We start from the raw sequence: 124,990 nt of genomic DNA, 5'->3' as shown, positions 1-124,990 counted from the left end.
AGTTACCTGCAGCCAATGCTGTCCCAATGTGTTGTCTGGCATAAACTATTTTGATAGAGTAAGACTGTGTTCAGACTATTTTTATTGCAGTATAGTATATAATTGTGCTGTTATATTATTAATTATTGCCATTAATCACTGTTGTTCATCTCTTGCCATCTAGTGTATAAATTAAACTTCATCGGGTATGTGGAACGAGAGTGAAAGCATTCCATATATTTAGAGTTCCTTCAAGTCTACATTCCAGGCATCCACAAGGCATCTGGGAATGTATCCCCTACAGATATAGAGGAACACAGAACTGGAGCTATGATAGCACAGCGGTAGGGCATTTTCCTTGCACATGGCTAACCCGGGACCAACCTGGGTTCAATCCCCAGCATCCTCCCGCCCTGCTAGGAACAATTTCTGAATGCAGAGCCAGGAATAACCCGAGTGCCGCCGGATGTGGCCCCAAAACCAAAAGAAAGGGGGAGACACATTGTATTGCTAACTGATTTCTGAGTTGTCTAGTACAGATCTTGGCATATAGAGTACATACTAAGTTCACCAGAAATGCTTGCTGCTCTTTTATTACTTAAACAAATGCAGGATCGCGGGAGGAATTCTTTAGGAAACTCCCTCATAATCTGGGAGCTTCCCAGCCTTCCTTTACCTTACCTTAAATAAAGTCTTTTCTGAAGTTAGCCACTTGATCTCTGGTTCCTTACAGGGGGTTGGGAGGGGAATACAAGGGGGCCTACTAGACTGTAAGGCACTTGATTGCATGCCACCACAGACCCAGGTTTAACCAGCATCCCATATGGTTTCCCCCAAGCATTGCAGTTGGATAGCCAACTGAGCACAGTTGGATATGGCTCAAAAACAAGCAATAATAATAGTAAGGAAGACATAATCCCTGGCAATGCAACAGTGAGCAAGATGTATTCCCTGCTCTCGAAGACAGGGGTCTCTGTCCTAGCAGAGGGGACCCTAAGAAGGCAGAAAGTGTGCTGGGTGCAGGTGTAATTTTTTTTTTTTTTTTGGTTTTTGGGCCACACCCGGTGACGCTAAGGATTACTCCTGGCTATGCACTCAGAAGTCACTCCTGGCTTGGGGGAGCATATGGGACGCCAGGGGATCAAACTGAGGTCCATCCTAGGCTAGAGCTTGCAAGGCAGACCCCCCCCCCTTGCAGGTGTAATCTTTTTTTTTTTTTTTTTTTTAGGTTTTTGGGTCACACCCGGCAGTGCTCAGGGGTTACTCCTGGCTGTCTGCTCAGAAATAGCTCCTGGCAGGCACGGGGGACCATATGGGACACCGGGATTCAAACCAACCACCTTTGGTCCTGGATCCGCTGCTTGCAAGGCAAACGGCTGTGCTATCTCTCCTATCTCTCCGGGCCTGCAGGTGTAATCTTAAACCTAACATTGATACAGATTAAGATAGCAAGATAGTGGAGTCAGTGCAGGATTCCTAGGGTTTTAGTAAGGGGCAGGTTGATGTTCACCAGAGATAAGAAAGTGATCCAGGACGGAAATCAAAGTGGAGGGATTTGTCCCTCCACTCCCTCTATTTAGAGGGTGAGGTAACTAGACTCCTCCATGGTGCTAGCAGATACTCCTAGTATTTGTGCTTAAGGAGATTCAGTAGTGTCCAAAGACCGTGTGGTGCCAGGGTTGGCTGCATGCAAGACACACACTTAACCCCCGAGCTATCACTCCAGCCCCATTATTGTATTCTGACTGTCTCCATTTCTCTGGATTTCCACCTCCCTCTTATCCCTTTGCAAGGTTAATATTCTTTGGAATGGTTCTTAAAACAAGGACTTCTCAGTATGGTGGCCCCTGGTTAGCAGCATAGCTATTCTCTAGGAGCTATTTAGAACCCTCAGGCCCTATTCCAAACTGTCTGAATCAGAATCAGCATTCTGACAAAACCCTCAAGTCATCTGCATGCGCAATAGAATTTGAGAAGCACTACTTGAGAGTCCAACACTGCTATGGTTGTACCTGTGGCATCAAGTACTTAGTGCAGCTTTCCACTATCAGCTTTTAACAGGCCCTTCCCACCCATTCGTTGTCGGCCTTGATGTGGAGTTCTGCTCTCACATTCAAGGGAGGATGCATGCAAAGTGCTGACACACCTCTTTGCATGTTTAGTCAGCCAGCCACTTGCCCCACTAGTGGCAGACAGAATTCTTGAAACCGTGACACACTCCAAACAGCACCAGGTCATCAGTGCTGATTTCAGTTTAGATGATCTGAAGTGTGGTCAGGGGGTTCTTAAAAGCTAGGTGCCGCTTGGAATTTCTACTTTCTTGAAGTTTAATTTGACATTAAAGACTCAGTCCTTCAGTGGAACTATCCAGATTTACCCCAGCTCATAGTATTTGTTCTTTTCCGAATTCCATAAGACATTGCTGATTTCTAGGCCAGGAAAAGACCTCAAAGGGCTGGAATACATTCTTAGCATGCTAGATACTGAGGTGCAATCCCCAGCACCACATAATCCTGAGTAATGTGCCTGGAATGACCTCTAAGCACCACTGAGTTTGGCCAGCCACCTTCCCCCCAAAAAGCCCCCTGTTTCTAGTATGGATTCCCCCTGTTTTGCTAAATTAAAAATTGTGGAGTCTGGGCCCGGAGAGATAGCACAGCGGTGTTTGCCTTGCAAGCAGCCGATTCAGGACCTAAGGTGGTTGGTTCGAATCCCGGTGTCCCATATGGTCCCCCGTGCCTGCCAGGAGCTATTTCTGAGCAGACAGCCAGGAGTAACCCCTGAGCAGTGCCGGGTGTGGCCCAAAAAACAAACAAACAAACAAACAAACAAAAATTGTGGAGTCTGACTATCTATAGTTTTTGTTTTGTTTTGTGTTTTGGGGTCACACCCAGTGGCATTTGGGTTACTCCTGGCTCTGAGCTCAGAAATCACTCCTGGCAGGCTTGGGGGACCATACTGATATGCTGGAAATCGAACTGGGGTCCGTACAGGGTTGGCTGTATGCAAGGCAAACGCCATACCACTGTGCTATTTTTTTTTTTTTTTGGTTTTTGGTTTTTGGGCCACACCCGGCGGTGCTCAGGGGTTACTCCTGGCTGTCTGCTCAGAAATAGCTCCTGGCAGGCACAGGGGACCATATGGGACACCGGGATTCGAACCAACCACCTTTGGTCCTGGATCGGCTGCTTGCAAGGCAAACGCCACTGTGCTATCTCCCCGGGCCCATACCACTGTGCTATTGTTCCTGCCCCAGCATCTACAATTTTATGACTCCACAGGTTAATTTGAAACACCCTGGGCTGGAAGCCAGAGTCAGTGCCAACTTCCTTCATCAGTGAAGCCATGGAGGAGCAGCCTCAGACAGTTCTTTAGTTTTTCCAGATGGGCAGTTAAACTGGTGAATAGAACACTTGAAATTGCCTTTATGTCCTTCTTCCCAGGTCAAAGACAATGGCGCTCTCCCCTGGATAGGGAACCATTGCTTAGATTTCTCTAAAGCAGTTCTAAGGATCCCTAGAACTTGACGCTGAGTTTAGACCTCCCACATTCCATACCACAACTGGAACTCTCAGTCCAAGCCCACACAGCAATACTGATTCTTCAAAGCATTTCTGATATATGTATATATTGAATTTTGTTTGTTTGAGGTGTTCAGTACTTACTCCTGGCTCTGTGCTCAGAGATCACTGCTGGTGGTGCTTGGGGGATCATTTATTGTGCCAGGGATTGAATTCACATCAGCTCTGTTCATGGCAAATGCCTCTACCTGCTGTACTTTTTCTTCAGCTCCTGGTATATAGTTTTCCACACCCGATAGTGCTTGAGGCTTATTCCTGACTCTGCATTCAAGGACCACTCCTGGCAGTATCCAGAGGACTCATATGGGGTAATGTGGATTGAACATAGGTTGACCATGTGCAGTAAGCACCCTACCCTCTGTACTATTGTTCCGGCCTCAAAATTGTTGAGTTTTGACAAACACTCATGGAACCATGCAGTCAGTATATAGAATTTTTCCATTAACCTCTCAAACCCTTTTACATCTCTTCAAAGTGGATTGCTAATCTCACCCTTGGTCCCGGTCAATGGAAGATGGAAGTCTGCTCTCTGTCCTATTTTCACATTTAACACGATACTGTCACAGTCATCAGTAGTTGTTCCGCAATTTATTGCTGAGTGTTGTTTTGGTTTACAGACCCCATTTTGTTTTTCTGTTTAACCCTGTGGTAGACATTTGGGTTGGTTGCAGTTTGGGGTTCACTTGCAATAATCCTATTCAAAACATTTATATACAAATCTGTATAATTTTTCTTCAATTGATTATCTAGAAGTAGAATGACTGGGTCATAAGAAGCAAGTGAACTGCTTTCTTTTATTTATGTATTTATTTATTTATTTATTTGTGTTTGGGCTACACCTGGCCACGCTCAGGGGTTACTCCTGGCTCTGCACTCAGAAGTCACTCCTGGCAGGCTCGGGTGAGCGGGGGCACATGAGATGCTGGGGATCGAACCCGGGTTCATCCCAGGTCGGCAGCATGCAAAGCAAACGCCCTACCACTGTGCTATAGCTCCAGATACATAAACTGCTTTCTTAACTAAATGTGCTACAAATGTTCCCACCAGTGAGGTGCATGAGTTCAGTGATTGTGATCCTTGCAACACTTGGTATTGTCAGTCAATCTCTTAATTTTAGCCATGTTGGAGGGTACCAGCGGTGTCTGTGATTCTACGTGTACAGCTCCCCTGACATGTGATGGCTAGTGTCATTTCATGTGTTTGTGTTCTGTTCAAATGTTACCTTTCATTTTAAATGAGGTATCTCGTTTAAATGAGATAATTCCATATTTTCTCAAACTCTACCATGGTGTCTTTCACAGGTAGAAGTTTATAATATAGTGGAGCTGGGGGTAGGGCACTTGTGATAGGTGTCATGTGGCCACCCAGATTCAACCCCAGCATCCCATATGGTTACCCCCAGAACCTCCAGGAATGATTACTAAGTGCAGAGCCAGGAATAATCCCTGAACACTGCTGAGTATGCCCCACCCTCCCCAAAAAAGAATGTCTTAATAGTTTTAAGAAAATTCAATGTATCATTTTTCCCTATTTTTTCTCATTGACTTTTGCTTTGTTTGTCAGCTGTGGTCAGGGCTTACTCCTGACTCTGTATTCAGGAATTATTCCTGGCAGTGCCAAGAGTATTCTCGGGACCACATGGGGTGCTGGGGATATCAAACCGATGTCAGCAGCATGCAAGGCAAATGCCCTACCTGCTGTACTTTTGCTCTGGCTACACACCCCGATTTACTTTTTTTTTTTTTTTTTTTTTTTTTGGTTTTTGGGCCACACCCGGTGACGCTCAGATGATACTCCTGGCTATGCGCTCAGAAGTCGCTCCTGGCTTGGGGGACCATATGGGACGCCGGGGATCGAACCGCGGTCCGTCCTAGGCTAGCGCAGGCAAGGCAGGCACCTTACCTCTAGCGCCACCGCCCGGCCCCCCGATTTACTTTTTGAGGGGAGAGAGAGTTGGGATTTTGGATGTCACACCCAGAACTGCTCAATGGCAACTCCTGGCTCCATGCTCAAACCTTCTTGCAGGTGCCCTCTCTGTAAAATACCTTCTTGGCTTGTTACACCCTCTCTCCAGCCCAGCCTTTTGTTGACTTTTTTTTTTTTTTTACACCTATCCCAAGATCATGAAGATATTTCCCTTATTCAGCTACCCTTGTTGCTGTGATTCCAGTGACCAGGGGTCATGCATGCTTCGTTGTAGTGCTCCCACACTGAGTCATGGTGCTCCCTGAGAGAAACTCACACTTTAGTGTGCTCACACGCTTGATCTCCAAGGGCTGCAGTTATTTAGCCAAGGTGCTCAATCACATGTTACTTGGTGCTTTGATGGGGGTTGTACATCTTAGAGGGGCAGCGCTCTCTCTCTCTCTCTCTCTCTCTCTCTCTCTCTCTCTCTCTCTCTCTCTCTCTCTCTCTCTCTCTCCCTTCTCCCTCATTCCCTCTCTCCCCCCAGAAATTGCACCTTCTGTTGTACCAGGTCCCCCACAGCAAATGTGAGCAGCCCCAAGGAGCAGATTCTTGGCTTCCCCCTAGCAAGGTTTTCAGCCACTGAGCCACTCCATGGCCCCAGCTATTGAAGATCATCTCCTCTTTTTTTTTTTTTGTCATTTTAGCTCTTATGTTTAATTCCATGATTATGGTTCATTTTTATAAGTAGATGTCATTCTATCCAGCTATTTTTTCTTGGTGGAATTTCTGTAGCCATTCCCCTCCCTCCTAAACTTGATTCACCATAAACATACACTTGACTGACTCTTGCTCAGTTCTCTCTATTTTCTCAGTGTTGCATTTGTCTATCTTTAGATTAAAGTAAACTGCAGGGCTGGAGAGATGATAGCACAATAGGTTGAAAGTCTTGTGATTTCAAAATCAAGTGGGGGCCTGAGAGGTAATATCAGGTTAAGGCATTTGCATTGTTGCCTACCAACCCTGATTTGATCCTCAGTACCACAGAGGTCACTGGAGCACTCCCAGGGATCATTCTGGAACACAGAGCTAGGAGTAGCCAGTTCCTGAGCACTGTCTGGTGAGGCCTCAAATAAAGAACAGTCAAATTAGAAAAACCGAATCTCGGGGCCGGAGAGATAGCACAGCGGTAAGGCGTTTGCCTTAGACACAGAAGGACCGTGGTTCGAATACCGGCATACCATATGGTCCCCTGAGCCTGCCAGGAGCGATTTCTGAGCATAGAGCCAGGAGGAACCCCTGAGCATTCCTGGGTGTTACCCAAAAACCAAAAAAAGAAAAACCAAATATCCTCACTGAAAAGGATGGCTGAGTGCAGCTGGCCTCAGAAGTGACTGGTTTAGATGGCAGGGCATTGAGCTTGGGTGGTCCATTCCCAGGGGCAAATTTGGAATGGATGAGTGTAAGAGAAAAAAATGTAGATTAAAAAAATAGAGCTGTATTGGCGGGAAATGTGCACAAGTGAAGGTTGTTGTACATTGTATGACAGTAACTCAATAATGAACTTTATCTGTGGGAAAAAAATGAACAACCTTGTAACCACAGTGTTTAAATTAATAATGAAAATAGGGGCCAGAGTGATAGCACAGAGGTAAGGCATTGCCTTGCACAAGGCCAACACAGGACAGACCCTGGCATCCCATATAGTCCCCCTAGCCTGCCAGGAGCGATTTCTTTTTTTGTTTTTGTTTTTGTTTTTGGGCCACACCCGGTGACGCTCTATGCACTCAGAAATCACTTCTGGCTTGGGAGACCATATGGGACAGCTGGGGATCAAACCACTGTCCTTCCTAAGTTAGCGCATGCAAGGCAAACGCCCTATTGCTTTCGCCACTACTCTGGCCCCTAGGAGTGATTTTTGAGCGCAGGAGCAACCCGAGTGTGGCTGGATGTGACCAAAAAAAAAAAAAGAGCTATTGGAGTATTTGGAGAAATTTACATGGGAAACCAGGTAACAAAAAGTAGTAATTACTTACTTTGAGGGAAATGGGTACGTAAGCAAGAAGATGTGGTCTCAGCTAAGGATTTGCTTCAGCTGTGAGCCATGTTTGCATAGTTAACGTATAATGTAAATGTGGGCTGTTGAGCTAACCAAAAACTGGCTGGCAGAACTGCAGGGAAGGAAGGCAGGAAAATATAGCAACAGAGGGGGATGTGGCCTTTGTCTTCTGCCATCATAGTAGGGTTAATAGATACCTGTCTGGGGCCCGGAGAGATAGCACAGCGGTGTTTGCCTTGCAAGCAGCCGATCCAGGACCAAAGGTGGTTGGTTCGAATCCCAGTGTCCCATATGGTCCCCCGTGCCTGCCAGGAGCTATTTCTGAGCAGACAGCCAGGAGTAACCCCTGAGCAACGCTGGGTGTGCCCCCCCACCCAAAAAAAGATACCTGTCTGGAATGTGTGTCAGAGCTTTAGGAAGGTTATTTAAGAATGGGACGGGGGGCGGGGGGGTATGCAGCTCAGTAATAGAGTTCTTGCCTTGCAGCAGTGAAGTACTTAGTTCAGTGCTCATCTACCACTTCTTATTTCCTCCACAACCAAAGAAAAGTCAAAAACAACATTAAACACTAAAAGAATCAAAGTAATTGTGGGGCCAGAGAAACAGTTATAGCAGGTAGGTGTTTGCCTTGCACGGTGCCTGGGTTCAATCCTTGGACTCCCATTAGGTCCCTCAAGCCCTGCCAGGAATGATTCCTGAGCAAAGAGCCAAAGGTAAGCCTTAAGCACTTCCAGGTTCCAGGTGTATCCCCAACCTCCTAAATAAATAAGTAGCAATCACTACTTTATTAACGATAAAGGAAAGAATTGATGTGATTACTTCTGGGACAGGGTCGAAGAAGAGAGTCATGCTAATAAGAATCTTTTTCTTTTGTTGAGCTATATTTCGAATGTACTTGTCACTTTGACATTTCTCTAAGCAAATCTTTAGAATCTCCCAAGTTGCAGACGCTTTGAATGGTAGAGGTTCATGCTATTTCTTTTTTTTTCTTTTATTTATTTATTTATTTATTTATTTATTATTTATTTATTTATTTATTTATTTATTTATTTATTTATTTTTTGGTTTTTGGGTCACATCTGGCAGTGCTCAGGGGTTCCTCCTGGCTTCACACTCAGAAATCGCTCCTGGCAGGCTCGGAGGTCCATATGGGATGCTGGGATTCGAACCGCCATCCTTGTGCATGCAAGGCAAACGCCCTACCTCCATCTCTCTCTTCAGCCCAAGGTTCATGCTATTTCTATAAAAAGAGACTTGACTAATGGTTTCCTTCTGTTTTCATTTTAGGTTTAAGTTTTTGAAATTGAAGTAGCTCTACCCAGTAGGAACTCATGTCTTTTCTTGTAAGTAAACCAGAGCGAATTAGGGTGAGTGTTTCTATTTTTCTGGCTTTCCTAGTTTTTTATTTACTTTGTGAAAAGCAGTTTGTTTGGGCAGATATGATAAATCACCTTATTATACAAGTAATGCTAAGAAGCATAAGGACACAAAGCAGTGAGGGGTGTGAGAAGAAATGCAGGTGTTACAGCCTCCACTCCTAATAAAAAATAAAAGTAGTTTGAAAAAAAAAAAAAGAGCTTGCAGACAGACTAGCCAGAAACACAGATGCCCTCTCTCCCCAGTGTTAGAGAAGGAAGAAGTAACTTCTCGTCTCATTATCAGTCATAGAAGAACATCAATGCAGACCATGATCCGTTTCAGTGGAGCATTATAACTGCTCATGAGCTTCCCATTTCCATTATGTCGTCAGGAAGTTCGGGTATATGAAAACTCAGGATCAGGCTGAAACTAGGACATATTTCCCTGAGAATAATCATGAATTATCAAATTTTTGTTGTTGTTGTTCATTTGTTTTTAGGGCCACACCTGATGGTGCTCAGGGCTTATTTCTGGCTCTGTGTTCAGGGATCACTCTCATGGGACCATATGGGATGCCAGAGATTGAACCTGGGTCAGCCACATACAAAGCAGATGAAGGCCCTTCCTGTTGTATTTCCTTTTGTGCCAGCCCCTAATCGTGGGGTTTAAGTGAAATTTTTTTACATTTGAAAACATCACCCAGTAAAATTACCTCAATAAGGGCCAGAGAGATAGTATAGGTTTTAAGGCCTTGCACTTGGCAAGCCTGGTTAGAGCCCCTTCCACCGGATGTTGGCCTCTGAACACAGCTTGGCCTGGCCCCAAAACAAAAATTACAAAAACAGTGAATTTAGCTGCTTTTTTGAGCTTCCGTGATTTCATAAGAAATTACCTTATTTAGTACTTAATTTGCAAGTACTTAATTTGAAAATGCACTGTCATTCTCATTAAATTTTGTAGCAAGGTGTAAGTTCTGTGAGGCACTTTGACTTTCTAAATATTACTTTCTAAATACAAGTTAAATTTGTAGTACAGTACAGTGCCAAGTGTTATTTGTATTGTCAAGATTTTTATTTAGGTGTAAATTTTTTTTCAATTTAGAAAAATTGATAAAGAGACAAAATGATTTATTCTTTCAATTTAGAAAGTATATTATGCCACTTATTTCTGAATGTTAATTTTTTTTCTTATGTTTAATGTATATACATGCAGGTTATATTGGAAACAGGAAGTTTCGCTGTTAATTAAAAGATCAAATGGGGGGCCGGGCGGTGGCGCTGGAGGTAAGGTGCCTGCCTTGCCTGCCCTAGCCTAGGACGGACCGCGGTTCGATCCCCCGGTGTCCCATATGGTCCCCCAAGAAGCCAGGAGCAATTTCTGAGCGCATAGCCAGGAGTAACCCCTGAGCGTCACAGGGTGTGGCCCAAAAACCAAAAAAAAAAAAAAAAAAAGATCAAATGGAATCTCTCCTTTCTATGAACTATACCCAATGGAAAGAATGCCCTCCAGCCAAACTTTCACACCAACCCTTAAGTGTAATATAATCTTGGTTCCATTGCTCTTAAATATGAGCTGCTTTTCTACTTCAGGCCAACCTGATTCAGGTGAAACCAGACCACTGATCAGTAAGATAGAAATCTGATATGCCTATGAAATAGGCCTTTAGTGGCTGGGAATGCAGCTCAGTGGCAAAGTCTATTCCTCATGTGTGTAAGACCCAATCCCAAGCACCGCAAAAACAAAATATACAAAAAGGAAAAAAATCTGAACTAGGGCAAGTAAACACAACCAACTGATTGGCTGATAATGCTAGTTTGGGCCTGGTTAACATGTTAGAAAATGAAATTGATGATGTCTTTAGAAACTTCCCTAGTGGAGGAAATTTACAAACTAATAAAGGCTTATGAGAATTTATATAGCTTCGTGCCTGTTTTTATATTGTAAATTCCAATAATAATGTTCAAGTTGGCATTAGTGACCTCTAAACCATCTGCAATAAGGCTGTCATTGAATGAAGATGTAGCTTTATGTACTGGAAAGACGAAAACTATTTCTTCATTATTAGGACCAATATTGACACAGCATTGTGTTTTTCTTCTGTTCCATTTAAGAATTATCCATCTAATTGGGTAAAGGGAAACAGAATGAAATAGTTGGAGGGCCGAGCGATAGCACAGCGGGTAAGGAGTTTACCTTTTACGTGGCCAAATCAGATTCAATTGATATTCCATATGGTCCCTCGAGGCCACTAGGAGTGACTTCTGAGTGCAGAGCCAGGAGTAACCCCTGAGTACTGCCAGGTGTGACCCAGAAACTTAAAAAAAAAGAAAAGAAAAGAAAAAGAAAAAGAATTAAATAGTTTTAAACTCATGGTTCTTTTCAGAATTTTTCACTGAAATGCATCTTTTACTGTACTGCATGATTCTGTACTTGTGACTTTGTTTTTCTATTGGCTAATAGCTAATTTGCTGTGGCTTGGAAAAAATACTAATTCTCTTTGGGATTTTCCTCTTTAGCGGTGGGTCTCGGAAAAGTTCATTGTTGAGGGCTTAAGAGATTTGGAACTATTTGGAGGTAAGTACACTATAGCATTTTACTATAACTATAGGATAAATAGTACTACTGTGCAGTATATCAGTTTATAGAAATTGTCCATTTTAAGAGTAACTGTAAACTAAACTTTTATATTTCTTTAGCTCCTTTAAAATCCATGGCCTCCCTGATATTGTGGACTAGCTAAAAGTTGTCGTTGCTCTGTCTTGATGTTAGTAAGTCAGAATTTCATTTAATATTTTTTAAGTTTCTTGGATTTGGGGTCATACCTGGCTCTGCTCTGAGTTCAATCCTGGAGGAGCTCAAGGGACCATATGGGACACCAGGATTCGAACCAACCACCTTTGGTCCTGGATCAGCTGCTTGCAAGGCAAACGCCGCTGTGCTATCTCTCCGGGCCCCCAAAACATATTCTTACAGGGAATAAAAAACACGTAAAAACCTTGAAAAGGATCTTAGAGACAGTACAGTGAACAAGATGCTTGCCCTGTACATGGATGACCTGGGTTCACTCAGACACCACATATGGTCTGCTGAGACCTGCCAGGAGTTATCCCTGAGCACAGAGACAAGAATAAGCCCTGAACACCACCAGAGGTGGCCCAACAGTAAAATGAAAACAAATAAATAAAAGACTTGATATTTTAAAAAATAAAATTGTAATTAGGACAAAGGTGGCAATCATATAAAATTCTGCTTTTATGATCAAAATAAGTTACTTACCACTTCCTAGTAAAAAGTCTGAGATTTCCGAGAACAAGAAAGAAATCTGCCAAGACAAAACTGACTTCCTGTTGTAAAATCTGTTGATTTAGAGGTCTGAAGGTTAATAGACCCAACTGTTCTCCTTTCACTGTTTTCAAATTGAATCTTTGGGAACTGGGTTTTAATGTTAAGACCTATCTATCTATCATCTATTTATCTGTCATCTATCTACATATATATATATATATACATAAAATAGCAAACCTGTGAACACATTATCTCACTAGCTTGTCTCTATGTATCTTTGCTTGCTTGCTTTTCCACCCTAGAGAGGCCCATGTTCTCTCTTGAACATCTTTCCTGTCTTACATCTTACTGAGCAAGTTTCAACATAAAACTGTCTTGCCTCATTAATAATGATGGTCATGATGATAATAGTTAGAGCCAAAGAAATAGTACAACAGTTAAAGTAACTTGTCTAACACTTACCTGACCTGGGTTCAATCCCTGGCATCCCATATGGTCCCCCAGTCTCTACGAAGAGTGGTCCCTGAGCTCAGAATCAGGAGATATCACTAAGCACTTGCAGGTATAACCCCCCCAAAAAAACTAAAAAAAAAAAAAAATTAATAATAGTAGTAGAACCCAATTCTTTGAGTCTGAGTACTCTCTTCAGGTTTTTTTGGTTTTGGGGTCACACCCAGCAGCTCTCTGGGGTTACTTCTGGCTCTGTGCTCAGAGTTGCTCCTGGTAGGCTTGGGGGACCATATGGGATGCTGGGATTTGAACTGGGGTCTGTCCTGTGTTGGCCTCATGCAAGGCAAATGCCTTACTGCTGTGCTATCACTCCGCCCTCTCTTCAGTTCTTACAGTGAAAAAAATAGGCTATCAGCTTGAGTACATTGATGAACTGATCCAAAATTACCCAAATAATCTTCAGCAATCAAGATCTCAACTTGTTCATTACTAAATAGTGCCTATTATTTTCATTAATGCTTCATGAAAGAACTTCAAAATGGTCTTTTTTTTTTTTTTTTTTTGGTTTTTGGTTTTTGGTTTTTGGGCCACACCCGGCGGTGCTCAGGGGTTACTCCTGGCTGTCTGCTCAGAAATAGCTCCTGGCAGGCACGGGGGACAATATGGGACACCGGAATTTGAACCAACCACCTTAGGTCCTGGATCGGCGGCTTGCAAGGCAAACACCGCTGTGCTATCTCTCCGGGCCCCAAAATGGTCATTTTTATCAAACTTGTGAGTGTTGTGTTTTAGACTAATGAAAGTTTACCAAGATGTTTGTGTTATTTTGCCTTAGTTATAAAGAATAAGAATTAGGGAACTGGGGCCAGCGAGGTGGCGCTAGAGGTAAGGTGTCTGCTTTGCAAGCGCTAACGTAGGACGGATCGCGGTTCGATCCCCCGGTGTCCCATATGGTCCCCCCAAGCCAGGGGCAATTTCTGAGTGCTTAGCCAGGAGTAACCCCTGAGCATCAAACAGGTGTGGCCTGAAAAACCAAAAAAAAAAAAAAATTAGGGAACAGGGGAGATTGCTCAGAGGACTGGAGTGCTTACTTTGCATGTGGGATGCCAGGTTTGATCCTAGTACTGCAGATCCCTCAAGCAGTTCCAGGTATTCAAAAGCATCAGGAAAAAGAATGAAAAAGGACTTCCTCCCCTGACCCCCAAATTGATTTGTACTTTATTTTGTACTTTGTACATTATTGGGGGGAATATACTTTATTCTGGTCGTCTTCTCATTTTTTTACCATTATTAGTGGACATACAGTGGTTTTAAAGTAAACATTGGAGCAAATAATATTGAAGCAGCTAAGACATTTGCCTTGCATGTGGCCCATCTAGGAGTGATCCCTGAGCACTGTGGCATGGAGTAATACCCAAACACAGCCAGGTGTGAGCCCAAAATTAAAAAAAAACAAAGAAAGCTGAATATTAGTATAGGTAGAATTTTAGGTGTAGGTCTGGCTTATAATTAATTACTTATAATGTTTTGGTATATGCTAGTTGAGTGAATGGATTTGGGCTTCTTTGTTTTCGTTTGTTTTGGGTCACAGCTGGCAGCGCTCAGGGGTTACTCCTGGCTCTACGCTCAGAAATCGCTTTTGGCAGGCTCGGGGAACCATATGGGATGCCGGGATTCAAACCACTGTCCTTCTGCACACAAGGCAAACGCCTTGCCTCATGCTATCTCTCCAGCCACGTGATTTGGGTTTCAATTTCAAGTAAAGAAAGGATCTTCAGTTTATGACAGTTCGTGCTGATCTCTGATTTGAGAAGGGTAGAAAGATTGATTTGTATATTTTTTATAACTTCCTGAAGTGTATATTACCTATTTTATGCAACTTAGAATTTCCTTTTACTCTGGAGCATTGAGTTTGACTTTCTTTAACCTGGTTTCTTTGTCAACTGTTATAAGCAACTGTTCCTGACATTTGTAAACCAGAAAACTCTTCAGTTTGCAAAGGAAAAAAAACTCTTATTTCTGATCAATTGAGATCCTGTAACTAATCATTTTTTTTTTATTTCTTTATTCATTGAGTGGTTTTTGGGCCATTCCCAGTGGTGCTCAGGAGTCACTTCTGGCTCTGCACTCAGAAATCACCCCTGGCAGGTTGGGGGACCATATGGGATGCCGGGAATTGAGCCGGGTTCCTACTGGTTTGACTACATGCAAGACAAATGCCCTGCTGTTGTGCTATCTCTCTAGCCCCAGCTAATCATTTCTAAAAATAAAATCAAATGTTTTTATTTCTGACATAACATATTTGGAAATATATAGTAATCTCAATATATTACAATTAAAAAACTTTATGGGGTTATGGAATGTACAGCATGTAGGACATTTGCTTTCACACAACTAACCCAGGTTCAATCCTTGGCACCCCATATGGAGTGATTTCTGAGTACATAGCCAAAAGTAACCCCTGAGGGGCCAGAGAGATAGCATAGAGATAGGGCATTTGCCTTGCATGCAGAAGGACGTTGGTTTGAATCCCTGTGCCTGGCGAATTTTGAGCGTAGAGCCAGGAGTAATTCCTGAGCGCTGCCGGGTGTGATTCAAAAAAAAAAAAATGAGGCTGGAGAAATAGCATGGAGGTAAGGCGTTTGTTTGCCTTGCATGCAGAAGGACATTGGTTCGAATCCCAGCATCCCTTATGGTCCCTCTTACCTGCCAGGGGCAATTTCTGAGCATAGAGCCAGGAGTAATCCCTGAGCACTGCCAGGTGTGACCCAAAAACAAACAAACAAACAAAAAGAGTAACCCCTGAATACTGCCAGGTGTGGCCCCAAAACAAAAAATTCACGGGTGGGGGAGGGAGGGCAGAGTGCTAATATGGCACGTGGGCAGTTGCCTTGCATACAGCTGACCTAGGCTCGATCCTGGCACTCCATATGGTCCCCTGATTTCCACCAGGAGTGATCCCTAGGTGCAGAGCCAGGAGTAATCCCTGATCACTGTTGGGTGAGACCAAAAAACAAAGCAAGTCTCTAGGAGGCCAGAACTATAATACAGCAGGTATGGTGCTTACAACCAATTCAAGGTTGATCCCCAGCACCACATATGGTCTCTGAGCACAGTTAGGAGTGAACCCTGAGCAGATGACCTGCAATAAATCCTGAGTACCACTGTGTCGCTCCAAATAAAAACAAACCAAAATATCTATAGGGCCAAAGAGACAGGGGAAAACATTTACCTTGTATGCAGCAAACCCTTGTTCGTTATCTGGCACTACATATGGTCCCCTGAGCCCTCCAGGCGTGATCCCTGAATTCATAACCAGGAGTAAGCCTGAGCACTACCAGGTATGGCCCTTAAACAAAGCAAAAATCTACCAAATGGGTCTCCTGAACACTGCTAGGAGTGATCCCTGAGCTCAGAGTGAGGAGTAATCTCTGAGCACAGCTGAGTGTGGTTCCCAAAGCAACAAAAACAACTCAAATCCCAAAAGACTGGTTTTCGTCCCTGCACTCTCTGGGAATTGCCAATCATTTGTTGGGGAGGAGGTGAGAGTCCAGCAGTACTCAAGAACTTCTGTGGGCTCTGTGCTCAGGGATCATTCATAGAGGTGTTTGGAGGAAAATATGTGGTGCTGGGGCCCAAACATGGGCTTCCTGCAGTGCAGAGCATGTGCTTTATTTAGCCCTTTGTGCAGCCATTTTTATGACTTGATAACGAGTGTTTGTTTACAGTGTAAGATTCTGAAACTGGTCTGTTAACAGCATCTTACATACAGGAATGAAAAGTCAATACAGGACCTAAGAGGTAACACAGTAGGTAGGGAACTTGTATGTGGCTGACTCAGGTTCAATCCCCGGCGTTTCATATGGTCCCCTAAGCACCACCAGGAGTGATTCCTGTGTTCAGAGCCAAGAGAAACCCCTAAGCATCACCACGTGTGGCCCAACAACAAATATTTAAAAAAAAGAGAGAAAGAGAAAAGTACGGGCCGGAGAGATAGCATAGAGGTAGGACATTTGCCTTGCATGCAGAAGGACAGTGGTTCGAATCCTGGCATCTCATATGGTCCCCCGAGCCTGCCAGGAGCAATTTCTGAGCCTAGAGCCAGAAGTAACCCCTGAGCGCTGCTGGGTGTGACCCAAAAAAAACAAAAGAAAAGTAAACATATGACCAGAGCTAACAATCAGACTTAACTTAGTAAGAATGTCCATAGGGCGCAGGTACATGTTACCTAAGTTGCCTGCATCTCCCTTCCTGAGATGTGTGTGGACTTTCCTGCTTTCATGCTGATTTGTGTGGTGGGACTCTCTTTGCCTTTGAATAAGTCCATGCTCTCTCTCAAGCGCCTTACTCATTACTCTGTCTCCTCTTCCTCCCCTTTCTCAGTGTCTCCAATAAAACCCGTTTTTCACTTCAAAAATGAGAAAGAGAGAGAGAAGAGAGAGAGAGAGAGAGAGAGAGAGAGAGAGAGAGAGAGAGAGAGAGAGAGAGACGGAGTTGGAGTTGGAGTTGGAGTTGGAGTTGGAGTGAAAGCACAGCAGTAAGGCATTTGCCTTGCACACGGCCAACCTGGGATGGACCCAAGTTCAATCCCCGCTATTAACTTCCTGCAGTGTTTTTACTGGATGTGTGTGTGTGTGTGTGTGTGTGTGTGTGTGTGTGTGTGTGTGTGTGTGTGGCATTGCTGGAGACTTCTTGCTGAAATAACTCTTAAGTGGTTTCTATTAATATATGTGGCCCTAAGTGCAGTAATTGCTGTTCTGAATGTGGGTGTGTCTCTGCTCAAAACCCAAATGCCAACAACCCATTTCTCTACTCCAGAGCAGCCTCCGGGTGACACTCGGAGAAAAGTAAGTGCCTCTCGAGGGTCTTGCGCTGTGGCTGTTGCATGGAGGTCGTGACTGCTTGTGGGGCCTTGTGGGTTTTTGTTGGCCTGTCATTTTGTTTCTGCTTCTCTGTTGCTGAGCTTTATTCTAGTGTAATTCTTGTTCATGTGGAGACTCGGGTTTCACCCTGGAAAGCTTTTGATGTGCAGTTGGAGAAGGATCTTTTCCTCTCCCTCTTGATAACTAAGGTCTCCTTTTCCTTCCCCAGCCTCCCAGTTACCTTCCATTTCAGACTCTTCAAAAGAAATTTTCAGTCATCTAAACTGAATCATCTAGGAGGCTGGAGCAATAGTACAATGAGTAGGGCACTTGCCTTGCACATGGCCAAACCAGATTTTATCCCCAGTATCCCAGATGGTCACCTTAGTTCACAAGGAATGATTCCTGAGCACAGAGCCGGGATTAATCCCTGAGCACTGCTGATTGTGGCCCCACACCTAAATAAATAAATGGGACCGTCTTTTAACAACTGGTGGGACTGCATTTTCCATCCTTAGCCTACTAAGGAAGTTTCTGGTTATAGAAGTATTGCGGATGTCTGTCCAGATAATGCATCTCTCTCCTGGGTTCTGAGGTAGAACTTCATATCTTCTGCCTTAGAAAGAAAAAATCCGGGGCCAGAGAGATAGCATGGAGGTAGTGCGTTTGCCTTGCTTGCAGAAGGACAGTGGTTCAAATTCCGGCATCCCATATGGTCCCCTGAGCCTGTCAGGAGCTATTTCTGAGCATAGAACCAGGAGTATCCCCTGAGAGCTGCCGGGTGTGACCCCCCCCAAAAAAAAAAAAAGAAAAAAGAAACAAAGAAAGAAAAAACCCAAATGTAAAGTACACAGTAAGAAAACGTCTTTTTTTTTCCTTAATTTGCGAAAGTTACATGACTCTTGCCCTACTTCCTACGCTTCTCGTTTATTTTTCCAAAGTAAATAGTTCCAGATGTGCACAGCAAACCAAGCTGTTTTTGATGAGAATCTTCTAAGCACAGAGGAGGAGTACCCTTCTCTGCTCAGACTCCAACCCTGTTGGTGACAGATGCGTGCAGCTTTCACAGGCAGCTCTGAGCTGCAGGGAGGGGTGATGGGTCTGGGAGAATCGGTCTCTCAGGGCAGAGCCAAATCATTCCCAGTCCAAGACCACAAACATTCCTCACAGAATCAGTTCGGCATTTTTTCCAAAAGCGGATGCCCGAGTGTAATTTTTATGTTTTCTCTGCCAGTCTGAAATCAAAAGAGATCTTGTGTGAAACCTGTGGGAAATTGAATTTGTTCGCATTTCATCAATATTGCCTTTGTCTGCTTTAGTATATGTATATTTTTTAGTTGATTATAGTTTCTAGATCTCAGTACTTGATGTTTCTAGTTCTTCTAAATGTATACAATGCCTTTCATGGGGGAAAACTAGGAAAAGGCTTTAAAGGAATGGGCTGGTGGTTTTTTTTTCCCTCTCTAGGTAATTCAAGATTATGTATTATTACACTAATAAAACTGTGCTATGTTCTGTGTATAGAGAATGGACTATTTCATACTTTTCTTTTTCTGTGGGGTGTTGGGGACACATTCAGCAGTGCTCAGGGCTTACTCTTGGCTCTGCCTCAGGAATCACTCCTGGTGAGTTCAGGGGAACCTATGGGATGCCAGGGGCCGAACCCACATTGACCGCAAATTGGCAAGCACCCTACCTGCTGTAGTATTGCTCTGGCTCCGATTTCATCCTTTTCATCTGAACTTTGACCTTTTCTAGACCTGAAACAATATAATGAGCTTATCTGCCTTTTTTGGGCCAATGTCACATCAGTTTTCCTTTGAAAGCATTGTTGTTGGTTCCTGGTTAGTGGTTGGTTTTCCTGACAGGATTTTTTCTTGAATTGAGACTTATACTCTGTTACCTTAGAACATTCAAAGAGTAAGGGCTGGATGGGTAGGGCATTTGCCTTGGATGAGGCTGACCCAGGTTCAATCCCTAGCATCCCATATGGTACCCTGAGCACTGCCAGGAGTAGATCCTAAATGTAGAGCCAGAAGTAAGCCCTGAGAACGTGGCTTCCTTCCCTGCCAAAATCCAAAGAGTAGAAAAGCCACCAATTTATGAGTGTTCCTGTTAGGGATGATAGAGAACCAAAGAAACCACAACACTAGTTCCTTGCAAACCATTTCAGACTGCCCAGGAACTCTAATTCCCAGTTACTTAAAGAATGTTATTGTGAATCGGGGCTAGAGCAATATCACAGTGGGTAGGGTGTTTGCTTTGCATGCAGATGGCCCGGCATCCCATATGGTCCTCCAAGCCTGCCAGGAGTAATTTCTGAACACAGAGCCAGGAGTAACCCTTGAGCACCACCAGGTGTGGCCAAAAACTAGAAAAAAATATCAATTTTACTATTAATGGGACTGGAATGATAGTACAGTGGGGAGGACATTTGCCTTACATTCGGCCAACTGGGTTTGATCCCCAACACCCCACATGGTCCCACAAGACAGCCAGGAATAATTCCTGAATGCAGAGCCAGGAGTAATCTCTGAGCACCACTGGATGTGGGTTTCTTCTCCCCCGCCTCCCAAGAAAAAGAGAAAATGAAGAATTTTATTGTGTAGACCAGAGACTTATCTAGGGTCAGAGTTGGGGACAAGCTTTACCTATAGGACATCCAGGTATGATCCCCTGATAGATTGTGTTCCCCTGAGCACTGAGCTGGGGGTAGCCTCACTACCTCCAAAAACAATGTTAATTTTAATTCTTAGAACTAAAGCTTTTAAACATTTTCCTATAGTTAAGAGATTATAGAGGGCTGATGAGATTTACAGTGGGCAGAGCACTAGCCTTCATAGTTCTGACATGGGTTTGGTGCACATATTTAGCCTGTGAGCAGCCCCGAGTTCATTTAAAACTCTTCATCCCTCTCCCTGTCCCACCCATCATCAATCCCCCACCCCCTGGAGGTGTGGCCTGAAGGCCAGTGTTTCCCGGATGTTTCCTTATGTGGAAGTCCTGCCTTCCTGGAACTGATGGGTTCATGCATCTAGTCTTCTTGTCATGTCTTGTTGTCATGGGGATGACAAGGTCCTGAGCAGAGCCCTACCTGGGTTGGATTTGACTTAAATATAGTTTTTAAGTGTGGTCTGTGGGGAAGGGGGAGCACTTGCTTTTCACTCATGGAAGGGGCCGAAGCAGGTGGATCCTTCCCGGTCACAAGTGGCAGGTTGGGTCTGAAAGCAGCCTCCTCAGGTTACCTGGGGGCCCTGATTTTACGGAGGAGTCAAGAGTGTCAGAAGAGCTAGGCCTTGCACAGGGGATCTGAGAATAGGGTTAAGCAGGGACTCATTTTGTTTTATTTTTTTTTTAGAGCACTGTGATTTATTTTTTTGTGTGTGTGGTTTTTGGGTCACATCCAGCAGTGCTCAGGGATTATTCCTGGCTCCACGCTCAGAAATTGCTCCTGGCAGGCACAGTGGACCATATGGGACACCAGGATTCGAACCTATAACCTCCTGCATGAAAGGCAAACACCTTACCTCCATGTTATCTCTCCGGTCCCTAGAGCACTGTGATTTATAGCATTATTCTTACTTGAGTTTTAGACATAAAATGTCTAAAACGTGCTCCCTTCGGCAGCACATATACTAAAATTGGAACGATACAAAGATTAGCATTGTGAAGCGTTCCATATTAAAAAAAATGTCTAAAACATAAAATATTAGCACCAGGGGCTGGAGTGGGGGCGCAAATGGCAAGGCATCTGCCTTGCCAGCGCTAGCCTAGGAGGGACGCGGTTTGATCCCCCGGCATCCCATATGGTCCCCCAAGCCAGGAGCGATTTCTGAGCTCATAGTCAGGAGTGGCCCCTGAGCATCACCAGGTGTGGCCCAAACACCAAAAAAAAAAAAAAGTTTCAGCACCAATCCCTTCAACTGTGTCAACTTCCCTCCACCAATGTCCCCAGAGTCCTTCTCAGATCTCCTCCTCCCAGTTTGCCATCTTAACAGGCATTTTTCTTAAATTTTGTTGTTTAAGTTATGATTTCAGTGCTTTTGGACTTTGTGGTTTGGATATTTAGTTCTGTCCTTCCTTAATACCACCAATGTACCTGAATCCCCTTAACCCAAGTAGGGACTCTTAAAATAAATTTACTTAGTATGCAGCTTATAAATTATAAGCCAAGGTCCCATTTGAAATTACCACTTTGTTTTTCTTCTGATTATGCTTTTTTTCTCACCTAATGTGCCGTATATGGTCTGTAGACACCAAGGTTGTAGGGGAATAGGGTAGTCACACCTCACTGTGCTCAGTGGCCAATCCTGACTCTGTGCTCAGATGTGACCCCTAGCAGTGTTCTGGGGACTAACCCATGTGACCATGGATTTGAACCAGGATCAGCTGGATGCCAGAGAAGTGCCTTTCTTTTTTTTTTTTTTTTTTTTTTTTTTTTTGGTTTTTGGGCCACACCTGGCCGTGCTCAGAGGTTACTTCTGGCTGTCTGCTCAGAAATAGCTCCTGGCAGGCACTAGGGACCATATGGGACACCGGGATTCGAACCAACCACCTTTGGTCCTGCATCAGCTGCTTGCAAGGCAAACGCCGCTGTGCTATCTCTCCGGGCCCGAAAAGTGCCTTTCTTAACAACCAATCCTATACTGTGTCTCCTGCCCCAAACCAGCACCTCAAGATCATTCTGAAGTAGCAATAGTTCCAAGAAGTCAAATTGCCATGAAATGATCCTAGAATTTGGCTTCAGAGCACTTAGAAAGATAGATAAGTGTAAAAGCCAAAATCAAACCAACCTTACCTTTAAATCAAGCTCCGCTTAGGGTTCTGTTCCCTTGAGCCCATTGTATTTGTTGAGAAAAGAGTGATTCAAAAAAAGGTGGCAAGAGGGAGAATATGAATTTGCATATATCAGATACTTGTTATATGCCAGGTAGCAAAGAGATCTCCAGAGATGTAGTAACTTGCCAGCAACACCAGCAAGAAACCTAGTCCCACCCTTGCCTCTGCTCTTAGCCATGTACCATGTGAGCTAACATGGACTGTCCCAAATTCTCTTTTCCCAAGTTAACACAAGAAAGGTCCTGGAGGAGGAAAAAACAGAAAAAGAAAGATCCTGGACTGGGGCCGGAGCAGTAGCACAGCTGTAGGGCATTTGCCTTGCACGCTGCCGACCCAAGATGGATCCCAGTTCGATTCCTGGCATCCCAAGCCTGCCAGGAGCGATTTCTGAGTGTAGAGCCATTGAACCCCTGTATGCCATTGGGTATGGCCCAAAAACAAAAACAAAAAAATTAAAGGTCCTGGACAAGTTGCATCTTTGGAAAAGACCAGGTACAGCAAAATGAAAGAGGTGTCCTTAACGCTGAGCTTCTTGAAGCCTCTCACAGACTAATAGATCTTGCAGTTCTTAATGGCAGAGTAGCTGCATTTTCTAACATGGGCCCTGTAGGCATTTCTCATGCTTGCACTGTTAAGGTCTCTGCTCCACAGTGCTCACTTTAGGGAAATCCTGCTTTAAAATAACTCAGTAGTGGTAGGATGCTTGCCTTCTAAGCAGCTGATCCAGAACAGATGGTGATTCGAATCCCGGCATTCCATATGGTCCCCTCAGTCAGTAGCAATTTCTGAGCGCAGGGCCAGGAGTAACCCCTGATCAACTTCAGGTGTGGCCCAAACACCACCACCCACCCACCCTCGAAATAAAATGACTCTGTAAATGAATAGACAGGATAGAAAAGGCATGTTCTTCCTGGGAGAAAAATCAGTATGGCTAAAAAGTCTATGAAAAGAGGATTGTTTTTATTATTAGTAATCTGAGAAATGTAGAGCAAACCCACAATGAGATTGACAAAAATTAAGCCCAAATATACCAAGTCCTGGAGGGAGAAATGGGTCAAGGAGAGCTACATACATTGGGAGTGGTGGTATGAATTTCTCTTACCTTTTTGGAAAACATCCTGGCACTCTCTTGCCTTGTGGCCTAGCAATTCCACTCTTAGATAGCGCTTAATGGTTACGTAGGCATCAGCCATATTCAGATATGCTGCCAGGATCACCGTTCACAGTCGTAGAACTGAAAAATAACCCCAGAAGCCCATCAACACTGGAATGGAAAAATTGAGGTTTATGCCCAAAATGACTACTCAGTAATACGGGTGAACTACAGTAAAACAACAACCCTGTGTAGGAGTCTCAGAAAGATAAAACCTGATTAGAATGTGAGATGGTCAGGAAGAGGTCTCAGTTCCACCTGACTCAGTTCCTGTTTGCCAGAGGGCAGAACAGCACCTGGTTTCTTTCCTCTGGGGAAGCTTTAGAAACCAAAGGTGTTGTTGGAAATGACATCCCTCCCCAGAGGCGATGTCACCTTGTTGGGACATTCCCAGCCCAGATTATGTCTTCTCTTCTTTCCCTCTTGTCAGGAAATTTCCTGACTAGACTTATTGGACGCAGCATGTGAGGGAGCACTGCCCAGTTGACACACGTCAGATAGACAGACTCATAATTCCTAGATCTTACAAGGAAGTTTAGGGCTGGAAGAAGGAGACTTCAGGGCCCGGAGAGATAGCTCAGCGGTGTTTGCCTTGCAAGCAAGCGATCCAGGACCAAAGGTGGTTGGTTCGAATCCCGGTGTCCCATATGGTCCCCCGTGCCTGCCAGGAGCTATTTCTGAGCAGACAGCCAGGAGTAACCCCTGAGCACCGCCAGGTGTGGCCCAAAAACCGGAAAAAAAAAGGAAAACTTCAGCCCAGTTAGGTAGATGGGAGAGGTATGATCTGCCCTGTCACTTGCTGGGCACTTCACTTCAGGACCTCACCTTAGAAAGAACAGAGATGCAACATCTACAGCTGAATGGGACTAGGTCCCAGCCTTGTGTGCAGCCTGTGTGGGCAAAAAGGAGGAGCAGGTCACCTCAGCTGCCTGGGATAATTGAACCCAAACTGCATTCTTTGATCCTTGCCTGCATCCCATCATAGCAGGGTTTTTTAGTTTTTATTTTTGATTTTGTTTTGCTGCCTTGGGAATGTTAGGGAATCCCTGGCCAATGTGTGTTTTTGTCTGAGAACCATATCTAGTGGTGCTTGGGGCTGCTCCTGATGGTGCTTAGGGGTTCTGGAGGTGCCACGATCAAAGCTGGGTCCCCACATGCAAATCACATGCTCCACTGGTCATTTCTCTCTCCAGTCCTGGTGTGGACTCTGGGTTGCCTACAGGAACATGTCCGTTTGCTTATAGCAAGATGCAGTGGTCAGGACCTTAAAAATAGAATGCAGGGGCCGGGCGGTGGCGCTGGAGGTAAGGTGCCTGCCTTGCCTGCGCTAGCCTAGGACGGACCGCGGTTCGATCCCCCGGTATCCCATATGGTCCCCCAAGAAGCCAGGAGCAACTTCTGAGCGCATAGCCAGGAGTAACCCCTGAGCGTCACAGGGTGTGGCCCAAAAACCAAAAAAAAAAAAAAAAAAAAAAAAAAAAAAAAAAAAAAAAAAAAAAATAGAATGCAGCAGGAAACTCCAAAGACACCCCCCCACACACACAGACTTCTCTATCCCCCTTCTCTTTTCTAAATGTGCCTTTCTCCAGACATCCTTTCCCCTTTTTTTGCAAACGAGACAACAGTGGGCAAAGATGAGCAAAGCAACAGTGAACTAGACTGGCTTGTCCCGGCCCAGCAGTGGGTCATGCTGTCACCTGCCGGTCAGGGGACAAGTCAGTACCTGGAACGGCTGATGTTCAAACTGCTGGTGCTGCACTTCGGCTCCAGAGCCAGAATTTCTGTGTTTACTTAGATGCCAGTTTATCAGGGGTGGGCCTTTCCAATGCAGCCCCTGGTTCTCTCCTTGCTAACCTGTTTCCCTTTTTCTCCAGACCAATGAAGCGAGCTCAGAGTCGATAGCTCCCTTCCCGAAGCAGGAGATCATGACCAGCTTTCTGCCAGAGAGAGGCTGTTATGAGCTGCTCACCGTGATAGGTAATGCCCAGGGGATGGCCCCACTTTTCTTGGTTCCTACCATGAAAGTTGAGCAGAAGCTGGACACTGGTTCGTGCCTTTCACGGAGGCTTCACACTTACCCTAGGTACTTGGTCATATGCCGAGCCATCTCACATAGAGTGTCAGGATACCCTTGGCACTTATGGGATTTGAACTCTTGGCCCCGTGCTTTCTTCTGCAATTTCCCACCATTGCCTTCACTTTGTTGTTGGTGTAACGATTAGGTAGGGGCAGTGCTTACACACAGGCTGTGTGTCAGAGAATGCACTGTGGAATCTCAGATAGCAAAGGGGACCGGACTCTGCATGGCACATGGGTCAGCACCAAGGATCTAACTCATGGCCTCATAGATAGCTCTACCATGTGGACTGTTTCCCTGGTCTCAAGCATGACAGTCTCTTACCACTGGGTCATCTTCTGGGCCCCTCTTCTGCAGGAGCTACTTTTTAGCTAATATATTGGTATCCTCGGGCCGGAGTGTTAGCACAGCAGTAGGGCATTTGCCTTGCATGCAGCCAACTCTGGGTAGATTCCAGTTCGATTCTCGGCATCCCATGTGGTCTCCCATGCCTGCCAGGAGCGATTTCTGAGCGCAGAGCCAGGAGTAACTCCTGAGCACCATCGGGTGTGACCCAAAAACAAAACAAAACAAAAAAAACTCTTAGTATCCTGGGCCATAGTCAAATGGCTGGCTGAGAAGGAAGGAACCAAAAGGAGAAAAAAAAAAAAAATCAAGAAATGTCAGTAGCAGTAATAAAAGTTTTAACTTGAATTTTCTTTTTCTTTATTATTTTTTTGGTGTGGAGACTACACCGAGTGATGCTCAGGGCTGACTCCTGGCTTGGTCACTGCTGGTGATGCTTAAGAAACCATGTAGTGTGGGGGATCAAACCTCGGGCTTCTATATTCTAAGCTAAGCTTGTGCTCTGACCCAGTGAGTGGCCTTCCTGACCCCTGGAATTTTCTTCTTCTTTTTTTTTTTTTTTTGTTGTGGGGCTTACCTCATCACGCTCTAGATTTGCTCCTAGTGGGGTTTGGAGGACCATATATGATCCAATCAAACCAGATTGGCTATGTGCAAGGCAAGCACCTTAACCCTTGAACTATCTCTTTGACCCTGTAGTGGGTTTTTTTTTTTTTTATTGTTGTTTGTTTTGCTTTTTGTTCTCACCTAGTAGTGCTTGGGGCTAACTCCTGCCTCTGCTTCTGGATAGCTTCTACCTGTGCTCAGGTTAGGGTCTATATGTTGTTCTGAGATTCTATCTAGAGTTGGCCACATGCAAGATAAGCGTCTTATCCCGGGGCCAGAGCCAGAATGCTGGCGCAAGTGATAGGGCATTTGCCTTGCATGTGCTAACCTAGGGCAGACTGCAGTTCAATCTCCAGCATTCCATGTGGTCCCCCAAGCCAGGAGCGATTTCTGAACACATAGCCAGGAGTAACCACTAAGCATCACCAAATGTGGCCCCAAAAGCAAAAAATAAAAAAAATAAAAAAGGCATCTTGGGCTCGGAGAGATAGCACAGCAGCGTATGACTTGCAAGCAGCTGATCCAGGACCAAAGGTGGTTGGTTCGAATCCCGGTGTCCCATATGGTCCCCCGGGCCTGCCAGGAGCTATTTCTGAGCAGACAGCCAGGAGTAACCCCTGAGCACCGCAGGGTGTGGCCCAACCCCCCTCCCCCAAAAGGCATCTTATCCCATACTATCTTTCCAACCCTTGAATTTTCTTTGTAAATCTGTCAGAGTTCTCAGGGTCAGAGCAATAGCACAGCAGGTAGGGCATTTGTTATCATTTGATTCCTGCCATATGGTCGGTCCCCTAAGTCAGCCAGTAGTAATTTTTTGAGTGCAAAGACAGGAGTAATCCCTAAGTGCTGCCAGGTGTGGCCCCCAAACCAAAAAAAAAGCCAGAAAAACTAAAACAAGATTATTCAGAGTTCCTAAAAAGAAGGTGAAAACTTTTGCCACTAATGCCACATAAGACTTTTGTGTATATCATTTCTCTGTTCTTGTAGGTAAAGGTTTTGAGGACCTAATGACAGTGAATCTAGCAAAGTACAAACCAACGGAGGAGTATGTGACAGTACGAAGGATCAACCTGGAGGCTTGTTCCAACGAGATGGTGACATTCCTGCAGGTAAGAAACGTGAGCATGAGCTGGAGAGATAGGACAGTGGGGAGAGGAGGGTGCTTGCCGTGCACGCAGCAAACTCAGCTTTAATCCCTGGAATTCTGTATGGTTCCTGAGCACCACCAAAGTAATTCCTGAGTGCAGAACTGGCCTAACCCCTGAAAACTGCTGGGAATGGCCTCAAACCTTCCACCCCTCCAGAAAGATATGTGAATGCACAGTCTGCTTCACTCTGGCAGGGATGTCTTGCATGGTCACCCTCGGGCTCCAGACATCCTCAGCGGAAAAGCTCAGACATTTGGTTCTGTATTCTTTTGTTTGTTTTTTGGGCCACACCCAGTGACGCTCAGGGGTTTCTCCTGGCTATGTGCTGTATTCTAATGCTGCTCAACCCACTATAAGCTCCTCTCTTTTTGATTCATCTCTCCTCTTTCTCTTCTTTTCTCTTTTTTTTTTTTTTTTTTTTTGGTTTTTGGTTTTTGGGTTAAACCCAGCAGCGCTCAGGGGTTACTCCTGGCTCCACGCTCAGAAATCGCTCCTAGCAGGCTTGGGGGACCATATGGGATGCTGTGATCCGAACCACCAACCTTCTGCTTGCAAGGCAAACACCTTACCTCCATGCTATCTCTCCAGCCCCTCATCTCTCCTCTTACTGGTTGTTCAGAGAAGCTTGGTCACTGACTGATCCAAGGCCAGATTCAAAGCCAGGCTGACTTATTCCAGATGCGTGTGATCTGTCATCCCCTTGGCTGCTTGGCTGCTGACCTCGAGCTACTGGTTCGTCCTCCCCTGATTCCTTCTATTGCTGCCCTTTGTGTTAAGTAGAACTCAGCCTTTCGCCTCATACACAGAAAGTGGGTTTGCCTATGTTGACAGTGATGTGCTTGGGGACCCTTGAGATTTGGAGCCTTCTTCAGGTTTCTCAGCCCCTCCCCCTTCTTCAGCTCTAGTGTTTGGATGAATTCGGTGTCCGAGTTTGCTCTCATACTGGTTCCTTATTCTGGGCAGTATTGGGTGCCGAGAATGAAACAGGAAGTCAGTTCTTTCATTCTTTGAGAAGAAGCTTATCTGGAGCATCTGAATTTGTTCTAGTGCAGCTAGACTTTATGATTTTTCCAGAAAACAGAGGAAGGTACTTCCTTACGGCTTTCACTTATGTCTCCTCTTTCCCAAACTATGGAATTTCTGGTCATGTTTTTGATTGGGGCGGGTGTATTATTTGCTTTTTATTTTTGTTTGGTTTTGCTTATTTGTTTGGGCTATCTCAGTTTTTGCCCAAGAGACAGTCACCACAGTGCTTGGGGATCCTAGCTGGACCAGAATTCAAACCCAGACCTCACATATGCAAGCTGGTGCTTTTCCATTGAGCCACCTCTGTCCCACCCCTGTCGCTCTGTAGTTCTTTTGCCATTTCTTTTCATCCCCTCTGTCCATGTCCACCTTCTCTGTAGCTGCTCCCAACTTTGCCTAAAGTTGCTGGAAGAATACCTTGGATAGTTATTAGCTGCCATGCTCTCTTCAGCCTTTTCTCATTTCTTTTCTTTTCTTTTTTTTGTTTTTTGTTTTTTGTTTTTTGGGTCATACCTGGCAGCTCAGGGGTTACTCCTGACTCTATACTCAGAAATCACTCCTAGCAGGCTCGGGGGACCATATGGGATGCCGGTATTTGAACCACCATCCTTCTGCACGCAAGGCAAATGCTTTACCTCCATGCTGTCTCTCCAGCCTCCAGCCTTTTCTCATTTCTATTGACGCTTTTTCCTTGATGATGGCAAGACTGCTTTTCAGACTTCTGAGGGAGAGCTGTGCTTTGGCCCTGAAGCTGAACGTTGTCAATCTGTTTATTTACATGTCCTCTGTCAACAGTTTGTTTTCCTTACAGGAATCCTCCACTGGCTTATCAGTAATCTCCCTGTTTAGGAGGTTTCTTTGTTTTGTGGCCACACCTGGTTGTGCTCAGGGCTTCCTCCTGCCTGTGCACTCAGGGGTCACTCCTGGTTGTGCTCTAAGGACCCTATGGGATACCAGTAATTGAACTTTGGATAGCTGTGTATAAGGCAGATGCCCTCCCCACTGTACTATGAGGAGCTCCTTGGGGGTTGCTCCTTAAGGCGCTGTGGGGATGAGTTCTTGGAACCAAACAGCAGCAGGCCAAGTTACTCTGGCTTCTCCTCAAGCCACAAAGCCTCTTGTCTCTGGCCATCGGTCCCTGTGGAGGCGGCTTCTTGGCTGCTCTGTCTACCAGGCTCCTGCTGAGCCCCTTGATTCCAACTCCAGCTCTGCTTTCAGGGGGAGCTACACGTCTCTAAGCTCTTCAGCCATCCCAACATCCTGCCTTACCGAGCTACCTTTATTGCCGACAACGAATTGTGGGTGGTCACATCATTCTTGGCCTATGGTGAGTGGGACGGGGTTCCAGGCTGAGAGGGGGTCTGAGAGCTTGGGGGCTCTTTCCCTGCCTGTCTCTTCACAAGTCTGTCCATCAGGTTCCGCGAAGGACCTCATCTGCACTCACTTCATGGATGGCATGAGCGAGCTGGCCATCGCGTATATCCTGCAGGGGGCACTCAAGGCCCTAGACTACGTCCACCACATGGGCTATGTGCACAGGTGTGTTCCCAGGCCTGGCCGGCCTCTACTGGGGTCTGGCGGGGTGTGGGGGCAGAGGGAGTGGGAGGGAGGCAGGTGCAAGGAGGCTGCAGTTAGTGAAGCCTGCAGTGAAACTAAGACTGGGCCCCAATGCTGCAACTGCTGAGTTTCTTCTGATCACTGTACAGCCCTGACGTGAATCACTAGCCTCCTCACACTCTCTTTCTACCTTGGATCTCCAGAGTAGTGTCTTTACCTTAGAGTTGGCCATAAGCTGGGGTTCAAGACAGACTGGGGAGGACACACTGCTTAACAGAGGGACTTGGGAAAGCAGATCATGGAGCCATGACCCTGTGCACTTCCTGTGTCTGGAAGGCATTGTGTCAACAGTGCAAATACTGTCTTAAGTAGAGGATATTGTCTACCTGTGCCTTAGAGGACCTAAGTACCAGATCTAGGGGCCGGCATGGTGGCGCTAGAGGTAAGGTGTCTGCCTTGCCAGCGCTAGCCTAGGCAGACTGCGATTCGATCCCCTGGCGTCCCATATGGTCCCCCAAGCCAGGAGCGACTTCTGAGCACATAGCGAGGAGTAACCCCTGAGCATTACCAGGTGTGGCCCAAAAACCAAAAAAAGAAAAAAGAAAAAAAGTACCAGACCTAGAGAATGATAGTAAAATGGGTAGGATGTATTCTTTGCATGTGGCCAACCTAGATTCAATTCCCAGCATCCTATATGGTCTCCCAAGCACCACCAGGAGTGATTCCTGAGTGCAGAGCCAGGATAACTTCTGAGCACTGCCAAGTGGGATCCAAAAAACTTAAAAAAAAAAAAAAAAAAAAAAAAAAAAAGCCCACTAAATGTTAAGGCAGAAAATGGATGTGTTTGATCACATCAAGATTTTTGGCATTTGTGCTGCCTGGGTACATGGTACCTAGCACATGTCACCCACCCTCCTGAGATGTGAGCCTCCCTGCTTTCCTATTAGATTGTGTACCAGGATTCTCTCTGCTTTTGGAGAAGTCCGCGCTCTCTCTTGAGCTCCTTACTCTTTATTCTCTCTCTCTCTCTCTCTCTCTCTCTCTCTCTCTCTCTCTCTCTCTCTCTCTCCCTCTCTCCCTCCCCCCTCTCATTCTCTCTCTCCTCATTGGCTTCAAATAAAACCTTAAAAATTAAACCTTTAAAAACTTAAAAAAAATTTAAGATATTTCTCTAGTAAAGAACTGACCAAATTAAGCCATGAGTGACAGATAGCATGGGTGGTAATAGCTTTATCTAAACTACAGAGAAGATAGGAATAAGGAAATCATATGAATTAACCAGGGATAGTAGAGCAATAGAAAATGAACCATAGATAAGAAGTTTATAAAAGAGGAAATACAAGAGAACAGTCAGTCACAACAGTGATAAATCAGAAAAACAAATGAAAGGAGGCTCCCCAGAGGGCCGGAGAAAGACTCAGTGGACTGAGCACATGCTTTGCATGCAGAAGACCCTGGTTCCATCCCCAGTGCCACAAGGTTCCCCAAACATCAGCAGACCCCTGAACACAGAACCAGGCATAGTTCCTGAGCACCACCAGGCGTGACCCCGAGACCAAAAAATAATTGGATGTCACCATTTCTCCTGAGACTGGCAGTGATGTGGTGACTTCCTGTCTGCATACTGAAAGGACTTGTCCATAGCCTGCCCCAGGGGTCATGACCTTGAGGAGTCTTAGAAGTACTTGCCTATAACTCAGTGGGACACTTGACATGAACCCACTAATAAAAGGGACAGAGTGAAAGCCATTGTAGGGGGAAGCAGTGGTGGGTGTACATAAAAAGGACAAACGAGACAATTTCTTTTTCGGTGGGGGGAACACAGTGGTACTGAGGGCTGACTCCTGGTTTTGTGCTCAGGGATCAAACCCAGATGACCATGTGCAAGGCCAGTACCTTACCCACTGTATAATTGCTAAGGTTCCCTCCCCAAGACACTTATTAATGTGACATAAGCAAGACTGTGCTAGTTTTCTTGGTGCATATTTACGAATTTCATTACTATGTACATGTAGCCAGTGCATGTACGTTAAAATACACGGTCACGCACTACCGAGGGGTTAGGGCCAGTTGGCCCCCAGTGTGTTTGTAGGACCCAGGATTTGTAGGCTGAGGGGCTCCTCCTGCCCCATGACAACCCCGTCCCCAGGAGCGTCAAAGCCAGCCACATCCTGATCTCAGCCGACGGGAAGGTCTACCTCTCGGGTCTGCGCAGCAACCTCAGCATGATTAGCCACGGGCAGCGCCAGCGTGTAGTCCACGATTTCCCCAAGTACAGTATCAAAGTTCTGCCTTGGCTCAGCCCCGAAGTTCTACAGCAGGTCAGTATCGGGCCCCAGGAAGGCTGTCTGGGGTGGGAGGGGGTGCTCCTGTTAGCAGATGATGAAGGGTCTCCAATGCCCCAGACTTTAGCGGCCCCTGAGTGAATGCCTCTCAGAGATCCACGAGCATCTCTGCACTGAGTGGAGGGTTGGGGTCCTCTTGAAGATGTTCTTCAAGTCCAGGGTGGAGGTGGCCCTAACTTGGGACAAGCCTTCTCACTCCCCCCCCCCATGGTCTCTGAGCTGCCCCCACCTTTGAGAACCACCACCAGGAGCTACGAATGGAGCATGATCTGTGCCATTTGCTTCTGACTTAGAACCTGCAGGGTTATGATGCCAAGTCTGACATCTACAGTGTGGGGATCACAGCATGTGAACTGGCCAATGGCCACGTCCCATTTAAGGACATGCCCGCTACCCAGGTGAGCCTGCAACCACAATGTTCCTTCTTTGCTTGGGTCAAGGTGAGAGCGAGGCTTTTTCTCCAGGGACTTCCTGCGGGGCTTGGGCACCCTGGTTGTCAGCCTTTGACATCTGTGGGCCCAGGTGAATCCGGCAGGTCAGCTTCCCCAGTTGCTGTTTAAGGACACTCTATCCTCCCACCTCCCTGAGTCACTGGAGAGCCAGTTTCTAATGTTATATTCTCAGATTTCTCAGCATCTGCCCTACCACTTTCTGACTCATACATTTGGGCATCTCCAATGATGCCTGCCAGTCCAGAGCAGCAGTGCCAGGTGGGGGGAGAGGGGGAATGTGTTAGCCAGTAGTATTAGTCAAATGGCTATCACAGATTAATGTATTTTGGAAAAGCCTGGAATAGTCAGAAGTCATTCTGGCATTTCAAACAGCTATGTACAGTATCATCAAGATTAGTTTATACATACGGGACCGGAGAGATAGCATGCATGGAAGTAAAGTGTTTGCCTTGCATGCAGAAGGACAGTGGTTCGAATCCCGGCATCCCAGATGATCTCCTGTACCTGCCAGGGGCGATTTCTGAGTGTAGAGCCAGGAGTAATCCCTGAGGGCTGCCGGGTGTAACCCAAAAACAAAAACCGAAAAACAAAAAAAAGATTATACACAGAGGGAAAGGTGCATTTATTCAGTGTACTCGCTGGAGGTGAATTAGAGGTTCAGCTGAACCCCCTGTGTCTTGGAGACGATGGAAATGCTCTAGGTCTGCCCTGACCACCTGCAGCTAGTGAACCAGTGTGCCCAGGGAAGCAGCTCAAAAAAACATGCTCTACGTGTGGGAATCCCAGGTTTGAACCGTTTACCCCATGTCCCCTCCTCCAGAGCTGCCAGGAGAGAACCCCTACACCAATGGGTAGAGCCCCCCAAAAATAGGCCCAGTGGAATGTGGAACTGAATTTTATCAGCTCTAAAGAGCCTCAGGTTCCTGGGGTGACCCTCAGAACATCCCTGGGGATTCCCAGGTTGGGGCTGCTGTGACAGGTGTGGGGTCCGCACATGGCAGCTCAGCTGCCTGGGCTCGATCTGCCTGTAGATGTGGTACTGGTGGCCCAGCAGACCCACTGGGCATGGCAGTCTGGGCTGCTTCCTCCGGGAAAACGCCTGAGTGCTTCACCCCTAAAGGACCTGATGGATGCCTGAGCTCCTCCTCCAAAATGTGATGAAGAGGGGCTAGAGGGGCTTTTGTGCCTGAAGGAGTGTCAGCTAAGCCAGGCCCCCAATTTAGGCCTACTTCACTTGAGTCTTGCTGCCCCACCCCCTGGGAGAGGGGGATCCTTGCAGACACGTGACCCCATAGCACTCCTGCAGATGCTGCTGGAGAAGCTGAACGGCACCGTGCCCTGCCTGCTGGACACCAGCACCATCCCCGCCGAGGAGCTGACCATGAGCACCTCGCGCTCCGCCGCCAACTCGACCCTGAGTGACAGCCTGGCTCCCAGCACCCCCAGGACCTCCAACGGTGATTCACCGTCCCACCCCTACCACCGCACCTTCTCCCCCCACTTCCACCACTTTGTGGAGCAGTGCCTTCAGCGTGACCCTGACGTGAGGTGTGTGGCGGCTGGTGGGCGGGCAAGTGGAAAGCAGAGGCCCAAAACTCGGGGTGCCCCCACAAACTGGCTGCCCCAGCTTAGCATAGGAGCTCTGTGGTCAGTCCCTGAGTGAGTCAGGGAGCACAAGCCCCAGAGGAGCCTCCAGGCAGCCGGTCTGTGGAAAAGGGGTGTGGGGCTCACCAACATGACCCTCCCTTTCTTTGCCTTCGCAGACCGAGCGCCAGCACCCTCTTGAACCATTCCTTCTTCAAGCAGGTACTCAGACACGCCCCCTTGCTCCGGGTGGGGGACCCACAGTTCCAGTGCTCTGGGGTCAGGGGGTCTTTCTCTGGAGGAAAGAGTCTTGGAGTCCCTGGTCCATCTGTCACGTCACTGGGCCACTCTCCCGGCTGCAGGGACTCTGAGTATTCGCCAACTCCTCCCTCCCCCAGATCAAGCGGCGTGCCTCAGAGGCTCTGCCCGAGCTCCTCCGGCCCGTCACCCCCATCACCAGCCTCGAGGGCAGCCGGGCTCAGGACCACAGCGGGATCTTCAGCCTGGTGGCCAACCTGGAGGAGCTGGAGATGGGCGACTGGGAGTTCTGAGCTCTGAGGCCCAAGCACCTGCTCAGCCTGGCCTGGGGCTCCCTGAGGGCTGCGCCCCCACCCTCTTGGGCCCCCTGAGAAAGATGGTCTGAAGGAACTGCCAGGAGAGACTTTCAGTGTGCTGAAGGCCTGGAGAACCGATGCTTGGAAAGCCTTTGAGGCAGGCATCCTGGAACTGAGAGGAGGTGCCTCTTCAGGGGGACAGCTGCTCTTCTGGCCCTGCCTGTGCCTGCTTCCTCCCATACCCCCAGTTCCCTTCCCCCTTTGCCCCCCATTTTGCTGTCGCCTTCCCTTCCCGGTGTCAGGCAGGGCCCATTTCCCTCTTTCGCACTGGTTGAAGCTGGGCCTGCCCATCCTCGGGCCTCGGGTCTCACTTGGGCCTGACCCCCTCAACACTCTAGCCAGTTTCTTGCAGCTCATTCTCCCATCGCCTCAGCCTCAGTCTTCCTGCCTCCCACCTGCTTCTGGTGCTTTCTCCAGGGGCTTTGCCCGAGGGCTAAAGTCTGAAGCCAAGTTCATTTCATAAGCAGAACAAATTAAAATTTTCAGAGAAGCCATTGGGAAAATGTGACTTTACTGTGAATTAATTGGTCGCGGGCTCCTGAGTCCTGCCTAGGTTCCTCCAGCCAGAGGGTCCCCAGTGCTTGTAGGAGCTGAGCAATGATCCCCGTCATTGGAAGGGCCTGCAGCGCACGGGGTTCCTCTAAAAACCCAGAGATTAGTCCTTGAGAGCATTTTTGAGACTTATCCTGATGCCCTCAAACCTCTCTGAGGCTGGAAAGACACCCCAGCTTCTCTCCAAAAGCGCTTTCGGGCCTCAGGTGCACCTGTCTGGCAGGAAAGAGCTGCAGGTGGTGGTTTCAGAACATGCCCAGCAGCGTAGCGAGCAACCAAACAACCAAAGCTGCTGTCAGCCTCGGGGCAGGGACTCGGCTCCACCCTCCGTGTACCCCCACCCACAGCCTGCAGCGCCGAGGGGCCCTCCTTGGTCCCCAAACTTCTATGTGCATCGTCCCCCCTCGCTGTGCCCTTCAGGACCTATCTCCAGCTTTCAAGTCCCTGAAACCAAAGGGGTGGGTGGGGTGAGGCGGCCTGGCATGGCCCGTGAAGGTCCACCCAGTCACATTTCTTTCCGTCCCCATGCTGCCATCCTGCCCCTGCCCACTTCACTTTTTTTCTTTTAAGACCTCAAGTTCCCTTTTCTTCACACCGCATTGGCCTGTTTTCTTTCCCTCCAAGCTGCTCCCTTCACCCTGACCTCAGTGGCCCCCAGGGAGGGGCCTATGGCACCTCAGCCCTGAGCCTCCATCCAGTACAGCACCCCCACTCCACCCCTGTCCCAGGCTGCTGAGCCTGGAGCTGCAGGAACCTAAGGAGCCGACTGCAGAGATGCAAAACCCGGGGGAGCTGCTGGTGCACCTCACAGCCTCATGACGGGGAGTGAGGCACAGCGGGGTGGAGGTGAGCAGGGACATGGGCTTCTGCGGGGGTGCAGCCAGCAGCCTGCATCTCCCCACTCCCTATGCCAGGCTCCAGCCGAGCCCGTTCTGTTCCCTGACAGCGAGTAGGCGCCGGCTCCCATTCCTGACACACAGCTCGTGCGGGGAACAAGCTATGTTTAGGGCTGTGCTTCGAGAAACAGCTCTTCCAGAGCCCACGCAGTCCCGGGGCGCCCCCCATCACCTCACCCAGGGGAGAGTGTCCCCTCCCGCAGCCCCGGGGTGGCTCTTGGGGCCACCCCCAACCGCCACCCACCGTGTGCAAAGAAGTTCGGTTCGGATGCTCCGGGCTTGGAGCCTGTTTCCCTGCAGGGGGTGCCCCTGATTGTTGACCTCGATGCCCTGGTGACACTGGGGTGACAGGACCCCACAAAGCCCCACCGGGTGCTCAGTCACATTTCCGGGAGCCCGGCCGGGGGTGGGGGGTCACGGAGACCGTGCAATTCCTGGACTCGGAGCGGGGGAGCCCTGGGCGTGGCCCGGGGTGGGGGGATCCTCGGGCTTGCGGGTCCAGCGCTTCGAGGACCAGCGGGGAAAGCGAGGCCGCGGGCGACGCAGGCGGCCGGCCGGGCCGGGCAGACAAAGCGGGGGCGCGCGGCGGGCGCGGCGCGGAGACAAAGCGCGGAGGGGCGGCCCGGCGCGGGAGCCAATGGGCGGCGCGGGGTGCGGGCGGGGGCGGCGCCGCGCGCGCGGGGAGTCCTGGCCGTGGCGGCTGCTCGCGCCCTCCTCGCACCCCAGCGCCCCCGGACGCCGACCCCCGCCCCAGGCCCAGCGCAGGCCGGTGAGAGCCGCGGGCGGGCGGGCGGGCGGGCGGGCCGAGGCGCCCCCGGGGGCTGCGCTGCGGGGTCCCGACGCCTAACGCCGACGCCCGTCGCTCCCCGCGGGGGTCCCCGGAGCTGGGTGGGAAACGGGGGGTCCCTCCAGAGGGCCTCGAGGTTTGGGTTGGGGGGCCCGCGGGGGTCCCCAGCCCCGTCCCCATCCCCGCCCAGCGGTCGCAACCGACGCGGAGCTCCGGGCCCTGGGGAGCACCTGGGGGTGCGGGAGGGAGGACAGGGGTGAGGGGAGGAAGTGGCAGGCGAAGAGCAACAGGAAATGACTTGGGGAAAGTCCCGACCGCAGCCCCCAGCCCCACCAGAGCACCCCCACCCCACCCCACTCTGCAGCCCAGGCGCCTCCCCTTGAGGGACCCACTTCCCTTTGCTGTGCAGGACCCAGCGGGGCCGCGTCTTCCCTCCAAGAGCCATGTTCCAGGCTGCGGGAGCCGCCCAGGCCACCACCCCTTCTCACGTAGGTGACCCCCCACCACCCCACCCGGCCCCCGCAGGTGGACGTCCGAGGGGTGCTGTGACCAAGGGCTGCAAAGCCTGAGTGTCCCTGGGATGGGGATGGGGACAGGGATGGGGGCTGCAGAGGTTTGGGGCCTGCATGCATGCCTGCAACCTGACCCGCGACCCACCCACCCTCTTGACCCTCTTCTGCAGGAACCCAAGGGGAGTGGCGGGGCCGGCACTGTCCAGCGTTCCAAGGTAAGGGAGAGCTGAGGGCCGGGCAGGGGAAGGGGATGGGGCCCCTGCAGGCCCCAGGCTGAGTGTCTCCCCCACAGTCCTTCAGCCTCCGGGCCCAGGTGAAGGAGACCTGTGCGGCCTGCCAGAAGACCGTGTACCCCATGGAGCGGCTGGTGGCTGACAAGCTCATCTTCCACAACTCCTGCTTCTGCTGCAAGCACTGCCACACCAAGCTGAGGTGCGCCCCAGCCCTGCCCTGCCTGCCCTGCCCACGTTGCCCTGCCTGGCCCTGCCCTGCCCTAACCACAGATGTTGTGTTCCTGCAGCCTGGGCAGCTACGCAGCACTGCACGGCGAGTTCTACTGCAAACCCCACTTCCAGCAGCTGTTTAAGAGCAAAGGCAACTACGACGAGGGCTTCGGCCGGAAGCAGCACAAGGAGCTCTGGGCTCACAAGGAGGTGGACCCCGGCACCAAGACGGCCTGAGAGCCCCCTGGCCTTCCTGCCTAGAGGGTCCGGTTGGGGTGGTGGGAAGAGTGGGGGAGAGAGGAGCTGGGCAGGGGGGGTGGGGGTGCAAGGCGGGGACCGCGTGGCCATGTTCTCAGGCACGGGTGGGGGCAGCGGCTCCCGACTGCCCCCCTCTCCCTCTGGGTGGGGTCTGGGAACCGAGGCTGTGGGTTTGCACACCCTGTACTTCCTGCCTCAGCCCACAGCCTCCCCGAGAGGCCCCCGGCCGATTCCCTTTCTAGGTGCCTTTTCTCCAGCCAGGAGTCAGCATGTCCCCCCTCAGGGTCCCAAGCCCCCTCACTGCCCCCCCAGGGCCCCATGGCGCCCCACGGCTCCCATCTACCTCTGCCCTTAGCCTGCTCCTGAGCCATGGAGACTAGAGGAAGTAGAGCCAGTGCCCACCGGGAAGGGGGAGCAGCTGGACTGGACCCGCCTGCCCCCTGCTCCCCCCAAACCTAGGCTGCAGGGAGACTCTGGTACTTGGGACCATCTCGCATCTCGGGAGTAAAGCAGCAGTGGGCGACGCCTGCTGAGAGCACAGATCCTAGCGGGGCTGTGGCTACCATGCTGCGCCCCTCTTCTCCCTCATCCCTGCCAATTCTGACTGTTGTGATACCCCGTTTTAAACATGTTTGAACATATGCGGACTTTGTATTCTGTGGCCTGATATGTGGGGGGGGGAGGGAAATTGATGCAAATTCACGCTCCAAGAATGTGAGGCCAGAGGTTCCTCTAGAACAGATCTGACATCAGGGGAACTGGCAATGGGTTCCAGCAATACTAAAAAAGCTGAGAAAGTGGGGGTGCCTTTCTTCCAGCTCTGGTCTCTCTGATGTCAAAACCAGCAGATTTAAAGGATTTTGTTTGGTGCTCAGCCCTAAGCTGGGTGACCCCAGATCCCTGCTCACTGGCCTTGAGGTGGGCCTGCATGTAGGGGGCAGTGGGTGGCACCCACCTCACCTGTGGGCTGTAGAAGGAGACAGTGCCTGGTGTACATTGTCTTGGATTTCAGTGTCTTGAAGCCACTTCCCTCTGGCAATCCCTGCTAGCGAGGACAGCCATGATCACTGCCTGTTGCCTCGGACCCAAGACCACTGCACCATGTTTCCAAGCTGCCTGTGTGCTACAGGAGCCGGAGTTGGCTGCAGAAACCTCCCTGTGACTCCTGTAGATCCTCGGGGATGGGGAGGTGGGATGGGACAGGGTTGGAGAGCTGGACTCCGATTGGTATTAGGGCCACCCTCATTCCCACTCCATGCTGAGCCTGACTGGTCAGATACTGGCAGCAGAGCCCTTCACACCTCACTAGGGAGCCCCAATCTCTACACTGGAGTCCTAAGGGGACCATATCTCCCCTGCTCAGTTAAGCAACCATGGTAGGTAGGCCAGGGGGAAACTGTCATCCCTTAGAGATGCTTCATCCCAGTCTTGCAGGATGGGATGAAGGGGAGGAGGCCCCTTCATTCTGCCTGATGCCATGAAGGTTCCATGAGTGCATCCCAAAAATCACTGGCTTCATGGGGACAGAGTGATAGCATAGCAATAGGGTGTTTGCCTTGCATGTGGCCGACCCAGGACCAATCCTTGGCATCCCATATGGTCCCCCATGCCCGCGGGAGCGATTTCAGAGTGTAGAGCCAGGAGTAATTCCTGAGCGTACCAGGTGTGGCCCACCCCACAGAAAAGAAATCACTGGCTTCTGTGGATCTGGGAATGAAGTGGGGTGCAAAGCTTGCTGCCAGGAACTGTACCTGGCCCTCCCAGCAAACCGCCCCCCACAACCAGACGTACTGCCACAGGACCCCTCAGGTATAAATGATCCCTTTTATTGTAAGTAATGCACAACACTGGCCTGGCTTTGCACTGCAAGCCCTCGGTCAAGATATAGTCAAATAACTATGGCTGCAGGTTCTTCTGCATGATCCACAATTCAGACACAGACAGAGCTGGGGAGGAATGGGGGGACGGGACAGGATGGGAGCAGTGCGGGCTGTCCCCAGCCCCTGGCTTCTCTGGGGGGTTGGGTAAGGCCAACACACCCCATGGAAAATGGCACCATGGCCCTTCCACATCAAGCTAGGGGCCACCAGGAAACAGTCCTTTAGAATCTTTGGGCCCAGGCCATCCTGCGCCCACAACTTTTCATCTGGATTATTTAAAAAAAAACACAAAAAATAATAAATTAAAATTAAGCAACAGCTTGGTCCTGAGGATGCTGAGCCAGCATGTCCACAGTTTTTGGCACACATAAAAAAAATACAGGGTCTTTTGTTTCGTTTTTCGTTTTTGGAGTGCAGTTTGTTGGCTAGTTTTGCCGATTTTAAAAACATAATCTCTGTGAGGTAAGACCCGGAGGAGTGGGCTCTGTGAGAGCCTGAACCTGGGACACAGAGTCGTCTCATCTGTCAGCATTGGCACCTCTGGGGACAGGGGTGCGGGCCCAAGGAGAGTGCTGCCCCCAGGCAGGTGGTGGACAGGCCGAGCTGCCACATGGCAGCTTTGGTCAAGACAAGGGGCCACCCCCAACCTGAAAGGTGGGCAAGGCTAAGGTGAAGGCTGGAGCTTGTGCACACGGCTCCCAGGGCATCACAGGGGGGGGGGGGGGCAAGGAATGGAGAGGGAGGGGCCCAAGCCCAGCTGGCACCAGGTAAGACGAATTCCTGCAAAACCAGCTGCTTTCATTTTCTCTTCTCTGGAGGCGTCACCTGTAACAGTCTAGAGTTGATATTTATAAAACCATCAAATATGATCTGAGATATAAATTAACAAGTACAAGGCCTCACATTACATGATGTGAAAAGGCTAAAAACAGCGATAGAAACTACATTCATAAAAGTGCATCGTCAACTGACAATGAAGGCTTTGGCTTGTTCTGGTGCCCATGGGGAAGTGGGCATGGCTGGCAATGAGCTGCCTGGCGCGAATCCCCAGCTCCCTGGAGACGCCCATCCGTGGCACTGGCTTCTCTTTCCTTCCTTTAATGACAACTCCCAAGGAGGCTGGGTGCTGAGAGGGAGGCGCTCTAGCAATAGGCACATTTTGGAGGAGGGGCCGGGAGAGGACCAGCGCCCAGGCTGAGGTAAATAAGGCCGACTCGAAGCTGCTTGGAGATACTGGCTCCCCACCCTGCCGCCATTCCTCTCCCAGGAACGAGCAAGGGCAGAAAAGGCTGAGACCTCCTGGGCATGAGCAAGGCTGGCCAGGGAGGAACAGAGCTGGTGGTTTGGAACAGAGCTGGTGCAGCTTACGGACTCACCATTCGACCAGGCAAGGAGGGCTCGGGCCACAAGTCGTGGGCACCTACTACAGCCCATCCTGGCTGTCCCAATGGCCTTGTCAGGGGGCCAGCAGGGTCAGACGCCTTCCCCGTGTTGTCTGTCTCTCTGTTCCAGTGGGGGAGCAGAGGCCAGGCCAGGGGCACCGATGCCATTAACTTTAATTCTTGCCAACCCACCTCCAGCCTGAGCCCAGAGCAGGGGGACTCAGCGCACGGGGCACACTAAGTCTCCAGTTTAGAAACTTGAGTACAGCATATGAGTGACTCCAACTTGTAAAACAGACAATTGCATTGACAGAACTGGGTGTCCCCCTCTGTAGGGGCATTTCCATATCTCAGCCCCTGCTTGTGGGGCAGGTCACCAGGGCAGGCAGGACATGCTCCTCCCTCCCTGAATAAGGCAGCATGACATTTGCTTCACTTCTCTTTGGTAAAAGACGGACTGGCAAAGCGGGCCAGGGGCTCTCGGGAGAGCACAGCCTAGGCCTCAGCCACCCTGTGGCGGCTACCTCGGGCCTGGGTGTGCTCAGCCAGCCCGGAGGTTATGTTGGTCTCCAACATGGGGAGAATGAAAGCAACGCTCCGAACCAAAGTTAACACTGTTCAGGCTTTCTGTGCTTCTGTGTCCCCAGACGCTTTGGGCTTTGGTGCCAATAAGTGTCGGGCGTGCCCCACGGAGACCAGGCACCTTGCACACAGTTCTGAGCCCATTCCCTGCCACATGGAGCTTAGTGAATGGAGCTCCTGGGTCTGGCAGGCTGGGGGCACCCAGTCTGTGAGGCTACAGCACCCCACCCTGGCTCTGAGTCCCAAGAGCAGAGGGCACGGAACCCACGCTGGCTAGACTGCAGCTCCGCGGTCCACAACCCTGCCTGGGAGAAGCAGCAACTTGGCTGGGCCCACAACAGCCCCTTGCCTGGGCAGAAGGGGCAGCCAGTAGCAGTGTGGCCTTGAGAGCTTAATACACAAGCTGTGCAAAGTGGTGTGTGAGCAGCTCTTCGGCCGAAGGTCTCTGGCGAGCCTCCACAAAGATGCGCCTCAAGAAGTCCCGGCCATGCTCCGAGATGTGAGAGGGCAGCTGAGGGTTGGTCGGCTGGGTGGCAATCTTGAAAATGGCGGCCATGGCTTCATACTCTGCCCAAGGTGGCTTCTCCGTCAGCATTTCGACCACCGTGCAGCCTAGACTCCTGCAGGGAAGAGCACCTTAGCCCCCATTGGGAAAAGGGGTGCCTTTCCCACTGCACACAACAGCTGCGTGAGAACCTGCAGTAGGACCCCAGGGCCAGAGAGGCTCCAGGACTGTCTGCCGTGTCCATACAGGCTTTACCCCCTACTTTGCCAGGGTGCTGGAGACCACTGAGCACGGAGGAGGTCCCAAAGACTACAGTGGTCCCATGGCTGCTGACGCTAATGCCAGAAAGTTTTTGGACAAGATCAATACCATCTACAACAAATCTGTAGGTCAGGAGTTGGGGAGCCATCTACTCCAATCCCCATGGTCAGGAGTCATCTACTCTAATCCACCTTCCCATCACATGGATCCTTGGTCACTTTGGCCCACCCGGAAATTCCAGAGTAATCTCCCCACATGAAAAAAAAAAAACCTTAAGGGCCGTAGCAGTGGTGCAAGGGGTAAGGCGTCTGCCTTGCCTGCGCTACCCTAGGATGGACCATGGTTTGATCCCCCAGCGTCCCATATGGTCCCCCAAGCCAGGAGCAACTTCTGATCGCATAACCAGGAGTAACCCCTGAGTGTCACCGGGTGTGGCCCAAAAAAAAAAAAAAAAAAAAACCCTTAAATTGGGACCGAAGCGATAGCATAGCAGGAAAGGAGTTTGTGGCTGACCCGGGTTTGATATCCAGAAACCCATATGGTCCCTGTACCTGCCAGGAGTGATTTCTGAGCACAGAGCCAGGAGTAACCCGAGTGCCGCTGGATGTGGTCCCCAAACAAAAACCAAAACAAACCCTTAAATCCCATAATTTCTGCAAGGTCCTTCTACACATAGTAACATTAGAGGGATTAGTGCCGTGGTACTGGGGGTTTATATTCTGAAGAGGAGATGTTCTCCCAGGTCTGGGCCTTTTTAGGAGACATTTCCTAGAGCACATGCCAGTCTGAAGAGTGGGAGGAGGTCAGGGATTCAGTGGCACAAGTGATGGTCTCCAAGGTTTCAGTGCACACCAGCATCAGCTTCTAGGCTAACCCAGTGTCTGTGCTGCAAGGAAGCCTGGCCACTGGCAAGAGGCAGTTCCTGTACCCTTTGGTATCATGGCAAAGCCCCCACACTCATTACTTTTTCCTGGCTCTTCAGAGATCATTCTTGGTGGTGCTCTGGATCAAACCCAAGTCTGTGTGTGCAAAGTCTGTGTGCAAAAATCCTACATGCTGTGCTACCTCTCCACTACCTCCCAGTTCATTTCTAAGCAAGAACCACTTCAGCTAGACAGGGAGCTGGGCCCAGCACACCTCCCCAATCCCCAAAACTCACCAGACATCTGCCTTCCTGCCGTAACCCTCACCGCTGATCACCTCGGGGCTCATCCAGTAGGGAGTGCCTGTGACCGAGCGCATGCCTGTGCCCGACATGCAGATGGTCTGCAGACGCTTGCTGGCCCCAAAGTCCCCCAGCTTCACATTCCCAGCAGAGTCTCGGAGGATGTTTGCACCTAAGGCAGGAAAGGATGAGTTTAAACCGGGACCACTCTCCTCATCCTTCCCTCAGCTCCCTTCCCTGAGGATGGTCTGCCATGACCAGACATGCCCAACAGAACACCTCTGCCCACCACACAAGATGACTATATAACGTGGGCAACAAGAGCTAAGCTCTTGACAGTTATTTTCCCAACTACTATACACACCAACTCCCCTTGAACCCTGGAATCAATTGGGGTTCCCCCCTCTCAGAAAGCTCAGAAGTGGTAAATGGCCAGATTCGGGGAGCCCACGCATGCCCCTCACCCTTGATGTCCCTGTGGACAATCATGTTGCTGTGCAGGTAGGACATGCCCTCCAGGATCTGCCGGGTGTATTTCCGGGTCACACTCTCCGTCAGAGCTCCGTAGGCTTTCAGCTGGTCTTTTACTGAACCCTAGAACCACAAGAGGCAGACACAGTGATCTCCAAGGGGCAGTTAGGCTGTTTCCAGTCATTAGTGCAGCAATGCAGTGATGTTACCAATACCTGATGCTAGGGGCTGTGAGTAGCTTGAAGTCCTTTCCTCAGCTATAGATAACCCACACCCAGGAAAAGGGAGATGTCTGATTCTGTACATACTGGACAAGACAGCCATCTTGTAGGACTCAGGTGGGGAGACCTTCGACCTTTCCCAGTGTCCCCCAACTGCAACCAGATGGAGCCCCTCATCTTCTCTCTTGATTTTCTGGAGTTTCACACCACCACACCCATGTTAAGGGACTCTCACTTGCAGCCCTCAGCTGAGTCCCCAGAAAGGTCAAGTCCTTTCTTTTTTTGGGGGGGGTTGGGTTTTGGGGTCATGCCCAGCGGCACTCAGGAGTTATTACTGGCTCTGCACTCAGAAATACCTCCTGGCAGGCTCGGAGGACCATATGGGATGCCGAGAATCGAACCAGGGTCTGCCCTGGGTTGGCCGCATGCAAGGCAAATGCTGTACTGCTGTGCTGTCTCACTCCAGCCCGGTCAAGCCCTTTCCTCTGTGTGTGTCTGCCATGCTATGAGGGGCACATACCCCTGGCATGTACTCCATGAAGATGGTCAGAGTCCTCTCGGCGCGGTCCCGCAGGCAGCCATAGTACTGCACGATGCGCTCGTGCTGCAGATTCTTCAGCAGCTGGATCTCACATTCCAGAGCGCTCACCTCCTATAGGGGGCACAGTGGTCACTGGGGCCTCTACACCAGTTCTGCCTGCCCGCTCTCAGCCCACCTGGCCCTACTCAGTGGCCACCCAGGGTCTGTCACCTATGGGCACTTCAGCTGTAGGAAAGGGGACTGTGCCAAATGCCTCACCATTGGACACAGCAGGGTAACCCTGGGGATGGGACTCCTCCATGCTGGCAGAGGCCGACAGTGGGGTGGAAGACATCTATCTGTAGGGATGTTTGTATTTGACCATGTGTACTGTTACATAGGCTATAGCCACACCTGATGACCAAAAAGCTCCTTCCTGGTCCAAGGACTGACAAGGTACCCAGGATGGTACTTTGCAGTATGATCACCACCTCACAGGTACCCTTGCCTCAGCCCAACTCCTTGAACCTAATCTTTCCCCTGGTACTCAGTGGTCTTTGTCCTCAATCTGTTCCCCGTGGCTAGAGTCAGGATGGAAGGCCATGGAGTTCAGGAGGAATAACAATAGAGAAGCAGCCTCTAGCATGTCATGCAATGTCTACACAGGACTATGGGCATTTCCACTAAGGGGAGGAGAGTGGGAGCCACATCCTAGGAGGTACTACCTTGCTTGTCTCAGGACTGTCAGGGTCAAACTGGACTTGCTTGGATGCAAGTTCGCGGCCTGTGTCTACATCATAGCACAAATAGACCCTGCCGAAGGCACCTTGGCCCAGGAGCTTCCCACGGCGCCAATTGATGGGGGCGCTTGGAGCTGCAAAAGCACAGAAGGAAAGAGCATCAGTTTGTCTAAATACTATCCAGACTCATTCTCCAGAGTCTAAGTACTATCCAGACTTATTCTCCAGAGGACCAACCTAGAATGGACCAAACCGTAGGCCCATTCTCTGAGAAGCAGAGAACTGGCTAAGTCATGGTTAAAAGCCTTTCTGCAGAGATCCTTTCCTCCCAAAGCTCTCTCTTAATATTGCCAGGAATAAGGGGTTTAAAGGAAGAGTCAGGCAGCAGCTTGTTACACAAAGACTGTGCTGAGAATGGGCCCACACGGCCACCTGCTGGCCAGCCTCCTACCCTGCAGCTTGTCACCTCCCTGCCAGGGGCTCATGTCTCACACTTGGTTGGTACAGTCCTCTCCTGCACCGAGAGGGTGTTCTCGCTGTCCGCACTCCGCAGGCGCCCTCGAGGGTCCAGATACTGCATTGCCAAGCCCAGGTTTTCTCCATTTGTGCTCAGGGAGCGACTGGAAGGCACCAGGGTGAACAGGTTGCCTTGGTGACGCCGTATTCGGGGAAAGGTTCTTCTGCCTGAAAGAAGGGAGGACCAGACCAGAGAGAGTCAAATCTCTGAACATTAGGCTCAAAGTGCTAACACCAACTCTGAGCTGTGCCTTCCACCTGCCTCATGCCAGAATGGCTCCCAATTCGAGCCCCTGAGAATCAGAATAGAGCAGGAGTTAAGAAGCAGTCACAGATTGTTCAGGAAGCCTTGGCTGCAAGGAAGCATTCTTGGGCCTGACATTACTCAAAGTCCCAACCCCTATCCATGACAGAGCTGTTTCCTTAAGCTTCTGATAAGGTACCATTCCATCTGCTGCTGTTGGGGGCAGATGATGGCACGGAGAACTGATGTCTGGAGCATGGCTAGGGTCTCAGCAAAGGACAGATTCCCAGTGGCAACGTTTTAATTCACATACCAGACTGCTATTTTCTTTTCCTTCCTGCAAGTAGTACCTAAGATCCAGGGCTCCATTCCTCAGGAAGAAAGGAAATACAGCATTGGGATGCCTACGGCTCACTCACTTGCAGTAGCTTGGGTAGAGATCTAACCATACTTTCCCTGAGGTAGTCAGCCGGGGGCTGGATGGAACACACTCACCATCATTGTAGTCCTTGTGGTGGAGAGACACGTGGTAGCGCCGGGGGTAGGTTCCACCTTTGACCCCTTTGTCATAGAGCTGGGTTTCTCGATCTAAGTGAGACAGAGGAGAATGAATCACTGGGATCTGGGTAGATCAACAAGGATCAGACATTTAAGTCCTCCAGACACTTAAGGCCTCCAGAGACCTCAGAATAGCAAAGCTGAGAAGATCTAGCCAGGATTTTCAACCAGAAAATTTTCAATCAGAAGCAGAACACCAGATGAGAAAGATAGCTCAATGGATTAGGGCATGCTTTATATGAGACTACCACATATTAACCCAAGCAGTCTGAAGAGAAATCCCCATCAGTGCTGGGTGTGGCCTTTCCCAATACCATTCATCCAAAAAGACATAATGCTTGCATGACCCACCCACTGACCCACACACCCTACAGTGCTCATCCAGATCTGAGAACAAACCTGAGAATTCTTGTCTGTTATCTGGGAAGCTCTGGGCTCGGGACATTCGAGATTTCCGGAAAGATGGGCTGAAATAAACAAATCACTAAGTAGGCAGCAGCATACCCAGGCAGACTCTAATTTCTCATTTGCACCCATAACAGATGCTCTACACAATGATTCCTACAGTCCTCGCTCAACTATAGTATCTCGCAGAGTTAGGATCCAGGTCTACCTGGTTCTACAGCCCATGAAAGGAAAATGAAATCCTGGGGACTAAATTAGGTCAGGTGTCAATAAGTTCACATTACTGGGTTTAATTTAGGGTTAGAGGCAAAACCTAAAAATCAAGTGGATTAATTTAAACATCCTTCCAAGTACCCAAGTAAGGTGCCTGCCTTTTATACATTAATATCTTCTGAGAGATTTTTATTTATTAATATCTTTGTTTTGGGGTCACACCCAGCAGTGCTCAGGGGTTACTCCTGGCTCTATGCTCAGAAATCGCCCCCGGCAGGCTCAGGATACCATGTGGGATGCCTGGATTCGAACCACCATCCTTTTGAATGCAAGGCAAATGCCTTACCTCCATGCTATCTCTCCGGCCCCACAGTGAGAAACTCTTGAGGCTGTCTGTGCTTCACTTTCTAACTACCAGACCTCTACAATACTGCCCCATGTCCCACCCAAACCCTCACCACAAAGCTTAGGTTAGAGCCGAAAGTGAGAGTCAGTCCTTTCCCTGGCCAAGCAAACCCTTAGACACTGGCAAATGTTCCTGGCACTTATTTCTACACTTTCTTGCTTTCCTGATTGGACAGCAAGCTCACAACGGGGCTGTGACTTGGATGCCAACATATAACTAGGGCTGTGCCCTATGACATCTAGAAGGAAGACAGCACTCAGCAGTGTTCCAATCTGTTTGGAGAGATGCACTACAAATTTGGCCAGCGGCAAACCTGGATCCACAGCCTCCTCAAAGTCCTATGCTAGGATTAAACATGCACTTGGCATAACAAGGTCAAGATGGGAGTGTGGCTGGGATCAGTGCCAAAGTCAACTCTCAACATGGTACTTTTTCCTTGCAAACTGTAACAAGATTACATGGTAAGCAGGTAGGAAATTTTATTTTTTGTTTTGTTTTGCCTTTTTATTTTTAAGCCAAACCCAGCCATACTCAGTAGCTAGTCCTGGCTCAGTGTTCAGGATTTGTTTCTGGAGTTACTCAGGAGACCATGTTGTGCCAAGGATCAATCTAGGTCTCCTGAATATATAGCATGTGTTTGTCTATTGACTTATCTCTTCAGTCCCATCTCCCATTTTTTATTCCACAATTACTAGATTACTAGATTAAAGTTAGAATTACTAGATTAAAAACAAAAGTCAGCCAGAGAGATAGCATGGAGGTAAGGCATTTGCCTTGCATACAGAGGTCGGTGGTTCGATTCCCAGCATCCCATATGGTTCCCTGAGCCTGCCAGGAGTGATGTCTGAGAATAGAGCCAGGAGTAACCCCTGAGCGCTGCCGGGTGTGACCCAAAAACCAAAAAATAAAAACAAGTCAATCTGGGTTAGACAGATGAAACAGGGGTTAAGGTACTTGCCTGCTTTGCATCCCTCCATCCCCAGTTTAATCCCTGTGCCCACTGAGCATCACCACCAGCAGTTACTCCTGAGCTAAAGCCAGGACTAGCCCCTGAACACTGCTTGGTATGACTCAAACCCTCCCAATAACTCCCCTCCAAAGAAAACCTATAGGTAATATAAGTCCATTTTCCAAAAAAAAATTTAGGTACACTGCTTCTTATCCAAGTAACAGCAATGAAGTCAAGAGCAGCGTATAACATGTGGAAAATCAAAGCACATTAAGCCCTTGGAACAAGAGAGCAAGTATTTAATAAATGTGAGCTACATTCATTTAATTACATAAGCACAATACAATATTCTGTGCATGAAGGCTAGGAATCCCAGCCAGAAGTTCTTTCCAAAAAATATGATGTTTAATTCCTAGGCCTGCAAACCAGCCTAGATCAGAAACACAGATAATAGTTCAATTCTATTTTTTCAACCATGGAACCAGCAGTTCCCAAAACTGGGGCATTAAGCCCCATACCAGCCACAATCCCCTACCTGTCTGCTGATCTGTCCAAGGACTGGCAGCTTCCTGATAAGGAGTTTTCTGCACTGCTCAGAGGATCCAGTACCTGTAAGATAAACCATGCAACACTACTTCAGCTCCAGTCAAAAATTTCTGCTAAGTGACCCCAGGCCTCAGGGCCAGCTAATGTTCCTATCAAAGTATGAAAGTGCCCTTTCTCTGTCTGCAGTGAGAAAGATGGCAAAAAAGGCTAGAAAGGTACCATTCTCCTCTGTAGTTTGAAAGGCAAGTTTCCAGGACAGAAAAATGCCTGGCTAGCATCCCAAGGAACCCTGCCAGGAAAGCAAGCAGAGACTTTGCTTCTTTTGTTGGCATTTTTTTTGGCTCATGAATGCTGGAGCCTGGTGCTGGAACTGGCAATACTCTGCAGAGACTTCCATGTGAGTAGGACCACAATCCTTCAGTTTACATCCAATAGCTATGTTACAAAGATGAGCACTGTCCTCATTGCACTGATAAGTCACTGCAGGTCTATAATGGTTAGGCTTAGAAAGTTATGAAACTATGCGGTGGGTAGCTGGCACAGAACAAAAGCTTCCCAGGTTTCTGGTTCTTCATGCTGAGGGATAAGTACAGACATCATTTAAAATGTTTCTCTATTCTTCAATCAAAGGCAGAGTGCACAGGCCTTCAGAATAGCTTGTTCTCCAACTAATCTTGCCTTCATTTTGCAATTTTCTTTATTATCAGAGACTTCATTATCTGAGCTTCTAAGGGAATCATTACATACCCACATTATATTTTATTTTATTGATTTTGGGGCCATACCTGCCTGTGGTCTGGGCTTACTCCTGGCTCTCTGCTCAGATATCATTCCTGGTGAACTCAGGTAGAACAACAGAGGTACCAGCGCTCAAACTCAGATCGTCTGTGTGCAAAGCAAGTAACCTACCCCCTCTCTCACCCACATTTTCAAATGTTATGGGTTACATATTATTATATGGGAAAGGAGAACAGAACTTGGTGGTCCTTAGGGACCATATGTAGTGTTGGAGTTAGAACTGGGGTTGGCTGCATACATGGCATGCACCTTATCCCCTATATTATCTCTCAAGCAATCAAGGTAAATTAATTATAAAATAAAAATGCAAATCTGAAGATCTAGTGATAGCACAGCAGGTAGGAGCGTGCTTTGCATGTGACTGATGGGTTTGATTCTTAGCATCCCATATGATTCCCTGAGCCCACCAGGAGTGATTCCTGAGTGCAGAGACAGGAGTAAACCCCTGAGTATCACTGGATGCAATCCCAAAATAATGCAAAACAAAATGTTGGTAAGTTTTCCAGAGTGAATGATTCATATTTTCCAGAATGAATAAATCAATATGGAAAAGAACAGCTCCCAACACATCAAATGCACTTGCCTTGCATGTGTTCAACTCGGGTCTCATATTTGTGCCCATTATAACCTTGAAATGACTCTCCCCAAGGCACAGATACCCTGCCCCACACACTCACGCACTGCTCGCTGGTCTCGGGAATGAACTCCCCCTCACTGTTGATGCTGGTATAGGATCCTTGCCGGGCAATTCGCTGCTGTCTTTCAGGAACATAGCCTGGAGGAGGTGAGCTTCGCCCAGGGTTCTGGGAATCTAGAACAGAGAAATAAGACCTTTGATCACTAAGTCCAGGATGTGTGTCCTGAGAGGACCAGCACAAAGACACCAGTCTAGAAGTTAGGGATGTGACTTGGAAGGCTCATGGCCACTGAAACTTTGCAAGGCCCTAAGGCTTTTCTTAGTAAGATCCTGGAGAGGTAAACACTTGCACACATCAAGCATGATCTCGGATAAACCCTATTCAACCACGTTAGGCTGGTAAGCAGCAGCTGTTTTTGTTTGTAGTTTGGGGAGTAAGGGGTTCCTTCCCTTTCCTGTTGCTGTCACAGTAACTAGGGGCCACACACATCTGGCTGTGGTGCTTAGACATTTCATAGTGTGGCACACTGGGCCACAGCACTCTTTGGTCCCAGTGCAGATCAGAGACAGGAGAACTGCAGGTCTGCACTTGGCATATGTAGTGGCATTTGAGGATGAACTCATGCTCCCAAAACAGATGTACTCAGCCACTGAAAAATGTCCCTACACACACCCCCTCCTTATAATCTAAACCTGAGGCTGGAGTGATAGCACAGCAGTAGGGCATTTGCCTTGTACGCAGTGACCGGGGACGGACCAGGGTTCAATCCCTGGCATCCCATATGGCCTCCAAGCCTGCCAGAAGCGATTTCTGAGCAAAAACCCAGGAGCACCGCCGGGTTTGGCCCAAAAACCAAAAAAACAACCAACCCTTGAGAGACTAGAGAGATACTATAGGCATCAAGGCACTTCTCTTGCATGTGGTGTGGTTGATCACAATTTGAACCCGATACTACATATGGTGCCTGAGCAATGTCAGAGGTCGTTCCTAAGCACAAAGCTAGGAACAGTCCTGGGCACTGCCAGGTATGGACTTCCCCTCACAAAAACAAAACAAAACAAAAAACAATCTCCTTGAATATAAATTTTTTTCCCTATTTTTCTGTTCCATCCCCAGATCAGGGTAAATTCCTGTACCAAAGAAAGAATGCTCATGTCCTGTAGCTAGAAGTAATGCTTGTAAGTATAGTCATAAGCCTTCTAGTTAGTCTCCTATTCAATGATGGTTTGCTTCAGGATGGGTGAGTCCCAGTGTACCTTAGTGATACCTTATTGTATCTTAGTGTATCTCCTCACAATTGACTTTTTCCCAAGCCTATATAGTTTAATAGCAGCTGCCAATATAGTTCTAAACAGGAAAGGAGGACAGCAGTCAAAACCCACTGACCTTCCTAAGAGGCTTGTTTAAAGGCAAGAGTGGAAGATGTTAGCATTACTCCATATTTTGCTTCTTATAACATCTCCTGGAAAAAAATGTGTTTTAACTAATCGTATTGACTCCTCAGTGGCGAATAAGTTTTCAATCTTTATACTACTAAAACAATCAGCCTATGTTATGGTCCCTGTAAAAATAGATAATTATTGGTATAATTCAGCCATCATGGTTTTAAAAAGAATAGATGCACTAGCCAGACCTAAGAGGTCTGTATCTGTGGCATTAATTATTAATTATAAAGTCCCAGTGGTGCATGGATGGATGGTGAGGCCTTTCTCAGCCCGGCCCAGCACCTACAGCCCCTTAGGCCCATGGTTGGTTCAGAGTGACAATGAAGAAATGATCCACAGACAGTCAGATGAAGTTTCAGGAGACATCGGCTTTATTACAAGTTGCATATTCTTCACATGGCCTTTTGCCTGCTCCTGCATCCAACCTGTCTCTGATCTCTCCCTCGGCGGAGTCTGCCTCTCCCCCCTCTCCCCAGGCCCTTCTTGATTAACAATTACCAACTCTAAGCTGTGGAAGGGTCTCCTATACAGTTAAGGTAAGCTGGAAGTTGGGAGAGGGGTAACATGTTTCAACCTTAATTTTATTATTTTTGGGGGGAGGTCACACCCAGCAGCGCTTAGGGGTTACTCCTGGCTCTAGGCTCAGAAATCCCTCCTGGCAGGCTCGGAGGACCACAAGGGAATGCCGGGATTTCGAACCACCGTCCTTCTGCATACAAGGGAAATGCCTTACTTCCATGCCATCTCTCCGGCCCCTTCAATCTTAACTTTAGAGATAACAGACTTAATTACCATCTGTACATCTCTGCTGTATCCACCACAGCTCTAGTTCAGGAAGTACATAGTACATCTTATATAAATGACTTCTTTAGAAAATTTTCTCTTGCTCTGTTTGAACAGGAATTATCTACCAAAAGTTAGATATCATTATAAATATAAATATTTTTGTGTCACACCTTATCCCTACAATCCGTTGCAAGGAAAACCCATTAATGGGTGTATGGTGTAATGCTATATCCTCAGATATAAAACAGCTTCAATAGGATATAACTATTACTAGTAAGTCACACTTAGACACAACAGATATTGATCAATTGTCTGAAGGAATGTGGACAAATTTACAGCATTTGAACCCTGTCAACTGGCCCCACTGGATAGTTATGGCTGGGATCGAATTGCAGGGTACTTCTTTTTTTTTTTTTTTTTTTTTTTTTTTTGGTTTTTGGGCCACACCCTGTGAGGCTCAGGGGTTACTCCTGGCTATGCGCTCAGAAGTTGCTCCTGGCTTCTTGGGGGACCATATGGGACGCCGGGGGATCGAACCTCGGTCCGTCCTAGGCTAGCGCAGGCAAGGCAGGCACCTTACCTCCAGCGCCACCGCCCGGCCCCTGCAGGGTACTTCTTGGTGCTGTTGTTTCCCACTCCTTATCAGATTGATTTTCTCCACAGCTAGGGAGCTTAAAACTGAGATTGCAACTATTCTTCTAAAAAATAAAAAGGGGCAATATCACCCCCACAGTTTAAGGGAAGCATATTATCAGAAGGTCCGCTGAGGCCTCCCCCTACCAGCATAGATAGATGGCCAAATTTCAAAGAGAGGTCGCTTCCCTGACAGTGAGGGTAGTATTTCTCAAACTTCGCTGCAAACATGTATTTGGCCTAATATGAATCTCCCTTCTGCTGTATTATGTATGTATATGTTTAAGGATTTACCTCCAGATGAAAGATTAGTACAGGCAAACGTAGCCTAGATTAAATTTCTCTTTACCTGGAAAATTCAGCACCAGGAGAAACATATAAACAACTTTGTGATTCTCATAGTCTTTTAAAGAAAGTCCTGTAGGTTAAGCAGACTGCTCTCTCAGATGAAAGAAATGTTTGTTTGGGGACATATCTAAGGGACTCCGAATAACTTGCTAATTTTTTACCTGGGATATAAACATCCAAGGTTTGGCCTGGAAATAGCAATGGGTTGTTAAGAAAGCTTTAACCGGTAAAGATCTCTTTCAAATAAGCTTGCCTCTTTTTTGTCCTTTTTACTCAAAACTGTGTTAGTCAGACTCAGGAAGTGAGTTAGCTGCGGAAAGCCCTAAAAGCAAAAAACCTGTTCCCTCAGGTGAAAGGAACCTTGATAGGAAAACCTGGCATCTTGCTAATCCTTTAATCTACATCAGAATTGACAGTTAGCAATAACTACATTGAGAACTATCCTAACAATGAGAATGTATGAGGGAAATAGAAAGCCTGTCTAGAGTACAGGCGGGGTTGGGGAAGTAGGGGTGGGGAGGAGGGAGATTTGGGACATTGGTGATGGGAATGTTGCACTGGTGATGGGGGATTCTTTACATGACTGAAACCCAACCACAATCATGTTTGTAATCAAGGTGTATAAATATAATATTATTAAGAAAAAAAAAAGAATTGACACTTAGCTCCTGGCCAGAGAGAAGTAACTTTGGGATGTTAAATTTTGCTCGCTTTTGATCCCAGGGAAGTCTCTGGGCTCTTTAATTGAAGGGTATCTATTCATGAGACAATTGTTTTGAAGGTCAAACAGTGTGTACTGATAAAGCTTACAAGAGAGATATGTTTGACTTTGTAAAGAAACAAGTGTGAGTTTTCGTTTTCTTTACATACCACAAAAAACTAACTGGCAAAAATCCAGTTTATATACCCCTTGTATTTTCCATAAAGTCAGAACAAAAATTCTCCCACACAACTGAGTGAGGCTTCTGCTATTCATCATTTCGAGAAATCTGTGGCCCACTTTCCTGAGGGGATCCCGAGAATTCCCTGACAAGTCCAGACCAACATAGCTGGTTGTGGCAGAAGGCTACACCTGGTTGCGCTCAGAGAACCATAAGTGATGTTGGGAATTGAAACTAGATTGGTGGGGCCCGCGAGATAGCATGGAGGTAAGGCATTCATTTGCCTTCCATGCAGAAGGACGGTGGTTCAAATCCCGCATCCCATATTGTCTCCAGAGCCGGCCAGGGGTGATTTCTGAGCGTAGAGCTAGGAGTAACCCCAGAGCGCTGCCGGCTGTGACCCCCCCACCCGAAGGAAGGAAGGAAGGAAGGAAGGAAGGAAGGAAGGAAGGAAGGAAGGAAGGAAGGAAGGAAGGAAGGAAGGAAGGAAGGAAGGAAGGAAGGAAGGAAGGAAGGAAGGAAGGAACTATATTGGCAAGTACCAATACCCTACCTGCTATATTTTCTCTCTGGCCCCTTGAGTACAATTTTTATTTAATAATGTCATTCTTATTTTTTTTCCCAATAAAGCACCACGTCTACCCACTGTAGGAAGAACTCAGGAAAATGAAATATCCAGCTCCCTTGAACGTAGAGTTTAGGAGCATCTTGGGGCTTGGGTCCTGGGAGGCACCTGCACACACCTGCTCATTTCTCTCCATCTCCTTCTGCTGCCTCCTTTCTTCTGACAATGTTGTGCTTTATCTGTTCTCTCTATACATACTGGGTAAGAAAGTCCTTCCATCTAGCTGGCCACATCCATCCCTCCACTCCATCCTCACTCTTAACTTTCTTGGCTAAGAGTAGTAATATTATCATGCATTTACTTATTTTGTTGGACTTTTATAGTGATCACCTCATTTGACTTTCAACATTCCTGCAGTGAAAGTTTGGCAAATATCTTTCTGAGTCCTACTAAAATATCATGTATTCTGAAAGGTCTTTTGACATGTGTTATTTTATTTCATTCTTTCACAAATCCCAAGAGAGAAATATTTGTTGTATTTAAGACAGGGGTCTCAAACTCGTGGCCTGCGGGCTGTTTGGGGCCCTCCGTACAGCATTTTGTGGCCCGCGGCCGGCCTTCAAATATCGCAGTATTCGCGATTATAAAATCGCATTAGTAAGAAAAAATCGCATTAAACATTCGCATACCCCGAGCAGTTCCATTCGGGGCATGCAAATGTTTAATGCGATTTTTTGCGATTTTTTTTTCTTACTAATGCGATTTTTCATTGCGAATATTCGGTAAGCGAAATCCCTTATGCGGCCTACCTCACCCCGACTTTGCCTCCTGCGGCCCCCAGGTAAATTGAGTTTGAGACCCCTGATTTAAGAGGAAACTAAGAGTCTTACATTTTTTCAAAAGAAATACAATATAGGCAGAAATTAAACTACCTTACAAATTAAAGAATATAAAAGCCAATGTATATGCACGTTCATTGTTTTAATTTTTGTTTTGTTTTGTTTGCGGGAGGCCACACCTGGCAATACTTAGGGTAATTCTGAGCTCTTGGCAGTGCTCAAAGAACCATATAGGATGTCAGGGATTGAACCCAGGTAGGCTGCAAGCTAGGAAAATGCTTTACCATTATTGTATTAAATATCTATCTATCTATCTATATATCTATCTATCTATGTTTTTGGGGCACATGCGGTGGCACTCAGGGGTTACTCCTAGCACTGCGCTCAGAAATCGTTCCTGGCAGGCTTAGAGGACCATATGAGATGCCAGGGATCGAACCAGGGTCAGCCGTGTGCAAGGCAAATGCCCTACCCACTGTGCTATTGCTCCAGTGCCCCAAATGTTGTGTTTTTTTTTTTTTTCTTTTTGGTTTTTGAGTCACACCCAGCAGCACTCAGGGGTTACTTCTGGCTCTATGTTCAGAAATCGTTCCTAGCAGGCTCGGGGGACCATATGGGATGCTGGTATTCGAACCACTGTCCTTCTGCATGCAAGGCAAACACCTTACCTCCATGCTATCTCTCTGGCCCTCCAAATATATTAATTTTTAAAAGAAGCAGTTTGTCATTTTAAAAATCACTGAATTATATAAGTATGTGAAGATGATTTGTACATCATTAAGTGACACTTTAGAGATAGGGAACAGGCTCAGAGTTTCTTGACTGTCTTCACTGTTCCCCAGGAACAGAGAAGACAAGGGTGAAGACAACATCTGAATCTTTCCTTCTCTCAGTTCACTGGACAAACAACAAAAGCCAATCTTCAGAAGGTTTGAAAAAGTTTTGGTAGAAGAAAAGACTTCTCCATGAACTCTAGCTAAGCCAGATGCCACCCAGGAGCACTGCAAAGGGAGAATGAAGATTTCCTCTACACCTCTCCAAGAAATATGATTCCTTTCTCCCAGAAGGAGGAAGAGAGGCTTCTTGACAAAGCATGGGAAACATACTGCTGTTTCATGCCGCTCAAATTCAGAGTTACATTGTCCAGTAAAGGGAATGTGGGTCAAGAAAGTTACTTTATTTTCTAAGGGCCCAGATATGAAAGACTCATATACTTGGTAATTATTCTTACCGGCACAGCACAAAATTTTAGAGTAATTGTGTACAGAGAATGGTTTTCTTAAGCCCTCAGCACTATTTAACCCTTGGAATATAAAATAAACCTTAGCCTCATGTCTGCTTCTCACTTCTGGCTATCGATAAGGTTTTTTTCTCTTCTCATATTTTGATTGCCCACATGTTCTTTGAAAGTTTTTTGTTTGTTTTTTGGGGGGGGGGCATACCCAGTGACACTGAGGTGTTACTCCTGGCTATGGGCTCAGAAATTACTCCTGGCTTGGGGGACCATATGGGACGCTGGGGGATCGAACTAAGGTCGGTCCTAGGTCAGCCATATACAAGGCAAACACCCTACTGCTGCGCCTCCGCTCCAGCTCCTCTGCGAAAGTAACCAACTTTTGTCAGCAGCAGCAACCAAAATCGATGAGCACAGTCTAAGTTATGGGGATAGGAATGCAAATGGCCATTCTTTAGCAGATAACTTAAACTCTCACCTCAAGTTTCTGACCTGCGAAGATAGGAAGAAACATCTACCCCAAAACCTTTTAAGAAATTATAAATGTATAAAATTGGGCCGGTGAGGTAGCGCTAGAGGTAAGATGTCTGCCTTACCTGGTGTCCCATATGGTCCCCCCAAACCAGGGGCAATTTCTGAGCGCTTAGCCAGGAGTAACCCCTGAGCATCAAATGGGTGTGGCCCCCCCCAAAAATGTATAAAATTATAAATGCATAGGTACACAACCCCATAGCAGAAATGGCAGAATTTCACTTGTTTATTTCCCCTTTTTTTGGGGGGGGGTGGTCACACCTGGCAGCGCTCAGGGGCCAATCCTGGCTCCATGCTCAGAAATTTCTCCTGGCAGGCTCGGGGATCATATGGGATGCTGGGATTTGAACCACTGTCCTTCTACATATAAAGCAAACGCCTTACCTCCATGCTATCTCTCCGGCCCTGTTTACTTCCTTTTATGTGGCAGTTATCATGGGTTAGACTCAAGATCTATCTACCATACCCTTCTAGGATGTCTTCCTAGGCTTCAAAATCTAATCAGTTAATTGTTCTTTTCTTTTCATTCCTAGAAATACTTAGAAATTACTCATGATTCAATGTTTGGGATGGTTGTCAGTAGTGCTGAGGGGCAGGGAATTATGTGGTACTAGGGATACAACCAGGACTCCACATATAAAGCATGCACTCAGCCTATGGAGCTATCTTTTTTCTGCCCTAAGGCTATATTTAAAGATACCTTTCCCCCTTTAGGTTTAGGAGATCAAATGGTTGTATGGCATTTACATGACTTACTGCAATTTTTGCTGCTCCTTAGCAGTAAACTTAGTTTTTCTTTCACAGCATTAGCAGAGGTCCACATCTGGCTCCAACATTCATAATCGTATAATCGCCAGAGAGAGGTGCAGGCATACCCACGTACTCATGTAAATGGTATGGACCAGAGCAAAGTGACATTGTACTTCTGAACCTGGAGGCTTCCTGATTACGGAAGAGGAAGTAGTTCTGTGGTCTGTTCTACCCCAGAGTCTGTTTCTCTCTTCTATAAGCCTGAATATGCACAAATCTGTTTTTTCCGTGAACTAGTTAGAGCAGATTCTACTATATGCACCTAAACAAATGATAAGTAGTCTCTGGAGTAAAAAAGATTACATAATATATTTGACCGAGAATAAAAAAACAAAAATGTTTCTTATAAAGGACTGATGAGAAAGAAAATCTTTTTAATGAAACCCCAGACATTGGACCAAATTATTACCAGAGAGGATAAATTATTTTTAATTTTTTGGGTTTTTTTGTTTGGGGGCCACACCCAGAGACGCTCAGGGGTTACTCCTGGCTCTGTGCTTAGAAATCACTCTTGGCAGGCTCAGGGAATCATATGGAATGACAGGAATCGAACCTGGGTCCGTCCTGGGTCGGCCACGTGAAAGGCAATTGCCTTACTGCTGTGCTATCTCACTGGTCTTTATTTTTTATATAAAATACCTGTGGTGACATCAACAGCCCAACCTCACCACTCCACTATTAATCTCTACAGAGACAATAACAGACAGAAACTCCAGGTATGCTGCTTGGGGACTTAAAACATTGGGGTCTTCTTGGAGTGGGATCAGGTAGTCTCCCTCAACTCCTTTGTACTTCACTTCTGGGAGCTCCAGAAGCCACAGCTATTGTCATGTTAACTCATCAGCCCAACTCCACATTTCCTGGAACTAATTCCTGTACTACATGGTCATATATGTGGCTGCCTTACACTTCCAAATTCGTTATTATTGACACTCTAGTAGGAATATACCAGATTAGATTTAAAAAAAAAAAACCACAAAATTCACCTAAGCTCAATTAAAAAATAAAACAGAATGCATAACTAGCCACAAACAGCTCAGTAAACCTTCAGGCATGATTTAATAACCTCAAATGGGAGATATCACAATTTTCACATATTTTCTGCTGCTAATTTTCTTTAACAATTCCATTGCCATTTAGTTGCAACATGCAATATATAGTAAATTATTTTGTGCTTACCAATGGGCATACTTGGATTGGGTAGGAATCTGAGGACATTGGGGTAGAATTGGTGCTAAACATTGAAGGCCAGAAATAACTATTTTACTAACTTTGTAAACTATGGTGTTTAAATAAATAAAAAATTTAAAAATATATTTTTGGTTAAGACTTATCTGGAATATAGTATCAGTGGTTGTCTTGACACCCACTTTCTCCTTCTCAGCTGCCAATCAACTCTCCTGGGTTTGCCCAGGGGATGGGACCAGCTCATAGGAGGCCAGAACTATAGACCCAAGAGGGCCTTGGGGGTGTGTGTGGAAATAGCAATGGTTTTTTGAGCTTTTATTTCCAGCCAGAGACTTTCACTTTTTCCAATACACATTGCTGCTTGTAGAGAGCCAGCCTTGTTATCTGATGGGCAGTAAGCCAGGGGCTATTGTGCATAGGCCCACAGCTTGGGGCAGGAAAAGGAAGTCTCCCCAAACCAATAGCTATCAGAGGAAGCGAATGGAAAAACCAGGAGTTGGCAGAAATGCTCCAGAGCATTTTCAGTTTTGTTTTTCATCTTCATTCCAGAAACTGGGAGCCAATGAGACAGAAATCAGCAGTCAAGAAAAAGTGAGCCATGGATCTGAATAGGATAAGACACTCACCCAGGGATAGCACAAGTTAGACACACAAACCACAAAGTTATCAAGACAGTCTAAGACCTTAAAAGGTATGCACCATCATTCTTTTCCTGGCACCCCAGTTTGCTCTTGGTGTAGTTTCATTAGACCATTTATGCCAGAAGGTCATTTCCCCCCCCCCCCCCACATCAACTCTAGCAAAAGAGCAGAGGAGTCATCTTGTGTCCAGAGTGGATTATTCTGCACATTAGGAGAAAGAGAATGGGTGTACGCTGCAAGCTGCCCACATTTATCCAGGGGCATACCAGCTCTCTGCTGCTAGCCTCCCAACCCAAAATGGCAGTCAGAGGAACACTCAAACCCCACAATATGGTGAACTAGAGTGTATCCTGACTCAAAGCTGAAAGACTCTTAGATTCCAGCCTCTCTCATAAGAGACTCCCGTCAGGAAGCTGATGCAGTCAGGAAGCTGCCTCCACAGGGAGTTCCAGGGCTCGGGTCAGTGTTAATGCGCAGGTCACTGCAAGTACAAAGAGATAGCTTGTTTTGGGCCATCAACTATTTTCTCTCGATCATTTTTCTCCTTTGCTGGGAGAGATGAGATGGAGGAAGAATCAAATCTTTTTTTTTTTTTCCTTAATGGAAAATCTTTTCTCTCTTTCCTTCCCTTCATTGTTATTTCTTATGATCCTCACATACTTCTTGGTTGCAGTGCTTACCAGGGGTCATACATTTTCGGGGGGTATTGTGCTCATTCATGTGTGGCTATGGTTAGGTCACACTCTTGCTGTGGCATCAGGGATCTCAATGGCATTACCTCTGCTATTTGCAATTAGTGATGTGCGGCAGTGTTAGAAATCAAATTTGGGCCAAAGGCCTTGCTAGGAGGCCTTGTACCACTAGGTCATTCCTAGACCCTCAGCAGAGAGTCTTTCAAAAACTATTTTTATTGTATATTATGTAGCATGGTTATGTTAATGTCTATGGTTTTCATGTATAAAGTTTTTTTTATTTGTTTTTTATTTTGTAATCACACCCGGCAGCACTCAGGGGTTACTCCTGGTTCTATGCTCAGAAATCACTCCTGGCAGGATCAGGAAACCATATCGGGATGCCAGAATTTGAACCACATTCCTTCTGCATGTAAGGCAAATGCCCTACCTCCATACTATCTCTTCGGCCTGTATAAAGTTATTGAACCTTCATCACCAAAGTGCCCAAGATACTACACCACTGTCCATATATCAATTTAATTCATTTCTTCCCTCCCCCCAAACAATGGAAAAGCTTAACCATAAAAATTTTTTTTGGCTTTTGGGCCACACCCAGACATGTGTAGGAGTTACTCCTGGCTTGGCACTCAAACCATATGGGATGCCAAGGATAGAACCCAGGTTGGCAGTGTGCAAAGCAAATGCCCTACCCACTGTGCTATTGCTCTGGCCCCAGCTTAACCGATATATCTCAATATAGTTATATTAAACCTGGCTATGCAGAAGAGCTTCTCAACATTTTCATCCCATAAAAACTTCTATGTGTGTCAACCTTCAAAATATCCACTTTGTTTTAAAGTTGCTACCTCCACTGATCAGTTTATGGTTTCCTCTAACATAATAGAAGAATTCCTAGTGAAGAAGAGAAACCAGGAATGTGAAAGAAGTTAAATCACTGCCTCTGCAGGTCTGGGTTCCATTCTCCCCAATCTGTACAGGAAGGGAAGTTTGTTTTATGCGCAGCTGTCCAATACAGTATCGCTGGCTGGGTGCTACTGAGAAATCATTTCATCCTTTCATCATTCCTTTTTTCTGCATTTTTCTTCCTTTCATCTGAGAAGAGTCATCCCCCCCATTTGCCTAGGTTTTCTACTAAGACTCCTAAATTCATCCCTGAAGAAGTTAACTTCCCTGTGATCTCTCCTCACCTCAATCTCCTCAAATATCTTTGATTCTCTCTTCATAAACACATTTGAATCACTAGTCTCAGTGTACCCTGGTCTCATTTCTGCCACTCCCTGAAGCCTACAGATGGAATGTTTTCTTTCACAGCCAAACTCCCAGAGAGAACTGATAGCCTTACCCATTCCCCAGGAGTTGCAATCTGCTAGTCTTACTGTGAGACAAGGAACAAAGCAAGGCAAATGCACTTTTAAAATGGACTAAACAGAAGTCAGAATGTGACTGAAATAAGTTCTCCAGTTCGGTCTACCTGGCTTGAGGGCACCATCTAATGTATCAAAGAATAAATGATATTTGAGTTCAGCATCCAAGTGAGCAGAATTTCTAAAGGTAAAGACTTCCTGCTGTAGAGTGCCATTTGCTTTACCTGGAGGTCTTTCCTGTGGGTTAATTCTTTATCAAAGAATTTTTCAGCATGACCTAGTTTAATAGACCCTAAAAAAAAGAAAAGGAAGTCTTGGTAATGTGTTAGAAAAAAGGAACATGATAGCTGATATAAAATAAAGAACTACCATATGGAAGATGTTATCTCTTATTCAAGAGAACAATACTAGAGAGAAGGCAGATTTTCAATTTAAAGGAAGGAACCAGAGTGATAGCACAAGGTAGGGCATTTGGTTTGCACATGGCTGACCCATGCTGATCCTTGGCATCCGATATAGTCCCCAGAGTCTGCCAGGAGCGATTTCTGAGCGCAAATCCAGAAGTAACCCCTGAGCACTGCCGGGTATGGCCCAAAAACCAAAAGAAAAAAAGAGAAAAGGAAAAGGAAGAAGTACTTCAAAGGAAAGTAGAAGTATATCTAAAACACACCGGCATACTTGGTTGTTGAATGACCTGCATAATACATTCTCTCACTAAATAATCCTAGGCCTGCTAGTGATCATAGGGAGAAAGACAAAAAACTGATGATAGTTAAATCACTGAGCTTTGGAAATCAGAGACTTTTCCTTCAATTCCACATGGACTGCTTGGACTTCTAGTTCCTTGTGTTTCTTTGTTTTTGGAAAGGGCTTTAAAGTCACACTTAGCAATGCTTAGGGACTACTCCTGACTCAAAGCTCAGAAGTCACTCCTGGAGGTGTTAGGGAACTATGCAGTAATAGAAATCAAACTCAGCATTCCCAGAGACAAAAGAAAATGCTCCCAATCCTTTGAGTCCTCTCCCCAGCCTTAGTTTCTTGTGCTTTAATTTTGACTCTTTTCTCTTCATATTTCCTTTTCTTTCCTTTTCCTTTTTTTTTTATTTTGTTTTTGTTTGGGGTCACACCTGGTGATGCTCAGAAAGTACTCCTGCCTCTGCACTCAGGGAACCATATGGTTTGCTGAGGACCAAACCTGGGTCGAGTGTATACTGGGTTCCAGCTCACCTCAGGAAGCTCACCACAAAGAGTGATGAGTTTAGTTAGGGAAATAACTACATTTTGAACTGTCCTAATAACGAGAATGTATGAGGAAAATGGAGAGCCTGTCTAGAGTACAGGCGGGGGTCGGGTGGGGAGAAGGGAGACTTGGGACATTGGTGATGGGAATGTTGCACTGGTGATGGGTGGTGTTCTTTACATGACTGAAACCCAAACACAATCATGTATGTAATTAAGGTGTTTAAATAAATTTTAAAAAAATGTTTAAAAAAAAAAAAGAGATTCTTGGGCATAGAGCTGCAAGAATTTCCCAGTACTACTGGGTGATGCCTTCCTCAATTAACTTTTATTATTATTATTATTATTGTTTTTGGGGCCACATCTGGCAGTGCTCAGGGGTTACTCCTACCTCTGCACTCAGAAATTGCTCCTGGCAGGCTCGGGGGACCATATGGAATGCCAAAAATAGAGCACGGGTCTGTCCCAGGTTGGCCATATGCAAGGCAAACACCCTACTGCTGTGCTATCTCTCCAGCCTCTCCCAATTAATATTTTCATTAAATTTTTCTCACTGCAATTGCAGTCCATCCTGTTCTTTGAAGGAGATGGCCACACCCATCAGTGCTCAGGGATTACTCCTAGGTCTGCAGTCTGGTACCACTCTTGGTGGTCTCAGGGACCATATAAAATGCTGCGGATCAAAACCAGGTAAGCTGTTGTTGTCATGCACCTATAAAATAATTTTACTTTCTCCTTTCACCTTTTTTTGTTTTTGTTTTTGGGCCACACCCGGCAGTACTCAGGGGTTACTCCTGGCTATCTGCTCAGAAATCACTCCTGGCAGGCACAGGGCATAAGGGATTCCGGGATTCAAACCAACCACCTTTGGTCCTGGATCGGCTGCTTGCAAGGCAAATGCAGCTGTGCTATCTCTCCGGCCCCTCCTTTCACCTTCTCTGAGTTAATTAGCACACGTTAAATATGTTAACCCTGACTCTCGGGTGATTTATGCTAAACTCTGGCTAATAAAAGTGGCAGGGAAAGCAGCAGAAAAGAGAAGATTGGCTAAGATCCAAGAAGCTGCTCAACAACCCCTAGCCAAAATGCTCTTTTCCCCATTACTCTGTCTGATTTCTTGTGTGAAATTGCATACAGTTGTATGCAAAGCATATAACCTTACCTGCTGTAATAACACTCCACCCCATCACTCCATCCTGTTCTTATTTTTTGAGTCCTGAGGACTAATTTCTGTTTCTCAGAGTACCTCTGCCACCACCAGGATCTCCACATGTACCTCTCTATGCCTGCAATTCTCTTCCTTATATCTCTTACATAATACCCATCCACATTCATATGTGTTAATTTCATCATGACAGTAAATGTTTGTTTCCCACATATCTGTAAAGAGCTCTCTCCTTTTGGCTTCCCAGGTTTCTGGAGCAAAGAAAACATTTGGCAATTCTTGGATGAAAGAACATAAGTTTTATAGAGAAAACAAGGAGATAACAAAATAATGCGATAAGCAGTATTGAGGAGATAGGCTAAAGGGGCAAAGATTTCAGTCTTCCCATTGCCTACTAAATAAACCCAAGTGCAGGTAAAGTACTTCAGAAATTGAGCGTCCTGTCTTAGCTTTCTCTATTTTTTCTAATATTTTTCTCTAATTTCTCTATCTCCAAATATTTTTTCTCTATCTCCAATATTACTGAAATATCTCCAAATTTTATTTTCTCGTTCTCTAAAGGCCTCCCGTCAGTCATACCTCTGGAAATCCTTCATAGCTCTGAAGATCTAACTCAAATATCTTTGTTCCAGAAGAAACCTTCCCAGGTCATTCTAATAGAAATCAACTTGCCATGCCTTGTCTCTACAGTAGTGCTGGAAAAGTCTGTCCACCTTTCTTGTAACATCCACTATACCCAGCACACACCAAATCAGGTGAGGTTCTTGGACCCTACCACCTCTCTCAAAGTAACTGCAAATATTTTTTCCTGTACTTGGATTATTCATGTTTATACTTAGTAAATCTTCAGGCATCAGTTCAGATGCTACCTCTGCTGTAATTCTCCAAAGTTCTGAGCAGAATTGGTTAATGTCTCTTTTTTTTTTTTTTTTGGTTTTTGGGCCACACCCGTTTGACGCTCAGGGGTTACTCCTGGCTACGTGCTCAGAAATCGCCCCTGGCTTGGGGGAACCATATGGGACGCCGGGGGATCGAACCGCTGTCCGTTCCTTGGCTAGCGCTTGTAAGGCAGGCACCTTACCTCCAGCGCCACCGCCCGGCCCCGGTTAATGTCTCTTTTGTGCTGAGACACTCTCACCCTTCCACTTTGCTTCATTGTAACATTAATCTCAGCTCACACTCTGATCCATGATGCTTGTGAAAGAACCCAGCATCTATAGATGCATTCTGGGAGACTGCTATGTGTATGTAGAGGCTGTGTTGTCCATTCTATATAAAAGGGAACTATTTATCTATAAATAGAAGTCTAATTCCTCATAGAATTCCATCATAGAACTCTAATTCCTCAGCTTTCTCAGACAAGGAAATTCCACACTCAACTCCCTACAACAATGGTTCAGCAGTTAGCCCCTGTCACCACACAATCATAGGCTCTTACGAAGGAGCAGGAAACTCAATCACAACCTCATTTTAGTCCTTACTGCTTGCTCCACAAACAATGCTGCTCTCCCTCAGTCCCTCAGTCCCTTAGTCTCCACAGAGGCTCCACATAGGAAGTGAGGTTAAGCTGGCTGAGTTTCCCAGGGTCTAGGATAGCTGCACTCCAGCTCCCAAGATGCTCTGGATAAGATATCCTAGCTGGATGTTGGCTCTTTCTCCTCAAACAGACTTCTGAAAATATAGTCAACAATTATCCACAATGTTAGAGAATGAACAAAGCTTAGCAATGCAGACTACTTGGATTCCAGAAATTACTCACTGAGGGCAAAGCCAGTACCTTGTAATATTTTTTCAGCTATTCCCTCAGGAGACCTTATAATCACAGACAAATTTGACTAGAGGCTTGATGCTTAGATTCCCCCAAGCTCAGCTCATGATATCGAAAGAATATTTGACACAAATTCCATAATTCAAGAAATGCACTTTCTCCTCAGACTTTAGGAAATGGGACCCAAAAATAATACAATATTATCTGGTAAGACACACAAACCTGATTTAAATTCTTCTTCTGAAGAGGCCTGGTTGCAGCTACACAGCCTTTTTTCTAATTTATCAATAGTATATACTATGTTTTCTGATGCCTGATCCTTCCAAACAACTCAGTTGCACTCTCCAAGAGCTTCATTAGTCAACATCTTTCCTGAAGCTTAAGGCCTCCTTGGGAACCATAAGCAAAAGGTCTGAGGTTAAAACTCAGAACTTGAGTGCCCGGAGAGATAGCACAGCGGCATTTGCCTTGCAAGCAGCCGATCCAGGACCAAAGGTGGTTGGTTCGAATCCCGGTGTCCCATATGGTCCCCCGTGCCTGCCAGGAGCTATTTCTGAGCAGTCAGCCAGGAGTAACCCCTGAGCAATGCCAGGTGTGCCCCCCCCCCAAAAATAAACCAAAAAACAAACAAACAAAAAAAACTCAGAACTTGAATATGATTCCGTCTTTTTTTGTTTTCTATTTTTTTATGTTTTTTTTTTTACTTTTGGGCCATACCCGGTGATGCTCAGGGGTTACTTCTGGCTATGTGCTCAGAAATCGCTCCTGGCTCGGGGGACCATATGCAATGCTGGGGGATTGAACTGTGGTACATCCTGGGTCAGCTGCGGCAAGGCAAACACCCTACCACTGCGCCATCACTCCAGCCCCTTGAATCTGATTCCTAATTAAACCCCTCTCAGGTACTTTGGGAAAAGATGTTTAGAAAATCAGGGTATAGGGGGCCAGAGAGATAGCATGGAGGTAGGGTGTTTGCCTTGCATTCAGAAGGACTGTGGTTCAGATCCTGGCATCCCATATGGTCCCCCAAGCCTACCACGAGCAATTTCTGAGCTTAGAGCGAGGAGTAACTCCTGAGTGGTGCTGGGAGTGACCTCCTTCCCCCACAAAAAAAATTCAGGGTGTAATCTGAAGTCCGCTGGAGACTTCAAAGAGATATTTGAGAACACTTTTTCAGGGTATTTAAAGGAATCTAATTTGATTATACTATTGTATCATTAGATTATAAACTCCCTCATGATTAGAACATCATCGGAGGAAGGTTAATTAGATAAAAGAGGGGAAAAAAGAGAAATACTTACTGACAGAGAGGTGCCTGCTTCTGGGCTCAGGAGGTTGGTAGATGGTATTTATATCTCCCACAGACTGGGAAGCTTTTATCCGAACCTGCCTGGACACCCCGGAGTGAGGGGAAGAACTGGTCTGCAAGACAAAAGTAAAAAGGCTAAGCAGTCTTTAAGGAGGCAGGCTAAGAAAGGCCCACACTCTTCCTCGGAACTCCTCTCTCATGCATAGTCATGCTTTCAATATATGAATTAACACATTCCTCCCCACACACACACAAATTTCACTCCTCAGTCTGTCTGGGCAAATCACTACTTGTTCAATGTAGTTCTATAGCCTCAGTGAAGGATGTGCATTAAGACCCACTACAGTAGTTTAAAAGGCAATGACCCAGACATGGAAGAGTAACAGGTCCTCATTCCTGTGATCATCTGCCAAACAAAACAGAGTTGTCAATACTCTCTCATAAAAGTACCCAGAGAGCTTGGGGAGAAGAGGAAATTATTTCATCAGCGAGATCAGAGAGTAAGGAGGAAGGGGAAGGGTCAGAGGGAGTCTGATGGCAACCTCCTACCCCACAAAATCCTGGTTGATGAATATGTATGTATGTTTGTTGCAGCCACACCTGGCAATGGTCAGGGGCTACTCCCACTCTGCTCAGCAACCATATAGTCTAACTTTGGTCTCCTGCATGCAAAGCATGCTCTCAGACCATTGAACTATATACCTTTAGTCCATAAATGTTTTGGGGTAGGAGCACGTTTGACAGTGCTCAGGAGCCACTCCTGGCAGTATAGAGAGGGCCATAAACAGTGCTGAAGAACAAACCAGAGTCATCTAAGGCAAATGCTTTAGTGTACTAGCACTCCAGCTCCCATAAACATTTTTAAAGTTTTGTTTGTTTGTTTGTGTTTTTTGGGTCACATCTGGCAGTGTTCAGGGGTTACTTCTGGCTCTATGCTCAGAAATCACTCCTGGCAGGCTCAGGATGCCAGGATTCGAACCACCATCCTTCTGCATGCAAGGCAAACACCTTATCTCCATATATCTCTCCAGCCCCGATTTTTTTTTTTTTTTTTTTTTTTTGGTTTTTTTGGGTCACACCCGGCAGTGCTCAGGGGTTATTCCTGGCTCCAGGCTCAGAAATTGCTCCTGGCAGGCACGGGGGACCATATGGGACGCCGGGATTCGAATCGATGACCTCCTGCATGCAAGGCAAACGCCTTACCTCCATGCTATCTCTCCGGCCCCAGCCCCGATTTTTTAAATTTTTTAAAAGTTGCTCAATTGCAAAAAAAAAATAGTTTCAGCGAAGAACAAAAATGTAAAAGAATTTCCTTAATTGTGTGATACTTTAATGTGGAATAGTTCAGAATGTCAGTTCTAATTTAACAGAATTAATAACTGAGTAAGAAAACTAAATTTGGATTATAAATTATATTTATTTATTTATTTATTTTTGGTTTTTGGGCCACACCCGGCGGTGCTCAGGGGTTACTCCTGGCTGTCTGCTCAGAAATAGCTCCTGGCAGGCACGGGGGACCCTATGGGACACCGGGATTTGAACCACCTTTGGTCCTGGATCGGCTGCTTGCAAGGCAAATGCCACTGTGCTATCTCTTATTATATTTTAAATAAAAATTCCTTAAGCTGGGCCAGAGCAATAACACAGCAGGTAGGGCATTTGCACAAGGCCGACCTGGGTTCAATTCCGGGCACCACTCCCCCCACATGGTTCCCTGAACAAGCCAGAACCAAATTTGTGTGTGTGTGTGTGTGTGTGTGTGTGTGTGGTTTTTAGGTCACACCCGGCAGTGCTCAGGGGTTATTCCTGGCTCCATGCTCAGAAATTGCTCCTGGCAGGCACGGAGGACCATATGGGACGCCGGGGTTTGAACTGATGACCTTCTGCATGAAAGGCAAACGCCTTACCTCCATGCTATCTCTCCAGCCCCTCTTTTATTTTTTTTAATAGGACTGATTTCTTTTTTTTTTTTTTTTTTTTTTGGTTTTTGGACCACACCCAGTAACGCTCAGGGGTTACTCCTGGCTATGTGCTCAGAAGTTGCTCCTGGCTTGGGGGACCATATGGGACACCGGGGGATCGAACCGCGGTCCGTCCAAGGTTAGCGCAGGCAAGGCAGGCACCTTACCTTTAGCGCCACCGCCCGGTCCCAATAGGACTGATTTCTGAGTGCAGAGCCAGGAGTAAGCCTGAATGTTGCTGGGTGTGAACTGCCCTCCTCCAAAAATTTTTTTAAAATATATTAATATTTTATTATGTTTATTATTATTTTAATAATTAAAAACAAAGGTTGCTCAATAAGGTTGAAGTACAATATAGCTCAGCAGTCCAGATCACTGGCCTTACATGTGTGATGACCCCAGCATGCCAAAAGAAAAAAAAGTAGGGGGCCGGGCGGTGGCGCTGGAGGTAAGGTGCCTGCCTTACCTGCGCTAGCCTAGGAGACGGACCGAGGTTCGATCCCCCGGCGTCCCATATGGTCCCCTGTGGTGTACCCCAAGACCCACCCTTTTCTGGGAGGGGTCTTGGGAACCGGATAATAGGTGTGACCCTACCTGCAAGACCTCCCATTCCTGGGAGGGGTCGGGAAAAAGTTAGATAAGCCTGGGACGAAAGGGATTCGGCCCCTTTTTGTCTCTTGGCCGGCTTTTGGATCTTTGGGCCGCATGGAGCCCAAAGGGAAGATGGCTAACAGGAGATAAGATGCAGGGATAGCAAAATAATGCTGTGCTTGAAAGGTTGACATAGGCCACACACCTGTGGTGGCTAGGGCATGAATAAAGATGATTCTTCCTGAAGCCTGCGTGTGAGTGAGTGATTTCACCTGGGCCTGGGACCTGGCCGGCTGGATGGAGTTGCAGAGCCATGTGGCCTGGGGTGGCAGAAAGGAATCCATCGCCATCCATCGCCATCCAGCACCATCACTAATTATTTGATTCTACAAATGGCGCTCCGAACTTTGACCTGAATCCTGGACCCAAGAAATCAGCAAAAATGGTGAGATTTCTGCTCTTCTGTTTGATTTTCGCTTTGTTCAGATGCAGTCAGCCCAAAGTGTTTGGCCACGTAAAGCCATGTTCAAAGATGGCCGCAACCCCTTCTAGGGGCAGAAGGGCAACTGAAAGTACAAAGGTGAAAGCTTGCATCACCTCCAGCCCAGGCCCAGAACTAAAACTTTGTTACAAAAACCAAAAACCTGGGCCTCTTCAAAAACTTATTAAAAGTCTAAATTGGAAACGGAGGAGAAAAAAGACTGTATTTAAAGTGGACTGATTTTCTAAAAATGACCTTTGGCTTAAATTTGGATTTCGACTTTGGAAATTTCGAACTGAACTTTTAGTTTAAATAACTTTGAACTTTTAACACCCAAAAGCGCCCTGTGAGGTGTGGCCAAAAACTGGCTTGCTAAGTGCTGCCCAAAGGAAAAAAGCGGAGAAAAGCTCCAAGCAGCTCGGCTCGGCTCGGCTCAGCTCAGCTTTTGCTCCGGCGGCAAGCCTGAAATCCATCCTCCAGATCACTAAGGTAAAACTGCAGAAGCGAACCGGCAGTAAGCAGCGGAACCTGCAACCTCATGGTCTACAAAACCGTCTGCAGGGCCTGAAACCATGGAAGGAAGCCACGTGGTAAAATCAGCGTGGGACAAAACAACATCTGAACTTTAAAAGTTTAAAGAAGCCACGTGGTGAGATCAGCGTGGGACAAATTAATCATCTGAACTATGGTTTTAGGTGTAGAAAATTAGTGGTCGTTATATTTTACTCATAGTTGGTGATGGGATATATTTTAGTTAGTTAGTAGTTAAAAAAAAAAAAAAAGGGAGGTAGGGCCCGGAGAGATAGCACAGTGGCGTTTGCCTTGCAAACAGCCGATCCAGGACCAAAGGTGGTTGGTTCGAATCCCGGTGTCCCATATGGTCCCCTGTGCCTGCCAGGAGCTATTTCTGAGCAGACAGCCAGGAGTAACCCCTGAGCACCGCTGGGTGTGACCCAAAACCCAAAACCCAAAAAAAAAAAAAGGGAGGTAATACAGATTAGCCCATTTTAACATCTAATTTCTAACCACCTGCATCTTTGTCTTAGTCATTTTCTTTATGATTTAAATGTGTTTTGTTGTCTTTCAAAGTTAATATTTTCAATTGCAAAATGTTTTACTGTGTATTGTAATGTACTTAGCCTGTTTTTTAAATGTATGTTATGCATGTATGCTAAAGTACTTGTGTATAGGAAATATATAGGAACATTGAAGTTCCCCCAATATAGTTTAAAAGTATAGGAACATGAAAGTTCCAAAATAGTGCTTGGTAAAAAAGCATTAATAGAATTTTAGGTTACAGGTGTAAAGTATATTTTGCAAAAATATGTTTTTGAAAAGGGCTGGTATATTAATTTTCACTTTTATTACGTTGGCGCATGAAAATATTTAAAAAAGGGGGAAATGTGGTGTACCCCAAGACCCACCCTTTTCTGGGAGGGGTCTTGGGAACCGGATAATAGGTGTGACCCTACCTGCAAGACCTCCCATTCCTGGGAGGGGTCAGGAAAAAGTTAGATAAGCCTGGGACGAAAGGGATTCGGCCCCTTTTTGTCTCTTGGCCGGCTTTTGGATCTTTGGGCCGCATGGAGCCCAAAGGGAAGATGGCTAACAGGAGATAAGATGCAGGGATAGCAAAATAATGCTGTGCTTGAAAGGTTGACATAGGCCACACACCTGTGGTGGCTAGGGCATGAATAAAGATGATTCTTCCTGAAGCCTGCGTGTGAGTGAGTGATTTCACCTGGGCCTGGGACCCGGCCGGCTGGATGGAGTTGCAGAGCCATGTGGCCTGGGGTGGCAGAAAGGAATCCATCGCCATCCATCGCCATCCAGCCCCATCGTTAATTATTTTATGCAACAGTCCCCCAAGCCAGGAGTAACCCCTGAGCGTTACCGGGTGTGGCCCAAAAACCAAAAACCAAAAAAAAAAAAAAGTAGAAAGGAAATTAATTAATTAAAGTAGTTTTAGGGGCCAAAGAGATAACACAACAGTAGGGCGTTTGTCTTGCACACAGTTGACCCAGGACTGACTGTGGTTTGATTCCCGGCATCCCATATGGTCCCCCGAGCCTGCCAGGAGTGATTTCTGAGCGTTAGAGCCAGGAGTAACCCCTGAGCACCGCCGGGTGTGACCCAAAAACAAACAAACAAAAAAAGTAGTTTTAAGTACTGCTTCTTCCCCAACTATAACCACTCTCAAAGTTATGGAAAGAAGATCTCAGATGCTTCATATGTGAGCCTTCTCAAAATGATCTTCAACTAGGAAAGGTTAGTTTTCTAGGTCCCATTCTGCAAGAAGTCACAGGCCTCACACAAGGACAGAATCGTATCAAATCCACACTCACTTCTGCACTCATTATTGCCAAGGTGAGTTCCAAAGAGAAAGCAAAGCAACAGAGGAAGACACTTGCACTGAGAAAGCTGAAAACTACAGCTTGCAGAGGAGCAAGTGATGTCAGGATAAAATAACAAATATGCAAACACACTGCTCAAAGCAGGATTAGGAGCTGGGGATTTATAAACAATTTGGGTCAAAGTTTTTACTTCTCTTATACCTCCTATACCCGCTCCACCCCCCTATCCCGCCCCCAAATCCACCTAAACAAACTATATCCTGTCCTCCAGGAAAAAGGCTTCCCGTTCTCAGGGGTGAGTTCAGCTGCCAAGCAGCATCCTCTAGTCTCCCCACACCAGACTGTCTTGACGAACTGTCTTGCTCTTAACGGGAAGTCAGACCCAAGGGGAAGTGAATGTTCTTGCTGAGGCCTCCGATGTGCAATAGCGTTCTGTGGAGAGTCAAAAAGGAAAAAAACAACCAAAGCCACACATTGGGGAAACGAGCCTGTGGAGAGCAAGGAAAGGCCACAGCCTACAGTAAGAAGGAGAAGCACAACATGACGAGCATCCCCATCCCAACCCCCGTAAGACACTTGCTTGAACTAAGGCCTCACACATATTGGGAATTCCTTTTTTTTTTTTTTTCATATTGGGAATTCTATAAATCTTGGCAATATGCATTTCAAAGTATAACAAGGAGCATTCAGTCTGAAGCCAACTTTAAAATCTAAAATTTCAGGGGCGGAGTGGTGGCACAAGCAGTAGGGTGTTTGACTTGCATGCAGCTACCCTAGGATGGACCATGGTTCAATTCCCCACATCCCAGATGGTCTCCCAAGCCAGGAGCAATTTCTAAGCACAAAGCCAGGAATAACCCCTAAGAGTCACTGGGTGTGGCCCTAAAACCAAATAAATAAGTAAATAAATAATCTAAAATTTCAGATAGGAAAGTGGGTTCAATATTCTGCATTCAATAGACTTATGAAGTTGTGGCAACAAGTTAGAAAACAAAGGTATGTTACTAATTCAATAGGTCTGCTGGTATATGGATGAGACTTTATCAGCAAGGACTTAGGAGGCAAATCATGTTTGAATTTAATGCAATGATTTTTTTTTGTTTGTTTTTGGGTCACACCCAGCAGTGCTCAGGGATTACCCCTGGCTCTACACTCAGAAATCGCCCCTGGCAGGCATGGGGGACCATATGGGATGCCAGGATTTGAACCACCGTCCTTCTGCATGCAAGACAAACACCCTACCTCCATGCTATCTCTCTGACCCCCCAATGATTTATTATCCTTTGATTTAATGAAATGGTTTCAAATCCATTATAACTACTTCTGGGGGCTGGAACAATAGCACAGTGGGTAGGACATTTGCCTTGCATGCTGCTCACCTGGATTCGATATTTGGCTCACTATATGGTCCCCACGCCTGCCAGAAGTAACTTCTGAGAATAGAGCCAGGAGCAACCAACTCCTGAGCATTGTGGATGTGGCCTCAATACAAAACAAAAAAGATAATATGGGGTCAACTTTGGTAACTTTTTCTGCTGATCTTCTCACTTCTATTTACTTAAATTGTGCACACATGGGACCAGAGAGATAGTATGGAGGTAAGACGTTTGCCTTACATGCAGAAGGATGGTGGTTCGAATCCCGGCATCCCATAAGGACCCACCAGCCTGCCAGGAGTAACCCCTGAGCGCTGCCGTGCATGACCCAAAAACAAACAAAAACAAAATTGTGTGCACGTATTTCTTGGTAATTTTTCATGGTCTTTGTGTCAGCCTCAGCTTGTTGTTACACACACAGACTCTCAGGGACTATACGGGATACCAGGGATTGAACACAGGTTGGCCATATGCAAGGCAAAAGCCCTACCTGCTGTGCTATTGATCCAGCCCCAACCCCCATCTTCTTTATAAAAATTTTTCAGCCAAGTATGAGGCAATAGGACTATGTATATTCAATTATTCTGGAGGAAAATAAAGATGTGTGTTTATAGTTTCTATGGAAATATGAATGTGAAAATGGCATTCTGAATCTAATACTGTCTCATGGTAACACAGGATAGTCAGGAAGTTGTGGAAGGATCAGGGTTATATAAATTTACAACTTTAATATAACAAATTGTTTTTGAATCCTTTTGTTTGTTTGTTTTGGGCCACATCCTGTGGTTACTCCTGGCTATGTGCTCAGAAATCGCTCCTAACTTGGGGGACCATCTGGGACACTGGGGATCAAACCAAGGTCCGTCCTAGGCTAGCACACGCAAGGCAAATGCCCTACCACTTTGCTATCGCTCTGGCTCTGAATCCATTTATTTTTAATTATTTATTGGGAGGGGTCACACACAGAGGTGCTCTGGGGCTATTTCTGTCTTTGTGCTCAAAAACTGGCCCCTGGCTGTAACTCAGAGGACCGTATGTGGTGCTGGGTTAGTCACCGCAGCCACTGCAACTACATTCAAAGCAAGTGTCTTACTTCCTGTGATCTCTCTCTGGCCCCAAAATCTTTTTGTTTTTATATGCCTAGGGTATCATGTGCTGCTGGGAATAAAATACATGTCTCCTTCATTCAACCTTAAAAAGACCCCAACTTCTAGAGCAGCAAGAACAATAGAAGGAAATGATGAAGAGTTTTATAATGTCAACAGAAGGCCAGAGATGTGGCTCAGCATCAGAGTACATGTCTCACAATGTAAGCATCTGGGTTCGATCCCCAATACCAAAAAAGGGAAAACACCATAAAGCAAAATGAGCAGTAGAAAGCAAGAAGACTTCAGAGAGATTCTCCACAAGGGAACCATGAATGCCTTAACTATGAATGCCTTAACCTTAAGGTTAAAGACATGGCTTTAACCAGTGAAAATGAGAAAAGTATGATTATACACTGGGTCAGGGAAGAAGACAGAGGAAAAAAATAGAAACTTAGAAGGACTGGGCCAGAGAGATAATACACGGATTAAGAAGTTTGCACTGCAAATAAGTGACCCAATTTTCATCCCTGGCACAGCATATAGTTTCCCCAAGCACAGCCAGGAACAATTACTTAGCACACAGATAGGAGTAAGCTCTGAGTGTGTCCAGATGTGGCCCAAAAACAAATAAACTAACAAATTTAAAAGGACATAAGAGGATTAATTGAAAAGAAATCCAGAGATGGAGAGATAGCATGGAGGTAGGGCATTTGCCTTGCATGTAGAAGAATGGCAGTTCGAATCCCGGCATCCCATATGGTCCACCGAGCCTGCCAGGAGCGATTTCTAATCGTAGAGTAATCCCTGAGTGCTGCCGGGTATGACCAAAAAAAAAAAGAAAAAAGGATAAAGAAAAAGAAAACCAAACAAAAGAAATCCAGAGAGAACAAAGAACATATTTAAAAATAGGAATAAGGGAGCTAGAGTGATAGTACAGCAGGTAGGATGCTTGCCTTGAACAGAGCCAACCCAGATATATATGTATATATGTATATAGGTATATATGTTTTGGGACCAAAGAGGGCAGTGTTTTGGGGTTGATCCTGGCTCTGCACTTAAAAATCACTCCTGGCAGGCTTGGGGGGACCATTTGGGATGCCAGGGATTGAACCGAAGTAGGCAATGCAAGGCAAGTGGTAATCCTACCCATTGTTCTATGGTTCTGGCTCCCCAACCCAGATTTGATCACTGGCATCCTATATGGTCCCCTGAGGCCTCTCAGGAATGATTCCTGAGCAAAAAGCAAAGAGCAAATCCTGAGCACCATCAAGTATAGATCAAAACCCAAAAATAAATAAGTAAAAATAAAGGAACAATGGTAAAAGAATCAAAGATATAGCTTAATGGCTAAGTACATGATTTGCATAGTGGAGGGCCAGGTTTAATCCCTGGTACCACACAGTCTCCTGAGCACTGCTAAGAGTAACCCTGAGCATAGAGTTAGAAATAGTCCCTAAGGGCCAGAGAGATAGCATGGAGGTAAGGTATTTGCCTTTCATGCAGAAGGACGGTGGTTCAAATCCCGGCATCCCTTATGGTTCCCCAACCCTGCCAGGAGTGATTTCTGAGTGTAGAGCCAAGAGTAATCCCTGAGCGCTGCCGGCTGTGACCACCACCACCACCCCCTCCCCCCCCAAAAAAAAGAAATAGTCCTTAAGTGTTGGAGCAATATGAGAGTGGTGAGGGTGCTTGCCTTGCACATGGCTGACCCAGTTCAATCCCCAGCAGCCCACATGGTCCCCTGAACCTGCCAGGAGTGATTTCTTAGCACAGAGTCAGGAGTAACCCCTGAGCACCACCTTGTTTGGCCCAAAACCAAACAAAAAAATTTTAAATAGGGGCCAGAGCAGTGGCACAGCAGTAGGGCGTTTGCCTTGCACTTGGTTGACCTAGGACGGACCATGTTTTAATCCCCCCACCCCACCCCCCCGGCGTCCCATATGGTCCCCCAAGCCAGAAGCGATTTCTAAGCATATAGCCAGGAGTAACCCCGAAGCGTCACCGGGTGTGGCCCAAAAACCAAATAAATAAAATAAAATAAAATAAAATAAAATAAAATAAAATAGAGGTGGATGGGGCAATAGGTTAGTTAAGATGGAGGAAATAGAAGACCTAACAGCAGGCAGAAATGCCAAAATGATAGGTATTCTGACCTATCACAGAGGACCTGACATGAAATCTGTGAGTTAGTGCCAGGCCACAATCTTTTTCAACAAAGTTTTCAATGAAGTAAGCATAAAAACAGAGTAGGGACCAGGGAGATAGCTGTAAGGTCTGGAGCTCATATTTTACATGCAAGAGCTCCAGTACCACATGGTACCCTGAGCAGAACTGGGAACCACCAGCAGGGATGGCCCACTAACAGAAAAGAGGAGCTGGATAGATAGTACAGCAGGCAGGGTTCTTGCCTTGTATGCAACTGGCCTGGGTTTCATCTCCATCACATAACATAGTACCTGGAGTACCACCAGGAACGATCCCTGACAGCACAACTAGGAGTACACCCTGAGGACCACTAAGTGTGGCCCCCCCAAAAAAAAATCAAACAAAGAAAAAAGAGAAAAGAGAGAATGAATATGGGTTTGAGGTACTTTTCATTGTACATGGTTCTAACCCCTGGCACCACATATGGTCCCTTTGACTACCACAGGGTAGTCTGAACACAGAGCCAGAAATAGTCCCTGAGTACCACTACCAGGTATGGTCCAAATCCATTTCCTCAAAAAGAATTCTAAAGTCTAGCTGAGAGCTCCCAAGGAAGAGATTTAGTCAGCATTGTTCATCTTTTTGTTGTTGTTTTAGGGCCATACCCAGCGATGCTAAGGGCTTGGGGGACAATATGGGGTGCCAGGGATAAATCCAGGGCTGGCCACATGGAAGGCAAGCACACTACCTGCTTACTATAGCTCTGGTCTCACTACTGTTAATCTTTTTGTTTGTTTGTTTTTTGTTTTTGTTTGTTTTTGAGTCACACCCGGCGGTGCTCAGGGGTTACTCCTGGCTATCTGCTCAGAAATAGCTCCTGGCAGGCACGGGGGACCATATGGGACACCGGGATTCGAACCAACCACCTTTGGTCCTGGATCAGCTGCTTGCAAGGCAAACGCCGCTGTGCTATCTCTCCGGGCCCACTGTTAATCTTAAATACAAACCTTTCTTTGAAAAAATTATTTGTAGTTTTGGGGTGATATCTGTGATTGCTCGGGGCTTACTCTTGCCTTTGTACTCAGGGGTTACTCCCAACAGATGTAGAAACCATACGTGGTTCTGAACAGAAGTCAACCAAATGCAAGGCAAGCACCTTATAGACACAGTATTTCTCTGGCTACATTAATGTAAATCTTCATAAATATAAAAAATTGAACACAATTAAAAAAAAAGTTCGGAGACTAGAGAGATAGTTCATTAAGTAGGGCACTTGTCTTGGACACAGCTGACCCAGATTTGATCCCTAGCATCCCATATGGTCCCCCAAACCCTACCATGAATAATTCCTGAACATAGAGCCAGGAGATACCCTTGAGCACTGCTGGGTATGGCCACATGCAAGTCAATCACCCTACCTGCTGTACTATCACTATGGTCCATGAAATAAATTTTGGGTTTTTATTTTTTGGGCCACCCCAAGCTGTACTCAGGATTTTTCCTGGCTCTTTACTCAGTGATTATTCCTGATGAACCCAGAGGACCATATGGGATTCTGGGGACCCAATCTGAAGCAAAGTTTGTGCCTTACCTACTGTATTCTAGCTCTGACCCTGTCAAACAGTTAAGTATTGTGGCTGTATCTGAAGCTACATGAAACATTTAATGGATAGGAGAACTAGAGGCAGCTATCTACACCTTCTAACCAGGAGAGTGGATAGTTCACAGTTGGGGTGCTAAATCTCAACTGATCACATGATTAAACCCAAATTCCAATTCCAGTTTCTTCTGTAAGAAGTGTTTTGCTGATTATGACCTATTCTTGCTAACAGAAACATTCACTGTTGTTTCCTGAGAATTGGTAGGGAAGAGTTTCTAAACAGGGAAGAAGCTCTAAAATATTAAGAGCTCTACTTCTCAAGGCTTTTATATATTTTATTTTTTGCTTTTGAGCAACATCCAGTGATGCTTAGAGCTTACTCCTAGCTCTATGCTAAGGGATCACTCATGGTAGTGCTCAGTACTTTTTGTGGTGATGGGATCAAACCAAGACATGTGCAAGGTGAGAAGATCCTTATCCACTATACTTACTGGAGAGATTATCTCCAGCCCCAAAATCTTCTAAATATTTGGGATAAAATTTACTAATTTGTAACAACTATAATTACTAAACCATCTAAAAACAAGCTTTTAAACTATATTTAATGACTAATGGAAAGGGGAGTAATAAAAATAGCTTTAGTCAAAAAATCTGACCAAACTGTAGCAGGTAAATCGAACTGGATCTTTAAAAAAAAAAATTGTGGGGCTGGAGTGATAGCACAGCGGCGTTTGCCTTGCAAGCAGCCGATCCAGGACCAAAGGTGGTTGGTTCGAATCCCGGTGTCCCATATGGTCCCCCGTGCCTGCCAGGAGCTATTTCTGAGCAGACAGCCAGGAGTAACCCCTGAGCACCGCTGGGTGTGGCCCAAAAACCAAAAAAAAAAAAAAATATTGTGGGGCTGGAGTGATAGCACAGTGGTACAGCATTTGCCTTGCATGCTACCAACCTGGGACAGACCCAGGTTCAATCCCTGGCATCCCCTATGTATCCACAGTACCACAGTACCACAGGACATCTGATGGGAAATAGTAATCTACCAACCTGAGCCTGCCTGGAGCGATTTCTGAGCCAGAACCAGAAGTAACTCTGAGCACCGCTGGGTGTGGCCTAAAAACCAAAAGAGGGGGGGAGAGGGGGGGCTGGAGTGGTAGCACAAGCGGTAAGGCATCTGCCTTGCCCATGCTAGCCTAAGATGGACTGTGGTTCGATCCCCAGCATCCCATATGGTCCCCCGAGCCAGGAGCAATTTCTGAGCACATAGTCAGGAGTAACCCCTGAGAGTCACTGGGTGTGGTCAAAAACAAACAAACAAACAAACAAACAGAGAGAGAGAGAACACCACACCATAAGTCACCATCTCTTTCACCAAGCTCTAAAAGAAAATAATAGCCACTGATAGTTCCCAGTTACACCAGTCCTGGCTGATACATCTGTGGCCTTCTCATAAGGGGGGATGTGGTAGACTACCTTTTCTGTATGAACTATAATAGCTGAATGCCACCCCCTACACACTTTGACAGAAGCAGCTCAACTCCAGGACTTTATCAAACTTCCAAGCCACCAAATCTGATTCAAATCTATAGATCCTGCACTACAGAGCCCTGCGCAGATATGTGACATTTCAATTTCTTTTTTGTTTTGTTTTGTTTTTGGGACACACCTGGAGGCACAGGAGACCATATGGGATGCCAGGATTCGAATTAACTTCAGTCCTGGGTCGGCCACTTACAAGGCAAATGCCCTACCGCTGCGCTATCTCTCCGGCCCTGCAACATCTCAATTATCTTACCTCAGTGTCAGCCCTACAGTACCACAGGACATCTGATGGGAAATAATAATCTACCAACCTCAATGAGCCTTAATAATAACACAGAAGGCTCAACTAGCACCAACCACAGCCCAATAAATCCTGATTTTAGTAGCACATGGTGGGATATAACAATCATTTCAAACTGACCAACCTGTGTTGATCTAAGTTTTGATAATTCCATGTGTTCTCATTGTAACAAGCAATGTGGAAAAAATTTGTTTATGCCTGCATGGAGGCAAGCTATGATAGTGGGTGGAAAATGGGGGTCACATTGATGAAGGGAAAATCACACTAGTAGTGGAATTGGTGTTTGAATATTTAATGCCTAAAATGACTATTATGAACAACTTGGCAAATCACAGTGTTACAATTAGAAAAAATTACTAAGAGAAAAATAAAATAAAACACAAGTTGACCCAATGATATGATTTAGTTCAGCAGTGAGACTTACACCTTGCATGTATGAGGACCCTAGATTTGATCCCTGGTACCATAAAAATGAATCAGCTAATCCAAAAGATAATAGACACAGTCTGGCAAAGAGGAAAATGAAAGAACTGCAGAGAGGGGGGCCGGAGTGAAGAGGGCATTTGCCTTGACACAGCTGACCTGGGTTCAAATCTTTTTTTTAAAACTTTATTGATTGATTGGCTTTTGGACCACACCCTGCGGTGCTCAGGGGTTTTTCCTGGCTCTACAAGCAGAAATTACCCCTGGCAGGCTGGGGGACCAAACGGGATGCTGGGAATCGAACTGGGTCCCTCCCAGGCCAGCCACATGCAAGGCAAAAAATTCCCTACTGCTGAGCTATCTCTCCAGCCCCCTGGGTTCGATTCTTGGCATCCCATATGCCTCCCCCCTACCTCAGCACCCTCAGACTGCTAGGGGTAAACACAGAGCCAGGAGTAACCCCAGAGCACTGTTTGGTGTGCCCCTTCCCCAAAAGAAAAAAACGGAACTGCAGAGAGGGAGAATATGCTAAAGAATATGAAAAGATGAAGCCCGGAGAGTTGAAAGCAAGGTAGTAGGTACAAAACCCTGGATGCCAAGCTATGCTTGGCTTTTATATGATAAGCAAAAAAGAAAGGACTACAAGAAGTGTGGGTGTACCTATTTAGACCCTAGACCCACCCATTTCTGGGAGGGGTCTTGGGAACCGGATAGTAGGTGTAACCTTACCTGCTAGACCCTCCCATTCCTGGGAGGGGTCTGGGAAATGTTAGATAAGGCTGGGACCAAGGAAATTCGGGCCTTTTGGCTTTTTGCCCTTTTTTGGCTCTTGGCCCTTTCTGCGCTGCTGTGCGCTCTGGCTTCTGGGTTTCTGTGTTCTGGTCTTTGACCAGCATGGAGCCCAAAGGAAAGATGGCTAACAGGAAATAAGATGCAGGGCTAGCAAAATATTGCTGTGCTTGAAAAGTTATGAATAGGCCACACACACGTGGTGGCTAGGGCCTGAATAAAGATAATGCTTCCTGACGCCTGACTGTAAGTGAGTGATTTCACCTGGGCCTGGAACTCGTCGACTGCATGGAGGTCGCAGAGCCACGTGGGCTGGATGGCATCCTCCACCATCCAGCCCCATCGTTATTTATTTAACACAACAAAGAAGCAGTGAGTAACTGAAACAGGGAAACAAAATAATAAAGAAAATATACTTTACTTTAGAATATTTTCCAAGATATATCCTGAAATTAAAAAAAAAAAAAAAAGGCATGGGGCTGGAGGGATAGCACAGCACTAAGGCTTTTGCCTTGCACACTGCTGACCTGGGATGGACCCGGGTTCAATCTGCAGCATCCCATATGGTCCCCTGAGCCTGTCAGGAGAGAGATTTCTAAGCACTGAGCCAAGAGTAACCCTTGAGCACTGCCAGGTATGGCCCAAAAACCAAACTAAAAAAAAAAAAAGACATCTAGGACAGAGGACACCAATCCCAATCCATACAGGGCATTGCTATAATGTTATAAAATTCTCCCTTTTTCATTGTTTTTTGTTTGGTTGTTTGAGGGCCAAACCTGTATGTATCTGTGTTCAGGAATCATTCCTGGCAGGCTTGGGAGACCATATGGGATGCTGGGGATCGAACCTAGGTTGGCTGTGTGCAAGGCAGAGTCTTTCTAACTGCTTGATCCTGTGCCTCTATCACCTCAACGCCTAAGACTCCCTAGAAAATAAATGAGTACCTTCTATCTGAATTATTGTGCCATAGCATGTCCATAGTTTGTGCAGCACTGTAAACTGCAACTGCTTGCCATCACACGTAAGGAAAGAGAAAAAGGCAAAATGACAACCAGAAATATGCATTTAAAGAAGAGGTAAAAAACTGGAAAGTGTACGGTGGGTAGAGTCTTGCACATGGTAGACCTGGGTTCAATCTCGAGCATCCCAGATGGTTCCCCAAACTCTGCCAGGAGTAATCCCTGATCTCAGAGTAAAGAGTAAGCCCTGAGAATCATCTGGTATAATTCCCCCATCCTCACCCCCACCCCCCACCCCCAAAAAAAAAGCCAGCAGTAAGGAAGCACTTATTAGCAGATCACAAGCATTCTTGTAACATGGAGGAACCCAGGGGCAGCTTCAGCAAAGTAAACCCCTCACTTCTGATGGTCCTTCTAATTTGTCTGCCATCTGAAGGGAACAACTGGTGAATGACAGAGGCCTCCTATTCATGATCTTTCCCCATCAGACAGGAGGAAGTGTGATCTCAATGTATGTTCCAATAGAAAGTCAGTTACTGAGCAGTTGCACTTACAAGCTATGATAGCTTAGATTTTTTTTTTTTTTTTTTGGTTTTTGGGCCACACCCAGCGGCGCTCAGGGGTGACTCCTGGCTGTCTGCTCAGAAATAGCTCCTGGCAGGCACGGGGGACCATATGGGACACCGGGATTCGAACCAACCACCTTTGGTCCTGGATCGACTGCTTGCAAGGCAAACGCCACTGTGCTATCTCTCCGGGCCCGATAGCTTAGATTCTTAACTGCTTTACTAGTCAGTATCCCCATAAAAATTAAATCTTTCTTGCTGGATCTCAGGATCTAAGAATCAAGATCAAGAAAGAATACAAATATAGAAAAAAAAAAAAGATAAAAGATACATGCTTTTTGTACTTCCATATCAGAAGCAAAGTAACTTAAATTAAGTTACAGTTCTGATGCTAATGATCTGGCTTCTCAGAGAAATTACACGCACGACTTCACTGGCCACCAACATGCCTTAGGAGTGGCTGAGAAATGCAACTTTCTACCAAGGATGCAACCAAGGTAAGCTCTTAAAGGAAATGCCAGGTCAAGACAGGGGTTACTTACATGGTTTCTGTCCTGGGACAGCAGCAATATCCTAAGGCTTTTCATACTTGAGCTTCTATCCAAAATGTCAATTGCTTTATCAAGATCATCTTGGTTTTTCAGCAGGATGGAGAGCTGTGATAAAAGAAACCAAAACTCATTATTTTCAGTTTGCAAAAATAAAATAACAAAAACAGAGGTGGACAAATGGAGAAAAAAATTTTCATTGGAAAACTATATCATGTAGTTTGAAAAGATGTCATTGAAACTAAATAAGTATTTTCTTTTTTTTTTTTTTTTTTTTTTTGTGGCTTTTGGGTCACACCCGGCAGTGCTCAGGGGTTACTTCTGGCTCCATGCTCAGAAATTGCTCCTGGCAGGCACAGGGGACCATATGGGACGCCGGGATTTGAACCGATGACCTTCTGCATGAAAGGCAAACGCCCTACCTCCATGCTATCTCTCCGGCCCCGTATTTTCTTTTTGTGTGTGATTTTTTGTTTTTGGGTCACAACACCCAGCAGCGCTCAGGGATTACTCCTGGCTCTCTGCTCAGAAATCGCTCCTGGCAGGCTCAGGGGGACCATATGGGACTCTGGGATTCAAACCACCGACCTTCTGCATGCAAGGCAAACGCCTTAAATAAGTAATTTCTTATACATTTTAAGTATATAATAATTTTTACAACAAAGTTTATAATAAATTTTTAGTAAATGTATAGCTATGATATTGTCAAATTCAATTTAAAAACATTTTCACCACTCCGACATTTTTTTTTTTGTTTTTTTGTTTTTGGGCCTCACCCAGCAGTGCTCAGGGGTTACTCCTGGCTGTCTGCTCAGAAATAGCTCCTGGCAGGCACGGGGGACCATATGGGACACCGGGATTCGAACCAACCACCTTTGGTCCTGGATTGGCTGCTTGCAAGGCAAACACCGCTGTGCTATCTCTCCGGGCCCCACTCCGACATTTTTTAAAGAGCATGCTTCTATTTTTCACGTCTAGTCCTAGTCAACCACTAATCCATGTTTGTTTGTTTGTTTGTTTGTTTGTTCTGGGTCACACCCAGCTCTGTTCAGGGATCACTTTTGGCTCTGACCTCAGGAATTACTCCTGGTGGTGCTAGGGGGACCATATGGGATGCTGAGAATCAAACCTGGTTCAGTCAGTGCAACGCAAACGCCTTACCCACTGTATTATCACTCCACCCCCACTAATCTACTTTCTATCTTTAAAACATAGCAATTTTCTATCCTTAAGATATAAAAGTATCTTTTAAGATATTTTCTATCTTTACAGTTTCCCACTTCTAGACAATCTAGATAAATGGTTTCAACTCATATGTAATTTTCTGTTGTTTTGTTTTTAGGTCACACTCGGAGTTGCTTAGAGGCTGTCCCCAGTGTGGTGCTTAGGGGTTTCTCCTGGTGGTGCTTGATGACTATGCAGAGTGGGATATCAAACCAGGACTCCTGCACTCAAAGCACAAGCTCCAGCCCTTAGAGCTATCTTTTCAGTCCACAATCCCCAAAAGTTTTGCACCTAGCTTTTTTGCTTAGCTTAACCTTTTTTAGGTCATCTATTCTATATTATAGCACAGCAGTATTTTATTTCAATGTATCTTCTTAGGAAAGCTTAATTCTTTCTTTCTTTCTTTTTCTTTTTTTTTTTTTTTTTTTTTTTGGTTTTTGGGCCACACCTGGCGGTGCTCAGGGGTGACTCCTGGCTGTCTGCTCAGAAATAGCTCCTGGCAGGCACGGGGGACCCTATGGGACACCAGGATTCGAACCAATCACCTTAGGTCCTGGATCGGCTGCTTGCAAGGCAAATGCCGCTGTGCTATCTTTCCGGGCCCTAATTCATTCTTTTTAATTTTTTTTATTGTAAGAATTTATTCAAGAAACAAAAACTGATTAACATATTAAGGTAAACTGACATAAGAAAAGCTTAATTCTTAACAAATACCCTTTCCGGGGCCGGGCGGTGGCGCTAAAGGTAAGGTGCCTGCCTTGCCTGTGCTAGCCTTGGACGGACCGCGGTTCGATCCCCCGGTGTCCCATATGGTCCCCCAAGCCAGGAGCAACTTCTGAGCACATAGCCAGGAGTAACCCCTGAGCGTTACTGGGTGTGGCCCAAAAACAAAAAACAAAAAAAAAAAACAAATACCCTTTCCATGAACTGGAGAATTGGTACAGTAGACAAAGAAACTTGCCTTGCACATAGCTGAGTCAGGTTTGATGCCTACCACCCAAAATGCTCCTCTGAGCATCACCAAGAATGATCCCTGAGCATGATCCCTGAGCACAGAGCCAGTATTACTAGCCCTGAGCACCACCTGGTGTAGTAAAACACACACACACACACACACACACACACACACACACACACAGATACACACACAAAACACCAAAACAAACAGAAAGAATCTTTCTTCCCAAGATTTTCGAATTCCAAAGTGTTTTAGTTCCCATATTTCTTTCCAAATTAAGCAGTAGAATGTTCTACCCTATCCTGTGCTCACATTAAGTAAATAAGCGAAGATGAAGATGGGAAGAGAGAGAATAAAAATGGGAGTAACCCCTGATCGATGCCGGGTGTGAACCAAAAACCAAAAATAAATAAATAAATAAATAAATAAATAAATAAATAAATAAATAAATAAATAAATAGAATAGAATAAAAACTGTTACTGAAATATAAAGCTAGGGGCAGGAATAATAGTACAACAACTAGGATGTCTGTCTTATACAGGACATTCCATATGGTTTCCTAAGCACCACCAGGAGTGATCCCTAAAAGAGTCAGAATTAATCTTAAAAACCAAATAAATAAATTAAAAATATATAGAAATTTAGATCACAGTGCAAGATTTAATATCGTTATCTTAAAAATCAGTACATCCTCCATTTTCATCTTCATTACACTACAGTGTTAGAGATAAGATCCTTTTATTTTATTTTGGTATGGGGGCCACACCCAACTATGCTCAGGGGTTACTCATGGCTCTGCATTCAGCAAATACTCCTGCAGGGTCTGGTCCCAAAAAATAAAAACATAGGGCCCGGAGAGATAGCACAGCGGCGTTTGCCTTGCAAGCAGCCGATCCAGGACCAAAGGTGGTTGGTTCGAATCCCGGTGTCCCATATGGTCTCCCGTGCCTGCCAGGAGCTATTTCTGAGCAGACAGCCTGGAGTAGCCTCTGAGCACCGCCGGGTGTGGCCCAAAAACCAAAATAAAAAAAATAAATAAATAAAAACATAACAAATAAAAAAGAGAAACCATGGAATCAGATAAAATTTGTAAATCATTATCATATTGCAAAATAATATTTGGGTTGAGGCTGCAGAAATAGCACAGTGGATAGGGCACTTGCCTTGCATGTTGCCAACTGGGGTAAGATATTCAGGTCCCCTGTATGGCATCCCAAGTCCCACCAGGGGTGATCTCTTAGAGCCAGTAGTAAGACCATGAGGGATGGCTCCCAAAATAAAACAAAAACTAACACAGATAATTCTTGGGGCTCAGTAGAAAGTCAATGATCAAGGGCACATGCCTCACAAGAACCCAAGTTAATTCTGACACTACACTACCACACGGTCCCCTAAGCACTACTGGGTGTCGCTCTGGAGTTTCCCAACCTTCTGACCCAGTTGGTAGAACATACAAGGAGGCCCTACAGCTCCCCCCCCCCCAAGAATTGCTTCAAGCAAAACGAGACAAACAAAAGATTTTTCTTTCCTGGGTAATAATCAAAGAAGTAATAAATAGGGCCCAGAGAGATAGCACAGCGGTGTTTGCCTTGCAAGCAGCCAATCCAGGACCTAAGGTGGTTGGTTCAAATCCCGGTGTCCCATATGGTCCCCCGTGCCTGCCAGGACCTATTTCTGAGCAGACAGCCAGGAGTGACCCCTGAGCATCACCGGGTGTGGCCCAAAAACCAAAAAAAAAAAAAAAGAAGTAATAAATAAGAATTGGTGCATATGGGGGCTAGAGCAACAGCACAGAGGCAGGGCATTTGCCTTTCATGCGGCTGACCCAAGATGGACCTTGGTTCGATCCTTGGCGTCCCATGTGGTCCCCCAAGCCAGGGGTGATTTCTTAGAGCATAGCCAGGTGTAACCCCTGAGCATCACCGGGTGTGGCCCCCACCCCAAAAAAAAAAAAAAAGAATTGGTGCATATGTGCTGGAACAGAAAGACAGAGAGGAAATGAATAAATCATTGTACTAGTCGCTATTAACAACAAAGATTTCAATATCACTGGACATCAGACAAACCCAAATCAAAACCACAATAAAATACTTGACACCAGGACAGTTATAATTTAAAAAAACAGAATAACAAGTTCAGGAAAAAAAAACTTTCTATTTCTCTGGCACATGAACAGTCTTAACTACCAGAAAAGTATTTACCTACCAGTTTTATCCCCACTGCTAAACCTTCTGCTTCTTTTAAGTTGGGGGACGGGGAGAGGCAGAGAAATAGCACAGCAGGTAGGGCATTTGCCTTGCCTGACCTGGGTTCAATCTCTGGCATCCCCACAAGCCTGACAGGAGAGATTTCTGAGCACAGAGCCAAGAGTAAATCCTGAGCCCCACCAGGTATGGCCCAAAAACCAAAAAATAAAATAAAAGACTGCTGGGGCAGGGCTAGAGAGATAGTAGAGTGGGTAAGGTGCTTGACTTGCACATGGTTGATCCAGGTTCAGTTCCCAACATCACATACCATCCCTTACATATAGTCAGGAGTGATCCCTGAGCAGAACCAGGAGTACACCCTGAGTACTGACCTCCCCCTCAAAAGGAAAATGAATGCCGGGTAGGGGGGGAAATTACTTACAAATATAAAGGAGACAATATAAGCCCTGGTCCAGACCCACTTCTCCTATGAGTATTAGTTACCTGTACTGAGTGGGAAGGGGAAATGGCAATAACTAAATAATTCCTCACCTAGTACAAAAATGAAATTCCTGAGTTACTGGAAATTTTGTTGTTGTTGTTTTTTGTTTTCTTGGGTCACACCTGGCGGCGCTCAGGGATTACTCCTGGTTCTATGCTCAGAAATTGCCCCTGGCAGGCTTGGGGGATCATATGGGATGCCGGGGGATTCGAACCACCGTCCCCTCTGCATGCAAGGCAAACACCCTACCTCCATGCTATCTCTTCAGCCCTAGTTACTGGAAATTTTAAAAAGGGATTCCAACTTAAAAAAAAAAAAAAAAGAAACTAGATAAACAAATGGGACTACAGAAAAAAATGTAGCTTCTGACTTCAAAGGAAATGGTGATCAAGATACAAAGACCGCACATAGACTGGGAGAAATTATTCACCCAATACCCATAATATCTACAGTATATAAGGCACTGGTAGAGTGTAACAAAAAAGAACATCTAAACCCATCAAAAAAGGAGAAGATCCTCAATAAAAGCAATACAGGTAGCCAAAAGGCATATTAAAAAATAGTTCCATGGGGCCGGAGAGATAGCATGGAGGTAAGGCGTTTGCCTCTCATGCAGGAGGTCATCGGTTCGAATCCCGGCGTCCCATATATGGTCCTCCCGTGCCTGCCAGGAGCAATTTCTGAGCCTGGAGCCAGGAATAACCCCTGAGCACTGCCGGGTGTGACCCAAAAACCACAAAAAAAAAAAAAAAAATAGTTCCGTCAGGGCTTGCTGTATTGCCCCTTAATTGTGAGGTGAAACTAGAAGATACTCCACACCAGCCTGACGTCAATGTAGGATGTGCAGATTCCAGGATCTTTTTTTTTTTTTTTTTTTTTTTTTTGGTTTTTGGGCCACACCCGGTAACGCTCAGGGGTTACTCCTGGCTATGCGCTCAGAAGTTGCTCCTGGCTTGGGGGACCATATGGGACACCGGGGGATCGAACCGCAGTCCGTAGATTCCAGGATCTTTAATACAGAAATCTGATGCCAACAATAGGACTGCGTGAAAAATAAAACTGTATTGGCACTACAGACAATGACTTGGATTGAATAAACTAGTTTGCCTGGAGCCTAGAGTTGGTCTTATGCCAGGAAACTTCAGGGGTAGGGTCTCCTTGTATTTAGACCAAGGCTATTCCTTTCTATGACCCCCATATTTTGGTGGGCCTATGCAAACAATATTTGCCACTCTAATACCGTTTTTACTGTGCCCTTTTGAATAACCCAAAAAAAAAACCTCTTAAACTTTCGATGTTAACTTAAACTAATATGTATGTGCATGAATATATAAAAATACTATGCCTTCAAAGTTAAGGAGTCACATAAAAAAAAAAAATAGTTCCGTATCATTAATCATCAGGGGGATGCAAATCAAAACAACAATGAGATATCATCTCACATCAAAAGAACAAAAACAGGGCCCGGAGAGATAGCACAGCGGCGTTTGCCTTGCAAGCAGCAGATCCAGAACCAAAAGGTTCGAATCCCGGTGTCCCATATGGTCCCCCGTGCCTGCCAGGAGCTATTTCTGAGCAGACAGTCAGGAGTAACCCCTGAGCACAGCCGAGTGTGACCCCCCCCCAAAAAAAAAAAAAAAAAAAAAAAAGAACAAAAACAACTGTTCAACTGTTTTGTTGCAGCCTGGGAGAAAGGAACTCTCATTCACTACTGGTGGGAATGTCAACTGGTCTAGCCTTTCTGGAAAACAGTATGAACATTCCTCAATGTTCCGGGGAAACAAACCTTAGGGGCCCACAGACACAATGCAGAAAAAGCATCTGTACTCTTTTTTTTTTTTTTTTTTTTTTGCATCTGTACTCTTATGTTCATTGCAGCACTATTCACAATAGTCAGACCCAGGAAAAACTTGGGAACAGAGGACTAGATAAAAAAAAAACGAGAGTATATCTACACAGTGGAACAGTATGCAGCTGTTATACATTAATGACTATGGAGAATATTATGCTGAGTGAAATGATTCAGAGTGAGAGGGATATAGAATGTGAGATATTTAAAAAAAAATAGGTAGTATGGTAATGATACCTAAAGACAATAGATATAAGGGCTGGAGGACTAGTCCATGGTAAGAACTTGCCACAAAGAGTGGAGAATGTAGTTAGGTCCGAGAAGGGACCACTATGACAATAATGGTTAGAAATAATCACTCTGGACAAGAACTGGGTGCTGAAAGGAGGGCAAGTGATATGTATGATATGTCTTCAGAAACAATATTGCAAACCACAGTGCCTAAAAAGGAAATAACAAAAGGAGAGAGAACAGGGAGGGGGTGGGAATGTCTGCCATAAAGGTGGGAGATGGAGGTGGGTAGGGGGAGGAGAGGTCAGGAGAGATATTGGGGACACTGGTGGCAGAAAATGTACACTGGTTGGAACACTGTATGAGTAAAACTCAATCATGAGCAACTTTGTAACTGTGTTATCTCACAGTGATGTAATAAAAAATTATTAATAAATGTGACATCAATACAAAGAACACCAGCGAGACAGCTCCAAGTACCAAAACACTGTACAGCCTCTCATATTGCAGGGGCTACCTGAGGAGCAAGGGAGGGAGAGAAGGTGGGGAACAAAGGGAGGGAGGGAGGAGTAGAGAATGGGAGGAAGGGAAAGGGAGAGAGACTGATGACTGACTCTGGGAAATGGAAATCTGTAGATCAGAGGAATCAACCAAGAAATCCTCCAACAGGGAACAGAAAGATAAGCAGTTGTCCTCTCAACTCCACACCATCTACCTATTTTCTTACCTCATTGTTCATATAATGTAGATCAAGCGGCTGCCCAAATACTGTTGTCACCTTGTGCTCTACTTCTTCAAACCTCACAGGCCGGCTAAATGCTATAATTCTGAAAAGAACAGGAAGCGTGGTTAATTGTTTATTTCGAATGTAGGGTTTAGAAAACTAGGTTTCTGCACGACCTCTTCCTTTTCAAAATAGATTCCTTTGTTCTCTTTTACAGTTTTGTTTTTCTATTGTGCCTTTTTCTTTAACTACCATTATTTTTGCACTTTTCTTTAGAATATATCTTTTTTTTTTTTTTTTGGTTTTTGGTTTTTGGTTTTTGGGTCACACCCGGCGGTGCTCAGGGGTTACTCCTGGCTGTCTGCTCAGAAATAGCTCCTGGCAGGCACGGGGGACCATATGAGACACCGGGATTCGAACCAACCACCTTTGGTCCTGGATCAGCTGCTTGCAAGGCAAACACCGCTATGCTATCTCTCCAGGTCCTAGAATATATCTTAGGTTTGCCAAAGTAATCACAAACATTGCTCAATTCCATCCTTGGTTTCTATCACTTCAACTGAGCTCTATCAATGACAGTATTACAGAAGGTCACTTGGATTCTTTTGTGTTTGTTTTTTGTTTTTGGGCCCCACCCTGCAGTGCTCAGGGGTTACTCCTGGCTCTGTACTCAGAAATCGCTCCTGGGGTTGCCCCAGGATGGATGGATGGACCTGGGTTTGATCCCTGGTGTCCCATATGGTCCCCCAAGCCAGGAGCAATTTCTGAGCGCATAGCAAGAAGTAACCCCTGAGTGTAACCTCTGCTCTGGGATGCCGAAACCAGGTCTGTCCTGGGTCGGCCACATGCAAAGCAAACTCCCTGCCGCTGTGCTATCGCTCCGGTCTCTCACTTAGATTTAAAAAAAAAAATCCCATTAGATATATCCCTGGAGATTGGAACAACAATTTTTTTTGGCCACACCCGTTTGATGTTCAGGGGTTACTCCTGGCTAAGCGCTAAGAAATCGCCCCTGGCTTAGGGGGACCATATGGGACAACGGGAGATCAAACCGCGGTCCTTCCTTGGCTAGCGCTTGCGCCACCTCTCCGGCCCCTGGAACAGCAATTTTGAAGGCATGGTCTTACCTACTGAATGCCTCAACCTCAGGAACTCAAAAGATCTTGTCCATTATTCACTTCTGAGATGTCAGAGAAATTTTAATATTGATTGATTTCAGAACTGAGATTTCTTCTTCTTCCTCTTCTTTTTGGTTTTGGGCCACACCCAGAGGCGTTAAGGGGGTTACTCCTGGCAGTCTTGGGGGACCATATGGGATGCCAGGGATCAAACCCGAGTTGGCCGTGTGCAAGGAAAAATGTCCTACCAGCTGTGCTATTTTTCTGGCCCCAGAACTGAGGTTTTTATTAGTCACATGAATTGGTTACATGCCTGATCAATTTTATAAATCACAGAAGCATGCCAATACTGTTAATACTAAAACAAAAATATAGTTTCAGGCTAGATAATATAAAAATCAAGATCAATATAGTGGATAGGCCATTTGCCTGGCAAGAAGCCGACCCACATCTGATCCTCAGCATCCTATATGGTCCCCTGGCCCACCAGAAGTGATTCCTGAGCACAAAGCCAGAGTATGTCCTGAGACCTGCTAGGTGTGACCTCCTTCCCCTGGAAAAACAAAAAACAAAAAACAGGGGCCGGAGTAATCGGAGTAACAGGGCACAAGCAGTAAGGCATCTGCCTTACCCACACTAGCCTAGGACAAACCGCAGTTCGATCCCCTGGCATCCCATATGATCACCCAAGCCAGGAGCGATTTCTGAGCACATAACCAGGAGTGACTCCTAAGCATCACCAGGTGTGGCCCAAAAACCAGGGAAAAAAAAAACCAAAAAACAAAAGTACTGTTTCTTACTTATCTTGTAAGATTTTTGGAGGGAGGAGGGGCCATACATGGCTATGCTCAAGGGACATATAGTGCTGGGAATCAAAACTGTGTCAGCCATATGCCAAGCAAGAGTCTTAACTTCTGTATGATCTATTTAGCAGCTTGCTGCTTTTTCTGGACTCACTAGGTCAATTCAAAGAGCAATTTCTATTTAAAAAAAAAATAAGAACTGTTCAAGTAAAAAAAAAAAAGAAGAACTATTCAAGTAAGTATTAGTATATTTTATCATAAAAATTTTTTTGGGCCACACCCAGTGACGCTTAGGGTTACACCTGGCTATGTGCTCAGAAATTGCTCCTGGCTTAGGGGACCATATGAGATGCCAGGGATCGAACCCACGGTCCATCCTGGGTCAGCTGCATGCAAGGCAAATGCTCTGACCCCAAATTTTTCTTTTTTTGGTTTTTGGGTCACACCTGGCAGCGCTCAGGGGTTTCTCCTGGCTCTGCGCTCAGAAATTGCTTTTGACAGGCTCAGGGGACCATATGGAATGCCAGGAATCGAACTAGGATCCATCCAGTTTTGTCCACATGCAAGGCAAATGCCCTATCACTATACTATTGCTCCTATTTCATCAAAATTTTAACTTAGTTAAAGACTATTACTGTAAAACTGACCCCAAAAGATGATAATGAAGAAATAACATATCCACAGACTCAGAATAAAATTAGATATTTAAATTTATCACAACAAATGTTTTATTTATTTACTTATTTATTTTTTTGGTTTTGGGCCACATCAGGCAGTGCTCAGGGGTTACTCCCAGGGTTCTGCACTCAGAAATCACTCCTGATGAGAGACAGCATAACAGTAGGGCTTTTACCTTGCATATAGCCAACTGGAGATGGACTAGGTTCAATTCCTGGCATCTCATATGGTCCCTGAGCCTGATAGTAGAGATTTCTGAGTGCAGAGCCAGGAGTAACCCCCCTGAGTGCCATTGGGTGTGGTCCAAAAACAGAAAGAAAAAAAAGAAAGAAAGAAAGAAATCACTCCTGGTGGGCTTGGGGGACAATATGGGATGCAGGGAATCAAACCCGGGTTGACCACGTGCAAGGCAAACATCCTACCCGCTATGCTATCTCTCCAGCCTCTCTTGATTTCATTAAGATGATCTTAATAAATTGACATTTTTTTTTTTTTTTTTTTTTGCTTTTGGGCCACACCTGGTGACGCTCAGAGGCTACCCACTGTGTGCTTAGAAATTGCTCCTGGCTTGGGGCATGACCATATGGGACACTGGGGGATAGAACTGTGGTCTGTCCTAGGTTAGCGCATACAAGGCAAATGCCCTACCTCTTGCACCACTGCTCCAGTCCCTGTTGACACTATTTATAATCATTGACTTCAATATACAATAGTGGGAATTTCACACTGGCTCAACCCCTATACTAAATTTCATGTAGGTTCAGCCCAATACACTAAAACTTAAGTAATTAAAACAAAAATAAGCAAGGACAAAAGACAGAAAAAGCACATATATATACATATATATACTTGTACATATATACTTATATATGTTAAGTAACATAAGGGAAGAAAATAAAGGATTCATAAAAATGTTAGAAGTGGAAACTATTTTCCTACATATAACACAGATGAAGGACAAAATGAAAAGACATATTTCACAGTAAAGTTTATTTTTGTTTGTTTTGTTTTGTTTTGTTTTGTTTTGGGGTTAAACCCAGTGATGCTCAAGAGTTACTTCTGGGGCTGGAGAGATAGCATGGAGGTAAGGCGTTTGCCTTTCATGCAGGAGGTCATCAGTTCAAATCCCAGCGTCCCATATGGTCCCCCTTGCCTGCCAGGAGCAATTTCTGAGCATGGAGCCAGGAATAACCCTGAACACTGCCGAGTGTGACCCAAAAACCACAAAAAATAAATAAATAAATAAATAAATAAAAGGAGTTACTCCTAGCTCTGCGCTCAGAAATCGCTCCTGGCAGGCTCGGGGACCATAAAGGATGCTGGGATTTGAACCACCATCCACCCTGTATTGTCTGTGTGCAAGGCAAACACCCTACCACTATCTATCTCTTCAGCACTCACAGTGAAGTTTTAAACTTTGTGTTTGTTTTTGGGTTATACCAGTGGTGTTTAGGGGTTATTCCTAGCTCTCTGCTCAGAGGAAGTCCTTGTTGGTATCAGAGTAATCATGAGGTGGAGGGACTGAACCCAGGCCTCAAAACAAAGTATATGCTTAACCAGTTGAGCTATCTCTCTCATTCAAGCTTTAAACGTCTGATGGAGAAAAAAAAATTTTTTTAAATAAATATCAAACTTGGAGAACATTCTTGCAAAAAAACAGTGAGAAAGGCCAGAATTTAGCTCATGGGACAGAGATATAGCATGGAGGTAGGGTGTTTGCCTTGCATGCAGAAGGACAGTGATTCGAATCCCAGCATCCCAAATTGTCCCCCGAGCCAGCCAGGAGTAACCCCTGAGTGCTGCCAGGTGTGACTCAAAAACAAAAACAAACAAAATAAAATAATCTAGCTCATGTGGCAGAGTACTTCTTATATGTGTGAAGCTCAAGGATAAGGTGCTTGCTTTGCACGCGGCCAATCTAGGTTCAATCCCAGACACCCCACATGGCCTGAGCACAAACAGAAGTAATTCCTAAATGCAGAGCACCACCTGAGCACCACCAGGTGTGACCAAAAAGGCAAAAACAAAACAAACAAACAAATCCCAAACAACCGCTTTCATCTTTAGTAAATCCTGGCTAGAATGAATCTGAAGAAGATTCAAGAAGATTCGGTGTAGAAGCAGCACTTGACCTATATATAATTTCTATAGCTTTTGTTCTCCTCTATGCTGAAATCAAGATGTATATAGCTCATTTCACATATCCATAGTTCTGCTTCCTCTGACCAGATACTTTCTTTACTGTTATGTGACAGAGTGCTTCAAATCATTAGAGCACAAAACCATCCATCCTCTAGAACTGATGATTCCCACAGCTGCATGTTGCTATTAAAAAATCAAACTAATGGGCCGGAGTGATAGTGGTAGGGCGTTTGGCTTGCATGTGGCTGACCCAGGACAGATCTGGGTTCGATCTCCAGTGTCCCATATGGTCCCCCAAGCCAGGAGTGATTTCTGAGAGCATAGCTAGAGCATCACAGGGTGTGGCCCAAAAACAACCAAACAAAAAAATCAAACTAAATTAAAAACTGGCTCTCAGTAGTCAGACAGCAAGTGCTCATTGGCTATATGCGGCATGGTTACTGTATTGAACTCATATACATGTTAATCATAGTAGAATGAAAAATAATATTGAAAAATATTACTATAGATCACAATCTATCTTTCATACAAATCCTAAAATCTCAGAAAGATAAATTCTCTAAAACCATCATGACTACCCATCATCCATCACTACCGTTCTTTTTCTTATTTGAGTTTTTCCTATATTTGTTTGTTCACCATATCTGGTGATGATTGGAGATCACTGGTGTGTCAGGAATCAAACCCAGATCAGCCACATGCATGACAAATGCCCTTCTTTATGGAATATCTCTCTGGCACCAATTTCTTAGTTTGTTTTATCTGGGGGCCACATCCAGCAGTGCTCAGGGGTTCTCCTGGCTCTTCACTCAGGAATCACTCCTGGTGTGCTTGGGGACCATATGAAATGACAAGAAATGGATCCAAGTCAGTCACATGCAAGGCAAATACCCTATCCACTGTACTACTGCTCTAGCCCAGTATCACCATTAATTTTTTTGTTTGTTTTTTGTTTTGGGGTCACACCCGGCAGCACTCAGGGGTTACTCCTGGCTCTACACTCAAGAAATCACTCCTGGCAAGCTTGGGGAACCATATGGGATGCCGGCATTGGAACCAGGTTCCATCCTGAATTGGCTGTGTGCAAGGCAAATGCCCTACCGCTGTGCTATCTCTCTGGCCCCACCTTTAATTTTTGGAAATTATAGTGCCAAATAATTGTTCTATTACCACAAGAAAATCTATCCATTTTGTAATTCTTACATTTCCTCTCAAATCAAATGTCCCCAGCAGTAGTTCAAGAAATGTGTGTGTGCACTTTCTAGAGACTTTTGAGACAATGGCTTTTAATTAATGCTATTTTGTTTATTTTGGAGTCACACGTAGCAATGCCCAGAAGCCACAGCTTGTAGTGAGCATGAAGACCGTGTGGTACCAGGGTTCAAATCAGGGTCACGGCTGGAATCACAATATTAGGCAAGTGCCTTAACCTTTTTGAACTATCTCTCCACTCCCATTAACTTTGTTTTAAAATAATTTTAATTGGGGCCGGAGAGATAGCATGGAGGTAAGGATAGTGGTTTGAATCCCAGCATCCCATATGGTCCCCTGAGCCTGCCAGGAGTGATTTCTGAGCATGGAGCCAGGAGTAACCCCTGAGCGCTGCTGGGTGTGACCCAAAAACCAAAATAATAATAATAATAATGATAATAATAATAATAATAATAATAATAATAATAATAATAACAACAACAACAATTTTAATTGTATTTACTTTATTTAAATAGGATCCACCCCTGTAATATTGAGGCCCAAGGCCTAGCTCACTCCAAGTGATAACTGCCTGGCAGTCTGAGTCTAACAGTTCATTGCTCTCAGATATGATAGTGTTCAAGGGCTAAGAGGGCTACAATTAATAGTGCTTGGGGCCAGGGTGGAGGCCATGTCATGCCAGGGACTTTACTCGGGCCTTGCATATGCTAGGTATGTGCTCAAATTTACCCTACCACTTGAACTACTTTCCCAGTCCTTAATTTTCTCCCTTCCCTTGATTCACTGACCAGGGGTGGCACACTTGATTATAGTACTCACATACTACTGCTTCCAGCAGTATTCAGGGTAACAGAAGTGCTACGGAGCCAACCCAGGCCTCTAGCATGGCTACTAGCCCTGTAGGTTTTTTATTTTGCTGAGAGGATGAACTTGGCACATTGCAGAGGCTATGCCAAGGGGTAGAACTCAAGGCCTCCAGTCTGCAAGGTGTGTGTTCTATTAATAGAAAAACATACAATCTTTTCTCATAAGGAACTGGACAAAAATACAAAAGGGGCATTAAAAAAAAAAGGGAGGGCCAGAGCCGTAAAGCGTCTTCTTTGCATGTGCTAGCCTAGGACGAACTGCGGTTCCATCCCTCAGCATCCCATATGATCCCCCAAGCCAGAAGTGATTTCTTTTTCTTTCTTTTATTTATTTTTTGTTTTGTTTTTTGGGTCACACCCGGAAGCACTCAGAGGTTACTCCTGATTTTATGCTCAAAAATCACTCCTGGCAGGCTCAGAAGACCATATGAGATGCCGGGATTTGAACCACCAGCCTTCTGCATGCAAGGCAAATGCCTTACCTCCATGCTATCTCTCCGGCCCTCCAGGAGTGATTTCTGAGAGAATAGCCAGGGGTAACCCCTGAATGTCACCTGGTGTGCCCCCCAAAAAGAATTAATAATAAAGGGAAAGAAAAACCCAGAAAAATCACTCAGATGTACCTAACACAAAAATGGAACAGGGTCAATGTCAGAAAAACATTCTTCTGCATTTGACCTGACTGACAATGACACATCCATAACTCCCAAAGAATTTTAAATTTCTGGTCAAAACAGGACTTCCACATTTGGTAAGATGCAAGGAGTCACCATCACGCTAAATAGCAGGCATTTTTAGGCAATCACATCAAAGAGGTGTCTAATACAGGACCATGATGACCCTTCCCACCAGCGTCTAGACATGCAGGCCTGCAAAGAGATCCTTATCTACAGCCTTCCTCTTCTGCCATCCTGTGGCTGAGAGTCTGTTCTCTGCACTTCCAAAGCAAAAAGTAAGCCAGCCCATCAGAATGGATAGCTGACACAGACTAATAAAAAAGTTGCGACTCGGGCCCGGAGAGGTAACACAGCGGTGTTTGCCTTGAAAGCAGCCAATCCAGGACCAAAGGTGGTTGGTTCGAATCCCGGTGTCCCATATGGTCCCCCGTGCCTGCCAGGAGCTGTTTCTGAGCAGACAGCCAGGAGTAACCCCTGAGCACCGCCGGGTGTGACCCCCAAAAAAAAAAAATTAAAAAAAAAAAAAGTTGCGACTCTTTCATCTCTTCTGAAAAGTTTCATTCTACAAGGGCCTACATTTAGATTCTATAACATACAAAGTAAAAAAAAAAAGTCCACAAAATCCCAAAACAGGAAATGCATGAGAGCAGAGTTGTCTGGGAGGAGCAACTTCAAGTTAGATTCCTTGCTCCAACTTTAAAAAATCTTCAATTCCACACACAGTACACAAATACTGAGATGCCGCAGCTCCTAAAAACAACTCCATAAAAAGAGAATGCAGTTTTCAAAACCCGTGATACCGACACTCTGCTACTTGGGGCTTCAAAAGGCCATTCCTGCCTAACCACCTTAAATATTTGTGGTTTCAATCTGGCAGCTTCTCTGAAACTAAACACATACAGTTTCTCAATGTAAGTCCACTCACTGTAACTGCATACCACTTTAGAAACAGGAATTCAGGAGAGCGTAACTGCATAATTAGGCTCTAGCACAATTGAGCTTTTGATTTCATATCTACTTCTGAAAACTCTATTTCTCTGAGTTTGGCTATCCCTCCAAAACCCAGTCCTGTTAGAGGTGTGAAAAGCAGCAATAATGAAGTGACAATTTAACTTCCTTGCTACTGGCAGTTCAAAAGTTGAGTAACTGGAGAAAGAACTTAGAAAGCCTTCCTCTCTAAAGGCCTTAAACAGCCCTAGAACTCACAAAGCAGCAGCAGACCACACTTTGGGGAATGTTTGCACCTAGCACATTCTGATAACTTGCATGCTTGTGAGCATATTTTTTTTGAAAAAGAGAACAAGGGGGGGCCGGAGAGATAGCATGGAGGTAAGGCGTTTGCCTTTCATGCAGGTCATTGGTTTGAATCCCAGCATCCTATATGGTCCCCTGAGCCTGCCAGGAACGATTTCTGAGCATAGAGCCAGGAATAACCTCTGAGCACTGCCAGTGTGACCCAAAAACCAAAAAAAAAGAAAAAAGAAAAAAGAAAGAGAGAACAAGGGGCTGGAGGGATATAGCACAGCAGGTAGGTCATTTACCTTGCATACAGCTGAACGTGTTCGATCCCCAACATCCTATATGGTCCCCAGAGCACCATCAGGAATAACCCCTGAACACAGAGCCAGGAGTAAACTGAGTGATGCTGGGTATAGCAAAAAAAGTTTTAAAAAAGAGCATATTAGATATCCTCTAAATCTAATTTCAGGAGACTAAAAGATACATGGACCAGAGATCTAACAGTGAAAAATTATTTTAAAGGGGACCAGAGTGATAGTACAGTGGGTAGAACAATTGCTGACCTGGGGTCCATCCCTGGAATTCCATATGGTACCTGAGCCTGCCAGGATTAGATCCTGAATGCAGTGCCAAGAGTAACCCCTGAGCATTATTGTGTATCCCAAAAATAAACAGAAAATTATTTAAAGGAACTAAACTCTTACGGTGAACCATGTAGAAGAGTGGTTTGTTCTCTCTTTATTCAAATATACAAAGCAGGAGAGCAGGATGGAAAGATAAGGAAGTATAACAAAGCTGAGTATATGCTTTGCATGTAGAAGTGCTTGGGTTCAAACTCTGAACTCTGTCAGAAGCAATTCCTAGCATTTCTCTGAGAGAAGTCCCTGAACAACACCATGCAAGACCCCATACAAAAAATAAAACAAGCAAAAACCCAAATACTCAAAGCAAAGAAAAAGTATGAGGTAGGAGTGATGGTGATATCTTTAGGAGAGAAAAAGAGGAACATGATATTGAAAGGTACACTTAAGCACATACGTGCCATGCAAACGGTCCCAAATATCACAGGAACCAGAGTTCTGAATATTTTCTAAAAGTTTTTTTCTTTTTTTTTTTTTTTGGTTTTTGGGCCACACCTGGCGGTGCTCAGGGGTTACTCCTGGCTGTCTGTTCAGAAATAGCTCCTGGCAGGCACGGGGGACCATGTGGGACACCGGGATTCGAACCAACCACCTTAGGTCCTGGATCGGCTGCTTGCAAGGCAAACACCGCTGTACTATCTCTCCGGGCCCAAGTGTTTTTTTCTTAACATTAGAAATTAGGGGAAAAGGTCGAGTAATAGCATAGCTAGAGGGCTCTTGTCTTGCATTTGACTGACTCAGGTTCAATCCCGAGAACCACTAGGATGATTCCTGAGTGCAAAGACAGTAGCAATCCTGAGTAACATGTATGCCGCCCCCCATAAAAAAAAAAAGAAAAAAAAAAAGAAGGCCAGAGAGATAGCATGGAGGGAAGGCATTTGCCTTTCATGCCGAAGAAGGGTAATTCGAATCCCGGCATCCCATATGGTCCCCTGTGCCTGCCAGAGGTGATTTCTGAGCACAGAACCAGGAGTAGCCCTTGAGCGCTGCCGGGTGTGACCCAAAAACAAAAACAAAACAAAAAAAAAGAAATTAGGGGGGCTGGAGAGATAGCACAGCGGTAGGTAGGGTGTTTACTTTGCAAGCAGCCGACCCAGGACCAACGGTGGTTCGAATCCCGGCCTGAAATCTGAAATCCCATATGGTCCCCCGTGCCTGCCAGGAGCAATTTCTGAGCACAGAGCCAGGAGTAACCCCTGAGTACTGTGACCCAAAAACAAACAAACAAAAAAAAAAAATTAGGGGCTGAAGCGGTATTATAGGGGTTAAGGTGCTTGCCTTGCATACCAATGGTATCCCTATCACAGCTTAGTTCTTTAGTAAAGCCCAGGACAGCCTCTGAGCACTGTGAGGTATAGCCTCCAACCCAATGGTATTGAAAATTAAATGGCATTAGATTTTTCTCCACTGAGAAGCTTTATCTTGACTTCCTACAAATAAGTAGACAAAACTGCTAAAATATTAACAATGGTGAAAGGACTAAAAAGGTTTTATAGCATTATTTTAGTTTCATTTCCGTAACAAGATTCAGAAACCTTCTTTCTGTGTCTTCTAACCTGAAATCTGAAATACTTGATGCAGACTTCCATGACCTTGAAGACAATATAAAGAAACTTTCAGGCTAAAGCAAGAGTACAGAGGGTAAGGTGCTTGTCTTGCACGCAGCTGCCAAACTGAAGTTCAATCCCAGGCACCACATATGATCTCTGAGCCAGGAACAATCACCAATGTGTGTGGCCCAAAAAGGAAAGAAAAGAAAAAGAAAGAAACTTTCCTTTGTTTGTTTGTTTGGGCCACACACGGCGTTGCTCAGGGGTTACTCCTGGCTGTCTGCTCAGAAATAGCTCCTGGCAGGCACAGGGGACCATATGGGACACAGGGATTCAAACCAACCACCTTAGGTCCTGGATCGGCTGCTTGCAAGGCAAACACCGCTGTGCTATCTCTCCGGGCCCCAAGAAAGAAACTTTCTTTTTTTTTTTTTTTTTTTTTTTTTGGTTTTTGGGCCACACCTGGCATTGCTCAGGGGTTACTCCTGGCTGTCTGCTCAGAAATAGCGCCTGGCAGGCACAGGGGACCATATGGGACACCGGGATTGGAACCAACCACCTTTGGTCCTGGATCGGCTGCTTGCAAGGCAAACACCGCTGTGCTATCTCTCCCGGCCCACGAAAGAAACTTTCAATCTACCAACCTGATCTCTAAGATGAATGATGCCAGGACTATCCCACTAGGGAATAGAATGACTTCAAGTTACAAAAAAAATTCTGCTCTTTTCCAATGTTTACAGGTGGCAGAGAATCTGAAAGACTGAGTAATGCCAAAGTCCTGACAAGTTCCCTAGCAAAATGGCAGAGCTCACAGTAGCAGAGTAAGAGCAAAGAGTAAAACATCAGCAGTTGAAATAGTTTGTTGTTGTTGTTTGTTTACTTTTGGTTTGGTGGGAATACCCTGCAGAGAGAACTCAGAGCTTACTTCTGGCTCTGTGCTCAGAGCTCACTCCGTGTAGGGCTTGAGGGACCGTATGTGGTTTTAGGGACCAAAGCCTGCTAGGATGGATGCAATGCAAGCATCCTACCCACTGTACTAATGTGGTAGCCCTGAAACAAAGCTCATTTGACAATCAAAATCAAGAGCAAAACATTCCTCTTTATGCCCAGTGAAGCCCATTACCCAGTGAGTGACCCTATGAGTTAACTTCAGGGAAACGCTTCCACAAGGTCAATGCTTTCTGAGAAGCTGACTTACCGCCTTTCCCCATTGTGCTCAAACTTGATTCTGACGTCATTCTGCCAAAGGAATGATAGAGAGGTTAGTGGGTTCTCTGGTATGTTTTATACCTGCCATTCCCGAGTCCGTCCCAGGTCAGCCACATGCAAGACAAATGTCCTACCGCTGTGCTATTGCTCTAGCCCCTGGAGTCTCAGGGCAACAAAACTCTTGGAACAAATCCCTAGTTGCTCTGCTCTGACAAATCATATGACCCCGGAGCCAGAGAGATAGCATGTTAGGGTGTTTGCTTTGCATGCAGAAGGATGGTGATTTGAATCCTGGCATCCCACAAGGTCCCCCATGCCTGCCAGGAGCGATTTCTGAGTGTAGAGTCAGGAGTAACCCCTGAGCACTGCTGAGTGTGACCCCCCAAAAAATCATATGGCCCCTATTTTCATAACTGGTCTGAAATTTCTCCCATCACATCATCTCCTGGTCAAAACATCTTCCTTGGATGTGGCCAGAGTGGTGACACAGTGGTAGGGCATTTGCCTTGCATGCCACTGACCTAGGATGGACCGTGGTTCGATTCCCCAGCATCCCATTTGGTCCCCCAAGGTGAGCACAATAGCCAGGAGTAACCCTGAGCGTCACCGGGTGTGACCCAAAAATAAAAACAAAAAAACAAAAACAAATCTTCCTTGGGATAGATAGGCACCTCAAAGGGCTAAAGTACATTCTCTGCATGTAGGAGCCCCAGATTTGGTTCTAGGCACTGCATGGTGAGCACTGCTAAGAATAATCCACCCCAATCCTGCCCCAGCATTACCAGATGTGGCACAAAATGCAAGCAAACAAAAAAATACTTTTATTCTTAACTTATGTGACTGGGCAGAAAAATAAATCCTGGTACTGAAACTTAACAGCTATTTAATCATAAGCAAGTTATTTATCCTTTGTGAGTGTTAGTTTTTCCATCTGTTAAGTGAGCCTAAACATGCCTAACTTGCAGACAACAAGTGAAACAAGTTAAAGTAAGTTAAGTATCAACAGTAGACATACAATATATGGTTGCTTCTACTGTAACTGATTTTCATGGTACTGTCATTGTGAGGCTTGGGGCTAGTGACAGAGCTCAGCAATAAAGCTCTAATTGAACATGTGTGAGACCTAGATTTGATCACCAGCACTGAAAAACAAATAACTAAATAAAATGAGCCTGAACAAATTACCTTGTAAATATCCCCAGGTTTTATTTTTTTTATTTTTATTTGTTTTGGTTTTTGGACCATACCCGTTTGACGCTCAGGTGTCACTCCTGGCTATGCGCTCAGAAATCGCTCCTGGCTTTGGGGGGACCATATGGGACGCCGGGGGATTGAACCACGGTCCGTCCTACGCTAGCGCTTGCAAGGCAGGCATCTTACCTCTAGCGCCACCTCTCCGGCCCCATATCCCCAGTTTTATGCTAAATGACTATCATGAGTAATCAAAAAGCTCAAGAAGAATATGTATCACGTCTTATTTCTGTACCCCCATTAACAAGCAAAGGAAACTATGTAATATTTGTGCTCGATAATATTTGTTAATGAATCGTGTTCTTGAAGAGCTAAGCTGAATATAAATACCAAAAATAAGTAGGTAAAATATTAGAAAACAAAACAAAGAGGAAGAAATCCTGTAGAAAGCAAACAAAATAAGTGAGTCTAAAATGACTGGAAAGGGGGATAGACAGTACAGAAATAAATAATACATAGTGAAAAAGAAAATGAGATTGCTAGAAAAGTTCAGAGTCAGTGAATGAAAGCTACATCCTCTGACAGTGCTTGTATGATTCATATGTGGTGCTTGGGGTTGAACATAGGTTGGCTACAAGACAAGAGCCTAATCCACTGTACTATCTCTCTGATCCCTAAACTGGAAAAATTTTACTGAAAAAAATTTTAAACCCTTATATATTAACATAAATACTTTTTAATTTTTTGGCTTTTGGGCTACATCCAGCAGTGTTCAGAGCATATTCCTGGAGGTGCTCAGGAGACCACATATGTGGTGTGGAGGACCAAATAAAGGTCAAACACAAAACAAGTGCCTTAACCTCTGTACTACCTTTCAAACTCATATAATTATATTTTTATTGAAATATTGGCATTTAATTTTATCATGGAGAAAAAAATCTCTTTAATATGTGGTTTAATCAGAGACAGCTGGATTCTTTCTGCTTTCAATCTGTTGTCATACACATACATGTAGCTTTGGGAAACTTCATTGTATATTCTTTAAGAAATTAGGATGAAAATGGCAATTATTATCTAATATTATTATATAAATAGTTTTGACCTCATGGAGCCTCAGAATTTTTGGGATCCCTAGGCCATACTTTGAGAATTACTGAAATCATATACAAAAGTAGGGACTGGAGAGATAGCTCAATGGTTAAGTACTTGCTTTACATGTAGGAAGTCTAGGTTCACGTCCCAGAAATGCATGGTCTCCCAAAATCACTGGGAGTTATTCCAAGCACAAATCTGGAAGCAGCCACCTCCACTGCTCCAAGAAAGAAAATAAAGAAAAAGGAAGGGAGGAGGGAGGAAGGAAGGAAGGGAGGGAGAGAGGGAGGGAGAAAGGGAAGGAAGGAGGGAAGAAAGGAAGGAAGGAAGGAAGGAAGGAAGGAAGGAAGGAAGGAAGGAAGGAAGGAAGGAAGGAAGGAAGGAAGGAAGGAAGGAAGGAGGAAGGGAGGGAGGGAGGGAGGGAGGGAGGGAGGGAGAAAAGAGAGGAAGGAAAAAAGAAGGAAGGAAGGAGGGAGGAAGGGAAGGAGGGAGGGAAGGAAGGAAAAAAGAAGGAAGGAAGGAGGGAGGGAGGGAAGGAAGGAAGGAAGGAAGGAAGGAAGGAAGGAAGGAAGGAAGGAAGGAAGGAAGGAAGGAAGGAAGGAAGGAAGGAAGGAAGGAAGGAAAGGAAGGAAAGGAAGGAAGGAGGGAGGGAAGGAAGGAGGGAAGGAGGGAAGGAAAGAAAAGAAAGGAAGGAAGAAAGGAAGGAAGGAGGGGAGAAAGGAAGGAAGAGAAGGAAGGAAGTAGGGAAGAAAGAAAGGAGGGAAAGAAGGGAGGGAGAAAGGGAGGGAGGGAATGAGGGAAGGAAGGAAAAAAGTAGGGAGGGAGGGAGGGAGGGAGGGAGGGAAGGAAGGAAGGAAGGAAGGAAGGAAGGAAGGAAGGAAGGAAGGAAGGAAGGAAGGAAGGAAGGAAGGAAGGAAGGAAGGAAGGAAGGAAAGAAAAAAATATGTCATGGCTGTTATTTTTCTGTTTTGTTTTTGGGTCACAACCCAGCAGTGCTCAAGGTTACTCCTGGTTCTGCACTCAGGAATCACTCCTGGCAGTGCTCAAGGAATCATATGGGACACAAGAGATCAAACTCAAATGAGTGGCATGCAAGGCAAGTACCCTACCTACTGTACTATCTTTCTGTTCCCCTAACTCATTATTTTAAAAACAAAAATAATTAGGTCAGATGTTAAACAGAAGAAATAAATGATCCACTAAAGATAAGGCCTTTAATGTAAAAACTCTTCAATAATGCAGCATTTCTTTTTGTTTTGTTTTGTGGTAATACCCAGTGGCGCTCAGGGGTTACTCCTGGCTCTGTGCTCAGAAATCACTCCTGGCAGGCACGGGGGAACCATATGAAATGCCGGGATTCAAGCCACTGTCCACCTTGGATTGACTGTGTGCAAAGCAAATGCCCTACTGCTGTGCTATCTCTCCGGCCCCAATAATGCAGCATTTCCAAGTTTATATGTAACATGTGGATCACTTTATACGTTAATATATGAAGCTAGAGTGATATTACAGAGAGTAGGGTACTTGCCTTGCATGTGACTGACCTGAGTTCTATCCCTGGCTACCCATAAGCTATCTGGAGTACCACCAAGTAATTCTTGAGCATAGAGCCAGAAGTTAGCCCTGAGCACTGCCGAGTATGGGCCCCAAACAAACAAAATGTATGATTGCAGGTCCAGAGAGATAGTTCAAAGAAGTGGTGTGCACATGTGAAAGATGCATATCCAAGCATGGAAAGATCCCCTGAGCAATGCCATCCTGAATGCCATCAGACCCCGGTCACCGAGCTGAATATCCCAAAGCAACCTTCCCAAGTCCCCAGCACTGCTGGAAGAGCCCCTGCAAATATGGCAATGTCAAATATAGTAAATAGATATCTACCATACATGAAGTCTTGTACTAAGCATATTACTAATCCTCACAATAGGTACTATAACTCTAGTTTATAAAACTAGAGTTTTATTTATTTTTTGTTATTTTTTTGTTTTGTTTCATTTTGTTTTGGTTTTTGGTTTTTGGGTCACACCCAGCAGCACTCAGGGGTTACTCCTGGCTCCACGCTCAGAAATCGCTCCTGGCAGGCTCAGGGGACCATATGGGATACGGGGATTCGAATCAATGACCTTCTGCATTAAAGGCAAATGCCTTACCTCCATGCCAACTCTCTGGCCCCAAAACCAGAGTTTTATTCACATCCAGCATTGCTAAGGGTTCTATCCCTGGCATCAGATGGTCCCAGGATCATGCCCAGAACATAGAGACAGAGGTAGTCAGCACCACTGGATGTGCACCCCACTACCTCAAAATCAAAATGTAGCAATAGCCCTGAATGTTACAGGGAGGGCCTTTGCCTTGCATGTTGCTGATCCAGGTTTAATCCACAGCATGCCATAAGGTACTCTAAGGTCTGCTAGAATGACTCCTGTGCAGAGAACCAGGAATAAACTCAGAGCACCACCAGGCATGATTTAAACCACACCCCCTCCAAAAAAAAAAGTGAATGTAATTCAGGGCCAGAAATATAGTACAGGAGGAAAGACACTTGCCTTGCACATGGCCACAATGGCTGCAACCCCAGTTTGAACCCCCAAGCACCACATGTGGTCCCCTGAGCACTGTCTGGGGGAGGATCACTCCTGAGCACAGAATCAGAAATAACTTCTGATCACCACTGGGTCTGAACCAAAGGAAAAAAGGTAGAGAAAAAAGGCTAGAGAAACAGTTCAATGCAATCAGCACATGCTTTTCGTGAAAGTGGCCTGATTCAGGCCCCAGCAATGTGTTGTCCCCCAGCCCTAATGAGAGTGACCTCTAAGCACCTAGCCAGAAATAGCTCCTGAGAACTACTGGATGTGGCCGCCAAACAAACAAAAATAGGAGTGTTGCAGCCAAAGAGACAGCAGTGAAGGCATGTTTACATGTGACCAACCTGGATTTAACCCCCAGCACTACATATAGTCCCCTGAGCACAGCCAGGAGTATTTCCCTCAGTGCAGAGGCAGGAGTGAGCCCTGATCAGACAGGTTTGCCCCACACAAAAAAAGAGGAGGGATAAGACTAAGGATATAGCTTAAATGATAAAGAACATTACTAGCACCCTCTCTCCTCTCTCCTACCCTCTACCCAGCTACTCCAAGTGTGGGGTCCTTTTATTTTTTTGGTTTTTCGGGCCACACCCATTTGATGCTCAGGGGTTACTCCTGGCTAAGAGCTCAGAAATTGCCCCTGGCTTGGGGGGACCATATGGGACGCCAGGGGATCGAATCGCGGTCCTTCTTTGGCTAGCGCTTGCAAGGCAGACACCTTACCTCTAGCGCCACCTTGCCGGCCCCAAACAATGGGCAGTTAGTGACACCCCCCCCCTTTTTTTTTTTTTTTTGGTTTTTGGGTCACACCTGGCAGCGCCCAGGGGTTACTCCTGGCTCTATGCTCAGAAATAGCTCCTGGTAGGCACAAGGGACCATTTGGAATGCCAGGATTAGAACCACCGACCTTCTGCATGGAAGGCAAATGCCTTACCTCCATGCAATCTCTCTGCCCCCTCCTTTTTAAAAAAAAAAAAAAAAAAAAGTAGTCTTAGTCAAACTACCCTCAAATCCTAGCTCTGTGATATCAAACTTGTTACTTAACCTCTCTGTGACTCAGTTTCCCTATCTGTAAAGCAATAATAGTATCACTCCCTTTGTGGTCCACTCCAGATCACTCTTGGAGCTATCAAAAGAATTAAATGGGCTGAAGAGACAGGGCCAGGGGTAAGGCACTTTATTGGCACACAGTTGACCTAACTCTAATCCCTGATACTGCATATGGTCTTTAGCACCACCAGGTGTCACTCATTAGCACAGAGCCAGAAGGAACCCCTCAATACCACTAGGTGTGGCCCAACTCCCATCCAAAAGAATTAGGTAACAATATGAGAACAGTACCTTATATATTATGAATGTTCAATAAATAACAGAAAGATCCATTAACCTTTAGTCAAAACCCTGGGGGCATTCAAATGCAATTTTTGGCTTTAGCGAGGCCATGTACATAGTACATGTTCTATATTGAGTAACTTCTCATCAGAGTATTTTGGTATTGCTTAGCTCTTTTCAGGTTAAGACTTATGACTGGGAATAAAATTGAAGGGGTTTTGGCTTAATTTATTTGGGGTACGGGGATCACAGTGAGCAGAGTTTGGGTTACTCCTAGCTCTGCTCAGGAATGAACCCTTGCAGCGCCAGGGATAGGACTGGGGTTGGCTGTGTACAAGGCAAGTGGTCTAACCCCTATACTATATTTCTGGCCCCCAAAACTGGGTTTTGTACTCTTCCTTAGCAGCTACAAATTCCAGGCCAATGGAGTCACTTTAAATCAAACTCCCTTGGGGCCGAGTGGTGGCGCTGGAGGTAAGGTTCCTGCCTTGCCTGCGCTAGCCTAGGACGGACCGCGGTTCGATCCCCCGGCGTCCCATATGGTCCCCCAAGAAGCCAGGAGCAACTTCTGAGCGCATAGCCAGGAGTAACCCCTGAGCGTCACAGGGTGTGGCCCAAAAACCAAAAAAAAAAAAAAAAAAAAAAAAAATCAAACTCCCTTAAATGATGATGATGATTTATGGGATTTAAGAAAAATAAAAGACATTATTGTAATAATACCTAGAGACAACAGAGATGAGGGCTGGAAGGATCAGTCCACGATATGAAGCTTACCACAGAGTGTAATAACTACACTAACAAATATCATGACAATGGTAATGAGTGAGAGAAGTAAAATGCCTGTCTCAGATACAGGCAGAAGGGTTGGGGGAGGAAGGGGAGGCATTGTTGGTAGTAATGTTGCATTGGTGAAGGGAGGTGTTCTTTTTATGACTGAAACCCAACTACAAACATGTTTGTAATCATGGTGCTTATATAAAGATATTATTTAAAAAAAAAAAAATAGGAGAGAGAGCACAGTAGTAGGGCATTTGCCTTGCATATGGCTGACCCAGGACAGACCTGGGTTTGATTTCCAGTATCCCATATGGTCCCCTGAACCTGCAGGAGCAATTTCTGAGTGTAGAGCCAGAAGTAATCTCTAAGCACCGCCTAGTGTGACCCCTCCCAAGAAAAAAGAAAATAAATAAATAAATAAATAAATAAATAAATAAATAAATAAATATCCTTGGGGCGGAGCCTGGAGAGATAGCATAGCGGTGTTTGCCTTGCAAGCAGCCAATCCAGGACCTAAGGTGGTTGGTTCGAATCCTGGTGTCCCATATGGTCCCCCATGCCTGCCAGGAACTATTTCTGAGCAGACAGCAAGGAGTAACCCCTGAGTATCGCCGGGTGTGTCCCAAAAAAAAAAAAAAAAAAAAAAGATTCTTGGGGCCAAGCAAAATAAGTTCAATGGCATCCCAGGTTTGATGCCTTGTACCACATGTTCCCTGAAGCATGGCCACGATCAATCTTCCAAGCACCACATTTATGGTGCCCTGAGCACACCAGATGTGTCCAAAAAGAAAAACAATTAATTCAATAAAAAAAGATTCCTAAGAGTAGCATAGCGGGTAGAACTCTTGCCTTGCATGTGGCTGACGCGCAGGGTTACTCCTGGCTCTGTGCTCAAAAATTGCTCCTGGCAGGCTTGGGGGACCATATGGGATGCCAGAGATCAAACCCGGGTCCGATCCAGGTCAGCCACATGCATGGCAAATGGGCCCTACTGCTGTGCTATCACTCCGGCCCCCTTAATATTACTATTTCTAATTCTGGTATCACTTTTCTCTTGTCTATGTGGCTCAAACCTTTGGTTCTTCCTTTCCTTTCTTCACTGCCAGACAAGTTTCAATTTCACCTTCAAAGCCTGTAGGAATTTGCTTCCCATTCTCCTGTAAGTACTTTCACTGAGCCCCTTTCCTTAGCTTCAGGAATTCTACAACAGTCTTTGTACATCTTGGCTCCCGACTTGTAAAACATTCTAAAATTTTCTACAATTTCAATGACTATATGCCATTTATTTTTATTCCCCCGCCCCTGCTCTTTTGGTATGTTTTTGATGGAGCTTACGGTAGTGAATTCTCTGGTGGTATCTGGGGGACCATGTGGTGCTGGGGATCAATTCCTCGTAGGCTGCATGCAATGAGCTCCAGTCCTCTGAGCCACCCTCCCTACACCACTCCCTACCCATTTCCTGTAGGATTTTGATGCTTCCTCTTCCTGACCTGGAAAGCCAGCCTTCCACCTAACCTTTTACACATCCTTCAAAGCATAATTCAAGTGCCACCTCTTCGAGAAATGACTCCATAACGCCTTTGGCTCAAATTCAACTTTTACTTTCCTGGCCTTCTATATAGCACTCAACATCTGTACCACATATTTCGTAGATAATGGTAGCGTCATTTCTTTTTTACATGCATTTCCCAATTTCCAGTAAGAATGGATGATTCCTAGGGTACAGGAAATATAATGTATTTCTCCTGCATGTTTTAAGGAGCTAACACATAAATGGAGAGGTGTCACAAGAGAGAAAAACAGTTGTAGTACAAATATTCAAGGCCAGGCAGGTTCAAATCCTAAGCCAACCAAAGTCAAATTGGTAAAAAGAAACAGTGACAATCATTCCCAAAACAGAAACAGACAGTACAGAACTCTACGTTTGGAAAGCTGGATTTTGTAATTCAGTGACTATAAGAATAACCAATGACAGGGGCCGGAGTGACAGCATGGAGGTAAGGCATTTGCCTTGCATGCAGAAGGACGTTGGTTTGAATCCTGGCATGGTCCCCCAAGCCTGCCAGGAGCGATTTCTGAGCATAGAGCCAGGAGTAACCCCTGAGCGCTGCCGGGTGTGACCCAAAAACAAACAAAAAAAGCAAAAAAAAGAATAACCAATGACAATACATAACTGAATCAGTACCTTCTCAAAGTCTGAATTCAATAGCTAAATGTAACTTGAAAAAACGTTAATAATCTTTGAAAAATAAAAGTACCCAGAGGCCGGAGCAATAGCACAGTGGTAAGGCATTTGCCTTGCATGCAACCAACACAAGATGGATGGTGGTTTGAATCCTGACATCCCATATGGTCCCCCAAGCCTGCCAGGGGTGATTTCTGAGCACAGAGGCAGGAGTAACCCCTGAGCGCTGCCGGGTGTGACCCAAAAACCAAAAAATAAAATAAAATAAAATAAAATAAAATAAAATAAAATAAAATAAAAGTATTCAGGGGCTGGAGTGATAGCACAGAAGGGAGGGCATTTGCCTTTCATGCTGCCAACCCATGTTCGATTCCAGGCATCCCTGCGCATGCCAGGGGTAATTCCTGAGTGCAGAGCTAGGAGAAAGCTCTGAACACCTCTGAGTGTGAACCCAAAACATACCCCAAAAAATAAAGTATTCTTAAACAAAGTGTTTAAACTAAACTACCCGGGCAATGGCTCTAATTAGCTATTATTCCTCATGCACACTCATTCTCTTAGCTTCCCTCTTCCTGTATTTGTAATATATATATTTTTGTTTGTTGTTTGTTTTTGTCTTTGGTTTTTTATTTGTTTGTTTGGGGGCTACACCCAGCAGTGCTCAGGGGTTACTTTTAGTTCTGAATTCAGAAATCACTCCTGGTAGGTTTAGAGAACCATATAGGATGCCAGAAATCAAATCTGGTCAGCCGCATACAAACACTCCCTACTGTGCTGTAACTCCAGCCCCAATACTTTTGTTTATTTTTTTCCCCCTCCCCACTTTTGTTTATTTTTATCTTTGACAATGGAGTCCACATTTTGCCAAACATAGTTCTTTCTAAAATAAGAAGAAAAAGAAAAGGGCAATAAAAACAATTTTGTCGTTGTGACTTAAGAAAGTCCTTAAAGGGTTGGAGAGATAGCATAGTGGTAGGGCAGACGATTCAGGACGGAAGGTGGTTAGATTCCTGGCATCCCATATGGTCTCCTGTGCCTGCCAGAAGTGATTTCTAAGCTCAGAGTCAGGAGTAACCCTGAGTACTGCTGGATGTGACCCAAAAACCAAAAAAAAGAAAAAGAAAAAGAAAAAAGTCCTTAAAGATCAGAGGGGGAGAGATGACTCTAAAGTAACCTCATAAAACAGTAAAATTTCCTTACAACTTTCTTATAATCTTACCCAGACTTGTGTTTGTTGTAAGTTTTATTTTCAAACGAGAGCATATCTTATTGATAACTCTTAAAAAGGAAAATACTTTAGAACCAGGTTTATTACAGTAACAGTAAAAGTCAGTCTGTTCATTTGCTTGTGAAAAGCTCCTACAATTCCTCTGTAGAGCTGACCAGAGACTTGCCTTGCTTTTGGCCAGCTATTAAGAAAACATTTTTCCATTCTGAAGAACCTCTTAGAGAACATCTAAAGATTAAGATTTAGATGCTCAGATATGTTCAGGCTTCTACTACCATTTTATCAAATGAGTGAGAAATAGATTCCACAGAATAAAAACTGTTTCTTCTTTCATTGGGGTTTTCAGAAATTAGACTACTTCCATAATTTTGTAAAGGACTATGTAATAATAATTCCCAATTAAAAAAATAACATCAAGGCCAGAGCAATATTACAGTGTGTGTAGGGCACTTGAACTGCACAGTCAATCTGGGTTTGATCAACAGCAACCCATATGGTCCCCCAAGCCTGCTAGGAGTTATCCCTAATCCCAGACCCTGGAGTAAGCCCTGGGCACTTCCAAGGCAAATAAAATTTATAAAGCCTTATCACTTTCAGTTCCATGAAAATCTACATAGCTCTGGTTAGAATCTTTCACTAGGTTCATATCCACAATAGTATAATAGTAGATTGCTCTGTATTTGTACATTTTTGTTTTTACAATGCACAAGATGTTTTGTATCTAGTTCAGTTCTTATTTAGTCAAAGTACAACTTTCTTTTTTTGTTTGTTTGTTTCTGTTTTTGTTTTTGGGACACACCCGGTGTTGCTCAGGGGTTACTCCTGGCTGTCTGCTCAGAAATAGCTTCTGGCAGGCACGGGGGACCATATGGGACACCAGGATTCGAACCAACCACCTTTGGTCCTGGATTGGCTGCTTGCAAGGCAAACGCCACTGTGCTATCTCTCTGGGCCCCAAAATACAACTTTCAATAAAAAAGAAAATCATGGGGCTGAAGTGATAGTACACTGGGCAGGGAGTTTGTCTTGCACGCAGCCAACTCGGGTTCAATCTTCAGCATCCTATATGGTCCCCTGAGCCTCCCAGGTGTGATTTCTGAGTGCAGAGCCAACAGTAACCCCTGAGCGCTGCCACGTGTGTGTGGCCCAAAAACAAAAAAAAAAAAGGAGAAAATTTTAAGTGTTCATTAAAAAGGTGATCATTTAAATGTAATTTGAACCACAATTACACGTACTTGAGAATGGTCTTTATAATAGTTCTTTCAACTATTTTAAGAAGTAAACACAGGGGCCGGAGAGATAACATGGAGGTAAGGCAAATGTTTGCCTTGCAGTCAGAAGGACTGTGGTTCGAATCCCTGCATCCCATATGGTCCCCCTTGCCTGCCAGGAGCAATTTCTGAACCTAGAGCCAGGAGTGACCCCTGAGTGCTGGCGGGTGTGATCCAAAGACCAAAATAAATAAAAATAAATAAATAAAAACAGTGTTTGCTTTGACAGCACATATACTAAAATTGGAACAATACAGAGATTAGCATGGCCCCTGAGCAAGGATGACATGCAAATTCGTGAACTGTTCCATATTTAAAAAAATAGAAACAATGAGCATTACTATCTCTATATTTCAGATTTTAAAAAATGTGGCTTAGAAAGTTATTAGACATCTTGGTAAAATTACTTTGAACAGGCATTTGCAAATCTCGGTTTATTTCCTGGTTATACTCATTATCTTTATAAAGTACCTTGTGAACTTTTTGTTGTTGTTGTGTTGTTTTGTTTTGTTTTGTTTTTTGGGTCACACCCGCCATCGCTCAGGGTTACTTCTGGCTCTATGCTCAGAAATCACTCCTGGCAGGCTCAGGGGACCATATGGGATGCCGGGATTCGAACCGCCATCCTTCTGTATGCAAGGCAAACGCCTTACCTCCATGAGATCTCTCCACGGCCCACCTTGTGAACTTTTATTATACATAGGAATGTAGTTTCTGCTGTCAACTGTTGTTATTGAATAATCCTGAAAGTGATTCTGAGATAACTGATTACTAGCAACTCAAGGACTATGTTAACATACAATGGAGTTAGCGAATCAATTCAATGTTATTAATGCCTAATTGACCAGTTATCTTCACTATATTATGCTGCCAACTCCACAAAAAAATTAGCTTTATTGATAAAGCACAGAGTTGATAACAGCTAAAGGAATGCTGCATCAGGGCTTACAAAATTATTCAAAAGAAGCCCAGCCACACTTAAGATATGACATACATCTCAGATATTCAGCCAGCTCTAATGAAGCTGTAGGCTTCCAGGGATCTAATGTGCATTAAGGAGATACAAAGAACATAGATCTCTCCTCCTATAAAACAACTCATAACAGAGTTTTTCACTGCCCAAGAACTTTCACAGCAGCACAGAATGCTTAGCAGTTTTCAGAGCACTCCTTTTCAATGAGTTACCTAGCTTGTTTACTTAAGGAAGAGAATGCTGGAAATCCTGCCAAGTTGAGATATTAAGTTAGGTTTTCCAGTTCCAGGCCTTTGCCCCCAAACAATTCCATGAAACCCCAGCTCTTCTGGTTTTCCTTGAAATGTCAAGCTTGAGTACCATGAAACTGTGCCAGACTCAGTATGTGTGAGTTCTGCCTCGTGGACAGCACTGTCTTTCTCACGCTGAAGCACACTGCTTGTCTCTGCCCATACCACCCCTTCCCAAATAGCTTTTCCTCCTGGCTAAAAAATGAAATTCTAAAAATTGAAATTTTAGCCCAATTTGACATTTCTTTACCAATTTGGCATCTCCCAGTCATTTAAATTAGGTTCTGATTTTTTTTATTCCTGTTTTCTCTTTTTTTTTTTTTTTTTTGGTTTTTTTTTTGGGGGGGGGCCACACCCGGTGACGCTCAGGGGTTACTCCTGGCTATGCGCTCAGTAGTCACTCCTGGCTTGGGGGACCATATGGGACGCCAGGGGATCGAACCGCGGTCCGTCCTAGGCTAGCGCAGGCAAGGCAGGCACCTTACCTCCAGCGCCACCGCCCGGCCCCTATTCCTGTTTTCTCTTAAAAGTGGACTTTCTGAGAGGAAAAAAGAAAATGGACTTTCTGATGGAAAACTGGTAATGAATATGGGCTTACTCCTATCCCAAGCCCACTGAACAAAAACTAGAATAATAACAACAATAAATTCACTCTAAGTTACGAAATTCTACATGAACAAATTATTGTTTGATGATTCAGGTCAGGGTCTTTTCATTATACCAAGCTGTAAACATGGCTCCTCCCATATCTCTCCTGTCCCTTCACATCATCCTTTCTGGAAATTCAAGTGGGATTTTTCTCTTTACTTCTTTCTACTTTTAGGATTTGACTAGAGAATACTTCTGGATATGCATTTACTAGACACAGGAGTGGCCATTCTAAACCTTGACTTTATTAAGGGGAAAGCTGTCTTTTTTTTGTTTGTTTGTTTGTTTTGTTTTGTTTTGTTTTTGGGTCACACCCAGCAGCGCTCAGGGGTTACTCCTGGCTCTATGCTCAGAAATCGCTCCTGGCAGGCTCAGGGGACCATATGGGATGCCGGGATTCGAACCACCATCCTTCTCCTTCTGCATCTAAGGCAAATGCCTTACCGCTGTGATATCTCTCCAGCCCTGGGGAAAGCTGTCTTGCCTTTCTTGCCCTGTCAAATTCCTTGCCTTTTTCCTGGTATTAACATAAACCTCAATTTCTAAATGGTCTTGATAGTTCAACACATTCCACCAGATCTGCATACCCCCTAGAATAGATTCTGATATAGGATCCCCATTGATGAGCTTATCACAATGTGTAGACACTCACAGTGGAATGAATGTACCAACGAATCACTAAACATTTCCAACTAGGTAACAGCCCACACAAGAAATCTATAGTCCTTATATAATACTATATAAAGAATATATAAAACTGTGTTGTAAACAGCTTGTGATTATTTTAAGTTTAATCAAACTTTTGAGGGTTTTTTTTTTGTGGGAGAGGGAATCACACTAAGTGGTAGTCGGGGCTTATACCTGGCTCTGTGCTCAGGGATCACTCCTAGAATGGCTCAGGGAGCCATATAAGGTGTTGTCCTTAGGTCTGCATGTGCAAGGCAAGCACCCTACCCTTTCATTAGTACTATCTCTGCAGTCACTATTTTAAGTTAAAGTAAAATTAAACCAAAAATTTAGGTTCGTTATTTATTCAGTAGTTATCTTTGGTTAGTGGCTACTGACTAGACAGATACCATTCTCTCATCACAGGTTTATAGCACTGAGAGAGGCTATTTATAAAAAAAAAAGTACCGTTTCTGAGGAATTATGACTAGATGCACAGGACATAGGTAATGAGTAACCAGTGACCCCTACACTAAATCCACTAAAATGACATATCCAGGAAGTGAATGCCACATTCTTCCAGAACTAGTATCAGATTTAAAAGTACATTTTAACTTTAACAGGTAATTTGATTCCTTACCAAAAATTTCTTTTTCTCACTGGCCCCTGCACATGAGCTTGTTGTTACTGCTGGACTGTTCAGAAGGGCTGAGCTGCTGCTGTTGTGTTTTTTCTTAAAAAAATAGAAAATAAAAAATCTGAGGTTAATGGCATAAATCCTTCATGCAACAGAAAAGTGTTATAACATTCATCTAAATATAGGGCCCCTAAGACCCAGTAGTATTTGTTAAAATTACTATCTCATCAGAAGTCAATCCTTTCATAGCCTTCTGTCTTTATAACCACTGACTTTATTCCAATAATACAGCAGCAGGCACAGTAAAAGATAAGAGCATTTTTTTTTAAATCATCTCTTTTAGTTTCTAAGCAGAAGGATTCCTGAGAGATAATTCCCCTTGAAGAAATAATCATGGACCACTTCCTCCCTCTTCTTCCTAGTCTGGCTCCCTTTAAGGCCCTGAAACTTAAAAAGCCTCCCCTTTTCACCTACTGACTGATATCCACACTAATAGTCCAGTTAGGAAAAAAGATCAGCTGACCAGAGAGGCATTAGCAAGCACACTCCACATAGGAAGACAGGAAGGAAAGTGAGGTCATTAGGCTGTAGTCTGGGGGAGGGGATTCACTTCTGGTAAAGTGTTCCTGCCAAATGTAGCTCTGAATACAGATGAGTTACAGCAAAGGAGAGCCCACTGAATTAGAATAATGAATAAAAATAGTAGAAAAGTGAGGCTTATTCTATGGGTCTCTCAATTCTCTGTAAGGTAACCACAAAAATAAAGCAGCATTCTAAATTGTGTTATTTTACGAAACAAAAGAACTCAGGAGTCTTAGTTTTCCTCCAGGCAATAAATAATCTGGGAGGCTGTATATAGCATACCTCTAACAGAAAACTTCTAGGGCCTTATACTTTCTCTACAAACCAAAGTTACTTCTGAAGAACCAGTAGTCAAGGTACAGAAGAGGAGAGATGGGTTAGAATGAAGAGTATTGAAGGCAGAATGCTATTTCACACCAATTCTTCAGTCATTTGATATAGCAGATACCTACTGGAGAAGATAGCTCCCCATCATTCACTTTTCTGCCAACCAAAGCACCTCAGAACAGGAACTCGTTAACATTGGAGGTGAGAAGAAGGTTCTCAAGAGTAACAAGCTTAAATGTCAACAAAGGTTTCCTAAAGAAATGTGACTTTCAATAAAACTTATTTTCAACTACCTGTGTTAATAAAAGGAAACAAGTACGAACAGTAATAACAAAATCACTCATTGTTACCTTTAAACTATGTGAAATTTTATAAAATATCTCTTCCTATTTGTATTTTATACTAAAATTAATCACTCTTTCCTGAGGAATGAAAAACATTCTGAGTTAAGGATCATTAGATAGGACAAAACATGGACCAGTAAGAAACACAATGCTTTGGGTCTATAGTTGGTCACACATAATGGTTGACATATTTCATTCACCATTTAACAGGAAGGGGCCAACAGCATTTAAACCTAGTATTGGAATGTTGATGGCTTCTAAAATATTTACCATTTAAAAACCCATCCTTAACAAATTTAATTAAATTAGAGTTACACATACCTGCCTATTTGGGTGACCCGGATCTTTGTTCTTCATAGTCTCATATCCAGACCGAGCATGTCGGCTCATCCCAAGGGCCACCAAATCCTTCATGATCGAGTTTAATGCCTCCTGTTCATCTGTAATCAAAGAGAACATACTGATCAGCTAAGTATTTTTGTTTGTTTGTTTTGTTTTGGGGCACTCAGGGGTTACTCCTGGCTCTGTGCTCAGAAATCGCTCCTGGCAGGCACAGGGGACCACGGGACGCCGGGATTTGAAGCACCCTTGGTCCTGGGTGGGTTGCTTGCAAGGCAAACGCCCTACCGCTGTGCTATTTCTCCGGCCCTGATTAGCTAAGTATTTTTACAAATTATATAATGAATACTCAGGGCATTTTGCCCAGGTGACATGACAAATCCTTTAACTACATTAACGTACATAATCAAGGTTAATTATGTTAACTTGTTGAATCTGAACAAATTTCTTTATCTAGTTTTGTTTTGGGGGTCACATCCCATTCCTGACAGTGCCCAGAGAATGATATGGGGTGCCAGGGACTGAACCCCAGTCCAGGTTGGCATCATGCAAGGCAAGTACATTAGCCCCTTTCCCATCTCTCTAGTCCTAAATTACTTTCCCCATCCCCCTGTCCTAAATTATTTTAATTTTTTTGTTTGCTTGTTTTTAAACCATACCTGGTGATGCTCAGGGTTTACTCCTGACCCTGCACTCAGGAGTGATCTCCTGGCAGGCTTAGGATGCTGGGAATTGAACATGGGTCTCTCTCTGCATAGAAGGCAAGCTCCCTCCCCTACCTGCTGTACCATCTCTCCGGCATCTCCAGCCCTAAATACCAAAAATCTCTATAATCAGATCTCTGCCAGCAATATTTTCTGTTGCTCAAGGGGCAAGAGAGGTACTCAAACAGAGCAATTCTTCCATTGCCAGAGAAATTCAAACAGGAAAAAGAGATGAAAAGTTGGAGCAAAGAACAACATGGTACAGTGTAGTGTGGTACTGAATGAAAAGATGAATTCATGGAGCATTGATTAAGAGACAAGTCAATTCCAGATTTATTTTTAAATCACCATATGCAGGTGAACACATTTTTAAAAGGCATCAAACAAGGACCTCAGGTAGCTGCTCAAACAGAAGCTTTTTTACAAGCCTTGCCTTTGAATGCTTCCCTCCTAGCTCTTTTTTTTTTTTTTTTTTTTTTTTTTGTTTTTTTGGGCCACACCCATTTGACGCTCAGGGGTTACTCCTGGCTATGTGCTCAGAAATCGCCCCTGGCTTGGGGGGGGACCATATGGGACGCCGGGGGATCGAACCGCGGTCCTTCCTTGGCTAGCGCTTGCAAGGCAGACACCTTACCTCCAGCGCCACCTACCCGGCCCTCCCTCCTAGCTCTTTATGAGTTTATAGACCTTCTGCTTCCCACAGGGAAGTCAAGAGTTTGTTCAATTGTTTTGCTTTCCTAACAGGCCAAGCAATGCATTGTTGTCTCTCCCCCTTGCTGACATTACTTTTAATCCTCTTTTCTAGAAACAGCATGAAGCACTAGCATTCACATGTAATGAAGACATATGGCCCAAACCCAGAAATTAAATCAGCCCAAATTACGTTTTGCACAACTCTCCCAGATCCTTTTAAAAATCTACGTCCATTCGAAAGAGCATGTGCAAGTTGAATTAAGTGAATCTGTTGATCCAGAAAGAAACATGCGGGTGAGCTGTTACACTTAGTTTGGTGACAGATGACTCACTTAGGACTTCATGCGCACCTTAAAATAAGCAAGTATATAAGGAAAAAAAAACCCACCTCTGCCCAAAAGCTCATCCATTTTTTGCCTTTTAACACTGTCCCTTGAAATTATCTTAATACCCAGTGGAGGGGCTGAAGAGATAGCACAGCACAGCGGTAGGGCATTTGCCTTGTAAGCAGTCGATCCAGGATGAACAGCAGTTCGAATCTCGTCATTCCATATGATCCCCCCCAGCCCGCCAGGAGTGATTACTGAGTGTAGAGCAGGGAGTAACCCTGAGCACCACCAATAACAAAAACAAAAAACAAACAACAATAACAAAACAGTGGAAAGGAAAGAAAAACATAAAGTATAGGAAGTAAAATCATACTATTTGCCTCTCTACTATTCTTAAACCATATTTCCATAATTAGGGCATGCCCTATACAACAAGGTTAGGTCATCTGCGAGAGATATTTAGCTGCTCTGAAAAGTAAAGTTAGATCTAAAACTTACAGAAAAAAATACCAGCAGCTTTCTTTTCTTTCCACCTCAAAATATATATAATACCAGACCGGTATTACAATGGGTAGGGTACTTGCCTTGCATACAACTGAACCAGATTCATTCCTTTGAACTACATATGGTCCCTCAAACACCACTAGAACTAAGAGTAAGCTCTGAACATTGCTAGTGTGGCCCAAAAACCAAATATAAGGCCCGGAGAGATAGCACAGCGGCGTTTGCCTTGCAAGCAGCCGATCCAGGACCAAAGGTGGTTGGTTCGAATCCCGGTGTCCCATATGGTCCCCTGTGCCTGCCAGGAGCTATTTCTGAGCAGATAGCCAGGAGTAACCCCTGAGTAATGCCGGGTGTGGCCCAAAAAAACCAAAATAAAACAAAACAAAAAAAAAAAAAACAAATATAAGTTGTTTATATATATATGTAACATATAAATATATACTTTTAAATATGTTACATATATATGTAACATATATAAAACAAAAACATGTGTAAATGAGCTAGGGTAGTGAATAAGCAGTGGACACCCAGGGCTAGAACAATAGCACAGCTGGTAGGGCAGGTTCGATCAGAGCTCGATTCCCCAGCAATCCATATGGTCCCCAGAACACCGCCATGAATGACCCCAGAGCACAGAGCCCGGAGTA

At 45.4% G+C, this 124,990-nt stretch overlaps 3 protein-coding genes and 1 non-coding gene across 6 annotated transcripts; 3 read left to right on the top strand and 1 right to left on the bottom strand.

Moving 5' to 3' along the window:
• The first annotated feature begins 8,811 nt into the window (after nucleotides 1–8,811).
• STRADA (STE20 related adaptor alpha) lies at nucleotides 8,812–35,729 on the top strand. Of its 2 annotated transcripts, none has more exons than XM_049779966.1 (12): nucleotides 8,812–8,891; nucleotides 11,400–11,457; nucleotides 17,437–17,465; nucleotides 25,347–25,449; nucleotides 27,488–27,609; nucleotides 29,893–30,001; nucleotides 30,090–30,213; nucleotides 32,381–32,552; nucleotides 32,870–32,974; nucleotides 34,335–34,576; nucleotides 34,792–34,834; nucleotides 35,011–35,729. In XM_049779966.1, the coding sequence occupies exons 1-12, from the start codon at nucleotides 8,856–8,858 to the stop codon at nucleotides 35,161–35,163; spliced, it is 1,296 nt and encodes a 431-aa protein (XP_049635923.1). In that variant the 5' UTR covers nucleotides 8,812–8,855; the 3' UTR covers nucleotides 35,164–35,729. The 2 variants fall into 2 exon arrangements, with proteins under 2 accessions (XP_049635923.1, XP_049635930.1); XM_049779973.1 differs by having other exon boundaries at nucleotides 8,841–8,867.
• A 2,154-nt stretch (nucleotides 35,730–37,883) lies between these two features.
• LIMD2 (LIM domain containing 2) lies at nucleotides 37,884–38,668 on the top strand. The gene is made up of 4 exons (XM_049781424.1): nucleotides 37,884–37,949; nucleotides 38,144–38,188; nucleotides 38,266–38,405; nucleotides 38,494–38,668. Exons 1-4 carry the CDS (start codon nucleotides 37,905–37,907, stop codon nucleotides 38,651–38,653), a joined length of 390 nt encoding a protein of 129 aa, XP_049637381.1. The 5' UTR covers nucleotides 37,884–37,904; the 3' UTR covers nucleotides 38,654–38,668.
• Nucleotides 38,669–42,009: 3,341 nt separating this feature from the next.
• MAP3K3 (mitogen-activated protein kinase kinase kinase 3) lies at nucleotides 42,010–122,209 on the bottom strand. Of its 2 annotated transcripts, XM_049779246.1 has the most exons (16): nucleotides 122,096–122,209; nucleotides 120,525–120,617; nucleotides 105,636–105,676; nucleotides 93,515–93,614; nucleotides 85,831–85,944; nucleotides 69,108–69,228; nucleotides 51,714–51,847; nucleotides 50,228–50,301; nucleotides 48,119–48,186; nucleotides 47,657–47,749; nucleotides 46,894–47,085; nucleotides 46,387–46,535; nucleotides 45,662–45,793; nucleotides 44,914–45,043; nucleotides 44,444–44,621; nucleotides 42,010–43,138 (listed from the first exon to the last, which is right to left on the bottom strand). In XM_049779246.1, exons 1-16 carry the CDS (start codon nucleotides 122,186–122,188, stop codon nucleotides 42,910–42,912), a joined length of 1,941 nt encoding a protein of 646 aa, XP_049635203.1. In that variant the 5' UTR covers nucleotides 122,189–122,209; the 3' UTR covers nucleotides 42,010–42,909. The 2 variants fall into 2 exon arrangements, with proteins under 2 accessions (XP_049635203.1, XP_049635194.1); XM_049779237.1 differs by lacking the exon at nucleotides 120,525–120,617.
• LOC126027842 (U6 spliceosomal RNA) lies at nucleotides 117,521–117,624 on the top strand. Its single transcript, XR_007502337.1, has one exon. It is a non-coding gene; the product is annotated as a U6 spliceosomal RNA (small nuclear RNA).
• Nucleotides 122,210–124,990: the final 2,781 nt, after the last annotated feature.

This window comes from Suncus etruscus, chromosome 1, assembly GCF_024139225.1.
Source record: "Suncus etruscus isolate mSunEtr1 chromosome 1, mSunEtr1.pri.cur, whole genome shotgun sequence".
NCBI classification, from domain to species: domain Eukaryota; kingdom Metazoa; phylum Chordata; class Mammalia; order Eulipotyphla; family Soricidae; genus Suncus; species Suncus etruscus.
The sequence above is the reverse complement of the archived record's forward strand: the minus strand, read 5'-3'. Positions and strand labels throughout refer to the sequence as shown.

Excerpts from the sequence above, each read along its gene's own strand:
- MAP3K3 (XM_049779246.1), bottom strand. The coding sequence starts at position 122,188 with ATGAAGGATTTGGTGGCCCTTGGGATGAGCCGACATGCTCGGTCTGGA. Across the intron at positions 93,615-105,635 it reads GAGCACAATGGGGAAAGGCG|AATTATAGCATTTAGCCGGC; the intron begins GTAAGTCAGCTT and ends TGTTCTTTTCAG. Across the intron at positions 69,229-85,830 it reads TGTCCCAGGACAGAAACCAT|ACCAGTTCTTCCCCTCACTC; the intron begins GTAAGTAACCCC and ends TTTGTCTTGCAG.
- STRADA (XM_049779966.1), top strand. The coding sequence starts at position 8,856 with ATGTCTTTTCTTGTAAGTAAACCAGAGCGAATTAGG. Across the intron at positions 11,458-17,436 it reads AGATTTGGAACTATTTGGAG|AGCAGCCTCCGGGTGACACT; the intron begins GTAAGTACACTA and ends TCTCTACTCCAG. Across the intron at positions 34,835-35,010 it reads ACCATTCCTTCTTCAAGCAG|ATCAAGCGGCGTGCCTCAGA; the intron begins GTACTCAGACAC and ends TCCCTCCCCCAG.
- LIMD2 (XM_049781424.1), top strand. The coding sequence starts at position 37,905 with ATGTTCCAGGCTGCGGGAGCCGCCCAGGCCACCACCCCTTCTCAC. Across the intron at positions 37,950-38,143 it reads AGGCCACCACCCCTTCTCAC|GAACCCAAGGGGAGTGGCGG; the intron begins GTAGGTGACCCC and ends CCTCTTCTGCAG. Across the intron at positions 38,406-38,493 it reads CACTGCCACACCAAGCTGAG|CCTGGGCAGCTACGCAGCAC; the intron begins GTGCGCCCCAGC and ends GTGTTCCTGCAG.